Here is a 121,896-nt window from a genome sequence, read left to right on the forward strand (position 1 = left end):
TGTTGCTGCATGAAAGCAAACACACACATGCACACACAGACAAAATGCATGCACAGATGATTTGTCCGGCATGCCTCAAAAGCCTTGATTTATATCTTATTACCATATTTTCACATCCAGGGTTAATCCTAAACACTATCTCAAACATTTTTATCACTCTCTTTTCATCAGTGGTCCTTCAATTCTTCTGCAACAGGGTCTGTAGAAGTCTGCCTGACATTCACAGTTCTTCATGGACGTAGGAAGTTGTTTTAATATGATCCTCCTGACAACTGAATCTTATGTCTCTGTCTGCAGACCTTTCAACAAAGACCTGCTGTGGCGGTTGCACACATGACCCTTGCAATCGAAACATAAAAGCACTATTACGAGAGTAATGACCAAATTTAACACTTTGCCTCAGCACACCTGGGTTCCAGACAAGGACCGTATATTTCCTCTGACAGTCCCAACATCTCTGCAGAGCGCAGCCAACCAGAACTTAACTGGCAGGGTCAATATCCCTGGAGAGAGGGAGGAGTACCTTAAAGACGTATTTGTGTGTTCTCATTTGTAGCTGCATAAAGGCCCAGAGGGCAGAGAGGAGGACAACTAACAGAGCTTTCTGTTAATTCGTACATCTCTGGAATGAGACAATAGACAGCAGTATGAAAGCGTGTACTCCCAAAGGGGAGTTTTATAAGAAATTAGTCAGGTAAGGTGGATGGTCACCTCACCCTTACATTTTCAGCGCTTTCGGCAAATAAGGTCCAGAAAGCCAGACCTTTTCGGATCTTGCACATTAAATGTGTATTTGCATATTAACATGCATAAAACCACAGTGAGTTTGATGTTAAAACCTTTCTATTTTAGGCAAAAAGAGCTGGATAATTGTATGTGGATGTCGGTGAGCAGCAGTTGCTTTAACAGCCAGCAGGGCCTGAGGCAGAGCCAGAAGTCCCCTTTCAGCCCCTACAATAAGATAATGTGCTAATCTGTTTTCTTCCAACATGCCCTAGGGCGTTACACAGCATTATGGCCACAAAATAGTCTTTTCCTCAAATTAGTTAAGTGGTCACACAATAGGGAATGGCAGGAATGGTAAAATGGAATTTTCGAACTACATTTACTGTAGTATTAAAGAGATAGTGTACTTTTATATATTGCATTTTGCTTCACACCACATAACTGTGTCTATCTGCTGTGAAACATTATCTTGTATGACAAAGTCAACTGACGTTATTTACAGGTATACAAAGCAAATATAAAACCAGAAATCATTTGAGATCACAACATGTAACTGATTTTTCACGTCAGCCAGATACACTGTGTAAAGCTGAACTGATATGCATCATAATATATTATTCACATTGCATTTGGTCGTCCTTTGAGCTGCCAGAGTCAGCGGGGCAGTGGGTGTAACCGTCAGGAGAGTGCACAGAAACAAAGTGCCAATGCATTGACACACTAGAAGAGTGTCTGCCAAGCCCAATGCTTCATGCCTCTTATCTAAGACATATACTCATAACAAAACACATCTCAAACAAAGCTCTGGCACCCTCACTGCTCACTGCTATATTCAAACCTCCCACAGTCTTGTGGCTCACCCCCACACCCCTCACACACCTTGACCTGCCAAGACAGCACCTATAGGAGATGGCAGAGGGCAGGACTGGGATCTAAAACTTCCTCCAAGCCTGGGACAGCCTGGCATAATACAATATAGATTTCTTTGTTAAAACAACATATACAGTTTACATATCCCACAATATGTATTATTAACAAAGAGAGGAAAGAATTAGGCCATTTTAAAACATATTTCACAAAATATTCACTATGTTTGGAGTCCTTCTCCAATACAACATTGTCTCAATCACTTAATCCTTTTAAAGACCTCCTTACTTTTTTGTAAGATATGTTCAATTACGTAAACTGAGACAACTTTAATTTTCAGAATACATTACAAAAACTAAAATAATCAACCAAACCAATAACTTCCTGTAGTGGCCTGGCAACTAGTCTTGGCTAAGAAGTAGTCCAGCACATTGCCCCTTGTAAAATGGCAAATTATCGTATATGAGACTGGTATTAATCTTCTCATCTAACTCTGGGCGAGAAAGCGAACAAAATAAGCACATTTCCTCAAATTTAGAACTATTCCTTTAATTTTAGATTATTTTAACTAATGAAATTTGACATGATGATTAGATTGATATACAATTTACGGATAATTCACATTTTTGTCTTGTGAAAATCATGCACCTCCAAAACATCATCTTTTAATGAGCTAATAAAAAACAGCTCTGTTTTCAATTGGTTTTTAAACTGTTTACTTAGCTTAAGATGTAGGAGAATTTTTCAACCGATAAAGGGTTAATCCTTCAGTTTATCTGAAAAATTCAAAATCACCATATTTGGAGATACAAGGTTTTCTTTGGCCAGCAACAATAGAATAAATACATGATCTCATATCACACTGATTTCCAATCCTTATTGGTCATATACTGTATGTGATTCTACTCACTCATTGCCATGCCAACTAATTGTCCAAACAGCCTTGTCAATGCAGATGTTCCATTTGTCATGTCAATAAAGCTTTTTGCAAGCAATTGATCAGTTGCAACCTCCCTGTTCCCACGAGGGGGGAAATGAGAATTAAAAAGAGAGAGACCAGTGGAAGGAGTGAGAATCACTGATTCTTCACATCTGACCCCAGATAATATCACAGGATCTGCAATCAGCTCTTCCCAGTGGCCTTGCTGTAGCACACCTATTGGTTCCTCTCTCTGGAGATATTGAGAGATAAAAGAAGCCATGGCACTGTTCTCTCCCATCAGGAGATGTCAGAGATCAGCATCAAAACCCTGGGGAGAAACCAGGTTCTGTATATTGCAGGGCTGATAGTGGGGGTGATCCACTCTTTGATATTTTCCCCAAGAACAGTAGTACTTGGGACTATGTTTCTGTTCCTGCTCTAGCACAAGGTAGGTGATCAAACAGATCACTGCATTCCTACTGACCCATAATGCTTTTGGGTTTCCCCACCTTGGGAGGAAAGGAAGACGTATCTGTCAGTTGAACAAAGCTTTCCTGTTTTTTTTTCCAAAGAAGAGGGAAAATCAATTGCTATCTCCAGTTTGTGGAGACACAATCAATTCTATGTGGGTCTTATCCTCTCAATGGAAATGAGGGAACAATAACAGAATATGGTCATTTCAGGGTCACGGCAGACTTGGAGAGATGGCCTTTGGTTGAGGTGTTTGTGTTGGATCCTGAGTGTTGTGTATTGATTTCTTTCATCCTCTCCAAGAACCTGGGCTCCTTCACACAGACAGGAGGCAAGTCACCCCTTCATGGCGGCTTACCTTTCTGTCTCATCCTCAACCTGCTGTATTCTCTTTCTTTTGATAACTTTAATCTGGCCAGTGCCTAAGAATGTTCCACAAGTATATATTGAACACATTTAATGTGGCTTTGCCATTTTGAAGAGCTCATAAATCTGAAAGCATCTTGAAGTTTTGTAAACTTTTTTCAATTTTCAACTTCTTTCTAATTTGAAAAAAATAATGCTAAACATAATAATAAAAATGAATGAATAAATACATTTGTTTTCCCTTTAAAAGGACTAAATATTTGCTACATTAGGATGGAGATGCTAAACATAATAATAAAAATGAAGAATATACATTTGTTTTCCCTTTTCCCCAACAGAGATGCACAGTTGTTATACTTTGAGCTGCAAGTTTGTATTATAATAGTGGTGTAGTACATTAATGGGAAGTTTTATGATAAGTAATTTTATCCTACAGTACATTCTCCTTTTAAGAGTACACCAGAGTATATCAATAGCGCACAGTATGAAAAAGCATGCTAAAGGTGCAGAATAAAATAAAAAATAAAAATAACAATAATAATAGCCACAGCAATAATAAGAATAAGAATAAAACATATCAGGACAGGATCAATCAGTACAAAACAGTTTAATCACATGAAGCAAATACCAATACATAAATGAGGTACGATAAAAGATTAAAATAAAAATATACAAGAAATGTCATGATTATTACAAAGTATAAATCTCTCCTCATCAACACAGAAAAAGAAAACACACTGACCTAGGTGGAGTTTGTATGATATAAGATTTCCATTTTAATTTCTATTAATCCCCTAAAATAATTCTTAATTCTATTTCTCACCCAGAGGATTAGGCTGCTTTATCCCACTGCATCTGTTGTGTATCTCCTATGATTTGATACACCTCTGCCTGCAACACTGTTACAGCCATCATTCAATTTCTTTCTTTTTGAACCCCAGATAATCCATGATTGGCATGGTACAATCCTCCAAAGTGTTGCATCATGTGAACAATTGTTTTTGTATAGATTAGGCTTATTCTTCATGTAAATTGTTGCAGTGCATTTAATAATACTGAATAAGATGAAAGATTCTATTGATGTTGGCCACAGTCAAATTTCCCTGTGTGGTGCAAATACATTGACAAGCAATGTATCATATCACACAGGGATTTGCATCAGACATGTTGCTGTCTCATGACCTTTGCCTCAGCATCAGAGACCATCAGCCTGGACCTCACTGCCTTCACCATCCATTACTGTGCATTTGGTCAGTAGCTGTTTAAGTCATCACACAAGTATATTTAACAAGGGGTCTCAATGTGCAGTGCAGTGATAATAGCTTACGCACTTTCTACACACATTCATTGTATACATCATATAGTTCCTCCTCTCTAATTGCTCATTTTATGATTGGTCCAACACTTTCTAATGCACAGATTGTTTTCTCAATCTAAGAACCGACTTCAAATGAAGAATAAATCAACCTGTAGATGATGTCGAGCATTAATGAGCTGAGGGACATAGTATAGAAAGATGGAAAATGAGAAGTGGGACCATCTGTCAGTACTTGTGATGAATGGGAATGGACCTGTCTTCTCCATCCTCAGCACTCCACCACCTTGGATGACATTTCCCTGATCAGTCATGTTTTGCACATTTGTGGCAAATTGCTCCGTCAGACATTGCTAGCACCTGTCTGTCAGACAAAGGGAAAGCCTGATGTCCCACAGACAGGTGAGTGACAAGGACAAAGCTTGGGGAGGAAACCAACCAGAAGCAGTGGTGCGAAAAAAAAGAGCAGAGAAGAAAAGTCAGGGACTCCTTTGAACATGAATTCCCTGAGGTGAAGCAGTATCAGTCAATCTGGGGCTAATTCATGTCAGAGTGTATATGCTATCTCCTTGAGAGGCCAGCAGAAGGTTGATAAAATTCAAGTGGAAATGAAGTTGGTTGCACAAGTGGACAGATATAACACCAGTGAAGAGAAAAGGACAAAGACGCTGAGGTTCTGTCTTTAATTGATATTCATCTGATCTTGGACCAAATGCTTGCCATCTTTCTAACTTCTTATATGTTTGGAAGAGCCTCCCTTACTGTAAACGTTCCACTTCCATTTTAAAATGCAAAGGTAAGTTTGTATCTAATCCGTTCTACAAGCACCCTATATTCAGTTCTATTCAGAAAAAGAATGATAAACAAGATAAACAAAAAGTCTGCATATTTAAGGTGTATGAGAGTTAAGGGAAATATTATAAATGTGGCCACAGATTGAGAAAGAGTTCAAAATATTATGTGAATTGTATCCAAATTTTCTGATCAAACTTTACCTTTGGGTCATGTATTTGGTATTAGCAAAAAGTCATTATTCCATCAGCAGCTGACATTTTATTCTGAACGTAAGACAGGTTTATGTCTTTGTGACATTCTGATTAATGCAACTGACAGGATAACATTTGCTTTCATTCATGTTATACTTAAATAAAATAGATTTATGATGTATCCGCATAAAAACATACACATGTTGTTGTTTGGGCTCTCAAATAATCAAAAAGCTCTATTTTCAGGATTATTAGCCTAATACCATATGGCTTCTTCATTAAAGGGGAACTCAACCGATTTTACACACCAAAGTCTGTTTACAGGTCTTGGAAAGTACTACTGCATATGTGAAAATAGTTGAACAAAGTGTTCTGTGGCTCCAGAGAGAGTTGAACAAAGTCTGATAAATTGCCTCAAGTGACATCACTTGAGTCAGCATTGTTAAAGTTGCAGACTACAAGTTTGAAAATGAAATAAATCTACAGACCTCTGTAGCCTGCCCCTCATCTCTACTTGAGGCCAAATTAGCAATTACTAGCATAACAGACCCGAATCTCTGACCAAACTGTGGGTAGCTGAGTTGCATTGTGGGTAAGGTAGGTGCAAGTAAGAAGAATGCTTGGAATAAAAAAGAAGGTATCTCTGGTTCTGCTGCATCGATTTAGGTCTTTTTATTTAACTGCCCACAGTGAGTCCAACAATGTTATAGGAGTGCAATGCTAAATCGGTGGAGTATTCTTTTAACGAATGAATGAATGATGTTAGAGGAGTTGTTATAGTCACAATTACTGTCTGTTCATGTATATTGTATCTGTAATCTAAGATGTCAAAGTCATCTAAAGTTAAATACAATTGATTCGCTAAGATTTTATTTTACTTAGCTATTTCAGCTGAGTTGAATAGCGCTGTGTGCTTTCAAAATTACAGCAGAAAAAAAGCATATCTGCAGCTTCCATAGAGGCCCTAAACAAAGATTAAGACGACGATGTTCTCAATACTAGTATGTCAACTCTGAGTTGCATCCTTTGTGAAAATGTTTTATGTTTTCTTTAAATTTGAACTTGTTGAGCTGATACATGAACTTAGTTGTTCAACATGTTAGTCCTCCAACTCAGTTGAGTTATCTTTCTCTGGTTTTATAACATTGGATTCTGTCACCACTGCCTCTGACAAAGTCGTCCAAACCTCTTTTAATAGACAATATAACCAAAATAAATAAATAAACAAACAAATAAACAGGTGAGTATCTTGTCATATTAAGTGATTGCAGTAAGATTGTAGCAAATGGAAATATATTCATGTCAAATGTTGGTGATCAATACAAGGTTTTATGAAACCATATCCTTGAAATTTCTCTACTTTGTTTCTATATTTTCTATTTTTCTATGAGAAATACTGAAAACTTATAGAGGAAGAAAATTAGATAGTGATATTGAGAAAAAAGTGTTTAATGGAGGTCCATTGGGGTGTCAGTCAGAATAAGGTGAGAAAATGGGGCAGATGGTGAGGTTGGGGCTCTGTGTTGAGTGCATAATGTGCCCTCGGGCCTGGGGAAGCAATGTCTAAATTAATATGATTTGTCCACCTTTGATATTTAAGAGGATTATACCTTACGTTCAAACACAGGGTTGTGAATAGCCTAGGATGAAAAGTGACACAGGGCAGAATAGAATTAACGGCTCCTGAAGGACTTCTTCATTCATTGTTAACTTCTTGCCTAATCCTTATTAGGATTTACAGCTTGTCGTGGCTAAGGGGACATGTGCCCCTATTGTGTGTCTGATGGTTAGTTAGTCTGAAGTGCAGAGCACAGGCACTGGCTCCCAGCATGTGCACATGAGGTTTACAATGTATGTGTTCACACACACAAACCTGCAAATTACATGCAGGCCTATTAAGCAAAAACAGCAAGTGCTATTGGAACATCAGCAAAATTGGCATCATAAAACATTGATTTCATTCATCAAAACCACCGAGAAATTTTTAGATTTCTGTTCAACACATAGTACTTACTTTTGTTAATTTTCTCAGTCTCTCCATCAGTATAATTTTATAATTTTATCTGTCTATGTCTGTTACCCATTCTAATGTTTTCGGGGGTTTTGTTTGTGTGTGTGTTTGTGTGTGTGTGTTTGTGTGTGTGTCTGCAGTCCAAAGAAAAGCCTCCTGATCCCCTGCTGATTTCTGTGACCTGTTTCTTGGCCTCTCACCAGGGACCAACACCATGAAAACACAGTGTGGCCCTCCCCTTCATTTGAATGTTCAGACTACAAGTGACTTATGTCAACAAATAATTGACGTTGTTGTTATTGTTTCTTTGCTGTTCACAGAAGAATAGCTCCATGCCAAACCATCAGCACAGCTCAGATGAATAAGTATGTTGTGGATGCTTGGAGTGTTTTGACAGAATTACTGAATGCTTTTGTGTGTAGCTCATTATTCAAGATTCTGTCCATCCGCCTTCTGCCCAGAGCAGAGCCTTGGTCAGTCCATCAGCATCTCTGATTAAAGTAAGCTACGCAGACCTTTATCCTATTAGTCTTTGAGCAAAACATAGATGAAATAAATGATTCTTTTCAGATTTTCCTGCTCTAGACAAGTAACCTTGAGAGGGAAGTGGGAAAGAACTTTGACTCACTGCCTGATAAGACTGTGTTGGCTTTTTAAAATAATTTAAATAAGATGTCATCACAAATCTTTAACTGAGTTATTACAGCTGTGATGGTAGGTGAAAGAGAGAAAACGCGTTTCACCAAGAATGCCAATTGTCCTTAAGGAAATGACCCAACGCATGCATTTTAAAGAAGGGAAGAGATTGAGCTTCAAAATGTGTGTGTTTTTCTGTGTGTCAGTCGGGTGTAACTACACAATATGCCTTTTGTAAATTCATATTGTTGCCAGTGGAAGTTTCTGCTATCTGTGACTGTAACTGCGATTGTGTCTTGCAAATTGATTTAACACTAGGCTGGAAAATATTGCATTGTGCGATATATTACAAATCTATAGCAAAAAGTAGCAGGTTTGCATTTTAAAAACAACAATGCTGTAATTAGTTTTGTCAAACCTGGACAAGAGTGACACTGAGAGTAGTAGATAGTTTTGAATATTCTTTCAGAGAACTTTCAAATCAGAACACCACGTCAGTCTTGTCTGTTGAATTAAGAGGATTGCCTTGATATTTTTAAGTTTTGAGTTACTAGGAAAATGTTTATTAAATTGGTTTCAAGCTATGCGAATATTTCCACAGACATTGTCAAAATATTCTGACACCTACCAGGAATAGACATTACAGTAAGATGCTTCAAATGGTATGCTCTTTTTTCATTACTCACCTGCAAAGTTTCTATGTGTCTTATTAATATTAACTATATATAAAAAATCCTTAAATCATAATTTATAAAGTAAAATATATAAAGTATTTCTCTGTAACATTAAATATTCACCACTAAATAAGTAACAATAAAAGTCTGAGAAAAAACATGTTATTTTTTTATGAAGAATTCTCTGCTTTATCGGGACTGTGTTTGTGTGGTTTGATAAGATTTGACAGTGGCCTGGAAACATAAGCAAACAACTCCACAACTATCCCCCAATTTTTAATCAAATGTTGCTAAATCCTAACTGGTGTATGGAAGTACGTGACATCACCTTTTTCCAATTGAGTCACACCCACTTAAAACGTGAGAGGAAAAACACAAATACAAAATCGATCATGCAAAAAAAATAAACTGTCCTAACTTTGGCAGAAAATGTTGTGTTTATGTAGGATCCAATCGCTCATAGCAAGAAGCCGATTGAGGAAATGTGCAGAATAAATTTAATTGAGCAGAATAAAAATTTCTATAAGAGGGCAAAAGATCTGAGTAAAATATCCAGCAATCAATCAATCATCCCCCAACTTTCCAGGGGCTGAAGAGGTGGACTCGGACATGGTGCTGAAACCCTTACTGTTGAAAGGTCCATAGGCTGATATTTGGTCAAACTGTCAGGTACATGACAGCCGTGTACAACAGTATCAACATTATCCATGTGAACGGTCTATGAATAACTCTGTCTTAGAGTATCATAACTGAAGAAATAGCATAATGTGCAGGTACATCTACAGAAGTATGTCAGGACATTTTTACAACAGAAATTAATCTAATACTCCAGTGTGCCAAAGAATTAGCATACAATACAATTGATATACATTCACAATGCACCAATAATCAAACATATTTATATAGCTTCCTGCCCCCTGTGTGTCAGTGTGATACAGCATTGTCCAAAGACTGAAGCCCTGTCTTTGTACAGTACTGTGCATCATGTGTTCTCTTCTCAGATAAGGAAGCAGAGTAACAGGAATTATATATGCTATTTGTATTCCTCAGGGTGTGCACCTTCCCCTCACCCCTCACCCCTCAACCCCACTCTCCCAAACACCAACGTGCTTCCATCTAATGCCTCAGTGCACTATTCTGACCCCAGCATGCTCACAGGGACACTGGCAATACTATCATGTAAATGAAGTCAGTCTCATTTTAAGTGCCTTAGGGAGATCACTGGTTTATCAGAAACATGCCCGCCAGAGCAGCTCAGTATTGTCCATTCACACCAGTGCACAGAGAGCGTGTGGGAGTCATATTCACAGCCCAAAGGTCAACATACATAAAAAGCAATTCAGGCTGTTGCTGCCTATTGTTGTTGTCATGCTTAGAGGGTCTACTTTCTAATTCTTAATAATGACAAGAGGACATAATTTACATATCAAATCCTGCATATGTTTATTCTGTTTTAAAGAACAATTTAGAAACTCCTTTCTCATATCCTCTTGTTTACATTTGACATTTCCCAACCACAAAACCAAAAATATAAATGCCACTAGTCCGTATCGGTAGCATTACAATGGAAAACAAACAGATTTGGAAAAACAAATCAACACTAGATTATTTATGAAATCGAATCCAGTTCAATATCTGCACTATCCTAATATACCAAATAGTGCATGACATTGACAGCAAGTACTCTCTTGGTTATTCTTGCGCCTGCAGAGCTCACCATCAAAATGTAATTAAATTATGAACCGATACACATCAGGCTAGTCACGCTTGTTTGTTTATCCATTATTAGAGGCAGAGAGCTTCCACCCTATGAATAAGAAACAGGGCTGACTCGACAAGGGCAGACAAATTAATTTAAACCATTGTTTTATAAATTGATCTGGATGGAAATGCCCAAATATTAAGAAGTAAAGTGTGTGGTTTGCACAGAGCAGGTTGTCAGCTGTTTTTTTAAGGGCTCAAGAATATTTCCTGAAGTTAAAATACATGAAAATAACAAAGTCTGATCCTTTCCAAACAAGCAACTGAGACTTTTAAAATGACCTTTTTCGAGACTGTTGACATCACTCACCATTTTCCTGTTGCCAGCTTTTGTTCACCTGCTTGTCTACTGCTTTTCTCAGGAGTGACAACACTCGCCCTACTTTTGGTTTACACACACAAAACTGGAGACATGTTACGCTTTAAGGGTGAAATGTAATGCTCATTGAGCAGCAATTCAGCCACATCCTTTCTTCAACAACTAATACAAGTTACAATGAGAGACGTTGTCGTTCCCATTTAATATACTGTACGTCTAAAAAAAAATTGGCATAATTGTAGTTGTTAGAGCAAATTATGACCCTTGTGGGTAAACGTTCTATAAACTGCAATTAGAGGTGAGGAGGCTTTCTGCGCACTGTAAAACAGCACAGAGAGCAGGTGGAGAGGAAACAGGCTTTAGCCACCACAATCTCCCATAATAACCTTCCCATTCACTGACATCTCCCATTCTTCTGTGTGATTGAAGTACTTTGACAGTTTCAGCACTTGGAAGGTCCACTTATGTTCTTATCTATATCAGGCACCTTATTTGTGTTCAAACTTTGATGTGCAGTATTACAAATGCTTTTTTAATCACCTGTCTATTTCTATCCTGAAATAATCAAGTCATTATATTTTTTGTTGTACCCCATAAAATGACTTGTAAGCATTTACCATGAAATATTCAAATGTGTTTAAAACTACTTTGCACTGCATTTCATATTTGTTGTTAGTAAGGTGCACACTGTTCTTCCTTAAAACCTGATAAAAAGGACTGAAATAGTTCATAATATTTTAATTTTAAAAAACAGCAATTGAAGGGAAAACCCAACATTTGGGGAAATACGCTCATTTGTTTTTATGCTGGAAGTAGATTGATAGAACTCTCATGTCACGTTATGTTAAATATGAAGCTACATCTAGCAGCTGGCTAACTTAGCTCTCTCTCTTGGCGAGAAAGCAAATAAGGGCATTTCCAAAAATGTTGAATTTTTCCTTTAAACAACCCACTAAGTGGGCATGTTCTGTGCACATATACTGTACAAAATCATTGAGTGGATCTCATGCTGTTGAATTTCTCCTTAATTAACTGTAAGAGCTCTTCATTTAAAGAGTCTTCCATTTTCGTGGTCACTCCTCTCAGATGTGGTACAATTAGAACAATTACACAAGCAAAGTGGCACTTTGTCCCCAGTGAGAAAAAGTGATATGTGACCCTCTGGCTGATTACCGTGTCCACTTCACACTATAGCCATAATGAGAGTGGCGTGCATGGCTTACTGAGGTTATGAACTCTAGCCGGACTTCTGATGCACTGGCATTCATTACTATGTTGATGTTCTCTGATGTGATAATGATCCACTTATATCTGCCACAGAAACCCATCTTCTTAATCATCACACAAAATGAATGTACATGTAAATATTGAGGAATTTCAAAGCATTGCTCCTTCTGCTTTCACAGATGGAATTTTAATGATAATACTACAAGGAGAACTATGTTTAGATCATCTTTTGCCAAATAAAAATATTGCATGTTGATGATACTGTATGTTGTGGTTTCATTTGTGTTCATAAACAGTTTAAATAATGTGTGTGTTGTCACACAACATAAGCTGACATAAGCTGTCTAATTTGTGCAAAGTTGCATTGACTTGATTGATTGACTGATCTGTTTGTCCTTATGCTGGTCACACTGAATTTCATCATCTTTTTTTTCTTTATTACACATCTTGCAAGACTTCCCTCAATGGTAATCAGAGTATATCCCCTCACCTTTTAATAATCAGTAAATCATTCCAAATTATGCAGTATCTGTCAACCTCATGCATAGTTAAATTTCAGGTAGTGAGATGAAAGCACTGATTTTATTTCTCAGTGACCCTTCTCAGTACTCCACTCAGTAACTTCCTTTCATTGGCATTCAAATATGAGACTACAGGCAGCTGACAAAACTTCATACATACATGCTTCTGAGCAGTTCAGCAGCTTAGCAAGAGAGTGCAACAGCTGGCATTGAAACATGGGTTTAAAGGACATGTTAATGTTAATGTTAGCTCAGCCTAGTTATAACAGAGATAAGATAGCACTTTCAGTCATACACTATACACCTGCCTCACACAACAAATGCATCACAAGCCTGCAAGCCTTCATGATGCTATATGATGTCTTAAAAACCTTTAAAGGGTTGCTTTACTTGAACAAGACAATTCACAATTCAGCATCAGTATGCAACATTTCAGTGATTACCTTGGTATATAAAACAATAAACATGTGTTTTTGTTATTTTGTCACTCCTTCACTGATTGTTTAATGACATGTCCATGTGTGCTACTGGGCTCTGTCTGATGGCTGGTCATTAGAGGATAAGCTGCCATTAGAAGAAGCAAATATCCTCAGGCTTCAGAAATAGAAATGTGTGCTTGCTTAAGTAAATATATCATGCTAGTCCCCTTTCCCTGTTATGTTCCGGCTACAGCAGTGACCCTACAGACATGATGTACTCCCTACAACACCGATATAGTCCCACAACAGGGATCTGGTTGCCCAAAGGATCCACTCTCCCGTTCTGACACTATTCATTGCAAGATATCTAATAACTCTGCTAATTATCAAGCAAAAAAGAACATTTTTCTCCTAATTAGGTTCTCGTGGAAAGAGCTGTGACAGCTACAGGAGTATGAAGATCTGGGCTGAAAAGCAAAGGCTGAAAAGGCACTTTGAGTAAAGGATCTTGGGAGATGCTCATGTTTTATCATTAGGGAATAACGGTCCATTATCAAAAGCCTAGAACACTACAATTAACCCTCCAATCATTTATTTAGGCTCTATCTGTATGGGCCTCATACAATACTTAATCCCCATATATGTAGTTAAGCCTGGGCATCATTAACCAGGCTTGTCAGGAATCTAATCTGGCTCATCTTCTAGGCTTTACATTTCTTTCTCTTAGCCAACTATGGTTTATCACCACAAGTTTAACTAATCACCTTTGATTCAAATAGTTATACCAGTGAGTGTGATCATGAACTAACAATCTATCCAAGTCTCCATGAAACCATCCATCTGTTGTCTGTATCAGCTTATCCAGTGCCGTGTCGTGGGGGGATGGCGCTTAAACCAGCTCTTTGGGCAAAAGACATTCATCTAATAATTGTAGAAATAGAATACTAAGTTAAAAAGGAGATTCTATGAAAAACAATACTTATTAAGTGTTGTTAGTGCATCTGTACTGCCCTTAAGTGAGATCACATGAAAAAAAAGGTCAGATTCTCCCTTTTCATGAGCTTACTTCACATTGTTGTTTCCATAGAATTAATCAGAATTAATCAATAATACTTTGTTTTACATTATTTTAGTATCAATAATAATACAATGTGTGTGAAAAAATTAATGTTAAAGGCAGTGATAATTGTAGCAAGGCAGAAAAAAATTAAAAGGAAATTACTTTAATTTAAAAATAACACAGTCATTAACGAAGTAAAGGAGAATCAATAACCAGAGTTTAGTAATATTTAGACACTGCTTTCCAAATGGACGTTGCTAGGCTTTTTGTCTAATAGGCTGAAACACTTACATTACATTTCTGTTTTACAAATGACTTTGGAATTGCATGTACACTGTGTGAAAGCTGGCATAAAGGATGAATGAGTATTCACAAATCAAGCTGTTAGGCTCCTCTTCAGGCATTATGAATGTACCATTAACTTGATGTCTGTAAAACATTTTGAAGCGTGACATATCCAGGGGTTGGCAGATATGAGTATTGTTTCTACAAAATAGAAACAAAAGAGTTCAGTCGTCCTTATCTAAAATAACATTACAGGAAATATCAACACTTCTTTGATAGTACACTGTAGATTTATGTATTTTTAATGAAACATTTTTTGTTAAATAAAGAGTGACATTCTTTCAATGGAAATTTCCTTCAGCTTTTCCTCATATACCTTCAGCCACATAAAATGACTAATTATAGTATAATTTGAAAATGCATTTGCTGGTAAGTGATTAATCAAGACACTTGCAAAATATAGTCCTGCAGTGCCTCCTGGTTAACATATTAAAGAACATATTAAATTTTAATGTTTAATTATAAAAAGATCTCAAATTAAATATTTATAACATTTAAAGATTCAGGTAGTGGATTTGATTCTTATTTGTAGTGTGTATGCTGCTTCCACAGCTGCCATTGAAAAACAAATATCTTAGTTGACAGTTATAGTTTATTAATGTATGTGAAACTGTAACTCTTTTTGGTAATTAGAAGGTCCTGAATCATTTAATAATAATTCACCTATCCTATAATTTACTCTTAGATGATCCTCGCCTCAAATTTGCCACAGAACAGGCGCACAGCAGTGTGTACTGTATGCTAATGGTTTAAATGTAGAGCACTTGACAAATGAACTTGAACTTCAAACCAACAATGGTGTTATTAATGTTTAAATACCTGCTCAGCTCAGTCAGCATTAAAGTGGTCTGTCCTCTTTGTTCATTTTTGTTGCTTATCACCTGCTGTAACGCATCTCCTCTCCTCCGGTCCAACTTTGAGGTTTTTGAGATGGTTTTGTTGAAATTCAAGATGTGTTATTGGCTATTTTATTTTTTAGATATATAGCCACTTTATTCTGGTGTTTGCACCTGAAACAGGGGGTTAAGCACAAGCATTTGTTTGGTTTTGAAGGCTTTTTGGAATTTAAACTGCTTGCTCAAGATAATTACTTTTTTCTTTACCTATTTTTTTCTGATGGTTATGAGTATCTCAGTGGCTCCAACAGAAATGGTCAGGAAAAATGGCAGTGCACAAGCTCTGCAAACTCACTATTGTTTACTCCTCTTTGAATCTCATGCATCCAAATTAGGCCGTGTAAAAACAAACTTTAGCTGGCATTCCACAAATTCCAGATCAGTAATGTTTGATAATGATTATGCATCACTGTGCTGAGCCGAAATGTGGGAAGAAGGAGCGAGGCTGAAATCGATATTAACAGCACAGTCTTCCCCTCCAAGGCGGAAAGGGGATCTATTATGGAGAAATCATGATTTATGTCAATGGTAGGAGGGATGTCAGGTTGAGCAAGGGATGGAGGTACAAGCCAATAATGATAAATGCCCCCCATTCACGTGCCCACCCAGCCCCCTAGTACACTCCTCTGTGACCAGAGGTGAAGCTCTTCTCTGCATTCGTCTTCTCTCCATCCTTCCATTGTGTTGACTTTCTTCAGAATTTGCACCACCACACCCTGATCCAGTTTTGTGGTTCCAAGCTCTCTTTTTGTCCATGTCTTTTTTTTTCTTATCAGATATAGTCCCCTCTTCTTGTGCTGCCCATCTGTTGTTGTCATTCCATGTGATCTGTCTATGTGGAGACCAGTGCTACTCCTCATGATGGATTCCAATGATCCAGCGCTTTAGGGAACAAGGAGCGAGGCAGTCACCTTTAAGCTGTGGCTGAGCAATCTGTCACTGTCAGACGTCCCCCATACATGCAACATGGGCCAGACAGTGAACAAGAGGAAGAGGAGGGGATGAGGAAGAGAAATGGCCAAGATAGTGTACAAGACAAGATCAAATATACTAAATGGAGATTTTTAAAAAGAAAGAATTGAGGAGGAAAAGCACAAATCCATTATTATCCGATTATTTGTGGGCAATCTAAATATTTTGTGCAGTAGCAATTGAAAACATGACAGTGAGTGGATAGCAAAATTTGGATTGTATAAATCAGTGGGCTTGACATTTCTGGAATTGGTAATGATTTCATTTTAGTTTAATTAGTATTGAGTTCTGCATCAATAAAATCTGATACAAATGACAGCTTCATTCATGACAGAAGTACGCTTAATTGGTCTTCAATGAGAATTAGCATTAAAGAAAACACGGTGTTATCATTTATTAACACACATCAACAATAGTGATGTTGTACTGGAATGATTTTCTTTTATGAGAGTGATATGTATGAAAATGATGCTCAGTGATTAGCATTGCCAGCCTGACCTGTATTTGCATGTTCTTTCAATTTGTGTTTCCTCCTAAAGTCCAAAGCAGGTCAGGTAAGCTGATAACTGCAGGACTGACCGTAAGTGTGAGTGAGTGACTGTCTGTGTTAGCCCTGAGATCGACTGCTCAGTGTCTGCTAAAATAGACCCACCTCCCCACACCTCCACTCCCAGCCCCCTTACCAGTGGCACTCAGTGGGAATAAGCAGGTAAAGTTAATGAATGGATGAAGGAATGAATGAATGAATTGTATGTTAAACCCAACACTGACTGTGCCTCACCAAAATAACTGCTCTGCACACATTCAGCAGGTGTCTGTTGTGGATGTGTGGCAGGATATTTTTCACTTCATAGTAGCAGGAGGGCAAGAGGCACCTAGTGTGTAATTGACAGTGACATATAGCAGTCAGATGTGATTAGTTCCAGCTAGCTAAGCAGTCCATCGGTGTCTATGGCTGATAGAAGAAAACAGAGAAGTGCAAAGGCAGCAATGGAAAGAACCTCTGTTTGGACAGAGGGCAAACAGTCTAAATGTCACATACGGCATAGTCTATCTTTCCCAAAATGATGTGATTAAAGGTCTTATTTTCTGCTCCAGTTAAATAAATTACTACATTTCATCTAGAAAGTAATACCCGCTGAGCTGTAGGAGCTCATTTTGACCTAACATCAACTGTGCTTTACTTTACATTAGCTTGCACCTTCCACATATTCTGTACCAGCCATACACTTTATATTGACTTTGGTAGTTTGACCTCCTTTATGACACCTTCTCGAATATGCAAATGGTTTCTATATTTAGATAACCATGTATTTTTCACAACTATGAATTTACATATAAAAATGCCCCAGTTGATTGGCAAATAACTGAAACAAAATCTACTTAACATGCTGAGGTGCATGAATAAATAAGACAGCCCCGGCCACCCGCCCTCACTCCATATTTGCTATGTGGCACACAGATTCCTCCCTGCTCTTAAGCTTCTGGCAAACAGAACTGTCCGCTGCAAATTTACATAGGATGGATAAGCTATAATATCCCACTGCACCTGCGTACTGTGTTGAAAAGGTTAGTCTAATTTGCTATTACCTTTCAAATAATAGAAAAAAGAATAATAGAAAAATTACTTTTTACAATATTTTTTTTTTCTTATACCCTGCTAAAAATGGTATAAAATCTTCTGGCTCATATTTTACTGCTGTATGTTTTCAAAAACAGCAATAAAATGTTCAAGCTAACTGCTACCCCCTTTAATAAGTGCTTAACAACATTTCATACAGTATCAAACTATGTAAAGGTATTAGTGATGCAAGATGCATGTTGCCTAGTTCTGATATTAATGAAGGCATAATATATTTAGCTACAGTTTTAGGATAAAGCTAAACAATTCATCTTTTTAGATTACAGTTAGCAATTAGAGTTAATACTGTAAAGATTAGAGTTGTACGTTTCATGTAGACTGGTCTAGACTGAACGCTAGCAGAGGTACTGGTGCACAAACAGCTGACAAAATGTCTCTGCCGAGCAGGAACATGATCTAAATACTAATCAAACATCATTTACAGCTGGCTTTATTTGAGGCTCCTGAGAGACTGTCCCATCCTGCTTCTTCGCCATGGTAACCAGGGATTCATTTCAGAGGTGTCATGCTGCATTATCATCTCACCAGCTCATCCACTCCCCTCCGCCCTCTGGCTCGCTCGCTTTTGTCCCTTCTCTGTTCAGACCCTTCAATCTCAAACCTGCCCAGCATCCTGGAAGGAAAACATCTCCTATCTTGCTCTAGCTTAGATAATGCACCAGTGTGATATTTCTGCCTTACACACACACACAGGCACTCATAGGTATACATGCACTCTAACTATCATGGCGCCTATTCGAGCAGACCAACATATCATGTTGCCAGTACAGTAAAGTTTAAGCAACAAGGGGCACTTGTGGTGCAGCGAACTGTCATGAAAGGTGGTAATGATCGGCTCAGTGTCTTGCCCAAGAACACTTCAACATGTGAACAAGAGGAGCAAGGGATCGAACCACCTACAATTAGAGGACAACCTGCTCTACCTCCTAAGCCACAGCCGCCCCTGTCAAGCCCACTCATACCTGGTTCTCAACCCACCTCCATCATCATCATTCATCCCTTTACCCAGCCTTCTAAGCATCCATTCATCCTCGCATTCATCCTGTCATTCCCTCCTACACTCAGTTTTGTGAATATCTCTCCCATCTCTCCTCCATGTATACCAACAAAAAAAAAAGGCTGACACCTGAGAGACAGATTCCCAACATTGAGTCATTTTCTTTCTGAGGTTCCACATGGCCAGCCCTGTCCAACAACAACAACTTCCTGCTTTGTTCATCCTCACAATCATTTATCCTTCCTCTACATCCATTCATCCTCAACACCTAAATACTACCTTTACATCATTTAACCTTTAATCATCAAGTGGCATATGTCTTTGCCAGTGAACAAATCACTTCCACTTTACATGTAAAAGTGTGTTCCCTTTGCTGCATCCCACTTGTAAAAATGTCTCTGGCTGCATCTGACTGGACAGCAGGAAGAGTCACCATGATCGGAGCCATGTAAAGCCAAATCTACTCTGAAATGTGAGAGATCTGATATCAATGTTGAAGTAGAGGTGTGCGTAGATGTTTCACACGCTCACCGATAACGTTCAAGCCTCAACATCCTTTCGTTTTTTAGGAAAGGCTGAACATCTCTTAAAGCATACTCAATATGCACAAAGTTTGTTAAAGACATACGTGATAATTTTCTTGCCCTATGGCAAGAAATATAAAAATAATCCGTATAATTTCATTCTTCCATTTCAACAAATCATGTGAGTCTAGATATCGGGCACATTTTCACTTTTCACGATACGTTTAGAATGTTGAGTGGGTCATTCTCTCATAAGAGACATTTTTGAACAAGATAAGAAGTAATTTGATGTGCCATTCAAATAAATACAAGAGATGAACATGTATTTTCCTCTCTGTCTGAGATCAACTGCCAGTAGGGGTCTAGAGGTTGGAGACGGAAGCTAATTCAAGCACTTCTTTGTTTATTTGTGTCTCAGTGATCTGAGGGCATTTGGGAATGACCCCCTACATATGCTTGAGAGTGAGATTTGGCATCTTGCCACATCAAGCAACACCAGAGGCGTGCAGAGGGTTTACCCTTTGTTTTGTGCAAAATGGCTCCTCGGGCTGCACTTTGTAATAACAAAGACAGTGAGCACTGTCTGTGCGATATGACATGGCTGCCTGCCTCATCAGCCATTGCTCCCTGGGGACCGTAACAAATACAGTAATTGCAAACAGGAGAATTTTCTTACATGAAAACTAGCAATAAAAGGATAAAGAAGAAGAAATACATTATTTCATATTAGAGAGAAATCACTTGCTGTCTTGTCTTTCATCCTTGGACACAATATTACACTTCATTTCAATGTTGAAACTGTGAAATTACAGTTGCATCAAACTGAGGAAACACTTGCTAAATTCAAATTATTATGCAAATGATGTTGTTGTATTTCTATTAGTCCTCAGTCAGTGTTATGCTATAATAAGACATTGGTGATTATATTCCTCTTAATTGAAATTTCAAATGTCCGTTATTCTTAAATCCATCGATTTTTATGACTATATGTATTACAAATATGCATTCAGTGAAATACTTGCTATGAAAATTGTTCCATAAACTGTCATGAAAAAGCCACTCACGGTTTTTAGGTGTAAAAACAAGACAATAACAGTGTAAAATATATAGCACAAGTTCTTTCTTTCTTCTAAGTTATGGTGCACAGACAAGCCTACTATAAAAAGACGTGTGGTGGCCCATATACTGTAGGTTTATGTGAACAAAGGTCAGGCTTGTGAGGGTCACAACCTCAGTGGAGCAACCAACCCTGGCACCAACCCTCATCTCTCCTGCACCTGGTGGTACCTTAAAGGAGAGGCAGTTTTAACCTGTCCAGGTTTTATTACTGAGTAGTTATTTCTCCTGCTATACTGTCTTAATGACATATTAATCAGAGTAATAGAATCATGTTTTAGGGTGGGAGAGCTGTCTGTCAATCTTGGCTAAAAAATGAAAGGACTCTCAGCAAAATGTTCACACAGCTAGTAAAACGTATTAACACATAACTTGGTTAATATAACTTTGAAACTGATTCATTCGAAATCTCATTGCTAATATTTAATGACAAACCCTTGGAACCTTTTTTCTATAAATATGTTCAGCCACATATTTTACTGGGCATACTGTACAATTCTTTTCTTAACTGTTACAACTCAGTGCATATTGAACAATAGAACTCTTTTAATGGGTCATTATTACACTAAACTATCGCTCATAATATGTATTCCACAGCCCCATGCTAAGCGTACTGTGTGCCCTGGGGCTGCTGACACAGAGAGGGAGGTCTAATGGTCTTCTGTATTAGTGGGTTAATTGCCATGTCCTGGTCTCCATTGGATTGAGTAGGACGTTTCAGTTTAATTGTGAACCATCCTGTCCTGTAAACCCCCACACCAAGCAGCCCAGCAATAGTGCATGGTGGGAGTATTAAGTCTTGGAGATGGTCTTCGTGATGCACTTGAGGCAGCTGACTCCCCTCCCCCCTTAGCTAAGTTGGCAGCAGACTGCCACCTGCTGACAATATGATAAAACTAGCCCCTCTTTGATGGCAATGGAGCCCACACAACACAGTCATTCTGGTGATTGATAAACAGATGTTTATCAGTTGCTGCCACGTCCAGTATCTTTATCTTAATCCTGGACTTTTTCTTATCCCATCTGTTCTTAGGCCAGTGTTACACAGTGAAACAGAGACTAAACTTGCGTGGGTATGTGGGTAGTATAACAACACAGTAAAAGTTGTTTACTTTTGCAAACAGAAATGTAATTTTTCCACTATGGTTCCTGACCTCACTATATTATTGATAAGATGATACTATCTAATATCCTGCCACATAAGGACATTTTGTATTTGGAATATAATAAGTCTTATGATGTTAATCCAAAAACCTTGAAACTGGTGTTGGTTTTTTCTTAGGTCAAACCTGTTTGCTCTTGTTCTTTATGCTATCAGATGATTTTAATTATTATCAGGTGTTCCCAGTAGTACCCAACTCAAAGTAGAGTGATGAGATATCTGTATTTTCATTGGTTGTTGCATAAATATAATGTAAAATATTCAAATTATTTCCACTTAATGCAATTAAAGTGCATGCAGCCTTTAGTTCATTAAAGAGATTTACAATTTGATCACTTCTTAAATCTCAAACAAAACACACCAACAGGGTTTAAACCACAGCAATTACAAGCCATGTTTTGGTTTTATATTTGTGCTTTATTTTATGTTTATATTAGCCCGCAGTGGTATTCTTTATTTCTGTGACAGCAGACATTGAGTCGGTCTGTCAGTGATTAACATATGGACAAAGAGAACGAGCTCACACACAGATCCTCAGTTGTGGTCCTTTTCGTCAACCTAGATTGGCTGCCGAGGAAATTTACATTTTAATGGCTCAAACTGCTCAGTGCGCCCTGCATCAGAGTGAAAGCTCAGCTGAAACCATGGGTGACTGCCCTCCAAACAACTCACTGAGACAAACCAGCTCTCACATAAACAGAGGCACAACCAAAAATTTACCAAAATGCAAATGAAACCAGAGGGCCATAGTTGTTTAGTTGTTTAATTACAATATCGAAAAATCTTAGTCCCTTCTCCTAATCAGACACCCAAAAAACTCATGTACATCAAACCATGTGATCTAGAGTTTGGAAACTGCTTGGTCTTCTGCTGCTACTGTACTCCCTCTCTCACAGAACTAGTGAACATGCCAAAAACGATCAACCACAATCAATTGTGTGAATCTCAATGGATCCCCCAATGGGATAACTGAAGTCTTTATTTGTTTAAAGGAGACTTTCCATACAGTTTATGTGTTTTTATGATGCTGAGATGTCTGACAATTAGGTTTGATGTCTGCAGCCAAGACAGTGTAAAGAAGTCTTCATGACCTGTCCTGTGTGGAAAACCATTCAAACGAGAGATTTGAACTTTAAGGAGCTGGTTTCTCTTTGCATGTTTATGGCAGGTTCTTGTTGCCTGCTAATGTGGATCTAAGTACACTATAAACTCTGACAACTTGGTGTACTGTACATCCAATAAACCCACTCAGATTAATTAAAATAAAGTAGTTTGAGGCTGACTCTTCTCCTACAGGACCCCCGTTCATTTGCCAGTGTCTGGGAATGTGAATCTGTCTTTATTAGGTGCAAGATGCCTTCAGTGTGTCTAAATTTAGTCCCAACATTCTAGCCATTCCCAGCCTTCATCCTCTCTCCATGTGTAATTAAACTTTCAATGTTTTATTTTTGTTTGTTGGGTATGACTTTTTTATGAATATTATGTACGAATTTGGATATGCTGTATGATATAATGCACACATATAAGTTGAATGAGAACTACAGTAAGAGCATAACAAAGCCTTCAGAATATGAACTTCACCTCATGTCCTACTTGTTATCATGCTGCCATCTAGAGGTAAACAACTGCATGACAAATTTGATTTGGTGCCCCCTCCCATATTGTGTACACACTATTTGCTATGTGTTTCACTTGAAAATTAGCATGTAGGCTTCAGTTACAGAGTGATAATTGGTTTAAGCAACGTATGGCAGAAATTCATAATGGCCCTGGTGTTTCTGCTGCTGCTTCTAGTGCTTGACCAAGTCAAAGTGATTTCCTGATTATTTTAAATCTATCCTATTGCCCTGCTGCACCTGGGATGGAACTCAATGGCATTGGCAATGGCAATGGTGTTTCTGTTCAATTCAGGTGTTCCAGTAAGCTGTCACTGTGTGACAGTGAGCCAGCATGCACGATGGGACCCTGAAACCAAAGCAGCTAAATGGAATTCAGCCATCATTAATTTAATCATTTCAACCTGTGATTTTCCTACTGTGATATGTCAAAATGTCTTCAATGAAAAAGGCCTATTATTGCAAATTCACTGGATGCAATTTAGTTGGCTTATTATTAATCAGACACTTACCTGTAAAGGTAATTCATGCAATATGAACCACTATTTACATTTAGGTTTGTCTAAGGTAAGGCTTGTTTTAATTTGTTTGTTTTACGTTTTTAACCATGAACACTCATCAACAATATGGTATCAATTAATTTACTCATTAATAAGTCAATGACAATACTTTAAACAACAATTAATTTTATTATTAATCAGAGGGTTATAGATATTTGAAGGTGATTTGGTTTCCTGGCTGTGGTTGCACCAGCTGTGATGTTGAAAGAAAGATTTGTTAGAGTATAAAGGATATGCACAAAGGATATGAGGTCTATTTACAAATTTAACACAAGCACAATGTGACCCAAAGTAAAAACCAGTCTGTTACATAAAGATCCATTTTGCACACTGTACAGTTTTAATTGTTGATTTGCAACGCAGGAATCGATCTGATGTTTGACTCAACAGCATGCATCAGTAAGTTAACTGCTGTGTTTACTGTAGGCTATCACTGGGTTTTATCTCAGGGTCTGCTAATGCTGAGGTGCAACCACATACACAAATTAACAAATTGCTACTTATCCTTTGAGGCAGAGTGTACAGTGTGACATAAGAATAGAACTTTATGCATAGCTGATGGGTCCCATATGAAAACATGTATCTGAGAAATCCTCTGAGGCTATATGCAGTTGGAACCACAGCTAGTAGGAAAATATCCGGCATCATTTGTTTTTGTCTCGTGAAGAGAAACTGTATGATGGAAAAGACTGTACACAGTGTGGAGTGCTAAGAATGTCAGGCCTACATGTGCAAAATAATAAAACAAAAGATTCGGTTTTACAAACATTTTCACATTGACTGATGATTTCTCAGGTTATAGTCAGTCGTGAGGCACTCATATTTGACAGGCAGTTTATTTACAAATAGCAGACCAATACACACAAAGAAAAGAAAGTAATGATGGCAAATTTTCAAAGAATGTTGGGTGATGGGGAATTTGTGTCCAACAGATCTCAACAATCAAAGCACCATTTCCCTCAGTTTCTAATTGCTACTGGCGTAGGGCATCAAAAAGTACTCAAAAACATCACCAACGGTCATCAGCAATTTACTTTATAAAAATATCACCATGGTGATCCACAGATTCACAGATTTGAGCATGAAAAGAAAGATATATTTACAGTAATCCACACAATGGAAAAATTTAAAGAAATCATTTGGGAACAAAACAGTTGGACGAAGAGATGAACAGTGCAGAGAGGGTCCCAAAAGGCAAAGCTTGAGCAATTCTTGCTTTAAGGTCTCTAAATGGACACCTCTTAATCTTTTTCATTTGTCCTGTAAAGACCAGACAAATAAATATATTAAAAAGGAATCATAATGATAGAGGACAGTACAATTTGAGATGCACAAATAAATGTTTAAAATACAGTAAAATGAACATTGCAATATTAAAACAAATATATGTTTTCTATCTTCAATTGTGTTTTTCTGATATGACAAACATGCAAAATGACTTGTGTAAGTTTAGATGGAAAAATATATCTACTCTACATTGCTGGCATAATGATGATTTCTTATAAACAATATTCTATATATCAGTATTGTCTTGATTTCATTTCAATAAACCTAAAATGAAAAGACATACAGTGCAATACCAACAATTCAGTATGAACATGACAAAAACCGAAATAATTACACCATGAGAAGAGATATTGTTGGATATGTTACTTTACAGTGGACAACTATCGATTGTCATTACCATTTATTATCAAAAGCTTCATCTCTAAAATGTTCACAAATGATTAACGGCACATGAACTAATGACTTCTGCTGGACAAAAACTCCAGTTTTTCAAGTAAGAGTATCAAGTATTTTGAAACTGGTACCTTATGGATAAAACGTTTACTGTGATACCAAATTGAAAGGCTAACAAGATGCACATCAGGGTTGATCTGATCCTATTCTGACAATTATTCCATATTCCTAACTTTTCTTCATTTATTTATCTGCTGGCAACTTCAGTTATTTATACCCTAAAGTACTGCTACTATATACTTTAAAGACACTGATAACAAAATATGACCAGTATGCATATGACGTAGATGTTACAATCACACATACACAATTGTTATTATACCATGACAGCACAACATTAAGCATAAGCATAGGGGAGAGGGGTGAGTTCGAGTAAAAAAACTGTTTTGTAGACTGAAAACAAAAGTCAGATACTTTCATGTAAGAATTCTTGAACTCTTTCAAATATGCTTTATTTAGGTGTAAACAAACATGATTAGTATTTCACAAGAGGCCACATTTCTTATGACTGCACCAACATTGTGTTTCAAATTCTCACCAAACAGTGGTTCTATATACTTAGCATGGTCAGTAAATACAGAAATGTGGTTTTAGATTGGGTCATTTGTAGAAAACTATGTCTACAAAGTTAAAAAATGGAAGCTCTGCATTGAAACCAAATCAGAATGTATGGCAGGTTGGGAGAGGTAGTCAAAATGGCAGAAGGGTCAGGTGACAGTGAGTGAGATATGCTCTCAGCATCAGAAGGAGATCTCACCTCATAGTTCTTCAGCAGTACAGCCAAAATGGACAGTGACAGGGTTTAGTATCTAGAATGAGAATGCCAGTGCTGCAGGAGCAGGCGAAAAAAGACAGTTGGCTCTCAATATATATCTTTGTGATTAGACAGTCAGTTAGAAACAATTAGCACAGATACAATAAAAAACTATAAAAAACAGCTTTTTCAAAGTAAAATTACTGTGATTGGCCCATCCTATCAGACAAAGTGGAGCCTTCTTTGATCCTGCAATCACACCTTTGGTACTTGTGTGGAAGCTATTTATTTCATATGAATAATACTTTTCTAAAAAAAATAAAACCACAGTTTCATTTGTGCAGTTTAGACTAGCAAATGTGCATTTACACATCTGGTGTGATTGCATCATACAACATGATACATTTATATGACATGGGTAAAAGATGACATACCACAATGTGAATGATGTACTGCAAGTCTAATATGTCACTCTCACTCCTCCAAGTGGATGAAGTATGGATATCTAGGATGCAAAATTACGTCTAACCACAGAGTGAGGTGAGGAAACATGTCCTTTCTTTATATTTTTATAAGCAACAACATCAGCTAAGACCACTAGCTGATGGTTGATGTGGTGATGCAAGATGAGGTGGAGGGTGCCCTCTGCTGGTGAAACATGAGATGACGACAGGATGACAGCCAGATGGGAAAGGATCAGGACAGCACACTGGTGTTCTGTGAATCCACGTCTTGCATGCTCATGACATCTGTACTTACTCCGCTCTCATATATAGGGTTGTCAAAAGCTGACTCTTCTGTCATGTTGTCATACGGTGGCGAGGATGTAGGCATTCTGATAGACTTCCCTTGGAGTCTGAGTAAAGAGTAGAGAAACAGGGAACATCCTGTAAAGGCTCATTTGATTCCAAATTAAATAAATAAAGTTTTGAGTTATTACTTACTTTGCAAAGTAGACGTAAATCCCAAGGACAACCACCAAGATGATTGCAGTTGGAATAAAAACTGCAAGAGCAATATTGGTTCCCTCCATGCTATAATCCATATTAACAACTATGTGGGGAAAAAACACAAAAACAGGTATAATTTCTGTGAAATATGCACCAAAGAGAAATATCAATATATTGACACTGCAATGTTTCAAAAGATGACTCACCATCTAGCCTGCGTTCGTTCACATACTGGGTTGAGGATGCTACAAAGACACAATTGCAGTTTAGTACAGTGCATATATTACATCACAAACAGCAACAAAACCAATAGCACATAATATGGTCTAGGTCACGTATTTCCAAAAGTTTTTCGTGCATGGTTTACCTCTGCAGGCGGGGGGAGTGCTATTCCACTGTGACGGGTGTCCAGGGATACAGTAGATGGTGGCCTCACCCTGCAGCTCGTAGCCTGAGTGGCAGGAGAAGGTCAAAATCTCTCCTGCTTGATAAAACGCCTTTTCAGAGCTCTGCACACTGGTGGAGGCAGCGCCAGGGTTCCTGCATGGCTCATACTTTTCAGCTGAGAGGCAGGACGATATCGTACGTCACAAAAATATTGTTGTGCATCTTTTTCAACAGTAAAAACAATGACACTCATATGAGCACATATAAAGATAGACCTTTTATTTTGTACTTTGTGGAAGTAAGGATTAGGGCCCTATTAACTTCAGGTTTGTATGGTGAAACTGCAGGGGCATGATGTGGCAAAAATCAACCAGAATTAAAAGTGACCTTAATACCTTAAAGGTTTTCATCTAAAGTGTACTGAATTAGGACACAAGCATTTTAAAAAGTAGTATCTGTCAAAACTTTACAGAAAGTCAGTGGCAAACTGTATTTTTCAACACAAACTATGGGTTCTTTGTCATAGTAACAGTGTGACATCATCAGTGTCTACTTTTGTCTTTAACAATCTCAGCAGTTTTCCAAATGTGGCTAGTGCAGAAGTGCAGAAGGACTTGCTAATCCTGAATTAATATGTGGATTAGTTCTGGTTTGTCACCAAAGAAATAAAAGTAGCACTAAATTAGCACAACAGTAACATGTTATATATTCAAAGCACTCAAACAGTGTGGGTGTGTGTGACTTACGGACACACTTGGGCAGCCTCTCGCTCCACTTGGGTGTGGCTGAATCTCGGTTGTAGCAGGTGAGGAGGCTGCTGCCAGACAGGATGTAGCCTTTATTACAGATAAACTGCACTGACGATCCAACGGTGAAACGGCTGCCTGTGATCATCTTATGACTGTGCTCCACATTTCCAGGGTCCTGACATGTCATAACTGGTGTATTGCAAAAACAAACATGATGATGATTATTTATCATTGCCATTGGTGGTGGTAACATTAGTAGTAGACTAATAAAAATGTCTTTTTAACAAAAGGAAAATAATTGTTTACATTATTGCATCATTACATTATTATTACTTTTCTAGGATAAATGACAGATTATGAACAGGTAAATTCCTAATAGGTACTTGACATGGCGCACAAGATAATTAAGCACTATTCAGAGTATGGAAAAGGATTTTAAAAGAGTACTCCACCAATTTAGATTTGTACTCCTTTAATATTGTTGAACTCAAGATTGACAGTTTTGACAGACCTTGTCAAAACCTAGCGCCTATAGACAAAATGAAACTCGATCACCGACAGTTCATTCAGAGATTTGGGTGTGTTATGCTAGTAGCGGCTAATGTAGCCTCTAGCCTCGAGCAGAGATGAGGAACGGGCTACAGAGTTCCATTTTCAAACTTGTAGTCAAGTGACATCACTTGAGGCAAATTCTCAGATTCGCGCATCAACCTCTGGAGCCACAAAAAGCTTTATACAACGTTTCACATCTGCAGTAGCACCCCCCCAGGACCTGTAAACAGACTTTGATGTGTACAATCGGTGGAGTTCCCCTTTAAGTTCACAAATCACAGTTGCAACCTCTGCTATGCCAGCTAGACAGCTAAAAAGGGGTGCTTCAGCAAAAAGAAACTTACAATTGGATGGACACTACAGTTTATGGGGGCTTGCAAATAACTGCTGATTGGCATCCAATGAAAATATGACCCACCTTTAATCAGCTGCTTTAAAATATAATTTTCCCCTATATTATCAATCTCTATCAGTACCAATTTGCTTTGAAAATGTTTGGACATTTAATGTCTTGTGTTTATACTCTATACAGTTTGCTTTCTATTTGCCGGAACTGATTAGGCATTTCATTTTTTCCTCTTGGAAAAGAGGAACATGTGCAGTTTAAACTCAATAATAGAATGACGTAATCTATAATCTGCTCACTATGATACCTAAAGGATTCTGAGAATATTTGACTGATGAGATTTTGGTTGCTTCCGCTCACCTTCCTCACATCTTGGAACATCACCGCTCCAAGTGAGATCCCACTGGCACATGAGGATCTCAGAGCCTACCAGCTCATATCCAGGGTAACACTGGTAGGTGACGACGGTGCCGTGGATGAGGTCAGGGTGGGACGTGCTCTTCCAGCCGTTGGTGATCTCTGGCAGCTCAGAGCAGGTGTCGTTCCTCGGCACTTCTGTTGACGTTGGAGCGGTTGGTGTTGCATTGTGTTGGTAGGAGAGGAGAGACAGAATGGGAAATGGAAATGTATCTTTTTTTTTTATTCTACCTTTATTTTACCAGGAAGTCCCTTGAGATTAAAATCTAATTTCTGAGGGAGACTTGGCCAAGACAGCACACCAGTTACAGTTCAAATTGAAATAAAACACAACAGACAGGGAATATAAACATCAAACACACAAGGAAGAGACTAAATCCAGCTCAAACAAGGCAGTTGCATTTCACAGTTACATGGACTTTTAACATGGCTTGAATCTTTTCCAAGGGGACTAGATTATTAAAATGTAGTATGCTCTGTAGATTATTTCAAATCCATGGAGCAAAGTAGGAGAAGGCTTTTTCCCCAGCTCAGTGCAAACCCTTGGAACCTGGTAAGGAAACCGTCTGGTGGAACGAAGTTGAAGACTGCTGGACTTCTGTCTCAGGAGATTGCATATATATGAGGGGGGTTTACCCAGCATGGCCTTGTACACAAAAAATATACAAATTAAGCTGTCTACATAGACTTAGTGACGGCCAGTCTACCAAAACATAACCGTACAATGATGAGTACGGGAACCTGTTAAAACAAGCCTTATTTTGAAAATATAAACCTATCCTTAGTTTCAGCTTCTTCGCAAGATTTTCAATGTGTACTTTGAAAAAAAGCTTGTCATCCAAACAAATACCTAAATTTGTTTCATTAAATTTTCATTCTTTATATGGGATCAAGATTGTAAAGGGACACAAGGAAATCCTAGCATTAATATGCAACATCCTCCTCTGCAGGGAATGAATACGACTGCAAAATAGTCTGTCCTGTGTGCATTAAAACAGCGGCAGTTTTGGAAGAACAATGTAAATAGAGGCTTGTGATGTTTTCTGGGAGGAACATAGCATGTGGTTTGGCAGCAGTCAATCTGTGCCTCCCTAACTGCCACATACATGGCCAAGAACACAAAGCACTGGGCGAAACCAGCTAATGTTGAAGTGTACCCTATTATTGTGTTTCTGTGTTTGTTGTTATCTAATCCTGTGCACCTGGGATAAGCCAGAAGACAGACAGAGACACAGCAAGAGAAAGAGGGAAAAATAGATTTTTTTTTTCCTGAATCGGTAACCTGCTGGGTTCTAGGTATGAGTAACATTTTATATTCCACGTTTGATACCATTTTTTGGTTTCTCATCTGTCTTGCAATTTTAAACTAAAAGTGTATCATGCATTTAATTCTAAGAGAAAGTTATGGATTGCAGTTAACCAGAGAAGAAGTTTTTCTTTCCTAAATTTAATCATAGCTAAACAAAAGAAGAAAACAAAACCATGGTCTTACCAAAGAAGTGGACCACAAAGCCATTGTTGTAACCATAGATGTTGGTGGCAGGATCTGACTGAAATTGAATAGTGACATCAGCCATGGAGGTATAGAGCTTGAAGTGTGGCCGTGTGCCACTGTATTGGCCCAGGATGTTCGCTGTCAGGTCATCACCGTCATAGAAGGTCAGCAGGTCATTCTTACCAACATGGAGACTGGAACAGACATTAAAAAGTGGTTACATTTCTTCCTAATGATATGAATGAAGGTTTTCATATAAAGTACAGCTATACAGAATGCCCCATGTCTGTGGTTTTGTGGTATGTTTATTGTGTATTTTGCTCAGAGCCTTAACAGTTAAGTTATCTTCCTCAGCTGATGAAAGCAAAAGCTGATGACATAAGGTGATGTCAGCAGTACTTGGAAAATATTAATTCTGTTTATGTTGGATGGATCTGAGGTGAAGTAAACATTAAATAATTCATGATATGCGTCAACACCCCCGCCCCACACACACACACACACACCCCAATTGCTCTCATGAATATGTAGTGTATGTCTACAAATACATCTATACAAAAAAGCTGCAATACATAACAACCAGGATTATTAATTTACCATAAGTAAATAAATATCCTATAAATAATCTAAACATCTTAATGTTGCCTAGTACACTGTAATGCTCATATAGAATTAAATATAAGGCAGCTGAGCAGGGTAAACCAGTTGCTCTTTGTGTGCCTTAAGGCAGGTGTCAAAATAGCAATCCAGATTGGCAGTATGATTGTTTTGTGTTAATATTCACAAGCTCTGCTAAACAGACCTTTATATAGTAATAATAGCACAAAGCCATTCTTCATGCACAATTATTTTGTTGCTATGAATCACCTGTCCCCTGCATTGACTCTCCACCACCATTTACTGTGCATGATCAAGCAATCAATCAAGTGCACAAACTATTTTCAGATAATAAACCTCTCAGCTTTTCTCTACTCCTTTGCACAATTTGCATTAATGCAAACTGCAAGTTTCAATGCCCGAAAATCATATTCCTCTCTCAACTGTAGTTGTGATCACACCTTGTTCTCAAATCATCTGTCATTGTCTTTTCCCTGTATTTATCTCTTTGACATTGATTTACTTTGACTACTCAGAAATATCTATGCTGTTATGTTATCTAGTATTGAGTTGTGAAGTATTTGCAGATAGCTACATAATTAGGCTAGGCCAAATTTAATGACAAGTCAAAATATGTAACAAATAAATAAATGTGGGCAACTGAGACAATTTGCTATTTTCAGATTAAAGAACTGCATGGAAATGCACTAGCAAGGTTGCAGGTAAGGAAAAGAGAGCTGCACACTTTGTATTTCAATTATGTGAATGAAAATCTTAGCACATGTTCCCTTGTTTGTGAAATAATAATGGTAAGCCTATAATAAAATTTAATGATGCATCCCCATCAAAGTAGCAAAAACAAATCGCACATGCAAAATGTTTTACAGATAAGCTGAAAAAAGAGGTTTGTTAGTATTGTCCTCTGAGTTAATGAGAGGACAAGGCATCACTTGGGTGTGAACTCACAAAGACTCAGACTGTCTTCTGATGTCAAATTCTATACATTTGTACTTTGAGATTTTTACTCTCTGATTTTTTTATTTTGTCTTTGTTTGTTCCTAAAATATGGAGATTTGGATGTCGGTGGGCTTTCGTGCCTAATGATTGACCTCTCTAAGAACTATATTTCTATATTAATGTTGATTGCCTGGTGAGCTCACCGATTTTAATCACCTGTCTGACTCACTATTTATGTCACTGAGGTGGTTTGGGGAATTTTATTTTATTTTTTTACTTCAAGAGGACAATTTGTGCTGAGACATTGCTGCACAGAGGCTCCCTCCTCATTTTCTTCTTTTTCTGGCATTCTTGGATTGACCATCAGAGCCCATGAGGCTAGACCACTGAACATGAGATTTGAATATGCATAGAGTAAGTACATTTCTATACCTCTGTTTGAACAAACAGAGCAGTATGAGTATGATGATGTGTAGATCTGCTTTGTCTGTGACTGACAGTGACTAAGTTTTATGATGATAGAAGGAAACAAATTACCTGAGTCTGTTTACCTCTCTTCAATCTCTTATTCCTGCCTATTAATGTTGACTACTAGCATTAACCAATAATTTATATAACTAGACCCACAAGGTCTCTGTCCATGGGCCACTAGTTGAAGCTAGCAAGTCCCTGAAGGCAAAACTTTAAGACAAAAACATGACCAGAATGACTGGATTCCACTGTCTGCCTGTGCAATGTGCTGGTGCTGAAATGAGAACTAAATTCTAGCTTCTCCTGATGGACACAAATAATAGATGCCAGCTGCATGAATGAGAGTGAAATGAGGTGCTGATTGACAAGGTACTCCCTCTGGTTAGTTGGACAGCTATAAGGACAATTTACACCTCCGTGTTCTCCAACAATCAGTGGCTGTGGATAAAAGTGACAGGAATGACAGTGCCAGTTTCCATTTCCAATCCGCCATGAGAACACTTCATGCATATATGGAAATGGTGCCTCTTAAAATTACATTTGTTAAAGTGTGCAACAACAAAAAAAAACTGAAATCAACAGAATACACTAATGATGTTTTCACACTATAAGCTTCTATACTGTTTCTTTTGTAACATCTTATTTGATTGTACTCCATGAATAAGATGCACCCTGCCCAGATTGAGTTGCTGCATGGAATGACCGACAATGGGGATTTTCATTAGTGTCACAATAAAACGGGGCTGTCCATCTGTGAAGTCCACAGAGGAAAACCACAACCAAATTGCTTGCATCTTTTTCTATCTCCACATCTCTCACTTCACTTCTATACAAGCTCTATCCTCCACCTGCTGCTCATGTCAACAAGGCTGTCCACCTTATCATTGCACTGTATTTCACCTTATCTCCCCCCAAAGGCCTACCTGCATTCAGACTACCCTAGAAGGAGGGATGTGGTACTGTGGACTTACCGCGTGATTACCTCCAGTCTCTGCATTTCGTAGAACTCACCACAAAAATACCGCACTTGCTGCTCCCCTTTGCTACATACTGTACAGGTTAATCCACTCTCCAGAGGGCCATGGTTTTAACATGGGCCTAGTTCTTAAATTCACTACTTTTACTGTAATGCATTCCACTCTCCTTCACATTGGTGTACCTTATCAACACCACAACCCATATTCTTTAGCTTCACTAATCTGGTATGGTGATAGAGCTCAATAGCATTGCTGCTGACCTTTCCTGATAACACTTACCACAGACATGTTTTTGCGCTTGATGATGAAATCTGCTTTCAATTCTTTATTATCTTTCAGAAGTCAAAGCAGTTCAAGACTGAGCCTATACTTCTCTGTGTCTCATCTTCATCATGGAGAGATCACTGAGTTAAAAACTGTCTTCACGCTTTCCACTGAGGACTTGGTCTTGGGCCTCTTTGCTTGTATGCAAAATATTTTTGGCTGTGCCATCCCACAAACAGCTGCGACATCAACACTAAATTCTACTTTTTCTGTCTGACTCGCTGAGACAAACAACGGATCCATCTTAAAATCAACTTTACAAAACAGATCCTCTATGGGAAAAACTTGCATCTGCAGTAGTTATTTCACAACTGACGAAAACAGCAACATGATGCAAGGCCAACACCGCAGCCATATCTGAAAACATCAGATTTATAGTTGACAGCATTAGCAAATCGCATGTTTCCCACTTGACACACTTGACAAACTTTCCTCCTGCCTGGGTTCCTAAACAGTCTCCCCTGTCGCTCTAACTCATCAAGAATGCTGCAGTCAACCTTGGTTTAAAATTTCCCCACTGACCCCATCCATTTGCTCCACTGTCTGCTTGAAGTGTTTTCAAAATCCTGGTGACAACACAGAAGAATGCCAAACACACAGTGCCTTCAGTCCAGACTTACACAGCACTCTGTGGTGAGTCACCACAGGACACTCAGCTGCCTTCTCTGTAGCAACCTGGCAATCGCACCACCCAAATGTCATCCCACCTGGCTCCTTTAATGGTTTCCCCTCCAGACAGGAAAGCAGTCACTCCCTGTTCTGTGGTGCAAACTGATCTGAACTAATCTGTCTCCCATATGTTCCATAGTTCATCTTTCCTTTCCATTTTATAGTAACATTAATGTTTATCAGACTTCAGCCAGAGTACTACAGTTTTGACTTTCCAATACTTTATTGTATACTTCATTGTTTTATTCAAAGAATAAGAAGACAAAGAAATTGAAATTCAACTTTGCTGTATGTTGCTATAAATTAGAGCATGAAATTGGCAGCCAGTCAGATGATCAAAATAAATATTGGTGCAACTCAACAATCAACTTTAAAAATTCACTAGCTGAACCATCTTGTCCTGGTCTGTGATTAGATGATAGAGCCTGGATGACTAACTAAGGCTAATTTGAGCCTTGAACTAATAACCAAATTGATGTCAAAATGGTGATGTGTGAGGGTGTAAGACTGGCTTTAATATGCTCACAGGAAAGGATGGAATTGCACAACACCTATTTTTAAAAAATGAGAATGGAAATTGCTTTCAGTGTCAGGCTTTCAAAAGGCAACCTTCTACATCTTCGACATATTTGACATTTGAATTGTTCTTCTCAGCGAAAAAAGGTTCTCTTTTCAAATAAAAATAACCATTTAGTTTCCAGGTATACATGACCCCAGCACAGGTGGACTTGCAAATAGCATGTAATGCTCAGAGTCTCCACAAGAGGACTCTATAAACCCAGTATGCCCAATCTAAAAGTCTCTGCTCAGTAAACTGACAAACATTTTTACCACTGTAAAGCAGTGTTGAAATGTGAAACACATTTCTAGATGCAGTAATCTGAACGCTAAAATCTACATGCGAAGCATTTACCTTGCTGTGTTCCACAGGTGGGGATATCAGCTGTAACTTCTTGTCTCCTGCTCTTGCTCGAGCCGTGCTCCATGCTAATTAGCAAAAAGCCAACCCTCCTGTTTGGCCTAAATTAATTAATCAGTCCTCATTATGCACACTGCTCCTCTGTAATTGCCAGCACAGGCACAGTGAGGAATGATAATACAGAAAACATTCTCATTAATGTGAAAAAGTGTGTGCCCACCCTCATAATGAGTCAGTCCTCATCCACAAGAGCCTTTTGTCACTTCAACATGCATAACGTGCACACAAATACACTTTCACACAAATTACATGTTGACCGAGCATTTAAGAACGCTATTCTCAAGATGAGCAGACCAGACATGAAGGTAATGGTATGGTCTGCAGGGATTAGACAGGCTGTGGGTTTCTACTGCCATGAAGGCCATGCATGACTAACCTTGCGATAAACCAGAGCTGGCCACAGCACCATTAATTTACAACAAGGGGCCTCATGTGGTTCAGATTAAAACAAACTTAAGGCTCGTGCAATTTGAAGAGATCTCTGAATTAAAATCAGTTTACCTCAAATCAAACTTGTTTACTTCTGCATGGGGGGAAAAAATCCTCTCTGATCTTTTTTACCCGAGGTGCACTGGTTGACTTTCAATATCAGACATTAATCACTGAGTCTTAATCTCCAACTAAAGAACAGGGAGGCAAGCAGGGTCACACAAACCCACGTGCGGTATTCAGACATTGTGTATTATTGGTGTCCTCAGATGCTATTATTCCCTTTTGATCTGTGGATCATATTTGAGTGATGGCTCATATCTCAGTTGCTGTAAACCTGAGAGATAATGTTTGGGGCATTATGTGCATTGTGACCATGCAGTGGCATACAAAATTGAGCCCATATAGAAATCATTCACACTACCACCAAACACTCTGATTCTATGCCACAGCTGTGTGGGAATCCCTGGAGCTATTCTAATCAAAATTAAAATGCTGAATTAATTTTAGACTTAATTCAGCAACAATCTAATCTGAAAATATTGTCATGCAATATAACATTTTCTGTTGTCAATATGATACATCAAATGTTATTCCAATGTATATTTGTTGAAATTATTATATCCGTATGATTTTAGATCTTTTAGATGATGAATTCAGGTAATGAGTCAACAAAGCCAAATTTAAGTACAATAATGGTTGTGGACTGTGACCACCTCACTCTGATTACTGGTGGCAGTGCAGCTTCTGCCCAAATTGTGTCCAGATTGAAGTGAACAGGAAATACTCAGTTTTCTTGTGTTTTTTTTTTACAAGTCAGCAATGGTTTGTAGAATACCACAGAAAGATGATCCATTGCCCAAACACACAGACGAGTGTCTGATCTAGTTCTACAGAGATTGAATATCATATTATGACTTCATTTTTTAATAAATGTGTCATGTAATGTTTCACATATTGATTTAGTCCACATAAAGATGTGTGTAATTAAAAATCGTTTTCACTTTAATGGAAAACATATTTGTGCCGATTGTTGAAAGTGTGTTTTTTTTCGTTGTTTTTTTTTTTTTTTTTACTGCCCAAAGGAACTAGGAAATGCAACAAAAAAAAATCTAACAATACTGATGATTGTTTTTTTCTAGGTGGTCTGTGGATTACAATCTGTCTGCATAACATCCAGACCTCATGTCATAATCAAACCTTGTAATTTCATCAACAGTTAAGAAATATATATTCATTCTTACAGCAAGAATGAATGAATAATGAATATGGAAAACCAAACATAAAAATTGAAGGGTGCAAATGCCATGACCAATAGCTAACAATAGCTTCTGTTTGAGATTTGTCAGTGACTCTAGTTTTCTCCAACCTCAGGCAGTATTCCCAGTGGTTTAAGTTGAGCCTCTCTGTGCTTTCGTGGGTGCAAGTGCTTCAGGCAAGAACACACTCTGGGAAACTCAGCAAAATCAAATCAGCGAAACATGCAGATTCTCATGCATACGCTTAGTTTTGTTTTTAAAGAAACATTTAGTGTAACGTTAGTGTAACATGAATGAAGAAAATAAAGCAATGTGATTATTTACACTTCAGAGCAATAACTTGGATGAGAAAGCAGGGTGTGTGTGTGTGTGTGTGTGTGTGTGTGTGTGTGTGTGTGTGTGTGTGTGTGTGTGTGTGTGTGTGTGGGCGAAGGATGTGATGAGTGAAGAAGAAACGGAATGTGCCTCTGTCTATTTTGACATCTGTGTGCATGTGTGTTGAAGGAATGTTGAATTACAGTTGGGAAGGCTGGATAAGTGGCTCAGAGTAGTTCACTGCCAGAGCATATTCATTTCAAAGCCAACTCTGAGACACACACCAGGGAAGTGGGAGCAGGGAGGCTTACTGGCTAATCTGGTCAGAGAGCGAGCTGGAAGCTACACAGAATTCTTAATGTAACGGATGAAAAAAAAAATCTAATTAGTGACTGCAACCACAGAAACGCTTCCCCATGTGCATGTCGTAGTGTGTCTGTGCGAGTGAGAGAAAAGATGAGAAAGAAACTGAGAGTGCGTGTGTTTGTGCCTGGAGATGGAGTGTTTAACATCTCGAGGTCAATATGACCTCCTCTCTGACCTTCCTGTGTGATTTCTAGTCTTACACCTGAGTGCAGTCTCTTACACTTGGATGTCAAGCATGATCCTCTTGTCCTCTTCCACATGGATACCCCAGATGCAGTCCTGCCCCTTGTCATAGGCCTCAGGCCAATTAGGAGACAGCACCACACCGGCAGAGTCTGTGATCTCTCCGCTGCACACAGCTGCAACACACAAACACCTCAGGTTGACACTGAGACACAAATATATGTATTGATTTCAAGACACAGAAAATTTAGATTACAATCAATTTAACATGTAAATAAAAAAGAAAAGAAAAATATCAAATTATGTCATTTGTAATGTGCAGGTAACTTATTGAAAGAAACTACAAAAATCTATGTTGATGCATTACCTACTATGTGACTTCATATAATGGAACTCTGGTCTTGATGTTTAATAAAACACAGCTGAAACCGAGTGTGAAGGCTCCTTGACACGAACCTTGTAAAACTGCATACTACCACTGAACCGCTTGGTGACCATGACCCACAGGAGCAGAAATAAAATTTTCTCATATCTAGCTTTACTAGAGCGCTTTTCAATTTCACTGTGTGGCAGAATGATCATGCGGGCAACAAAGACCGGGCGTAAGGTCAGTGTGTCGTGTGGGGGAAGGGTGTGAGAGAGAGAGAGAAAGAAGAGAAGGGAAGGGCTCGGGGGTAGCTACAGTATTTAGTATGGTGCGTAGTCTGTGCAGTGTGGCAGTGTTCATCATAGGCTAACTATTGTATGCCTTTTAAATCTTAAGCACTTCTAAAATTTGCCCTGCAAGCACACATTTTAAAGTAAATCATTGTTACAACTTCAGAGGAAAGCAGCTTAGGAAGATATAGTTAACTGCCATAGGTCTTTAATATTTGAATAAAAAGACTTCACTCACTCCTGCAATGATCAAGAAGACAATGAAAGCCTTGGGTCCTTAGGTCAGTCATATCTGCCTCTAAGTTCTGCTCCAGTGGAAGCGCATTTTTTAAAAGATTTCATGTCGCACAATTACTCGAGTGGAATTAAATGTGTTGACTCACCCCTACAAGCCGGCTCCGTCTCATTCCACTGTGGATTTTGAGTGTCCACACACTCAATCACTACAGAGCCTTGCTCCAGCGTGTAGCCAGGGTCACATGAGAATTCAACCACTGCACCCACACTGTAGGTGGAGTCGCTGCTGCTGAAGTTGCCATACTTCACAAAGGGCTCATAGCACATACCTTTCGCAAAAGCTGTGGACACAAAAAACATATATCAATCATAAGTGACAAGGTACATTATGCTATTATCAAACTCTGCAAACTGCATGATCAACCTGCCTTCGTATCTGATGGCTGCACCAGTGGAGGTCATTGTTCCATCTGTGGTGAACTCTATAAACAAGTAACGTCCAGTACTGAGCACACCCTCATTGGGCAAATACTCGACCTCATAGGAGTCATAAACAGGGGGAGAGTCTATGTTGTTGCCATTCTTAATCAGCAGCCTAAAAAAACGACACACAGAGAAGGAAGACAGATTAAAATAGATGTAAGTGAGCCTAGAAAGGTAAGAAAAGCATAAAAAAGAAGTTACAAGCTATCTGAGAGCTGCTCACTGTTCCAGTTGTGGCTGTAATAACTTTGTGATAACATTCTCCACCACTCGGTAATGAGGTGAATGGCCATGTGTGACGATAACCATGTGGATCTGTAGTTAGTGAAGAAAAATGTAATGCAATTGCTGTTTCCTACCTCTCACTACCCTCTGTAGTCCCTTCAATTCATTTGCTTGATAGAACACTGTTAAAAGATTATAATGATAAAAGGTCCTTTCAAATTCATCTGTCACTCCCTGAAGATTTAGGTTATTTATAGCCTTTGAGGGTTTTAATGGTCTATCCACAGGCATACTGTTATTCAGAAAATGAGTTTCAAGCTTGGTGCCATCTATTAGCTGAAGACACACACACACACACAAATGTGCACACTCTTACTGTACACTCTTAATCTCAGTGTGTGTTTTGATTTTTGCAGTGTGCATAACCCACCTGTCATCATCCTCTGCCAGAGCCACCTTCTCAAAGTGAATGTGAAGCCGATGGCCTTCAGGGGCCTCCAGGACCCAGTGGCACGTCAGATTGTTGCTGTAGTTGCCAGGGAAACCAGGAGAGACAATGCGACCATAGGTGGCATTTTTTATCATTCCCCCACAGGATACTATATGAGAAGAAAAACAGACCGAGAAAAGAGAGGAAGAAAACAAAGAGTTGCAGGGTAGAACTAGATGAGAAAGGTAATGACACCAACTGTGGTGGGAGAAAAGTCCCTGTCTGAGCATGGATTGCATCAATATCCAGTGGACTGTGGCCAGACTACACTAGGCGGCTCACCTGGGTCTAAGAGTGTGTGACTGTGTGTGATGGACTTGTAAAGAGAACAGCAAAACAGCAGCAGTAATACTATCAGTTCAGAGCAGCTGCAGGCAAGCACGGAGAAAGGCTGAACTGGCAGATGAGCCTTTACCAGCAGGAGAAGGATAGTCATGCGGCCCAGTTCTAATTAAGGCAGCCAGGTCCAATGGCCCCGTTTTGCCCCGTCTCCAAAGAATAGCTCCCTGTGCTGCTAATCACATGCAAACACACAAATTGGCCTCCAAGTGTAACTAATCAACTCAGTAGGCGACAACCTGGTGAAAGCTTTCATTAATCAAAATCACTTGTATTTTAGAGGAAATCTGAGGAGAAAAGGGCTTACAATATAACTCCCAATTTTTTACTTTTTTCAAATTATTTATTTTGAACATCTTTTTAATTTAATAACTGTTTCTGTCCGATTCTAAATAATATTTTATAATAATAATTTAACAAAGTTTCTTGGAAAACATTTGGATACATTTAAATACAAATACAAGTCTAGTTTAAAAGTCTGCCACCTAGTCAGTGTTGACAAAAGAAATGAAATTTCAAACAAAAAAGTAGCCAACATCCCAATTAACCTGAAGGTATAAGGAAACCTACAGTTATAGAGATTTAGTTGTTGCAGTTCAGTACCTCATTGCCCAGAACTGCTCTTAACGACCTAACGTGTCTGGCAAAGAACCACCATGTGTCTTACCCACACATCGGGGCTCTTTCCCACTCCAGTAAGGTGTGGTTGCATTGCGACAGGTGAGCATTTTGGAGCCTTGCAATTTGTAGCCGGTGAAACAGTGGAAGTAGGCTTCTCCGCCAGCATGGAGGTGCGTCACAGAAACTTCTCCCCCAGCAGGCTCTTCGGGAAATGCACAGCTCAGCACAAAGGCTGGAGAGGAAAGAAATGGAGACAAAAAACCTATAATGCTAAGATGTCACAGAGTAGTGATAGTTTAAAAACTAGCATGTTCATGTTATAATGCAATTAGTTAATTCATTTGCTAATTAAGCTCAGCTCTGTAATGAAAGTGCAAATAACTACATGTATGTCCCGATGATGAAACACTTTATCAAGAGTATAATTTCGTTTTTATCACACTTTTTAATATTGTTTCAGCATCCTGAGGCCTGAGGGAGATATTCAATGTAAAAATGACAAAAGTTTTTAGATACATAATTTTCCGGGACTCAATATTTGATTCTGAAAGTCCGATTCTCGCCAAAATAAACAGCCAACAATGTTAACTGGCTCCACAACATAATCCTCTGTCCTGCATTGTGTATAACCCCTGCTGTTTTGTTGCATTGTTGACCATGTTGTCTCTCCTCCAAACCACCACTGAGCACCCATACACATTTAGATATAAAGGGAGGAAATAACAAATTGTTTTTCTATTATTTCTGCAAATAGTGTTTAAACTATGTGTCTCTCTCTCTCTCTCTCTCTCTCTCTCTCTCACACACACACACACACACACACACAATTAGAGATGCATTATAACCAACCTTCAACTTTGTTTATAAACACTCCATTTCTTAATTAATTGCAGTTTACCACTTCATGCAGTATGCAAATGTACAGAGACATGTTTGCAGCACCACAGCAATTAACATCACTGTGTGGTGCGGTGTAGAGCCACTGCAAATACTATGACAAATGGAAATGTTGCTGATCAGTTGAACATCATAGTGGACCTGTAATGTGATCGCTGGAAGAGGAATTGCCGCTGTAGTGGTTGTCAGTGAGTCGTGATTCCAGCAGGGTAAGATCAATGTTCCTGGACTTGCTTTGCATTGTTGTCCTGTCCCTGTTTTTAAATGAATGGTGCAGGATGGGATCGAGTTCACATGGATAATGGAGTGAGCCAACCAAGTCTGTAATAGAAGCTATTAAAAAGCCTTCTTTTCCTGTCTAACAACCACACTGTTCTACCTCATTAGTGTAGGCACTTGAATGACCAGACTAAAACTTTTAAACTTCTGGAAATGTGTGGACAACAAAACAAGCAACATAATTGGACCCACTATGGCTTGTGTTACAATAACGGTGTGATTGTGCACCAGCAAAATTACAGAAAACATTTAAAAGCTGCACCTTTACTCAAACTTTGCAAGTTGCACGTCATGTTTTTGTCTGGAAATCTTAAATACTGATAGAGTTAATAGAAGGAGACAACAACAAGGAAAAGAGCATACTGGAAGACCTGTCTGCATTGAAATAGTATTTGCAGTCTTAAAAGCAATTATGATAATAATCGGGCATGGGCCATGTAGTGTAAACACCTTAATCTACTTATGTTAATATGATTACGGTTATTTGGTGTTAGAATTAAGACATGCACTGCAGCAACTTTCAGCTGCATAGCTGAAAGGTTATTTAGTGTGAGCCTGTCTATAGAAATGTACTTCAGTGTTACCTGTTTCTATTTTTTCTTACATCCATCTTTTTTGCTTGATTCTTATCAAATTGAACATCACAGAACTGTATCTTCTATCACTGCAATATGCACTTCTATTGGCACAAATCAAAGAGGTAGAAATGGCAACATCAAGTCAATGTTTGCTAAGGAAATTGAAAGTCACAACAAAACAGGGTTTATTTTTTAGATGGTTTAAAACATGCCTGACCCAATCTAAATTGTCCTGATAAAGTAAACACCAACTGTTAAATGATTTTGACATAAGTTCCATGATAAAACAGCTAAAGGCCCGCCCTGGAGCAGCAGCCACATGTATAAAGCGAAAGCTGACACTTGACAGAAAAGCTTGTTGGTCCACATACACATGAATACCTTTTGATATATTTGAGTTCTGAGGTCTTTGCATGCACAGATCCTGAGCAAGTGGAGGTTAAACAGCACAAAAGAGATTAGACACTCTGCAGCATTTTGGATTTGAAGTGCTTTCATTCCAGCCGGTCATTTGTAGATGAAAAACAACACTTTAGTGATGTTTCTGGCATTACTTTGAAGCTAAATTGGATATTCCAAACTGTTATTCTATCAATGTTTGAACTCGAGGGAAAACAGCCCTAAATGCATAATGGCCATAAAGGTTTGTGAAACTGCCCCCATCTACCATGTTTTAATCTTCTGACTTAGTTTTTTTTCTTTTACACAAACCACTGGTTTCCACCATAATGAAACAGGCCTTTCTTTTGCAGTAAATCAGTGAGCCACAGGGACGAGGTACACTGCCCTTGGGTCATCCATTCAATTCATAGTTTATCACTGGCTCCAATGAACCTAGTTATTGCGATTATCATAGCAGCATTTACATCCCCATTGAGCATACAGTGGGAGAGCCAGAGGCAAAAACTGTGGAGCCAATTCCTGAAGTATTAAATTACGTGCTGCCTCCAATCCAGTAGATGTGGTGCTGGGCCATAAAGTCTGATTGTTTTGCCATTACAAATAATAGATCCACGGTGCAGACACCCAGGAAGATTAGCTGATGGTAGTGTAGGGCCTCAGGAAACAGATGTGAAGCTTATGTCTTTAGTTATTGTTTCCTTGTAGAGGAGCAGAAGTAGTCACATTGGTAATACTCAGGTAAACCTTCTGCTTTAGTATGGACCAGCAGATCAAATTTCAGCTTTTACAAAGGGATGAATCCCAACATAAATAAGTGATACGTAGACAGTAATTTATATAATTTACTGTCAAATAGATAACAGGGTGTCCTAGTGCAAAAACTTAGTGTGGAAATGATGCATCACCCCACTGTGTTCCCATATTTCTTTCAGAATGTTTAGATGAAGGAGGGCATCACAGGTCAAAACAAGGAGACATTACTGATGTCAGTGTTATAATGTCTCACAAACATCATTTATAGGCGAGATGTATTGGTACTTTGTTTAATATTGTTTTAACATAGGTGTCCATAAAAAAAAATAAGTGAGGAAAAAATAGATAAAACCCTTTGGTATTTAAATGGCATCGTTTCAAGGTAGAAAGTGATTTTTTTATGTGTAGCTTGTCATAACCAATACATAATCATAAGGCATCTGAACATGGCTAAATGTTTTTTTCACTTTATTTTTGTCATTTCACAGTACTTGTTCACAAGAGTTTTTAGAGGAACAGGATGTGCTGCTTTCAAGACAGCGACAGATTTGTCGTGCCTTTTTTTAATATAAAGTGTTTCTGTTCAAATTGCTTCCTGCCCTTTCTCATCTATCTGAAATTCAAGTATTTTGTGTCAACAAATATGGATCAATCTGCATTTTGGATCCAATAATGAGTTATGGTTTCTTCAGCCCTCTGTCAAAAGTTGCTAAATATCAACTTTCGGAAATAATTTAAAGAAAGTAAACATTTCCTGAAAGAACACTTGGTGTGACTCCTGCATTCACTCACATATCCCTCCCATTAATGAGCCTTATTCTGCTGTATGCACATTTTTCATTTGCCGGAGTACTTCAAATTGAGAATGCTGCTCTTCAACCAACAATGGACAAATATTGTTGACTCAGGCATAACAGATGAGATGAGGAAGCCAGTAATAGTAAGATATCCACTGTATTTGGACAAATAAATAAAATACATTTCAATTTAGGCCTAATAAACTGTTGCACTGTTGTATTTCAAGTGTTGCCTGAATCCCTTTAGGTAGAGAGCTGGATGAGATCAAACTTGGCAAGGTGAGGGCAGGAGATAATGAAATAGGTTAACAGAAAACAGAACGCAAATAATGAATGTAGTGCCAGTTGTTATTATTATATTTAATGACAGTTTATTTGGAGAATATTATCCACCATATGTTACCAACAGAGAGTAAAATGGCGTTTCCACATGAAGAGAAAACCCTGTGATCATCTGGTGCAGTGAGATGACAGCAGTCCTGCAGTTAGCAGGTAACTTGTGGGAGAGTGCGACTGTCACTGTATCCAAGCCTCATGTTCTGGCTGTGCACCAAAGCATTACCTTTTACAGAAAGATCGATAGTGTTGTCTCTGGGAAAGTGATTCAGCTGTAGAAAGCCAGACCATAGTTCTTCCATGATATGGCCTATTGATATTTATGTGGTTGGGTTAAAAACTCGATTTTAATGGTCATTTACTCAATAAAGGCTATTAAAGAGAAATAACTTTGGACTGGAGGCTGCATCTCATCAATGCTACTGAGACGTGGCAAATGGTGGATCACTGCCAGTGGCAGAGGTCCTCTGGCCATCTCATTTGTCAACCCAGCTTATTAGTTACAGCCAATCAATAACCAATCAATTTAAAATGAAGAAACTTCACTAATTGGGTTGTCCACATTTGCATGTGTGTTACATTTAATTATTAGTACCCACAATGCTCAATGCATACAAATGATTTTCCTTTTTAAAGAAATGACAGCATTCCTTGACCTCTCTGCTTAAAAAAAAGTCAGCATGTATCTTTTGCTGGTAGAATTAAACTCTTTGCCAAAAAACTGTTTTGCATGCCATCGCTGTAATTAAGCCATCATTATGCTTTCAGAGGAATGGTAGAGATTTAAATTCCCTGTTCTGTGTTTAGTTTGCTCATCTGGGTGCTAATACTTTAGGATGATGTATCCTCTCAACACACTTGCATCCATTGTAGCAAACTAATAAGTTTTAGGGGTTAAAATTGCAGCCAATCCTTATTACAAAACAGTAAGTATGTACAATTTCATATACATTGCAAGTTGATATCTGCATAAAACCAGGAATATTTGTGTCAGTATTGAAAATTTTATTAGTGTAGATTGGATAGCCAGGCCTGAAGCTGTCCCCCCAAGCTTTTCATAATACTCCCTCCTAAGTAATAACTTGGACTCAGAAATTAACTCATTAATAATTGTTGATGTCATTAATAAACCTGCCAATTTTTTTTTATCTATATAGATTCCACCATTGCAGTAACAATGTTGAAGCCAGTGTGTAGAAAAGCACAGTTTATTGTTCTTTTTTCTGTGTGAAAATTAAATAAAGCTAGTAAATAAATAAATGCAATTATCTTTATTAGGGTTTTTGGATTGCATGGAGCCTAATAACTTGCAAATTGCAATTCTGATTGCAAAATAAGTGAGTTGTGGGGAGAAACCCCAATATGCTAAACAGATAAATGTGTTATTTCACCAGTAAAGAATACCGATTGTGTTCATATAACAATTACATGGACATTATTGTTGAATAGACAATGGATGTTCTATGTAGATGAGGATATGTGCATATGTGTATTGAGGAAATAATAAGGACAAGGATTTCAAGGGGTATGCCTCTTTCCTATACCACATTCCTACTTCCCACTCTATACATATAAACAGTAAAACACACACTATAATCATGTTCCAAGTGTCAGGCTCACTACTGATTTTATAGAGGCATCCATCACTCTGCCATCGCAGGCAGAGCTAACGCTGTAGCAGATATTAATTACCCTGAGCTGAGATCCATCTCTCCACAGTTCTGTCTCCTTCTCCACGCTTGTCCAATCACATTTCTCACAACCCATTATAAAGGACAAGGTGATACTCTGCTTACCAAGGAGAGGAACACAAATTGAAATATCTTCTGTGTCTCCAATATGTCTAGCCTTCTAGAAATGTGCTCATTGCATTTTTTCAACAATTACAATACAGAAGGTTGTCTATGTGAAAGTGTTTTATAAGGGTTTTATAGGGTCATAACAATTGATATCATAAAGTGCCCAGGAATATCTACTGTAGCATCAGACACAAAAGGGTCTATCAGTAAAATGATTTGGAGGTGCTGTGTTGAATTGAGTCCATGTTAAGATGAAGCCCTGTTTGTATGAAATTATTTTGAAACAAAGTAATTCAAAGTATTGAGAATGAAGTTAGACATTGAGCGACCCAGGGCCGTTTCTAGCCATTTTGGTACCCTTGGCCAGACATCCGCAGGCAATCCGAGAGGACTGAACTTTTCATAGCCAAATAATATAACGCTATTGGAGTTTGATTTGTCTTTTTTCAGCTTTGCACAACTTCTGTTCTCTGCTGTCACCAACACATGGTCAGTTATAAATGCGCAGATTTACATGCACACTATTGTCCCTTATCCTGGTTCTTATACAAGATATGATATAGAACATAACACCCCTGGTTATTTATATCTCTGTATGACTCATTATCCAACAAATGACAAACATCTGGCTTTATATCCAATACGTAAACTATATTAATCATAAATGCCTGGATTAGTCTCAATCTCGTATCTGTAGATCAGCTCAGGATCAGCTTAGTTTCACACTAATTTCAGGGTGTAGATCATTGCAGCTTTTATCATTACATCATTTCTTTAACTGATTAACAAGTATGTGACTGGGGCATCAGCACACAATACAATGTACAATATCCTGGTTATGAGTCTCTATGATTTTTGCATGGAACATAAGGAACCACTTGGTTATTCATGTTCCTTACGAAGCAGTGTGAGCAAATGCTGCATGGTTCACAAAATAAGCAGCAGCCAGCAGTTTCAATTAATAATATTACAGGCATCAGCACCCCGTTTAGTGTCCCCACCGAGTCTGCCTGCAGACCCCTCTCAGCATCCGGTGCATAGTGCAGTGCGACCATGAGTTTATTTAACAGTAAATGTGAATTGGATGGATGGATGAATAGGTCTTCTATAACAATACAAAAAGTAAAAGAAATAGTACAGGCTGTCCATTAATAAACCTGGAAAAATAATATCACACAAAATTATGCTGACTAAGATTAACTGAAATGCAAAGAGAAGTGAAGGAGAAAAGTACACCTACTGACAGTGTAATATATTTCAACTATTTGTCACCATCTGTCCCCATCTAAGCATCACCCTGTATGATCTGTACTGACCCCTCACTGTCATCATTCAGCCTGACCACACACCAATATTCACGCATCAAACAGCGATGGGCTGATTTATCTCACGTCAGCGGCACTGTTTTGATGGTCGCTTTTATTTTCCACCTGATGAAAGTGTTACAGTAATGTGGTGGAATGAATGTTTTGTCCACCAGCTTCCGCCATCAACTCAAATCGATGGGGCATGTAATTGGCAGCCACTTTGTGTGATTGCTAAGATAAACAGACATTGTTGCGGACATGGAAGATCAATATCATGCACAAAATAAGCCAGAGAGAGGGAGGAATTTATGGGCCATCATATTCACCGACAACATACAGTAACTATCTCTGATGATTTTACTGCTGTCACACACTCTTGTAGTTACTATTTGATCACATTTACTTATTCTTTCTGTATAGTTTTAATCTCTGCAAATGCCAATTGAATTCAGTCCTCACAAAACTATTGGATGTGTTAATTCCAATGGCAAGCTATCTGCCATTCCAGGACTTTCAACTGACAAGCATGGACACATTTTATGTAACTTTAAAATTACAGTAAGCTCAACAGTCACTGTTTTGGAACAGAGTATTTTATGAGAAAATAGACCTTGTAAGTACTTTTTTGATGACGTGAGCATAAGAGTACATTCCTGCAGTGACAGTTCTTCCCTCCCTATCTGTTGGGTGATAGCTGCAACAAAGAATCAAAGCAGAGGAACCCCTTACATTTCTATAAATAAAGGTTGTCTTACAACACAAATGACACTACCTTTTGTTCTTTTGGCTGGCATGACCAAGCGCTAAGAACAAATACTGTACAATGACAGAGGAGAGATGTCACCATAAAGGCTGGTTCAAGTTAGTTTTTTTCCCAATATGACACTTACATATTTAATGTACTTACAATTTTAATCTATTGTGAGCAAGGCTAAGCTGAGCAATTGTTTAACTGATGCAGTTTGAATAATGTGACAACATAGCTAGCATGGTACTGGCTCACCTTGGTAATGCAGCAAGAGGAACCCAGAGTTTTGCTGTTGGTCACTGCGAAATCGGATAGATATCTGGTTGCTCCAGCTGCGTAGTACGAGGCCCCTCATCAATACTGACTCATTGGCAAGGATGAATGGTTCTCGGCCACCCGTATCCTCCACTGTCACCTGCTCTCCCTCCAACACACTCACATTTAGCACCTGAAAAAAAGAGACAATGCCATATGATTACACACAGGGCTTTATTGCTGCACCTCTGTGCATCATGTATGATGTCATGCTAGCAAACAGTTCACTGACTGACTTATCCTTTGCAAAGGGTCTTTGTAGAGTAACACATTGCACAAAGAATTGTCAAAGGTAACAGTCAGTGCAATGTATTTTTAGCACTGTTAGAATGAGCACATTTATTTCAATCCACTCTTTGAAAAGAGCAATAGGCAAAATTCACTTTTAACTAGATCAACAATGAACATAAAAATATCACATTGCACACAAACCCGATGACTTATTAGGTCTCAGTTCACACCAGATGGGATGTTAATTCAGCACCACCACTGTTATGTTTGCATTTAAAGCCAAGTTTAGTCTAATGACGTTGCTGTGAAAAAATGGGTCACCTGCTGTGTTAGTTTGCTCAGTTGACTTCCAACACAGTTGCACAGGGATATGTTTGGTTTAGTCATTTCTTTGTTAACCTGCTCCCTGATTGTAGACATGTTGTTTTGAGTAATTGTAGAATCTGTCTGGGTCATTCCACGCATGGTTTGTTGTACGATTGACTCATCCTCTTTCTGTGTTCTTGTGCCTGTAAGCCACTCTGACAGCAGCGCTTTATGTCTTCAACAGGTTTGAACAGCATCTGCAGCTAAATCTGGTGAAGGAACCTCGGGAGGATTGCATGTAGTTAAACTGTCTGGATAATAGAGTACTGACACATTTTGGAGCAACATCTGATTAATGCCCCATAGAACTATAAAAGAGGTATGTTAATCCAACAGCAGGTCATGATTATTATTCTAAAAAGCTTTCACCTTCACTGTTTGCATGGCAGTCTTAACCCTTACATACTGTTCATATTCCATACCTTCACAATATGGGCCAGGGTCAAAATTGACCTGGCCTAAGAATCCCCTCATAACAAGTGTCTATACCAAATTTTGAATCACAGATCTATTTAGAATGTATAAATAGCCTATCTGGCATTCATAAATGGGTGATTAATCTTTAATTAATGTTTTAGAGAGCAGGGAGTGTATTTTTTAGGTTTTACACCATTCGTGCATGGAGAAAAAACATCTACTATCACCCAATATGTCCTATTTTACTTAATATATAAAAACATAACAGCCATAATGATTAAAATATATTTCATTGAAACTAAAAAGGGCAAGAACATTCTGGAACTGTGGGGTTTATTATATAAACATTTATACCCATTACAACCATCAAACACTATCCTCACTGCTATATCATTAACAAAAAAATCCTCATAACCACTATCTAATTATAACTATTAACAATTAATTCAACATTAACTAACATTTAACCAACAAACAAAGCTAAAAAAATTAGCTAAAAAACAGCTTTTATTAAAGTTAATCCAGGACTGAATCTTCTTATTGAGGCAAAATTCTTTGAAATTCTTTATCGACTTATTTAGGTAGTTTGTTTTGGGGGGTGTTTTTTTTATTGCACTGCAAAAGGAGGCTTTCAATAACATGTTCAAGATAACTAAAACTCTAAATATTACATTCATAAACTAAAATGTAAGATTAGCCAAATTAAATGTTTGCTAAATGAATAGCTAATTGTTTTGTGCATTGTAATGTTCTTATATAAAAAAAGAGAGTGGAGATAAAAATCTAAATATAAAATACCACTGCTCAGAGCTCAATGAATCTGATTATTTTAAACCCACTTGCAAACAGATCCAAAATGGACCCAGCTCCTGTCTTGAAAGATAAGTGCACCATCAAAGCTAATTGAACCACATCCATTTCAAGCTCTCATGTTCTGAAAGCTAATGCTGTCATAAGTAGTAGGCTCAGGTCTCAGGTTTGCCATGAGGCAGAAAAAGGGTTGCCCTCCATAGGCTGATGTCCCTGAGGTAATGTGTGTGCAGGAGTGTTAGTGCAACAGCCTGGAAAAGCTGAGACAGTGGGCAGGATGAGCACATTGCACAACAGCAGCAGGGAAATGAATTTGGTCAGGTTGGCTAACTGTCACGCAGTCGAAGGGGAGCTGACAATGAGTGCAGAGGCTAATGGACACTCTGAGACTGAGCTTAGAGGTGACTTCTTCCAGAATGATCCATGAGGTCAGCCACTTTGATTGATCTGATTTTTATCACAACCAGAATTAAACACAACACCACCCTGGAGGTTTTCAGACACACTGAGAACACAGAGAGCAAACAGTAGATCGAAGTAGTCAAACAGCAGATATTCCTATGTTTTGTGTGTGTGTGTATGTGTGTGCTGTGTGTGTTACCAAATCACTTCTGTATGTTTTAATACAAAAACTGTGCATCTTGTCATTGTAGTTTAGGTAGTTTAGTTGTTGCAGGAGCTTTAAACAACAGCATCACAGTGAGTAATAAAGGAATGTCACATGATTTTAGAATCCCTGTTTCTCAAGGGCAACGGCAATGACAAAGCCTTAGGCACAGTTCTTTTTTTGCCACTTCTGCCTCTTTGTCTCTGAGTTAATATGGAGGGCTTGGATGTTTTGCAAATCAGGTTACTTCGGCTACTTGCTCATCTTATTACTTCATAATTCACCCCACAGTGCAGCACAGTAATTCTCCTTCAATTTAAAACACATAGTCACATATTCAAGGAATAAGAGTGAAATGCAGACAATGTGGTATTGCAATGTCGCTAACCATAAGATTAACTTGATTGTCTGACAACCGTGGAGACTCAACTCTAAATTACATCCATGATTCATTGTCTGTGATTGATTGTTGATTGTTTGCATTGCAGTCTTGTAGAATGTAGATTAAAAATTTGGAAATTTGGAAAGTGTGTACTACATTTTCAAGGACAGTGAAGCAAGTTAGATTTTTTATAGTCAGCTCTAATGTCAGGTTGTATTTATTAGGGATCCAGATAAAGTAAAAAATACCTGAGCCTGTAATTTCCTTCATCTCTCAATTTCATTTTGAAATGATTATTCTGTGATGTGTTTCTGTTGCCTCCACCATTATGTAAAGCTGGTGAGTCCATGAGAGATGGCTGATACTCCACCATGGTTCATACATATTTCAGTCAACCATCTCTCCAAATAAATCAGGCTATAAATCAAATGTCCTTCTCCATGGAACTGGTGGAAATCCTAACTCAATTCAACCCATGACTTCAGATTTATCGTCATCAAATTTTATCACAATTCAATTTCATGAAATACATTTTTTTATGATATTATTATGGCAGGCAAAAATATTGATAGACTACTAGAATTGTTGGATTACACACACAACATAAAACTGCATGTCATCCACATAGCAATGGAAATCATTGCTATGTATTTAGAATTTTCTCTGTAAAGCACTTTTTTATTTTCCTTGGAGATCACTCTGTAACTTTATTAAGAAAAGCGCTATACATACATAAAAGCGCTATACATAAATACATACATAATAAAGTTTTTTATATATTTCATAGATTGAGATCAGACAGTTGTCCTAACTGTTTTCACCTCAACATTTTGTGACAAAGTTGCACTATTCCTATCCTATCCCAATTTTTAGTCTTGGCTTTGATTATTATTATTCTTATTAATATACTGTATATTCATACTGAATATTTTCTGAATGCAGACTGCAGAAAAAACTGACAAAATGCCACACTTATTTACACCTGACAGTATAAGACAATCCAATAGAACAACACTACAAAAGTACATCAAAGTGGCATTTATTGTTTACTTAGTAAGCATCGCATTGTGCAGGTGTTTATGGTATTGCGTCCATCTGCTGTGTGGTACGCATTCTGATATTGCAACAACTTATAATCAAATTCAGTGAGGTCAAACAGATTGTGGGTCTGTGACCACTTGGTTTACATATACCAGGGAGGCTCATGAAGAACAGGGGAGCAGATAGTGGACAGTGAACATTTGGACTCATAGATAGTTTGGCCCCAGAGGGCCCTATCATCTGTCATCCACCCTGGGACCTGTCAGTGCAGCCAGCAACAGCTGTCCTGCCTCAATTATGAATCATTGGCCATGTCAGGAGACATCAGACTACCTTATCTTCACCACTGCTGCAGCCAAATGCCCAGAGGGACTTCTTTCTCACTGTCTCTCTCTCGCTCTCTCTCTTGCACACACACACACACATACATACATGTTCCTCTGGACTGTAATGAGAGCAGGCTTATTGTAACTCCTAGCTGGAATCTCTGCCTCAGCAGACACATTTGTGGGACCGGGTATTTGGCTGACCAAGCACACTTCTGAACCAACCGCAACATTATCAGAGGATGCCATCTAAACATTGTGCTGTTCCATTTCGAGAATTGTGTTGAAAGAAGAAATAATGTCTGTTTAGTTTTTTTTGATCCAACTTATGAAAGGAATGCTCTAAACAATGTAAGAAATATAAGACTGTCCTTTTGGGTATGTGATGTTTGACTTCAAGTGTTTCTTTGTTCCAGTAAAATCTTTCCTGAGCCCAATCAGAATGAGAGGACTAGGGGAGAGAGGGTCATCTCTCTCCTCTGTCCACTGTCTTTTCAATCAAACCACTATAATGAACAGACCATCCTACAAGGCCACAGTACAATGGACAGGCCTAGAACTGCACTCAGAATACAAAATATGGAGGGTAATACAGGTTTCAATGGACAACAGGATCTTGATGTGTTTACCATGACCTTTGTAGAACAGGGAGCTTCCGGTGTGCAGCATTAAACTATGAGAGTGAACAGTGAGCAGAGGTGAAGATCCATTTTATCACTTCCAAACAGAAAGCAGCCTGGCATGGCTTTTAATCTGTGACTATAGAGTCACCGCTGGTATCTGACAGTTAGTTCCACACAAGAGATAAACTAAATAATCTATCATGCAATTAGGGAGATACTGTATTCTTGAAAAAAGAAAAATACAACTCTTAAACTGTTAAAACTCTCTCTAAAAAATACAATTTGGGCAAGAAAAAATATGTCTCCTTCTCATGCTTTGAAATAATCAATCTGTCAAACAAATTAGACTTTTTACACATGCCATGTAATCGTTATTCACTCATTTATTAATTTATCCGTAAGTACACAGTATGAATTATCTGTCTGCAGAGGCTGGCTCTCACTGATAATTTACTGTTGAAAACATCTGGTGGTGCTCTGCAATGAACATTTGCACTGACTCACAGGAGCCATTGCTGATGCAGAAATGAGCAGTACATAATCAAAATGATCCCACTATACATGGAAAGTAAATGACCCTGCTGCTGGGGGCAATAAATCAACAGCCATTGGACTCACCAGCTGCAGTGTCATCATTACTATACAAAACTCACTGGCTTATGCAGTGGAGAACACTGCTAGTGTACCTACCTCATCGTTCCGTATCTAAGGCTCACAATAATCTTGGTACACCACATCCAGTTGGTGTTTTTGTGTATCTCCTGATAAATTAATACAAAAAAAGAGTTCTTCTAGTGCTCATTGTATGAAAAACGTTATCTTAATTGAACAGTCACCTCTATTTAAAACTGCCAAGGCCATTTCCTGTTTGCCCTGCTGTCTAAGACAATGGATCCTTACCAATCAGCAAAAGCTGAATGTTAATGAGAATGTGCCAGTCCCGGTGGCTGAATACAATTCTAACTCGCTCATTGTCACTTATGTCACATTTAGGATGGTCCATTTTATGCTCCTGAGATCATCAAATGCCTCCACCATATAGTGACCGTCTTCTCAAAAATGTTTTCCTTCCAGAAGTTTACAGTAAAGCAGACATTAAGATCCCCAGCATTTGAAACATTCAACACATTCATGAGATGAGATTCTTGCTTTTCAGATAAATCAGCCTCACTTTCTGAGGCACCTCTTGGGCCTTGACATCTACGTTTATTTGCTGCAGTGTGCATTTTTGCATAGATTTAAATTCATGCATTGCTGATTACGCTTTATATTTTCTAGCATGTATCTTTACTTTCCCATCCTCATCATGATGCTGAACGTGTTGGAGAGAACATCCTCCTGCCAGACAGAGTCTTTTCCCTATATGACAGAGAGCTGGGTGGAGGAGCAATTTGTGTCACCTGAAAGCATTCCTCTCGGGATGGCTAGGCTCCATGAAAACTCATCTCAGCAAAGCCTTGACACCTTAAAAAGCTCATCAAGATCAAACTGGCCTTCTTTGTGTTCTGCCTTACTCTCCCAAGGCACAACATGATGAAGCCTTCATTCTGCCTCATCTCAAGTTGATTAAAAGCAGCAAGCCTGCCTCCATTACTCAGTCAGGCTCAGTTTCTCTGCAACATATCTGCTACGTGTTGTGTCATTTGTGCTGCTGGGGACCAGAGTCACAGAATGGCCAAAACATGTACATTGTCTTGTTAAAACACCCCTTTTAGTATGTCAGAGGTGAGGAGGAAGGATTACAGGCATCATTGTATTTTAAAGGGGAACTGTTGGTTTTAAAAAAGTATCGAGACTTTTGGTGGAAATTTCATAACACTGGTGGCCCTCTCATTTGATGAGAGCACTAGCAGTCACTGAACACAAAACAACTTTAATTCCTTCCCTAATCAGCCACACTCGGCCAGGGTCAATGCAATGTGCATTTTGCTTCTTTTGTAAGAAATACTAGAATTAAAAGAGTGCAAGAATCGATACAGCAATTCACCCACTGAGAGGAGCCTGTGTGTCAAGTATTGGTGCTGCTTATTAACATGACTATTGATTGGAGTCAGAGGAGCGTGGTCGCAGAGGCAGTATCAAATATCAATTGTTAACCCTCAAGTCGGGGTTAGCTGTAAACACTTGTCATGCTCTGTAACATCTCAATCCTTGAAGGGGCATTTCCCTGATGCTCCACCTCAACAATACTTTACTCCCACCTTAGGTGTAGTGCAGCCTTGAGCTCAGTAGATGTTTGGTTCTTAAGTTTTATTTTGCTTTATTTGGAATCATCTGAAACAATATTCACTCATGTGAGGATGAAAATCGTGGAAGCTGTAATTTTCCCCACTGAGACTCAAGGCCTTTGTTTGATATTTATAAGTTTTAGTTAACGAAACAAACAAATAAAAAGTTTTGTGTTCTCTTTCACTTAATGGGCAATTTTATATTTTAATTGGCTTGATTTTAGCTGTAAAGGACTACTTCTAAATTTACAATCTGCTATCTTTGTTACAATATTATGTTTTCTTATTATTGATCTCCTGCTGTAACATTTGACTGTCATTTGTTGTTTTAACTAACATAAGAAATCATATGTCCTGTGTCCTGTTAATTTATCCCCAGGTTCACTGAAACTGATTTGACAGGGCAGAGGAGCTAGACAAACAGAAAAACTGATAAATGAGAGCAGGATGGAAATAGGAAAAAAGGAAAAAGAGGGTGAAAGAGTTGGGAGAGGGATGGAGAAGAGAAAAAATGAGATATACAGTATTGACCGAATCCTCCCTCACCATCTCCTTGAATGATGCTGCTTTAAACCTGTCAGAAAATGGAAACACTTCCCCAATCAGCCTTTGTGGCAGTAGGAGAAATTGGCCGCGTCTGTACTCCTAACCCCTGAAATGTATCAACCACTCTCAGTCCTCCCCACACAATACATTCTCTAAGAGTGCAGAGATGTGGCCACCATGAAACAGAGCTGGGACTACCTGTGCTGAGCCTCAGTTGGTAACTCCTTGAGACCCAGGCAGGTAGATCAGTGAGCAGAGAAGATGGGGAAATCAGAGTGGGACAGATGGCCCGGAAAGAGCTGATAGCTTGCTAACCCACTGGATTTATTTGATCAAATAAAAAAGCTCCAAAACATATTTTAAGCACTTTAATGCCACAGCCCAGTTCTGGAAAACCTCCATCTGTCCTCTACTAATACCTTATTGCCGAAGTGACTGCGGAGAAGAGGAGGAGACAGATATAGAGGACAGAAATAAGATGTGAAATAAGATATCGCCAGTTCACTGGTAAAAACTTTCATTTCTGCATGTATGTGTGTGTGTGTAAATATACAAACACACACTCAAAAAAATATACATATATATAAATGTGTGTGTGTATATACACATACAGTGGAGAGAGGATAACTTGGGAGAAACACATGCAGCTACATCCCATCAATGCTGCTAATTTATATATCTGAAGTAATCCCAAATTGAGTGACACAGCTGTTTTGACATGGTCATGAAATAAAAAGTGTAAGTAAATAAACTGAATATGTCTATCTTTATTAATAACAATCCATCACACCGAGACCAACTTAAGTGGATGGTAAGATTGATTCTTAAGCCTGCCTATAGTTCATTTCAAGGGAATGAAAACTGAGTGAACTGAACCCTGAAAAGAAGCCTTCCTCCATATTACAGTAACCTGCTCAGGCTTTCAGGTTATTTATCATTGCTAAACTGTATAACATATAATACTATAATGTAATAGCTAGGGATGTCAAACATAAATCTATATTTTACATCTTAACTTGTAACTGATAGTTTGCACTCTACCTGTTCAAACGCCCTGCACATATTTTACATATTTAACTATGTGCAGTTTAACTAAAGTGCAACACCTTTATTTAAATATACTTTCAGCGTTTATTACAGTATTAGTTTATCTCTGTGCTGAAAGTTGGTGTTACATCAGCCTCCTAATATTTGTGCAATTATTCTGCAAATAAATCGTAATGCGGCCAGAGTCACCAGATGGGGCAATGCATTATATGCTGTCAGCTGCCGCAGAGGGGTTAAACAGCCAGGCTGAGGGCAGTAAATTCTCCTGATACATTTTTTCGTTCTCCCTCTCCTGCAAGCTGCCAGACTGCTGAAAGGAGTATTGACTAAACACAGAAAAGGTCTGATCTTGCTTATTTATTCTCCACCAATCTCTGTGATATTTTTGAATGCTGGTGGAAATCAGAGGGGTCTCTGAGTGCTGGAAATGACAGACACTGTGCCTATATATATTAACCATAGGTACACTACATCAACATAAATATTCATTATACAGTCAACACATCTGTCCTTCAGAGTTTTTCCTTCACATAATTTCCTTCCTTTGCCCTTGCAAACTGCTGGTCTGTCTGCTATAATGATGACTCCCTTCCATAACGGAGGCCGGCTGCCAAAACAAGAACATGCACTTCAACCGTAGTGTCCCTCCTACGCCTCCTCTGCTCTGAAGTGTGGCGCTTAAGCATTTTCCACATGTTAATGTTCAGCACAGTAAATGGTATCAACTGTCATGGTTTTGGGTTTTAGTTCAGTCATTTCCTGTTTTATGTTGAGTCTTATGTATGTGTCTTGTGTACTTCACTTCCTGTCTTTGTGTGTTTCCCTCCAGTTTTTGATTGTCTGCTCTGCCCTGATTAGTTTTACCTGTGCTTTGTTATCGCCCCTCACTAGAGTATTTAGCTTGTGTGTTTCTCTCCTTCAGTGTCAGTTCATCCTTGCTTTATGTGCCTCACGTTCCAGCCATCTTTCCTGTGTTTCCTTGTGTTTTTGTGACTGTTTTCTTGGACTTCACCTGTTTTATGGACTTTGGATTCTCTGCCTGCTCCCTGTTGGATTTGTTTGCCTGATTTGGACCGTTTACCTGGTTTTGACCTTTGCTTGCCTGACCATCCCTGTAAGCCTTTTGCATATTGACTTATATTAAATTATTGCACTGCACCAGCTCTGCCTCTGTTGTCTGCGTTTGGGTCCTATCCCTTGTGTTACCCCATTTGGCACAACCTTGACATCAGCTGCTCAGAGTGAATACTAAGACAAAAGAAAAATGGCAGGGGAAGGTCTGTGATCCCTCCAGAGATTGTTGTGTGATGATAACAAATAAACTCATCAGAAAAATGAAAGCAATCAATTTAGTTGCTACAACAGTTAATTTTATCTTTTCTTTTTTCTTATCATTTTTATTGGATACTATGATATTTAAAGGATTACTATCTTCAAATTACGTATGTAAAACATGATGGAATTTAGGATTCCTTCATTCATAGGAATGAAAGGGCTGAGCATTGATCTAAGCTGTTTAATTGAATTATTTGGCATGGGTTCTGCTGTTGTGTGCAAAATAAATGATTACATTGCATGTTGCTCAGTGACGAGCAGTCCCATGTAACATGTAAAGTCCATGAATTGGGGTATTTACATACCATATTTACAGAAAAATGACAATTTGACAGATGCATATCAGCATTGTTATCTGTTCTTGTGTATCATCTCAAGTACAGTAAGCCATTCTTTCCAAATGTGAGCTGGTTAGTACTATAAATCACATTCTTAATGTGTTTACCTCTTGTTTTTTTTTTTTGTTTTTTTTTTTTGCTGGTGCAATAATAAAAAGGGTGGAGGCTTCTAGGTACATGACATGGTGGTAACTATAATGTCCCTGGCTCAAATCCTGCTGGGGACCCTTGTTGCATTTCACCCTTATTTTCTATTCATGTTTCCAGTCATAATCTACTATGAACTGAGGCAATATGCCAAAAAAGGGATTATGAAGGGTGGCTGACCAAAACACCACAGATTGTGTGTGGAAAACAGGACAGAGGATATTAGCCAGAATGCTTGCACCAAAGGGAAGTGCAGCAGTTTATTGGCCACCTCTTAATCTCAGAATGGTGGTTTAATTGCAGCTGCATTGCTCCAACTTTCACATTTGAATCCCTGCTTTCTGTGTATTTCAGCATTTGCGTGTTTGAGCCTGCATGTGTTGGATAAGTCCTATCAAGTAGGTCAATCCCATGAGACAACAGCCTAAATGTGTGTCCATCTCTTCCTGCTTGCTTCAAGAATTGTAAAATTATTGAAAATTAAAAATCGATAAATGTGTAAAAAAAAAAACTTCAAAATGTGAGGTAAAAATTGTTCTGCTTATGTAACATTCTGTGCACACTGCTACTCCACATATCTACTTTCTGATCTCCTTCATTCCTTTAAAACCTTGGGACCTGGAAAGCCTCCAGGCAGAGGAGCTTCACACATTGCTGGTGAGAAGGTATGACACATACTTGACTTCAATTTCTATCTTTCCATTTTCTGTCAGTTTATGTATTTGCCAGGAACAGAGACCATGGCGCCTCATTCTCATCAGCCGTGCCAAGCAACTGACTGCATAGCTTGCCATCAGATCACTATTAGTTTAGCTGTAGGAGGGAGGGAGTCAGTCGCCCCATCTGTTCACATGGTGGTGCTGAAACACATGGCTTCCTCCTGTTTCTTTATCAGACCTGGTAGATGTGTGAGGATAAAATGTCTATATATTTTCCCTTTTTATAGCCTTGCCATTTTTAGAGTCTCCAGAGATATTTTCTGCCAAATGCATTGGAGAAGCAGTGGAAGTTGAGAGCTGATATATCAAATGTAGTGAAATGCATATGTGTGTGTGCATGCACATGTGCAGGTAAGTGTGCCTGTGCTTATAAGTGGTTCAAGATTTACTTAAGTTACCCAGCGGAAGCTTTCAGAGAAAAACACACACGCAAACATATACTCTGTCAAGACTTATCTTAGCCCTCCAGAGGCAGCAAGACAAAGCTCACACATTTTAAAGTCTCCAGTGAGTAAATGAGGCGTTTGAGGAATTGCAAATGCCAGAGAACACACACACTGACAGTTAATTTTTATAACCTTTTGTGAAAAGACTTACCAAGCAAACATTCAACCTGAGACGGGCCCTGTCACTTTCCCCCATCCACCCACTCACCCCAGCAATTTGCTGCCTGTCTATCTCCATCAACCCACAGAAGACCAGGGAATACTGTAACAGCTAAGACTAAACCAAACTTTCAGTGCTTTTCACTGGTTGAATAAAACCCTTTTTTGCAACATTATTTTACGTTCAGAAGTGTTTTATAAAGCATAAAACAGCACAGTCCATGTTAAAATGGCTAAAATCAAAATTTGTAGGTTAACAATGGATCACATGACTATGTGTATGTGAATTGGGTTGCTCACACACCCACAGACAAATGTCACCTGATTCTGCACTTTCTCTCAGGTCTACTGAGCTTTATCGTGTCTTTCAGCTGATTGTTTTCATTTATGGCCCACAACTTTACTGTTTTGGTTCTGTCTCACAGCTCTCATCAGTGTCATTTCCAGATGCAGGCAGCTGTTTCCATTAAAAAATCTCTGATAAACCAACTGTACGCTACGTGCCCAACATCAAATAGACAAAGCTGGCGACCAGCCAGTGAACATAATGGAGCATTTAGCTTCTAAAGAGCCAGATTATTCCATATGGGTTGGTGGAGACCAAAAACAGAGCTGAAAGGAGAGTGAATATTGGACTTACATTCATCAAGTCTCTTGAAACACAACTCTAAATGTATGCTTTTGCTGCTCTGTATCTGCTGGATGTGTAAATAGGTAACTGTTTGCTTGCCATATCACTTAGTGATATCAAAGTGATATCAAAGTGATAAAATGTCAATGTTGTATTTACAGTTTGTTTATGCTTCCATCAAGTGCCCAAAGAATCTATTAATGTGGATTTAAAGATACAATTTTGAACTTTATCAGGAGTTGCATATTGTAATTTAAAATTTGCTAATAAGGAACAACATCATGGTGAACCTTTAGCACTGACCTGAACCTCAATGCCATATCCAAGGTAGACAGTAATCAAGTAGTTACACTCCACTCCAGAGTCAAGTTGCTGCAGGATTTCGATGTTACCTTCAGGGTCAGTGAAATTCAGACTGCATGGCTCTGTGGGAGACAGTAAAAAGACAAGTGATTCCCTTTTTCCCGGACCACTGATCTTTCTGACAGCCCACCTGTGTCTCCATGGCTCTGTAACCCTTTAACTTTCTCTGCAGATTTCAGCCCTCTGTGGCCAGTGGAAAGGACAGGCAGGACACATCAGGGAAAATCTGATTTTTTTTGACACATGAGCAACTCTGTTATCCCTGGTGGAGAGAAGAATAACAGTGTGCAGCATGCAAAATGAACAGCAGTGATGTTGTGATGACCTGATGCTTAATTTTCTTGTCCTCTGGGATGGATGTGTTAAATCTTAGGGGGATGTTACTCTCAATTTTGAATTTCCATCGGGGAAGTTATTTGTATGCTGCTGCTATTTATTTCACAAAGTCATTTCAATGTTCTGCTCAGTACATCTTTGAAAGTCAGAGAAAACATGAACATGCCTACCTGCTGTTTGCATGGTGGTGATGGTGGTAGTTGTGATAACGGTTGTGGACGTTGTGATGGTACCTTCTTCTCGGGATGCTGAAGTTAGGTCAGGAAGCGGACGATCAGGGCTGGTTTTGTTTTTCAGTGCTGTCTCCCTAGCTTCCCCTTTCCCCATCCTCATTGAGGAGGGTGCAAAAGTGGTCTCTGCAGGAAAAGCACTCCAACTGTGAGGCCGACTTCTCTGTGAGGACTGGGAAGCCACTGGGTTGTTTTCACTGACTGAACCTCTCTTTATTGGTGTCACTTGGGTGGTGAGGGAGTCTGTTGTTGGCTCTACCTTGTCTGTCCCCCTGGTCTTCTCCTTTGAAGACTTCTTTTCAGAGAGAGACATGGGCGGCCTTGGTGTTGTCGGAGAAAATGTGGTCAGTGGGGAGGTGGCAGCTGCAGTGGCAGTAGTGGCAATGTCTGAGAAGGCTGGGGAATCTTCATGGGGCACCAGCTGGGTAACAGGGTCTCCTGCATCTGAGGCAGACACAGAGCCTGGCATGGTGGAATATGCAGCCAAAGAGCCATCCCTCCTAAAAAAGTGCTGGTCCCCCTGGAAGTCCCTTGTAAGTAGGTGCTCATGAAGCAGCAGGCCCTTGAGAACAGGCTGGTGGTTGGGGATGTTCATTGGCGAGGCCGTGGTGACAGAGTGCACTTCGCTCTCTGTGTCCTGTGATGATGAGTCCCTGTCTGGGCCCAGCGTCCTCTTACTGAGTCCGTTACTTTCCTTTGGACCTAAGAGTATAAGAAAAAAGAGAATATGGATGTGTCCAGCAAAATATTACAGGCCGGTATTTTTGAAAGTTAATTACAGAATCACTGAGTATAGAAAAATCTACCAAAATTATGCTTAATGAGGTGAGGCTGTTCTCTTGTATGGGGGGGGGTATAATAATAGGATGGGTTGACATATGTAGGTCACCACAAGTAAAGTAGCATCCTGTGTACTGTAACAACACAGACATTTCATTTCCGAGTGCATCTGTTAAAATCAGATCTTTTCTTTCAGTACTTGACATATTATACTGTACATTTCATTGAGCTACCATGAAGGACATTCTTTTCAGGTTCTTGTGGATGATTAATACTGGCAGTGGTGGGTTGCAGCTTGCAGAAAGCCAGTTTATTATCAAAGACAAATTCCACAATCACACCCCGCAGGAAGTGAAATCTCAGAATGCAAAAACACTGAGCAGAAATAGTCTAGTTACTTGTAGGATGAAAAGGTTTAAAAACACATATTTTTCTATGGCATTTGTCTGTAGGCTAGTATTCTTATTGCCTCTTTTTTTTTTCAACCTCACACACACACCACTCAAACACAGTACAGGCATTGTCAAAGTTCCACAGGAAAAGCACTCAACCAGCGAATAGTCAGTAAACCACAAAAAACCTGTGGGTGTAAACTACAAATACTCATATATCCAGGTTTAAAAGATTAAAATACAGGTATAATGACAAGTAAACTCAAACAAATGAAAACAAAAACAGTGTTCCTAATACAATAAATCAAATTTGCAAGAAATGTTCATGCACTGCATAAGGAAGGTATGTCAATTGTAACAGCAGGGAATGGATAATAAATGACTTGTCTTTCATTTTGCCTACACTGTTACTAATTATTATGGTCCATGACAGTTGACATCATATAACTGATCTAATAAAGTATTGCAAGTCACAGAAGACACTTGCTGAGAGACAAGTTTTAACATGGCATTTACAGTGTAAAAGCCAAAACAAAAGATGCCAAAATGGCAATGTCATTACTGCTAATCCATTTAAAAGACAGACTGAGCTCCAGTTTTAACGAAACAGCCATTTAAACACAGTTAGAGTTTAGACAGATGCATGCATTTAATCATTTATTGACAATAAGTGGGTGGGAAGTACGCAAAACAAACCTGATTATTAAATTAAAGATAGAAGGATTAAAGCTGCACATGTTAGCTACACCTGTCTTTGTGACAGTTGTCCTACCACGGACAGACCAGTCAATCAGTTCATGCAGTGTAAGTGTTTTTTTCGTAGCCAGATGATTGCAGCGTGAGTCCAAAAGTGCCATGTTTACCCCATTATCTGCTACATTTTCCTCAGTTGTTTGGGGAAATCTGATGAATGGATGGTTCCCACCTCTGCAAATCCTCCAAACAAACATTAGCAAAGATGAACTTCTCATGTCCTTAGTGGCTGTGACAGGACAGTTATCCTGAAATGATCAAATGTTCTCCAGCTGGCTGCTAGTTATACATACTCAGATGACAACAAAGATTTTCGCCTCCTTTATGAACCTTTGCATGGAAAGAGTTTTCTTTCAGTTTTGGAAGTCCAGTGCTAACTTGTTGTTTTAAGCTAAGCTTCTATCTTGTTAAGATCAAGGTGGAAATACAGTGTATTTCTTTCGGTACTGCTGGACATCAAAATAAAACATCTATGGCAATCACCATCCTTTTAGGACAGTGAGATGAGCTGACTAAAAATACCACAGCTGACTGTGAATTCCTGCTTTCATTTTGGCATCAAAGAAATCTCCATCTTTCTTTTTGTACTAACTGTTTCACCTTCTTCCAGCATTTCACTATACATCTTTACTCAGTGCAGCTGCTTATAGTCAATTTGCAGATACTAAAACACAAAACATTAATATATTTACCTAAAGCTAGCAATATTAACATAAACCAATTCTATGGGTATTTTGTATGGTAAATAAGTCGCTATGCTAAATACTGAAAACACAGAGGGAGTTGATATAATCCTCTTATGTGTCTACATACACGTGTCTACATGAAACAATGCCGTCTGCTTTGACACCTTAATTAGCTTGCATTCAGGATGACAGTTTGTTTTTGTGAGGCAGAAAAGTTGTCATCACACTTTTCATGCTTATAGATGATGTTGTTGACACAGGCAGCAAATGAGTGAGATATCGTCATGGTGAGTGTTTCTATTAGCTACAGCGCTCCAAGAGGATGAAGGAGCCACAGCTGAAAGTCAAAACAGATGTAATATTCATTTTAAAATGATCTGTGAGGTCAGTTGAATGGTAATATGATGTTTGTGTCCATTTTAAATGTCTAGTAAAATACAGGGGTGAAACAATATAACAATATATAATCAAATGCTTTTTCCTTTTAAATGTTTGTGCTTTGAAAGTCAATAACAGATTGCCAGAAAAACCCTCTGTCTGAGTTTTACACCTTCTAGTTGACAGTTTGTGGTGAGTTTCACAGCCAGTCTATTTTCTATACCTGTTTAATCCCCATGTGACCAGTTCTTAACATCTGATTAAATTATAAAGCTTGCATATTCTACAATTGACTGGCTCATTTTGGGCGTATTGATTACAAGTGCCAGTTGCTTTTCCTGCCTACAAAATAGATGCTTAAATCTGGACCCTGGAAAACTGACTTGTCTTTATTGATTCTAAAGGGATTCCCATAACAGGAAACATACATTTAGGTTTTAAATGAGAAATGGTGTCTGAATAAATGTGAAAATTAACTGTGCCACGGGAGAGGCTCTGCTTTGCTCATAAAACTTGTTGTAAGCCATTGACGGTGGTAAAACTGCTCTGCATCAGCATTTTGCTGATCCATCCAGCATGCTAATAAAAGTTTGATCAGGCTATTCAAGAGGAAGAGTAAACAATTTTGTTACAAAGCCTCTCCCAAGCTGACAGAACTGACACATGGTTTTACATTTTACTGGCATACGCGACAACACCACATTTATCTTTCTTGGCGACAGAAGCAATTCAAAGACCTTTTTGATGTTCTAAGATGGAGGAGAAATATTTCCTTGTAGCCTTATTCTGTCACAACAAGAGCAGCAAAAGCTGCACTATAAAGGCAAACTAAGCATATTTGACATGTCTCACAACCAGCTAGAATAAAGAGTGCAAAGGGAGGTCTTCATGAATGATTAAAGTATATAAGGCTGCCCCCCTCCTCATGATTGCTAAGTATAAGAATGTCGAACACACACATACTGTATGGTAAAGCTTGGGAATTATCCTTTAGCCAAGATTATTGTTACAGCTGCATGGAACTGGTAACTGAACCTCTTCTTTTCTTGTATTTGTCTCTATCTGTGTTGGTCAGCTTTTGACCATCCAGTTGCTGTCCTTAAGTCAGAATATCGAGTGAAAGTGGAGAGTGAGAATGGAGAACTGGGTTAAACCAGAGTTTCTCATACACAGATCAATACAGGATCAATGTGTACAGATTGGAGACCTCACTGTGTGGTGATTACAGAAGAGCTACTGCTACCATACTCTTCTCATCTCTGAACCTTAATTGGGTGTTTCAGAGAAAAGAGCTGAAAACTGAATTAATTTGTTGAGTATTAGTGTAATGTAAATCAATAAAGGCAATACAGGAAATAACCAATTACAGTCTCTTTTTCATGCAAGTCAGATCCATTGGTTGCAAATATGTGTGCAAATATGACAAATATCCTTTATATGGCAATCTTCTTGTTACGGACAGAACTGGCCGGAGACACAAGGCAATATAGTATAGTTTATTTTAACACAGGTGCGAAGATCGGGAATGGAGGGAAGTATACAGTCTCTTGAATGGAGGTGGCGGAGCACAGAGGAGAAGATCCACACGGGTTAGGAGACTGGAGAAACACTCACGGCTGAAGAGAGACACAAGGGACCCAGAGCTGGAGAGAAGAACTCACGGAGGCCTGGAGACACACGGAGACTGGAGTCGAAGAGAATGACTCGGAGGACAGGAGCACGTAGGAACCGGAGAAGAGATACTGGGTACTGGGGGTATGTGGTATAATCCGTACAGGTAGATAGAGTCCAAGGCATTAACAAAGTCAGGGGAACTAGCGTTCTGTCCTGTGGCATTAACGAGACCGGACACTGACTGTAGTGAGGAGCTGGGTTATATAGGTGAGTGGAGTGGCTGATTACGTGTAGGTGTGCGATGGGTGATAGGTGCTGGGAATTAATACTCAGGTGAGGGAGTGCAGAGTGAGGGGGAGTGACTGGAGAGAACAAGACAGACTGTGACACTTCTAATCTGTTCTGTAAATTATGTGAAAAATCTTACATCTGAACTGTTGAAAATCCTGACATATGAAAGCTGAAATAAAGATATTTACACAAACATAAGCACAACGGCATCTTAAAGCAACTGCAAGGAGTTCTTAACTGGTTATGGAAGTCATGTCAATTGTATTTATATAGCATGTTTAAAAACAACCGGAGTTGACCAAAGTGCTGTACAAAGGGAACGGAACAACAATAGCTAGTCAAATGACAGTAGCAAAGTAGCAAAAAAGGCATAAATAGTAGTAAAAAGGCACAATAATAACAATAAATGGCAATGATAGAATACAAGGCAATATCAAAATATGTGCAAAAATGTAAAACAGAAACAGAATACAATTTGTAAGATCAATTTCTAAAAAATAAAGGATTATAAAATACTAAAACCACTAAGAGCAAACAAAGACCATTACGTCTTGAGATTTGTCAATGGAGGGGGAACATTTAACATTTAATACTCACACCTCTATATGACCTACATAAGCAAACGAGACCATTGGGGGACGGAGGGTTTCCCAGTTTGTTTCGTTCACCCGTGACCCGTGCAAATCGACTCGTGACCCCCCCCTACAAATCCGTCTGCTACTTCAGCACCACAGACAGGATGGTTCCATGGATTTATCAATACACAGCGTAGCTAGGCTACTGATATTTCAGAGCCATGGTCGGGGCCATAGATTATAACTTGCACAAACCTCAGTCAGATAAAGGATCAATGAGTCAGGCAGACTATAACATATTCAACTAAACAACCCCTCTGTCCCTGCACTCTCTCTGCTGCTAGGGGATAGAGAAGGGGGATGGCAGGTTAACAAGGAGGATGCATTTTGGTCATTTTGCTAACAAGGGGGATGGCATCCCCCCTCAAATCGCCTACTGGGTATGGTAGTGCTGGTAGGTCACAGTGGAAACACTACTGCTTTTGTCCACAGGGGCCGCCAAAATCATCACAAAATGAAAGTTCCTTGTAGTTGCTTTAAAAATGCAACTAGGCTGGAAAAATGCATAGTATTCATTGGACAAACTATACAACTGTAGAGCACGGCAATCAAATTAGATGATTTCAAAATGTAAATTCGCATAGTATGTGAAAGCTAATAGCAAATTCTGAGCTTCTTGAGAGGGGCTTCATCAGGAGTGGCATCAACCCCCGGTGGAATCTGATTGGCCAACCCCGGTGCCTCCCCTTTCCTGATTCTGAACACAATCAGTCAATCAATCAATCAAGCTTCATTTGTATGGCACTTTTTGTACAGGTTAGTGCAATTCAAAGTGCTTTACATGCAGATGACTCACAAGGAGATAATAACAGTACAAATTTTGTAATAAAACCAATACAATAGATTAAAAAAACAATAATATAGATAAGCGACAATAACAAATAAAATTGATAAGAGGGAATAAAACATTTTAAAACAGGCAGGCAATTAACTTGTCATAGTTCATGTATGGAGAACATGTAGCCTGTAGCCCAACAATTGACAATGACAAACCAAACAAGTAAAATAACAGGCTGTTTACTGATGGATGATGCCAATATATTCAGTAATAATGCTCTGTGTACATTAGCAATACTGGCTCAGAAGCTACCAGGTTTGGTTTGTTGATTGTTTTACAGTGTGATAAATATGTACCTTCAACACAAGCCCTCACACATACACACAGCTACCCATTAGTTCCTTTGCTGTCAAAAAATTATTCCTTCTATCAAATATGATCTGCAGTACATTGATTCCGTATTGTGCTATGTCTAACACGTTAAATTGCAAGATCAAATCCAGCCTCTGTTAAGTGTTAGAAAGCCAACAATTCTCCAACATTTCACTTGGGACAAACAGGCAGGCAACTATACAGTAGCAAGAGGCTTTCCTAGAACAGCTATTTTTATGCTGTTATCAAAGATTAAATCAAATATTTTTTTAGCAACAAGCTATAATGTAATGCAAATGCTTAAATGATGTTCATTTGATTTGTTATCCAACCTTGTACTGTATAAGTTGAGAAAATTACAACATTTGCCAGACCCTGATTCTCTATATAGAAACACAGGCAGGCCCTGTTTCCATCCAGAGTTAGAAAATCACACCCTACTGCCAGCCAATTTAAATTTATTGTGCTTGAAGGACTCCAATCAGGTATAGATGTACTGTAATATGCTGGCATAACCAGTCTACTGTCAGAACAAAGTGATCGTGATGTGCTCTGTCAGGTTCACAGAATGGGTGTCATGCTATCATATTTAACCCTTCACACACCAGCAAGTTGCATCAAGTCATAGGTAACAAATAATCACAAAGAGATGATAGGTGTTAACATTTGTTAAAGTTGTGCTGTGTATTGTGCTGTGCTACTAGTGGTCAAAAATGTTTTGCTATAGGCTGAGTGCAAGTGACAACAGACATAGCAGACATAGGAGCTAATGTGAAATGTAATATAGCTTGTTACTCTGCACCTCAGGTTAGTTTGATTTACTGCACTAGATCCAAACAGCCCATGGGTGTATTATGTGCTTTGGCATGGTACTGGGTTGATCCAAAAGCTAAAAGTAGATACCATGCCGCACACTCAGGAGGTTATGCGTGTAACTGCATTACATCACACCACACTGAAGCTGGTTAATTAGAGCTAATTCATAAATTAGCAGTGGTAATTACCATGACAGAATAAGATTACTGTTATCTTATTCTGAGCAGAGGCACAAATACAATAAAATGCCATTTATTGTCCTTGGAGAAATTTAGTTAGTGAAATGTTTCTTCTGTGTGCTCATTTAGTAGAGTACATTCAGAATATGTCAGGGCCCCATTACATCCAGCTATGTAATGTCACACCAACCCTGTTGGTAACATTCATTACTGTTTTAAAACTAAGGCTAAATATGCAGCCATTATTACCAGATATCTAATTACTGATGCAGAAAAATCTGACTTGACAGTATGAAATTATCCAAACAAGCCTGGACGGTTCATTAAAACTAGTCTGCGAGGTCAAGCACATTGAGTTGTGGTGAAAATGAATTCACAATACTCACTGTTTTCTTCTAGCAAGGCATTTTCTTGTCCTTTAAAGATTGTACAGGGCACCCTGCCAAATTAACAAATGTTGAAAAACGTGTAGTCCTACTCTAAATCTTTAAAAGATAGCTTGCTAGATGAAGAATGAACAGGAACAGGATGTTATGCCATGGGTTCAAGTTTTCATTTATCCCATGTGCAATAAGTGCTCTTCATTCTAATACATTATAAACTGCCTCTTAGTTCCTCACACAGCTTAGCATTATATTTTTGTTATCTTTATTCTTAATGTTGCTGTTTGCCCTGCTTTTATACCCTTTATTTTATTCTGAATTGCGTGCATTGTACCAGCACTTTTAACACTGCCTTGCTGCAAAAAGAATTTGTTCTTGTGGGACAATACAGATCCGAACTGAACTGAACTGAACGTTTCAGCTGGGCTCCTCATTTGTTTTTCTAATGAAAGCATTAGAGAAGGCAAATATGATTTGAAGAAGACTTCTAAAATTACATGTTTGCAGTCCTATGGCTCATCTCTACTGACCAGATTATAATAAAGGGTATCTATGCTCATGCCCTGATATTCCATGGATCCATGACAATCTCTCAGCCTACATTGACTAAGATGACAGAGTGAGCAATCACTGGGGAATCCTCCTCAAGATGGCAACAGACAGCCTCCTCTCTTCAGTTGCATATCAATGGAGTCATCAGTGAACACTCAGTGCATGGAGAGAGAGCTAATAAGATGGGACAAGCCACACTTGAGGCAGGCTGCTGATTGACATCAATCTCCTTATATCCAGGGGCTTTATTTCCTTATTATTACAAAGAGCCTCTAGACAAGTAAATCAATAAGCAGCTTCCGCTGGGCTCAGACACGAGGCCTTCAGATCACTCTACATGACTCCTTTTAGGGTCCTCAGTGGAGGTTTGCACTCATTTACCTAAGGGGAAAATTTCCTGGTAGTGACATTTGCTGCAATTCCTGCAGTATGTGCAGATTTTACACTTGTTTGTATAAAGCGATAAGGAAAGACTATAGGAAATAATGGGGTGAAACTGATAAATGATTCCATTAGTTAACTTAATGAATTGAAAATTTAATTTGGTTTGTGGGTGTGACAGGTGCACGAAAGTGGAAATAAGTTTTTAAAAAAGCTAGCAGGAAGAAAATGAAGAAAATTAAATTAAGTAAGCACTGGTTGGAACAATAAGCCTTTCAAAAAACAAAAGGTCACAATTCTGAGACTTCTACACACAGTAATTTCCAGTCTAAAACAAGAATAGTGCATCCATGACTGTGCATATATTCCAATTTCAGAGCATCAAATTCCTTTTACTGTCTGTCTGGTTTTTGAGTCGTGAGGATAACAGCATATTGAGATGAGACACACTCTTATCCTCCATCTGCCCTTTGACTTCATTAAGCGGAACCATAACTTTTCCCTTTCATTTATTACGGGCTGTCTGTGTTCAGGTTCACTGAGCATTGTCCTTCAGACAGGCTTTAAACAAACTGTGTCTTAATGGTGCTAGTAGGCTTTTAAGACCTGACCTTTAAGCTGGAGCAGAACAAAAACAGTGCTACCCAGCACCACTATTTGCATGAAATCTACTGTAAAGTGCTAAAGCTGCAGGGGGTAAATGGGCCAACTTTAAACAAATCTGAACTCCATGGTGAAGGGTTGAATGTGGTTTAATTGGAAATTATTTCTATCACTTTGTTAGCTGAATCAATTTGCACTCCATGCCACAGTTACCCCTATTTGGTCTTCTTCTGTGCATTGTTTGATTTTCATCTTTGATATTGTTTTTTTCCTTAATTCTACCAGAGAACTAAGGAATGAATGAGTGCATGTCTTGTTGTACAAATACCTGGTATTAAAATTACATCATTTTCTGTAATCATGGCAGAATCTGTCTCATATAGATGTCGGATCCTTGTTGTATTTCAATTTACCAATGTGCTGCATCCTAGAAAATACTGGGAGGAATATCTCTTTTCACACTTCGTTTCCTCCCATTAGAGTAATTTATCTTTTCATTTTCTTCTCATTTACTCCATGGTGGAGTCAATTAAGAATAGAGCTGTGGGTGAAACAAGACCTATGATTTTAAAATCTGTAGTGGATTACTATATTGTGGGAAATTTGCCTAATGTGTTTTAACAGTAGTTGTGCAGTAGTAAAAGTTCTGGATTAACAAAAGATACACTTCACAAAACATCAGTATGTAACGGAAAACATATGTAATGTGCACATAAGTGGTCATGCTATATTTTAAATTTAATATATGCTATATTTGACAATTTATTCTTGTCATAGATTGACACGCCTATATACGCTATTACACTTGTCAATACTCAGTCAATACCTCATAGGGATGCTCTTGTTATAACACTGAATCAGTCACAGGCATAAGCAAGAAGACTCATTTCATTCTCAAGAACTCCTTCATTTTCTTTATCAGACAGCAAAGACCATCTGAAACGAGGAAAATTGAAGTGCCAACAAGATACATCTTTTTTGCATGTTTTGCCTTTACCAACAAATAGAGTGCTTGTGCTTGTGTTCATGTTAATAAAGCTAATTTGAGAGGTACTGAGTACTGTGCAAGCATGGTAGTATTTGGCGAGGACATAAAGATGAGGTTAAGAGTTGGTTAGGTAGGCTTATTGGCACTCTGCTATTTTAGTTAGCTTTTATTGCAGCAAAATGGAAGAAAAAGAGACAAAGTAAGAGAGAAGAAAAGCTCATTGAATTGAAATATAAAGAGACCCCATATTTCTAAAGGAATTACTTCACGGTAGTATATATTATATTTTTTTTGTGTAGAATAAACCCAGCATCAGGTCATAAAATTGTTTCACTCGCCCCAAACACTCTAGACATCTGTTGCCTTAGTCTTACACTGTGTGGGAGTCTCCTGCAGAGTCACCTTCCTTTGAAATAAGCCTCCTGGCATTCACAGTGAAACAGACACCGTCTGTGAGTCTATTTAAGTCCAGACATAAGATCCAGTACATTTTACCCTGTGCCTTAGTTCTCACCTGGCAAGCTGCTCCATTTGTCTACTCCTTTAAAGTGTGACCTACAGTACCACTCCTGTGCTGCCTGATGCACTCCCACACATACAGTACACTCACAGCTGGATAGTACACAGATACACAGACACATTCTCTAAACCCTGTTTTAACTCTGTAGTTCCCTTGCATATCCAGCCACACATTAGACAATATACTGAATTGTATCACATTACTCAAAGGCATACTCTTTTGTCAGTGACATCCCATAAGTGGACAAAGCAAGCCATTAAAATAAGTCATACTGAGTCATGTTTCAGCATGATATTAAGGACAGCGCTTTATGCTGCTCTCTCCAAAAATCAGGTTGAACATTTGATGTGATATCTCAAATTGTGGTTTTAGTTTTCTCATCTCTTACTTCAAGCCAGTGCTGCTCATTTCCACATGTTGCCGTGAGGAGCTTGTTAGGTAATCATGACATGAATATTATATTTCATCAATGTTTTCTGATATGGATACTAGGCTATCAGACATGAGCAAGTAATGTTTTTCTCTATGTGTTCAAACAGTTTTCCTGAACTTTTTCATGTTCTAAAATGTGGATGTAAATGTCCATGGATAAGAGGGAAAAGGTGAGTTCTCTGTAATAGCGCTGGAAAGGACAGCAGAAGCAATCTTATTCAAGTGTGAACCCTGACCTTTATGTATTTACAGGACTGGTTCAACGGAGGTGGATGAGAGACTTTCAGACAAAAATCACTTTGGCACTTACATCTGCCAGAATCAGGGCAACGTGAACAGCAAATTTTCTGTGCTCTCTGCTGAAGCAAGCAAGCAGAATACAGTATAACTGGTCAAAGAGACTAGAAAAGAAGAGAAAAGTCAGAAGGAGCAGAGAGACAACGTGTTTGAAATTGTTGTATGTTAATGCCACTTGATGGTTAAATCTCTTTTAAGAAAACACAGGTAGGTAGAAAGACCCGCCATTAGGTTATCTTTCCTCAGGGGAGATGTTGTTTTCTTCCCTAGGCTAGTGTGTATCATTCTTTAAGTTAGTACTGGTAACCTGGTAGAAAACAGAGGTCTGTTTATGGAATCTGATCCATACAGAGTCTCGAACAGAGTTAAAGGAGTACGGTGGACAGCTATCGTGAACTTTTTCACATTACACTTTTCTTTTTCTTTTACTTTTCTACTAACCACTTTAGTGGGATATTAGATTGTAGTAATAGTAGTTGTAGTAGTATTGGACTTATCAATCCTTTTTTAACAATGGAAAAACCTTTTCAAGCATTTGAAAATGTAATCGGTTACAGCAACTCTTGTCATCTTCTAACTGCATCACATCTCAGCAATTTCACAAGAACATTTTTCAAAGCAATCTTGAAACAAGAAACAGAATAAAAAACGCAAACAATAATAAGCAAATTCCTGGAGGGAGTGATGAGAGAGAACGAGAAAGAGAGAGAAAGATGTATTTGAGCAGAGGCATTTTAATATGCTGGCTGCATGTAATGCTGAAATTAGTTTTATGCGTTTTGGCAGGGGGATGCCAGAGAGCAAAGCCAGGTGAGGGCCTGTGAGTACACAAGTCTGAAAACATAAATGCTGTAAACCAAAACACAAGCTGCCTATTGGGAGGTGAGGGGAAACAATATTAACACTGACAGTGATGGATGATGCTGCTTCCTGTAGAGGTCTGATAGATACAGGGCCCTTTAGATCCAAGAAGCTCCATGTTATAGTCTCAAAAGTGCATTTGCCAGTTAGACTATTATAGTATATATTAGATATACCTAAAAGCACACATTCATACTGTATATATGTACAGTATGTATATGTTTGCTGATGTCCAATCTTACAAATTTATGAGCACCACTGTTTAGGCCTGTGACATCATCAGCCTCATTGCTGGCAATCAACTTGCACATGTGGTGTATATTAGTTGTTGTTTCCCAACACCTCATACCTCCTCCTGATGATGGTTTGAAATTAAAACCAAAGTCTTTTTTTAGATATAAGTTTTGAATATCAGTGGAACTCATGGTCAAAACAACATACAATCTGTAACTTATTTTGCTAGAAACAGTGTGGGTACCAGTGAGAAAAATGTACCAAAAGAAGTAGAGATCAACAGCCCTCCACGCCTAAAACAATGTATTATATTGTCTTCTGCTGCTACACCCTGAAACTCAAATTGATGTTACTCTTCACCACAACAGTTATATATTTAATATATCAGCCAGCCACTTTTTTTATCATTATTTTTTATTTTAAGTTTAGAGCGGTTCCCTTCAAAGTCTCCCCACATATAGCTTAAATGTGTTTTTACAGCATGGGAAAAGGTTAAAGGGAGATAAGGTCCCAGAGGATAAAATAAAACATGAAATTGTCATTGATAATAAGAAGAGATATGATGACTCTGCTAAGCTGTGAGGCAGATTGAAAAAACACAGAAACAGAGGTCATACTGTAACACTTTTAAGTTTTCCCTTTTTTGTCATGTTTTGTTGCCAAATGGATTATGTAGTATTAAGCACATTTCTGGAGTAAATGTAGTATTTTTTATATTATTTGTAAGATGTGCAATCTGTATTTCCATGCTAAGCTGACACCATGGATGCTTCTGTTGCTTAGTAATTCTGTATCCTTTGTGGCACAGTAATCATTCTGTACATACACACATAAGTACCATATCAAGGACAGGTGAAATACAAACACATATAAAAAACTACTTGGAATGGAAATTGCTTCATATTTGAAGCCATTTGAAGTAAAAATTAAATATCCAGCAAAACAAGCCTGCAATCACATAACAAGTAACATGTCACTGTGATACAACTTTGGTTAAAAAAAGAAAATAAATGTGATTTATATTGACTTGTAATACTCTGGTTATTCCTGTTTCATTAAATCAATCAACCACTTTACAGCTGGAGCGTGTTTTACCTCAGAATAGCTTTTCCAGTAGCTGCTTTAAGTAAGTGCAATTCACAGCCTCTTGTAGCTTATTGCTTTAATAAAGTGTGACTGATAGAGCAATGTACTCATGAATGATTGAGGGACTGCAAATATTCTACTCTGATCTTATTTAAACTTCTCACAGAAAAAGGAGGGCCCTGCCTCACAGTACAGGAGCAGGTTATTATGAAGTGCTATAAATTACCACACCAGGTAATTGGAGAACATCAGTAGAACCAATAAAGTTGCAGCACTGGCAGATGGTAAAAACAAAACCCAGATGATGAACAAGTGTCTTGGGAAGCAGCTGCTATTCTTTGGAAACAAACTTTACATTAGCATTGCTGATTCCATGTGTACAATCCCAAAAACACCTATCACTGCACTAAAGTTGCAATGTTGTCTGGCTTTTCTGTAATGAAAAGAATCCTCACAGTTTATAAACTTTTTATTTATTTATTTATTTATTTTCTGTGCTTTATAGCTTCACCAAAATTGGATTTCAAGCCTGGCTACCCTAAGAGGATCTACAAACACATGTGGTGCAAGAGCAAATCTGTGTGGAAGAGAGTGAAAAAATAAAAGAATGAAAATTAAAGTGGTTTAGCCTGAATGGATTTAAGGGGCTGGAAAATAAATTTTAGTGCCCAGTCATTCATCCTTCTCATATCACTGTTAATATACATTTTTAATGGTTTGTTTGTTCCAGCTCAGCCGAAATCTCGAGGCATTCATCAGTAGGTGTCTCACTCTCACCCTGTTTCATGCAGCTAAACTGTTGTGTGGGTGACATTAAATTGTTGCATCATTAATCTAGCTCTATTAATTATAGATCCCTGCAAACAACAATACTGTATAGCTGATGAATGACTTACCAAATCAAAAACAATAATGTATTAAGAGACAACACTGGAGCGATAATTCAGTTTTGTCAAACATAAGGTATGCTTCAGAAAGCATCTGAAACCTCTTTTCCCCAATACCTTCCCAATGACACAATTAGAGGTTAACGGTAATCCCATAAGCACGCTGAGTATGCACACTTCACATATGATTTCACATTTCATACATGATTCATCATGTCTCGCCCCTCTCTATGATGGCAGGTAAAAACACTTTTATAAAATATAAATACTTAGCCATGTTTGGACATCACTTACCAGGTTAAAGCATACTGAACCCTTTACTCTTTTGCATGAATTTTCATCCTGTCTCCCAAGGAGAAAACACTTGGACAAACATAAACCATGTCACATAACTGACTAAGGTTATTGACTACACTTGTATATTATATACAGTTTATACATTCAAATTCTTAAAGCCCCTGTAAACCTGGTTTAAAATCTTAAGTATTACTCTAAAACTTTAAGGCTGGGTTGCACCAACAAGGATTTATTTTTAAACCTGATTAAATTATGGTTCAATATTAAATCATGTTGTACCAAGCTTTAAAACTAGCTTAAAATTAAGAAAGATTTAAACCTCTCATTAAATCTCAGTTTAGTTTTTCCTCTGAACCTAGATGAAATTAAATTCTGTTGCACCAAAACTTTAAACTCCAATTTAAAATGTGATCCAGTATTAACTTTAAACTTACGCTTTTAAAATGGCCGCCTTTTTGAGATGGATTGAGCAAAATAATCAATTGAGTTTTATGATTGACACTTGCTGCATCATTTTTTGCCTTTGTTTTATGTTTTTCCAACAAGCTTTAAGTTGAGCAACGTCTCTTCTTTCTTTCATTAAAACAGTCTGCCAGTTGCTGCCCTGGTTTATTTGGCAACACCTATGGTTACTGGGGGTAACAGCAAGTGTGTTTTAATAATACAAGTCCCAGAGTTGAGTTTGAAAAAACTCGACCACTGGAGGAAACAAACACAACTTGAGCTGCTACTTTGTCAGAAATGTAACAGTAGAAGAGCGACTTGTGTGTCCGTTTAAGTGCCCAAAAAATTTTGAGCTTAGAGGATTAATCGTGTGACATTGTTTCAAAGAAGAACACTAAAGAAGCATACACCAGCTTTTGTCTTCTGCATCATATCCAGTACATGCATGAATTGTTTCCTGTGATTCCTTTGTAAATGGTACACAATTTGAATCGCCCGCAGGAAAGGTGGATTCAGTCAGAAACAATGAAAACTACCATAAAGATAGAACTTACATAATTTCAATTAAATGGCTATTACTGAAAAATACCTGCGAGTCATGACCAGCAGAAATCACTGACATAATCATCACTTCATCGAGCTCCACAGAAAATAAGTGTTTTCTAAACCAAATGTGTCAAATTTGTCATATTTGTCACTTCATCCCTCCATTGCCTCTTGCATATTCAAAGCTGAAGCTTGAAACAGCAGCTGCAGCTCTGGAGGACTACATACTGTTTACCCAATTTCATCACAAGTTACTATGCTCTATGCTCATACTGAAAGTTGTATTTGACTTTTGATGTAAATCTGTTGTATCTTATTTCCATGTGAGGATTAATCAGATGCAATCTGGACTAAACTGAACTGAAATAACTCTAGGATGAGCATTCATTGTTAGCTGAGCAGTGACACATACTTGGCTGACAATGCTCTAACAATGAGGGAAACTCTCATTCTCTCATTTCCCTCTTTCATGTCTCTTTTGTATGCTCCTCTTTGAACCCTGTCGAGAATCTAGCGTTTCTCCTCAAGGTCTCTAAAGACAGCAGGTGGTCACAACACCCACACCAGCACTAACCCTCGTACCATCGCACATGTAAGAGACATACATCAAAGTTGATACTCACATCTGCAGCTGTTTGTTTATTCCGTAGCTACGCAGCAAGATAGGAGATGAACAGTTCTTGATTTTAGCATGCTGGAAACATTAGTTCCCTTCAGCATAATCACACACAAGTCCTACTTTCAACTCCTCCACCATGATTATCCATGTTGTGTTATTGTTATGCTGCAAAATCAAACTTGTCAGCCACACAACTGCACTGTAGTGCGTAACAAGAGGGTCTGATTTCTTCGTTGCCATGTAATCTTTTTGTCAGCTGGGTAGCCTTTCATGAATTTCACACACTCCAGCTTACAAAGTTCAGGTTTGTTGTAGTTCCTTTCCAGATAGTGAATCTGTCCACCAGGAGCAGTAAGTAAGATGGAGATCATCTTTTGTGACAACCCCACTGTTTGTGAAGTTAGCTGCTCAAGATGTTTTTAAGTTTGACCAGTTTTGCTATCATTTGCCATCTTCTGCTGTTTAATATCGCAGTGTCACCATGGTGAATTATGCTCAGGGTTCATCGACAGTAATTCTTTAAAATTGTGAAGAACTCCACCCAGTTTTTAAGCTCAGCTAAATCTGACTGGAAAACAGCATACCCTGGAAGTTCATGGCCATATAACAGTGACATGGAATGCATTTCAAACCTTACTTTTTGCACAGATCTGTTCAAATTTGAAGTTTAACAGAAAAGTTCAGACAGTAGCAAGAGCAAAAAAATTTGATATGGCTTTGTGTCCATATATAAAAATGAAAAACCTTATCAGTGCTGATCAGTATCCTCTGGCAGGTTTCACAAACATGACCCAAAAACTTCTCTCTTATCTGTTTTCAAAGTGATGTGGACTGACAGCAGTATCATGCATGAAGCAGGGTGAATAATTCAATGTATTTTTTAAAAGGACAAAAGACTAGGGGAGAGTGACAACTTGTCAGCAGGAGATAAACTGGGCGAATGAATAAGAGATGAAGAAAATAAAAGTGTGCCAGCAGACGTAGGTAACCCAGTGCCATCCACTTTTCTGCAGCATCCTTTATATGCGTTTATAGTTTTACCCTTCCTCTTTTTTTCTCCTTTTGTTGTGTGTTTTTTAAAAAACACACATATTTAATCCTATAAATTCTTCAGTTGCTGTGTGTTACCGCACATACAAGCTGAAGCCAAGGCAGGGATTTCTAGTTCAAAAGGGGAGAGAGGTGAAGAGATGTTTAATGGTGACTAACATTGGCTGCTAACGCCTTTGGCCACAATGTGACTCAGTTTAGCTCCCGTCAAGGTGAACTCTGACCAAGTGTGTCGAACACGGCAGCCATGCGCAGGGCTGAAGGGGAGTTACACGGACAAGACAGGAGGGAAAGTGTGCAGAGCGTAACTAAGGGAGTGGCCAGGAGGCAGGTTCTGCTATGATTTGACAGTTTATGGTCAGTGCATTTAGCACAAATGTCATCTTTCATCAGAGCTGGATTGTACCACATAACCTGCATATATGAAATACATAGTAAAGGTCTGGATAGAGGCATCGGTGAAATGGAAAGATGGAGAAGTGTTCTGTGGTGATTTGTTTGGGAATCCCGCATGGTGTGAAAATAGAGAAAGTGTGTGTGAGTGGCCTCGATGAAGAGTTTTTTTAGGAAGTACATATTTTTAAGTATATTTTATATGATGTGATATTATTTTATTTAAATACACATATACCTGTAAAGGTGCATCATTTTTACCATCCACAGCATCAAAACCTCAACCCAATTTGAAAAATGTCTTTCTTTGAACAAGAACATATGAGAAATGTAAACAAAGCCAGTGCTAGTGCAGCATGGTACTACAGTATATGTGATTCTGTGCTGCTGTGTTAACGTTAGCATCACTCCACTGATTGTTTTCTCCCAGTTATCTTAACTTCAGGGGTAGTGATCTTTTTCAGTGCAAGCATTTTCACTGACTGCATGTCTCCAACCCTATGTTACTCCCCTGACCGTAGGATTTAAAAGATCCAGAAAATTCATGATTTTCCATATTGGATTGAAATGTTTTATTAATCTATAAAGAGATTAAGTTGGATATTTGTCCAATCAGATATTCTGTGTCTAAAATCCACTGCCTTGCTTATAGATTGAGTTGTAAGGAGGTTTGAAGTGATGCCACTACTACTCAGTAGTGCCTTCCACAATCATAGTGCACTAGAGCCCAGTAGGCAACAATAGAACATGTTATTAACATCAAATTGCCAAGGTTAGAAATGAAAAGTTTAATATGAAAAGCTACTGTTATGAAATTATCTCTGGCATGACATGAAGCACATTAGTACACGAGGTACTAATTAAGTAAGGAGTCATCTCAAGAGCCTGGATTATGAAAGAGCCATTATCTTGAGGATCAAATAATTTCTGTCTTTGAATTTCTGATTGAATTCCATGGCGGCAGCACTTCTCATAATGGATACATATCATTTTGGGACAAAACTTAAATTAACAGTGATACCACTCAGTACTTTGTTTCATCCTTTTGGAGTGTGAGACAATTAGACTGAAATTTGCTCCTGAATTTAATTTTTCATGCTGCTTTTAACTTGATCATATGTATGATCAGGTTTAGGGTCACAGCACTCCAAGCATTTATCTACCATACCTTATTTCTGTGGAATATAAGAAATGTTAAATTCAGGGACTGTATCACAGAGTGTGTGTTTGAGATATGGTAATTTATGGGCCTTGAAATCCATTATGCTAAAATTTGTCACAAAATATGATATATTTTCCAGTAGATATTTATCAGTACTTATACGTACATACATTTACCAGGGAGCAGAGCAGTAAACACTTACTGTCCCAAAGTAAATCTGGTGAATGTGTACATTTGCCGGTTAATCTGAGTGGAAAATGGTCGTCACAGTAGTGCAAGGTTAAGCGGTTTGTAGCACCATGGAAAATACAACCCCAGTCTAATCCCTTAAATCCTGGCAGATCTACCAGAACAGGGGAAAAACATTCCAGCCAGCATTACTGGAAACAGATACTATGTGATACGCATTGTTTCATTGTTAAATGTTTGATTAGCTTTGCCTCCTGTGAAAAGAGCTTCCCCATTTGGTCACCTGATATTTGTCCCATGTTTGGCAGGAATAAATGAAATGGACAAATAATTGCGTCCACCATTTTAATAATTATATTGCCCCTCTAAGTGTTCTGCAGATGAGGAAACATTTTAAGTATTTTTTTTTTATTAATTTTAGTGTGATTGCAAAATTGAGTGCTCAGTGTTTTATATCATTTGACAAGTGACTTTGCAGTCAAGTTTAAAGCCAGTCTTCAAAAAGGCCTGAGGTCTTAGTGGCAGCAGCCTGTGACTTAAATACTTAAATAAGAGTCACTGTTTAGGGCTTGTTACAGCATCAGTTGTCATCACTACAAAGTCTGCCAGCACCTTCACACAGCTCCAGCTACCTGTCTGCTCTGTCCCGTAGGGAGGTGAATAAGCAAGCGGTCTGACACATCAGTGTGTCAGTGCTGCGAGCGGTGCCAACCACAAGGTTAAAAGGACAGTAACCTTTATGTACAGCTGTTCACAGAGAGGTTATGCTAATTCTGATCTTAACTGAAAGAGTTGTTGTTTTTCATTTTGTAGCAACATATTTATTATTATCATCATAGATTCATCACTTCTCCTGGGCTGACTTACAGTAGAGTCGGAGAGCATCGGAACTTGTCACCCTTATTTTAATAATCTGAACCTCAAACACAAACACATGCACACATTCCTCTGCCCCAAGGCAATGTTTTGAGGTAGATGTTTTGAAAAAAATTAAAAATTAAAAATGAGCATGCAAATGTGCCACATTGACCAGAAGGACAATGAATCTAAATGAAATATTAATAAGAAAAGGTCTCTATGTGGTTAAAGAAAAAAGTCTACTAGGTTCCCATATTTATTAATTAATAGTCCTCAATCTTTAGGTCTCAACAGGAAGAATAAAATAAATACTTATATAGCTACACCTATACATCTGAGATATTTTCTCTTATGAAAATATTTCTTGTTAAAAGTTTTGGGGTTTTTTTCCCATTGGAATTAATTAAACCTCCTGTGGAGCTGGTCTGGTGGAGCATTTCCTTGATGATTTGACAATTTTCTGTGGCACTTTCCTCAGCCAGACAACTAGCCACTCACTCCACTACACAGTAGTTTCTTTAGTCAATGCTCTCTGCCATGCCGTATCCATTAAGCTTAACGTCAATACTGCTGATGGTCGACTCTTTCGATCGAGGTCCGTTGATGAGGGACGTGTCGCACAGCGCCAGAGTGGTTTTCAACTATTTGTGAAAAGGTTCATCCAGGGAGCAGAAGCTCAGATTGGGATATTTAACATACAACACATACTAAAACTACCTTCTGTTGCTTAACATTATTTTAAATTTAAGATTGCCATTATTTTAACGGTAGCAGGTATTATTGTTGTTGCTGCTACATTGCTCTGCACCATAAATGACTCATTTATATAACTACAGTAAAAAATTAAATTATTGTTGGGCTCACAGCAGGTAATTTACTACCAAATTCAATTTTATTGTTAAACTGGGCAGCCTCATTTCTGCTCTTTTACATGTTGCACAGTTGGATACAGCAGCAGCCATAACATATCAAATTGCCGGTAAAGTGGTCTTCTTATCAGCTGGGAATTTATGTCAGCATGTGTAGTGCAATAGTTACATTTACAGATAAAAGCATCTATCTCTCTCTGTCTGATGGCTGAGAACAGAGAGTTTAGGTCATGTTGCTGTTATAGAGATAACTGATGAAGCGATGACCCTACAACGAAACATAGACTGGCACAGTCTAGAGTTTTATGGCCCAGAAAAGGTCACTGAAGCCATAAACAAAATCAGGTGCAGACTGAAGGCAAGGTTGTTGATTAAATCTCCAGAATTTTGCTCATAACTTCGTTGTGAACTTATAAATGAGACACAGACTCATCGACCAATAGTACCATCAGTATAACTCAGAGACAAAGGGTTGTTCAATAAGGTGATAAAGTGGATAGACAGCTGACCTTTGAGGCAACAAGTGGCAAAAATAGAGGAAGAAAAAATAAAACAGACAGGACCGATGGCGCCATTTCATACCGTCTGAAATACGATCAGCTGCACAGCTTGCGAAACAGGGTAGATTACTGTCATTAAAGATCATTCAAAGTGAAGACTGCTGAGCTTCACTGAGTTGGCAGCATTGCCTTCTGACAGATTTAGATAAGAAACTGATTGCTTTGCAGTATTTTTATGTCTGTTATTTCTTTGACTGTCGGGATCCAGTCGGGATCACATCTATAACAAACATCACTTTAGATATCAGTGTGTAACTAATGGGAATGAAATGTGAACTCATGTACCCATCCAGATGTGTAGGGCAGCAAATGGATTTAATTTAGCAAACTGAGAGGTGAGAAACAGGTGAGGAAAAATCATTTTGTTTACAGGTAATACAGTGTTGTAATGTGTGTGTAAGAAAAGAAATTACAGTGGCAATAAAAGTCAAGGTCTTAATTCAATTCTATATATTATGTCCACTATGAGTACATCTAGTTAAGTGTCTTTATCAGATGAAGACACACTTTTCCCTGAGATGACCATAAAGATGATAGATTGATGGAGACCATCCATAGATCATGCAAGTGTCTCTATTATTCCAGTGCAGTGAAGTCCAAATGGAAGGAGTCACCAGTTTGGTTGTGGAAACTGTGAATTATTAAGCTGTTTGTCAGACATTGGCAACAGAATTTGCACTGACTTTGCATACTGCTGATGCTGCAAAGAGATGCACAATGGCATTTCATTCCATTTGTGATTGAGTGCAATTGTCAGGCTATGAGCTGCAGTGTCATAAAATACATGTTTATCGAGCAAGACAGCCAGACTCAGACAGGCATAGTTTGTAATAGGATAAGCTCTCGACAGCATCAGCAGAAGACCACATGCCGCAATAAAAAGAGAGCAATTGTTAACAAATCAGGGGGATTGAATTAAGAAATTACTGATTAAATACACAGACTCGCAACAATCATAAACATCATAACTTGTAGTCTAAACCGTTAACGGCAAACCAGTATGATTCAGTGGACTTTCTGTGTCTGAACTTGTCATGTTGAGAGAATATATTACAAGATCCTTACACATCAGTCATTCTCTGTCACCTTTTTTGCTTATTGCCCCAAAAACAATATAATCCTGATATTTTGTTCATTTTCAGATAATACTGTACACCAGTATAACCAACGATCTTTGAGATAAGATTTAAAGCCACAGAAGTAGATGGCTGTCATTGGCAATCTGTAGTTTTATTTTCTCAAAAAGGCCCTTTGATCTTCCTGCTTATCATCCACTTATGTGCGAAGGAGTACTGTTATCAGGTCTGAAATGTATTGTAATTGATTAAAACTATTGAGAGGGACAAAAGGACAAAGAGAGTTAGTAAGACAGGCAGCGAGCGATGTTTGGAGGAGATGATGGCAGGAGAAACCCCGGCCATCCAGCAGAATTTTAATTACTGCAGGCAGCAGCACTTCTCGCAGACTAATCTCCTCCACAGTAGGATTTATAGGCATTACTGATGCTGACAAAGTGATTGCTCAGGGAGAGATAAAACAATATAAAATAAAGCATGAAAATGGATATGAATAACACTTCATCCTCAAGGCAAGGTTGTTTTAATGTTCTAAACTGAATTGCTTATTAACAGACTGCTATGGATTATTACATTTTGAAGTGTGTGTTTTGTGTGTGTGTGTGTGTGTGTGTGTGTGTGTGTGTGTGTGTGTGTGGTTGTAAAGACTTAATGAAAAAATTTGATTAAATTTGAAAAGAAAAATTGTTTTACACTGATCTCTAATTATCAAGCAGTTTTGTTCTAAACAAACTTGAATAGAAGTCTTTCACTGGAACTTAAGCATCACAAGTGAGACTTTCCTCAGCAGCAAAGGTTAATGCTATTTTAAAGCCAATGTGAGTGGGAAGTGGTAATGATGAATTCTGCACTAGCTGTGATTTCTAACACTTGCAGTTAGGACATCCCCCTCACCCTCCTTTTCCCTTCCTCTTTCCCCTTCCTGACATTTCTATTATTGAGAAACAGCAACTCAAGGATAGCATACTACTGCTGCCGCACTATATCCGCTCCAACTTAATCCTCCTGGCATTTCACTAGCCTGCTCTCCTATCTCACACACGCCAAACTATTTAATATTTAATCCACTTTGGATGGGATTACCACACTAAGGGTTAGTTGAAAATTTTGGCAGGGGACGGACTTATCACTGGTTATGATGCATGGCAATTTTTCTTTTATTTCCCTTTGGCTATGAAATGGAACGTCAGTTGATTGTGCTTGTTGAGTGTGAACACGGATTGATGAGAGGTCTGAGTCTGCAGAGAGAGTTACTAATGAACAAATAAATCAAACATCTCTCTGAGATTGAGCCTCCTTGTCTTGTCTCACCGCCTGGATCACAAAGTCACACCACATCAGACTTGCTAAAGAAGATGATCAAGGGCACCAATTGAATTGTAGTATACACACGTACAGTGCAGTATACCCTACCCCCAAACAACCGGAGCTATCACCTCAACGGGCATTGCCTTTAATTTCACAGCCTGAAGTCGATTTCACAGCCTGCAATCTCCATATGTTTATCTACAGAAATGTAATTTTTGTTATTAGTGACAGTCCTTCGGCCACATGCTCAAGTGCTCACACACACGGCATGAACAAGAGACACATTCCCGGACTCAGACATACGCTGAATGAACACACATAAACCCACAAGGTTTAAGTGTGAGAGCAAACATCTTGAATAAATTCAGTGCAAAATATATTGTTCATGAATGCATTCATTCAGCCAATGTAGGAAATTCCTGGCTGATATTAAAAAGAACAGCCTGAGAGAAGTAAGTTATTTCAAAAAGAGGACACTGATGACTTTGGGTTGACATTCAATTTCAAAAAGGTCCTATGAGCAGAAAAAGGATATTGTGACTTTTGTGTTGAGCAATTACGTGGGTTGGTATAACATACTGAAGAACTGATTCAGCTGAGAACAGTATTTTCCTTTAATAGAGAGCTGATGGGCTGAAGCAGAACTCTCAAGGTATGATTAATGCTTTAAGTAAAGCTTTCCATATATCTACATAGTTGACATGTTCCCTTTAATTTCCGACACCATGACTAGCTGTTTGTCTACAGGGAGTCTTGCTGCCAATCTTGTAGATGGGGAGGATGGAGATCATTACTGGAAAAAGCAGAATGTATTCTTGTGTGATCAAAATAAAAGCAAGGGCCCCTCTGGAGGCTTGTCTGCCTAAGAATAGAAACAAAAACATCAACTCACAAATCTTGTGAACTAAACGCAGTGATAGAAATCCAATGGAATTGGTTTCAAAGCACTCCACAGTTAACCATCCTACTGTATCTACCACTGTGGTACCTGCAGAAAACCTAAAACTTTCCAGTAATACAGATAAAGGCAAAGTAATGTTTTGCACATACAAAGCCCTGCGCTATTTTCTCTAAAATGTATTTAATTTACAACTTGTGTCACACCAGGCTGTTCATTGTACTGATTTGCATCTGTTTCAGTGACTTTCTCAAAATGAAGTGGTTTACTTAAAGGCAGAAAAATACACACTAGTGACTAGATATGGAACCAATCCTAACCATATATGATTCATTTTCACACAAGTCCAGATTATGCTCCAATTCATTATCAGACGTGATACAGGTATAATCATGTTTTTGCAGGGACTGCTGGCACGAGAAGTTTATGTTTACTTGGCCTCCCCCACAATCCCGAAGTTATCAAGTAGGATAAATTGAAGAATTTGTGCAAAGTACGCTGATGCTATATAATACATGCTTTAAGAATTTTTTCAAGGTACCAAGCTTGACTCATTCCCCCTATTCTTATATCTTACAATGCAAGTTTCCTTGGTCAAAGCTCACCTGTGGTTGCAGAAATGTGCAACATGGACAGACTAATCTTAGGGCATGGAAAAACGATTAGGTATTATGCTTGTCTGGCAATGCTTTCTGCATACAGTACTCTTGAGGTTGTTCACTACTTACACTTTTTGTATGTGGTTTTCGAAAACATCACAAGTCTCATGTGGAATTGGGAACCTGTAGGAAAGGGATTTAGATGTGTTGCCAACCAGCCTATGCGATTATTGAGAAACTGCGTGAGAGCTCAGCACACCAGCATGAAGAATGAGATTTGTAATGTAGAGATGTGGACCCAGTATGACAACACAAAATGTGGGAATGCCCATTGGACTCCTTCCCAAAGCTTACGTAAGATAAGCTGCAACTATCGTGTCTTGAGCCGCCAAGTTGGTGTGTAACACAGCCTCATCTGGCCGGGGCAGTGGGCTATGACATTTCACCCCCCTGCCAAGAGGATCCTTCTTCTATCTTCTCTCCCCAAAGCCCTTGTGGCCTGTGAGAGCACCGTCAGCATGCAGCAGTCAGCTGAGGCTGATTGAATTAACTGACACAAAATGGATTCTACTTACTCAACCTGCTGGACAGATGAATGCATCACTGACAGACTTTGAATCCAGGCAATGCGAGAGTGTGTCTAATAAAGGCTTCCACTAGGACATAAGGATGCAGTGGCTCAGACAGCCATTAGAATAAACACATTCTCAGGGCTTCATCGAATACAACTGGGACAACTGTAAAATATAACAACCCTCAACCCTGGCATGGAGTTCTCCTAGGCTCTGCGAAAGATTTGTTGTTTCTGCACTGCATCATAGGCAGGGTTGGTTGTTTGACGTAAATTTATTTGTTTGCTAGCAATGGAGTAGTGGTAGCCTAAGGATAAAGAAGCAGGCTTGTGACTGGAGGTTGCTTGGAAAGTCTGGGCTGAGGAAATTAATTAGAAGCACTTTCCTGTGGTTGCAGCAGGCAAGCCCTCGAGCGTGAGTGAACGCAATTGCATACAATCCTCCTTTCTCTATTGCCCCAAGGATGTAAATGAATGTGAGCTATAAGTCAACATACGTGGTAAAATAAAATGTAAACTTTGCAACCATTAGTGCCATAAATATGATGCTGGGGCTATGAGCTGCACTATGATCAAAATACTCAAGAGCACTAATGGATGTTTAGACCAGTGTTGTTGTTCCATTTGTTGCACTCAAGGCCGCAGGGCAAACATACATACAGTTTCAGGGTTGCTGAAAGCATGAATTTCTGAACTTGTGTCTGAATTTGATAAAAGAAAAAGATTTTGGGACCTCTGCACGAGTTTCTTTTGTGGGATTATGTATATTAAAATTACCAAATAAAGAAATCTACTGAATGGAGGAACAGTGGAATTAATCTTCCATTGAACCCTTCAAAGGACCCTATGGCGCTCCCTGTTTGAGAATCACTGACCTTGAAGCCACAGCTTTACTGAACACACTAATCACTTTTTCTTCTCTTAATTTAGTTTTGCACAATGAGACATTTAGAGAAGAAACCCACATTTGGAACAACCCTGGAGGATGGGCATGGGATCAGCTTCAGGGATTGACTCATTGATTCCCTTCAGCCCTTGAGGCTAGCTCTGAGAGCCACTAGGCAGGTTTCAAGGGCTCTCATTACCAACATGTACATGTAAAGCTGTTCACTGCTGCCTGAAGCTGTCTGCAGAAGAACCCTAAATTGAGCACTGCAGTGAGGATGATGGATAGCCTTGTCTGGGATACAGATGGCTCCAGCAGGGGGTTCGGCTCCCCTTTGGGCCGAGTCAGCTGGGCTGAGGACCACATGTTGACAGCCAAAACCTCTTTGCAGTGTAACATACTGTAAGGCACCATAGAACCATCTATGACTGCTTGTCATAGATACAGACCATGTTGCACTAGTGCCACACGATCAATTAAGCAGCCAAGTGTAACACTAAGAGCATTACTGTGCATGATCATGTGTGATGTGAGACTCAGCTATTATCAACAAAATCTTCTCTGCCATGATTATACTACTGTTACATATAAATGTGCGTGTACACGTATATATATATGTTTGTAAATATGTAGCTTTGTAAATATCATTTGACTTTCAAAAATGATTAACAAATAAAAGAAATAATACTGGACATAAAAATCTTATACATATATTACATACATATTATAACACTTATATCATGATGGTTAGATCAGTTTTAAGAAGAAATTCTTAACAAATAATTTATATGCATTTGTAAATGATTGATTGTTTATTTACAGATGATTTGATATAACATGTATAATCCATTACATGTATGTGTTAATGATAAACATATTATCATTTTAATTCTATGCATTTTTAGATGATTATAACTTGCTGGTCTATTACAGTTTGTCATTTATAAACCATTAAAAGTCATAGTTTATAAGGACACATACTGTATATGTCTGTGTTTCTAAACAGAACCATACTTTCTTGGATTGGATGCATCAGGTCAAGCTATTGCAACAGCAGAGGAAGAAAAAGCAGTTAGTGTTAGTACAAATGATATAAATGAAATCAAAACTCTAAAAGGGATTTCCTGCTTCCTAAGAAGAACTGATGTACTATGTCCAACCCTAGGAGTACTACTGAATGTGCTGCCACATCCTCACAGTGTATGGCAGATACACAAATAAAAGTGCAGGTTATAGTTGTGCCATAGAATAGGACGATCTGCGCTGTATGTCACTTTGACAGAGAGAGCAGGAGGGTAGTGGGTGATGGACTGCACTTGTGTGAATGAGGGCTCCAGGGTCACATGTCTTTGTGTCCTGCCCTTTGAATAGGCCTTGCCCTCCTGGTCCTGCTGGCCCTGGCTCTTCTGTTGGTACAGGTATAGCTAATCAGAGACTATGGCTTTGGGTCCATGCAGTCAACCCTGAATAAAACATGGAGCAAAAAATTTAATCAAGAGAGGGCAGCTGCGGCTGTCTCAGGCTGCTGGTACCAACACTCCAGCTATTCACCACATGTGTCCTCATACTAATGACAAGCCTAAAAGGAGGCATAGGGCAACCTCTTTTCATAATCAAAGTGTTTTTATTCATGACATGTCTATTAATTAGTTTGGAATAGTCTGCACCATGTGCTCAGGAGAATTTAAATTGGCTGAAGAGGATTTGCCCTTTCTCTGTTGAGCCAATGATTTCTTGGCAAGTCTTTATAACCAGGGAGGGACAAAGAGGAGGAGAGGAAGAAACAAGGAGACAGAAAGGGTGTGTGTGTGTGTGTGTGTGTGTGTGTGTGTGTGTGTGTGTGTGTGTGTGTGTGTGTGTGTGTGTGTGTGTGTGTGTGTGTGTGTGTGTGTGTGCTTTTCTGTCTCTCTGTCTTTCTCTCTCTCTCTCTCTGTGAGTGACTCATAGCATCTATAAATCAGTGGGGGCAGAAAAATTTAAACTGTCAGTGGTGTTTGTCCTGTTACAATGTATCTAAGCTAGATGTATATTATTATTATATATTATTGAGGACACACAAACACATTTGAATTCAATAAAAAGAATAACTCTGCCCAAGTAATCCCTGTTTTGTGTTTGATTTGCCACAAAAAGGCAATGTAACTTAGAAATCAAATCCGTTAAAAAAGCATAGATAACTTAGAAAATAATATATTTGACAATTCGGGTTACATTTTGCCAATGAGCGACAGAGTGAAGGCCTCTCATTGGTTGTAAATGATGGTGAAGGAATATCCTTAAAGACTGTAACTTAATAAATGAGTTGAGCTAGTACTTAGCGGAAACTAGTACAGATAATGTACTTTTTACGAGTATGAGTATCATCAGAGTAAATTGTGTCAGTATCTGTACTCGTAAATATAGTAATTTGTTCTGTAAATAGTTCTCTTACTCTTGTGATCAAAAATATTGCTCAGAAGCTCAATTCTGAGGCTGTTCTGTAAATTGTTTTCTAATAAATATAGCAACGTCTGATCAACACATATCAATTTCAGGCTGAAGTGAACAACTGTGGTTTAAACCATGGTTTAAATCCCGTCCATTCCAAGTACGGATACAAATACAGATAATTCAGTTGGTTGAAAAGATACAGATACAGATAATGATGTACTCGCTCATCCCAAGTAATTTTGTCCAATAAAGGTATTATGTATTCACATAAATATATTGGATTGTTTGATAGGTAACAACACCCAAGTCTTGAGAGACAACTACATGACAAACCATATTGTTAGGATTGCGTGCACCAGTGGCTCCCATGTATTATTTCTCTGTAACAACTAGCATGACTTAGATAATTAAATGTCTTCGCTTCATGCCTTAATCTCTATCCTCTGTGTCTCACCTCCACAGAAAAAGAAACTATTAATGTCTGTTACTTCAGGCTGTACTTCAGCTTCTTTTTAACTGCTGTGACAATGTACAATAGCATTTGTTATCTGCTTTCATTCAAACTGTGAATAAATAGCACTCCATAATTCTAAAGCACAACAATGGAACCTCATACGCAACCTGTCTCTGGTACAGTTAACAAGCATGCGTGCAGTATTGACACTTGTCAAGACATAATCAGCAGTGATGTTTTAGTCATGGTGAAGGATAGAACAGGAGGCAAATTGTTTGCTAATTCTCATTTCACACTCCTAATGTGAAATCAGCCAGGCACACAGAGCACCAGTTCCTCTACATGCACAATGGTCTGGCTCACTGCGTAATACCAAATTATCTTTCCCCTGGCTTAATTATTCATTAGGCAAACATAATTAATTTAAGAAGCTTCTCTCACAGGAAGTGTTTCAAATAAAGGCCAGAAGGACAGCTTTCTGCTTAATCATTAACTGAATACAGAACACAGCCAAGAACCTGCAAGGGTCTGAATGCTTTATTGAATATAATCTCAATCTGTGCCAACAGTTTTTTACAGTGCTGAAAAGTTGAGGCCTTGTGCAAAAATGCACAGCAACGTTTTTATTGGTTCAGCTGATACAGCTAGAAATACCTTCAAATTTAAGCTCTTAAACTGTATTTTAATGCCAGTGTGTGTGATTTAACTTTCACAATAACATGGGCGAGGAATAAAACTACAAACTCCGCTTACTTTTGATAATACCACATTTCCCAGTTCTTACTCCCGCACATCAATTAGCAGGCCCTAGTTTGTCTCATCGTATCTGACGGGGCCATGATGCTCTTGTGACCGAGGGGATGTGAGAACCAGACAGAAGTATTTTCTTCTGCGGCTCTTCTTAGGCAATCCATCTCCCATCCTACACATTTACCAGAAAACCACCCTAATTACGAACAATGAGTACACAGGCACAAACTTTGCCCTCTCTTCTCCTCCTTTATCTTCCCTTCCTTCGCTCAACATTACCGACTCTAACGGAAGCATCTCAGAGAGAAGGCACAGGCTTTGATCTATGTTCTCCATGATTCTGAGCTTTCAGATCAAGGGGCGGTTTGTCTTCAAGCTCACCAAATCCTCAGATGGCCCGAGACAAAGAGCAAACATATTGAAGTGTCTTTCCAGATCCATTTGCGTAATGGCAGAGCTGTCTGTTAGTGAATGTGTGTGTGTGTGTGTGTGTGTGTGTGTGTGTGTGTGTGTGTGTGTGTGTGTGTGTTGTGTGTTAGTGCATTAACCCTTTTCTGTTGTACCTCCTTGTGCCACTCCATTACAAGAATCATTACAGACTTTTTGTTGTGGTAGGTTATTTTTTTTATTATTATTAGTAGTAGTAGTAGTAGTAGTAGTAGTAGTAGTAGTAGTAGTATTACTCTCTGTTATTCAGCCTTGATGAGATGTCTAAATTGAAGGACTGAGGCTTACCGACCATTTTTGCCATTATCAGTATTCACGTTATTTCAAGTAAAGTTTCTTCGTGGGTTTACTCTCTGCAAGCGAACGATCCTCACTTATATTACCTTGGAAACAACAAGATTTTTTTTTTCCTTGAGTATCTATTAAAACACTTCTATTCTGAGGATCTATTCACAAGTCAATGAAAAGGGTGAATATGACACCTCTGTGCTTCTTCTGTCGGTTTTAAAGGCTCTAAACCAAGCAGTACAAGCAGTAACCAAGGAGAGAGGGACTGTTTTGGTCGCAATATATTCTTGAAATTCAGGGGTGGGTGAGGTGCATTTCTATAATCAAGTGTTCAAAAAGGGCTTTTGTTTTCTGGAGTTTATAGATTTACAGTCTTACAGTGAGAGACTATGAAGTTTTGGTAGCTGCAGTCAAGTTATATGTCCACTATAGTTTTAATTAATTTGTATCTTGCATCTCTATGTTCAACAGGTACCCAGATCGTTTAAAGCTGAGAAAACCACCTAAAGAGTATTTGTCCTAGGCTCAGAAAGGGCTATGGAGCATTCTGATATGCTTCTCCCTGTGTCATTATGCAGTTGCAGATTTGTATGATTTGAAGAGATAACAGCTTAATCAAATACTGAAGTCATTTATCAACAACAGGCAAGATTATTATGCATGTTTCTTCTTAAGAAAGCTAAGTGTGTCTCTGCTATGTCCTCACTGTTTTTCCCCCCACAAAGACAAAAAAAGACCAAATGAATAGAAAAAGCAGTTTTTCTTTGTATGTCATAGTACATACATGGACAAAGTGTTTCTATGTGGATTTTGTTTAGTCAGTGACTATGAGGATAAAAATGCCAAACATCAATTTAATATCAAGGACGCTCTTACCAATCAGTTAAGGAATCACAACTCTTTTTGATATTGATTGTCATTCAATATGATAAATGAACTTATGTTTGAATAAAACTGAACTAGGAACAAAATACAACATTTGTCTGATCATATCTTTCACCATGCAAGAGAAAACAATAAAGGAGCATATTACTCTGGGATAAAGTCAATGAAAAAAATCTGAACAAATTTGTGACTAATATTTTTCTTGTAATAAGGTAATGACAACATGTAACTTTGTTGATACTACAGTTTCAAATGAAAATGCAACAGTAATTTAATATAATAATGTCCATTAGCCAGATAATACAGTATACTGAAATTTGCTAGTTGCCATGTTCATTGTTAGAGTTTTTCTTTCCAGTAACATATACATTGGAACAATAATTTTGAGTTATGTTTCAGAAACTGTGATCACCTGGTCCCTGTAGATTCCCCCCATTTGCAAGCAGTGGCATGTAAAGGCAAATGAGTGGAAAAAACCTTTTGCAAACCTTTAGAATCAGTTTGAACTTGTGCCTTGTTGCCTTGTGCTGTGAAATGAAATATGAGCTTGCAAATTCCATTGGATTATAGAGTGACAAATCCAGTTGGCTTGAAACCTTTCTCTAATCTCTGCTTTCATTTACAGTTGAGTGCAGTCCATAGTTAAATTTTTCAGAGTTTAAAAGGTTAAAAACAGAGGGGGGTGGGGCACAGAGAACCAATGGCAAGGGATACTGAGACAGAGAGTGCACACACAGACAATAAAAGGAAAGGCTGCAGAATAAAATGACTCCAAAATCACAGCAGACGTTTAATCCAATTTCCTCAGCAGTTGGAGCTGTGTAAAAATCACATAGTGGTTTGTCCCCTATAAAAGCCATTGGGATGGCTATATGCCATCCAAATAGGCAATCCCAAAACACCAAAAGCAGAACTGATCAACAATCCAACAAGAGAAAGATAGATTCAAAGGGAATCTATTGCAGCCAAAGGACAGAAGTCGAAATCAGCATGCCAGAGTGAGAAACAGGGTCGAGGAATGAAGCAATCTTCTTCAGTTTTTAATTGAACTGTTGTATTCTCTTGGCTGAGATTTAGGTTAAATATCTCATCATATCATTCAAGTTATCATTATCAGACTATTTTTTACAAAAAAAATATATGTGTAGTATTTTAGAATGAAATTCCTCAATATCTTGTCTAAAATTATAATTCTGGCTGAGACAAAATGACAAAATAGAAAATATCATATAAATGGACCTTACACATTTGATATAGCTGGAAATCAAACCATGCTTTATCTAGTTTTTGTATTCTCTTCTTGCTACTAAAACATTAAACACACTATAGGCTGACTTAAACTACTTAAACTGTGTTACTGGGAGCTTCCTCGTCCCTCCTGTCTCTGCATTACCTTTCATCACTACCTCAAATGTGCATCTACACCCAGAGCCGGGGCTTCTGGAGCGGGGCCAGGGAGCGTCCCTACAGCCTCTCAGCAGAAACAGCTTTGTCAAACTCAGTTAGCTGCCTCCGAGGGGAAACACCTCTTTCCACAGTAATACTCCAACTATTCACATCATGCCCCTGCCTCAGCCACCTCATCAATCCACACAGCAACAAAGGTAAACAGCCTTGCACCTTCCAAACAGAGGCCCGTGCTGCTTTGTTGACACAGTGTATGTGCAAACCACCTGCACAGAGGGTGAGAGACTCACAGGACAGACTGAGCTTCATTTACAGAAGGTAATTGCACTGGAGCCAAGTGGTGCACTTTTGTGATGAGATTTTTCCCAGCTTCGCTAAAACCTTGTCTAGATTTGTTTACTCGCCGGATGGAACTACTTTGTGTTTAGGTGAACTTATTGTATGTCCCTGTCAAACATGTCACCTTCAAGCAGGAACGGTCACTGATATTGACTGACTGTCCTCCTTATTGTGTACACCTAGGCATGAAATAACATGACACTTGTCTGGCAAGGATCACTTAAGATGCTCCGAATGAAAACACTGATGAATATTAACATTTTCAGGCTGAGGGCTTTGAGCCCTGTTGAATCCTGTATGCTCTCATGGTTTTGTTAAGGCACTCTGGATAAAAGCATCGACCAAATGGTGTATCTAATATTTTCTCTAATATAAATAGAAGGTGAGAAGATTCCCCACTACTTTGCTTTTATTTCTCTCCCTGTCTTTGTAATTCTACTCTCACTTTTGCACCCTCCTTGTCAAATTGTTTAAAATCTGCTACCTTAGTCGAGCCGAGGCACAATTCTTGACATGAAAACACAGGATATACCCTCACAGCTGTGATCTCATTGAAGATGTTCTACTCCTCTCAATTTGAAATCTGCAACTTTTAGGCTTTACTATGTACATGTTCCTCAGTCTTACTCTGAATTCGGCAGGGGAAAGAAATGAGAAACAGTTTTGAAAACAACCAATGTCAAAAAAAACCTGTGTCACCCCGTGTGCGGAGATAATAAGAGACAGGCACTGTGTATTGGAGAGTCTAACCCAGTCATTATTTCAACAGCTGTCCTCTCGAATTGCAAATTCAGTTTTACTCATTTTGTCCTGATGAAAAACACAGGATGTAGCAGAACATTTCATGCACAATACAGCAATAGAAATGGAGAAAACTCAAGAAGCATGAGAGTGGTTGTTAGCAGCATGGACAAAATGCCCCCAGATGATCTTCCACAGAATATTTTCTCTCCTTTTCCCAAGGCTACTTGCTGATAAACATCTGGGTTTTTTGTTCCTGCAGAATAGGCTCAGAAACCAGAGATGTGTTTATGATGCTACTCATGTTGATAGTGGAAAAAAAAAAACACAAGAAGCCGCTCAGAGCTCATCTCCTAAAAAGGATAAATTGGAGGGCGTTTCCTTTGGTTCTATTCAGACTGCCTCTTAAAAACAGTAATGATTACAATATGCACACCAGGCAGACACAGGGAGTTTATCAGGGCAAGGAAATTGTGCTATTAAAGTGTGGTCTATTATTCCAAATATAAATATATATAAAGATAGAGAGACAATCATCAGTTCTTTGAAAGTGGTACATTTCTAGGCAGCACGGTGTGGCACAATGGTTAGCATTGTTGCCTCACAGCTAGTAGGATCTGGATTTGTTTTTCTTTGTTTATTCTGCCCTAGAATATGTATGCTGGGATAGATTGAGATATATGCTCTTGTTAAAGAATTGACCTGTTACAGCTCATCATGTGCTTGCTCTGCTACAGTAAAGAGAACGATCCAAGATTGACCCAAAAATGACTGAGTGTCCACTCCAGTGGAACCAAAGTTAGGTTGTTGTCTTAAGAGAAATGAATAAATACCTAACTGGGTTACATAATTAAAGATGGTTTCAGGTGAAGCATTAATTATCATCAGTTTATCTCACTTATATAAATCAGTGATGTGATTGGCCATTTTCCATTACATTTGACACAAATATCACCATTAAGTTTATTGATGCATGTTTAAATTTATTAGCAGTGAAGAGAATAATTGATGTCTACGGTTCAGTTAGCAGACATTTCCACCAGAGGTTAAACTGATGTCATGGTGACATCTGCGCTGATTCCCTCTCCTTCCTCTGCTTCTGTCTCTTTCGTCGTATGTGTACTTGTATTCATCATGTCATTGGGACAAAATTATTTCACACAGTCACATTATGGGGACTCATCTTCTATTTGGGGGCAAAAAGCTGGTCCCCACAAAGCAAACCATTACATTTTAGAGTTAAGACTTGTTTTTTTTTGAAAATACGCTTATTTGTTTTCTTGCTGAGAGTTAGATGAAAAGATCTATACCACTCTTATGTCTGTACACTAAATATGAAGCGAGAGCCAGTGGGCTTAGCTTAGCATAAACAGGACATAACAATTTTTTACATTTCTGCTTGTGTGCAGATTACACAAACAAGATATAATGTGTAAATCAGGGAGCTTAAGAGGTGCCATTAGGTGGATTTTTTAACTTTTGACAGAGCCAGGCTAGCTGTTAACCCTGGTTCCAGTCTTTATGATAACATAAGCTAACTATCTCCAGGCTGTAGCTTCATATTTAGCATGCAAGCATGAGAGTGGTATCAATCTTCTCATCTAATTCTCAGTAAGAAAGGGAATACGCATTCCCAAAATGTCAAAACAATCCTCTAAGGCTAGCCTGCACAATGTACAATACCAGAACACTGAAACTGAGTTTAGCAATCTATTTATCTATTATTTACCTATTATTTATTATTTCTGTGTTTTTCCTACTGTGACATGTCAAAACGTCGCCCATGAAAAAAGACCTTTGTGTTCCTTGTGTGTTTCTGTCCACCCGTCTGCCTACCTGTTTGTTACCTTTTGACTACCTGTGAATTTCTCTGGGGGTTTTTCCTTCTTGCAAGTTTACAGTTAGGTTTCTGTCACTTCAGCTTGATGTCTGCAAAATTTGGTTCAAATATGTGAACCTGCTTTTTCACTTTTATGGGGATTTTTTTTATTTTATTTATTTTGTTTCTTGGTCATAAATGTGGATGATACAAGATGCAGTTGTCTTTCCACAAAGCAGCCGAGTGATGTCACCCTCTAGACCCGATCCTACACATATCTAAATCATTTATACTGAATCATGTATGAAGAGGAATGTGATAACACAATATAAAATTGGTTCAATATGTTAACATGTACATCCAGAACTGCTACACAGTGAACATCTGACTTTAAATAAACTGCAGATTCATTGTCACAAATGGTACTCAGGTTCTTGTTTTTATCTCTTATTCAAATACACTACTACGATGAGAAGATGAAGCTGAACTATTCCTCTGGTCACGAAAAGATTAAAAAGAAACAAAATTAGAGTGAATTGCGGGAACAGAAATCAGGTAAACTTATGTTCTCTCCTCTCCAAGTTTGATGTCAGCAAATAACAGTAACGTTAAGTTGTTGGCTAGCTTGCAGTGCATCTCTCTCTAGTACGCCTGACTTGCTTATGTTAGCTGGGCGGTACATCTCTTGCCAGCCATTTCCAGGTCTGTGTTCTGTGACTTTGTTCCTGACAAAAGTGAGACTGAAATACAACTATTTATTACATTTGATAAAAAGCCAATAGGCAACAGTGTTTATAAACTGCAGCTCGGAAAAGATAACTGCGTTGAGCGTGAACATGACTTCATATGCGCGTGCACAAAATGAAAATGCTGCTTTCCAGCAGCAACCTCTGTGGGGACCAGTCCAGACAATGTATGGGCGTGATGGCACTCCTCATAGGCGAACATAATTTTAGAACAATATTCTGATTATCTAGTCTCTCAGTCAAGGTTGAGTTACAACTCTAGACTAATGCAAGATGGAAAGCAATGGATTGACATTGACCATTGATTACAGCTTTATTGCTGAAACACGTATTACCTATGACAGAAATACATCATCATCGTCATCGTCAGCCGGATCAGGCACCATGGCGGGTGCTCCGCCCTAGGAGGAGAGGAGGGAGGGCCGGGATGGGAGCCATGCTGGTCCAGCTTAAAGTTAAGGCTGCTCCTGGCTAATGTCTGGTCCGGACGAAATGGGACTCAGTCTGGCCAAGCAATGAGAAATCAGATACTGCTGTGCCCACATCTTTACAGAGACCTGCTCAATCAACATCCCAGATCAAGCACTCGACAGGCGTACCATGTTGCAAGCTGACAGAGTGCAGGACTCCGGCAAGATGAAAGGTGGAGTACTCTGCGTTTACATCCATGATGTTTGGTGCTCAAACGCAGGCAAAGTGGACGGACGCTATTTCCCAAATGTCGAGCTTTTTATGTGAAGATGAAAACCATATTATCATCACAATCTAATTATTTCCTGGGTGTAATACTTGTATGTATATATGTATATAAATAACTATATATTGTTTTATTTTATTTTACTTATTTTATATGTTACCCTATACCCTAATATAAATTGAATTATCTGTTATGTTCTATGTATGTAGCATGAAGGGACTACAAACAAATTTTGTTGTTCAACCTTATGTTGTAAAATGATAAATAAATTATCTTGTACCTTGTACATTGGCTTGATGTTATTTGGACTACAACAACAAATTTACCCCAAATTTACCATTGATGGCTGGCTGTTCCCATATTTCCACCAAAATAATAGTCTTAACACTTTGTATTTTACATACATTATATCCTCAAGGAATCACAGTGATTGGCATAATGGGATTAATATAAATCATTAGGCCTATTCCCCCCCCATTCTTTTCCTGAATACTTAAATTTACAGTGCACATACTGACCTTGTCCAGTCTTTGGAAAGGATCATCCCCTACTATCAGAATTCCTCTTCTCTGTTTGCCTTCATAATTCAGATTTAATCTTTTGAAGCACACACAGCCAGGCTTCATGGACTGAATACATGCTCCTCCCCCAAACTGCTGAGCAATGTTTAAGAACTGATTTCTGGGTTAAATGATAAGTCAAATAAGAATTTTTTTAATTTGTCTATATGTCTTGGATTCGGAGAAAGTGATGAAACATTTGAATCAAATACAAGAAGAAAGAAGGGGGTTGAGAATTGAGCCACAGTAATCATTTGCTGAAGGACTGATTACAGATATCAGTGAAGTGTAATGCTTGAGTAATAATCTATTTAGATCATTTAAATAAATAGTATGCTCTATGAATGTGTGGGCCTTCAGCATATCAGCCAAAAATAACCAGAAGGCAACCAAGAAGTGTGACTTAACAATAGACAATATACACACACACACACACACACACACACACACACACACACACTCACACACACCCCTTAATACACACTGCAGACATCTGTTTCCAGGCAATCATATTGGCCTCAGTGTTGCCAATTCTTTTCCAAGTAGCTAGCAGTAGCTCCAAAAGTCACTAAAAGTCACCAGATGACTTCATACGCTCATTACAAGATCAAACAAACAATTTTATTTACTACCTGTAGTGAAATCTTAATCCAGAGAGAAAGAGTGAGAAAGTAACACAAACAAACAATTTACATATTTACAAGCCATAACATCCTAGTCCAGAGATCCGGAGGGAGAGAATGAAGCTGCCCAACAATAAAACTAGTGACAAAGTCGCAAAGTTAGCAACACTGATTGGCCTTACATGTAAACCAAAATGACAGATTAAAAAACACAACCAGTTAAAGAGAGGAGATTCACATCTTAAAGGTGGGGTATGCAATTCTAATCCAATTCACATCTTTTTGTCAAATTCAGCGAATATCTCCTCACGGTCTGCTAGCTGTCGGTTCTGTGTGTGCGCTGAAAAAAATCTGGTGTTTGTACAGAGCCCAGGCTCTGTAAATAGGAAACAAACACACACAACACTATCCCAGCCATGATTTGTGTGTCAGGTAACGTCAAATGACTTGCCCACGAACATTCAGCTTACTTCCTAGTTAGCCAAGATATGCTGTTGTTGTGATGTTAGCTATAGTACAGGAGAGTTGTGAGTATCGCTGTCTGGAGCTGCTGTGCTGCTCTGGGAAACCGTCTCGTCCTCTCTGGCTGTTAGCTTCTCAGCAGCAACTGTAGGGACAGTTTGCTAACCCACAACCTAGCTAACGTTAGTTACATTACTTGCTGTGTCGTTGTTCGCTCTGTATCATGGTGTTTGTCATGGTATTGGATTTCTCCAGAATTGCATACCCCACCTTTAATGTCTGCCAGACCTTTTCAATAAAGTGAAACTCCCATAATACGAATGCTATAAGGATGGTAAGCAACTAGACAAACTCCAATTTGTTCACAACGACACAATGACAATGGTAATATGCTGATGTTTTGCAGGTGTAATGTTTACCATGTTCACCATCTTTGTTTAGCATGTTAGCATGCTAACACTGGCTAAAAAACACAAAGTTTAGCTGAAGCTGATGGGAATATCAATTTTGCCAGTATTTGCTCATGAACCAAAGTATTGTTAGAAATTGGTAATGGTGATGATGTTTTAATGATAATCCATCCAGTAGTTGTCAAGACATTTCACTCAAAACCACAAATGAACCTCATGGTGGTGCTGGAGGAAAGGTCAGGGGATAACCACAGTCATTACGATTCATCCTCTGGGAACTGTGGATACCTGTACCTAATTTAATAGTAATCCATCTGATAGTTGTCAAGACATTTCACATAAAAACAAAAATGTCGACCTCATGGTTGCGCTAGAGAAAAATTCAGGGGATCACAAAAGTCAGCAGGTTTCATCCTCTGGGGACCATGAATGTCTGTACTAAATTGCAAGGCAATCCATCTCATAATTCTTTTACAAGCTAGAATGTAAAAAGAGAAGAAACAACAAATATTAAGCAGTGAGTTACATTATGTCCCTGTCAGAGGTATTGTTTGGTTATAAAAGCTTTTCCTCCACAAATAGGTATCTACTAAATAGCATGCCACATCTATTTCAAGAAATGTCAGAAAAGTATGGACTAGCTTTTACTACTAAAAGCTATAGTCCAGCAATCAATGACGTGGTCTAACAGAGCTCCAGCTGTTCCCTGCTAAGTAATCCATTCTTCAGGACGAGTATTCTTTTTAAAGGCTGCTCACTGCTTTGACAGCCACAATGAGCTGGCTCTCCATCACCAGGAGAGAAGCTGAGGCAGAGGACTGCCTTATAACTGACAGACAATTGCCTGACCACCCGCCAGTTGCTTGGACTGTCAATGTTCGATATTTTGAGGATGGCGGTCGATGTTAGAACCTCTAAATTATACACAAGGTCCCCTGGGAAATCACTTCGATACATCTCACTACAGAGAACGAGGCTCATGGTCACATCACGACTGTATCTGTATTGTCTGGACTGAAGACGTCAGCTGTACAAAATGCTTGGAAATGGATGTATGCCTGTGATACTTGTGATTCAAACTCAGTTCAGTTATTTCCACCGCATCAATTCAATGTTTATGGTGATGTTATGATCAGCTTGTCATAGGCAGCACTTGTCCCTAAAATCATACATCTCTGGAAATAAAATCAAGACAGACGTGAAAGCACAGTGGAGTGAAAAGCAGACAAGCTGCAACTGCTACTAAATGCAATAACTTTCCTCAGTGTCCTGCACACTTTCTTTGCTTGTGTTTGTCTTTGACTATTTTCAATTACTCGTGGAGCTACTATCCCCTTCCTTGATCTATCCACAACATTGTTATCTTTCTCTGCTACTTATAATATGTTTACTCATCCTGATGAATTCAATTACATCTTTTCAGTGGAAATTACTGTGGGGGTGGCTCAGCCTGCCAGAGGTCAGCACTAACTGTGAATACTAAAACTACTCCCCCAAACACATTACACAGCCTATTACCTGCTGCTTTTCACACAGCACTCTCTGACCCTACATAGGCCTTTCCAATGCCACAGATGAAATGCTTTCTAGATGGGATGTGGCGTGAAGAAGAGGGGAAGAGAGCTGAAGCTGTCCCCAGGCCTAATCGTTCCAGAGAGCCATCCCCACTTCAGCCGCAAAACACGCCAGTCCTGATTAGGGAGGTGTGTACATGGCCAGGCAGAGCGTGAAAGGTGAGGAACGGAGGCTTGGCCTAGGGGATGGCTCACCAAGCCAACTCTTTTTTCAGTGGATGACTGGTGGGATCGATAAGGCCAAAGGCAAAGCAGGTAGAAGTAAGCCAGCAACGTACTGCCGTAACAAAGTGGTAGACATCGCTTCATTTAGGGTTTTGCTAGAGGGGTACTCACTTGGAATAAATTAAATGTGTAACCCCCCCCCATTTGTCCGGGCACAGCCTCAGGCCATTGTCCTCCCAGCTGGAAGTCCTGCCCCAGTCCTCAGCTTCGAGAGGAAGATTTCATAACTGGAGCAGCTCTGGGTGCCTGCTTCCAATCCAGATGAAATTTCTCTCCTTTGTTGAGGATACATGTTGACAATTTCATTGTAAACCTGTAAATCTCTGAAAAGACCATGGTGTTGAGACAAAACACAGGCTGTTGGAGAAACCTCTCACAAAATTATATAAACGCAATAACCCATTTCAGGTCTATCCAAACTGTCAAACTGATTTAACAAACAGGACAGGAAATGCTATCAGGGAAAAAGCCATTTTTCTCCCTCAGCATTGTTATATTTTTTAAATGCTTTACTGTTCTATGTACTAACCATTTTTGTGTCCCCCAAAGTAAAGGAAAGCATCATCATAAAAAACTAACAAGTAGCTACCAAGTGTTTACTGAGTAATTCACAATTACAGATTACAATATAGAGCTCATTCTCCATCAGTGATACGATGGGGAGCTGTGTGTCCTTCATTCAGTCCTCCCTCCTTAATCTCACCTACTTCATTTCTAAAGCTGCATCAGCTCTTCAACACTGCAGGAACGACAGCAGCTCACAACTGCAGTTCAAATTAATTCAACATGAAGGTAAATCTACCCAAGATGCAAGTTTTTTTATTGTAAATTAACATGTTAGAAAAATTTTGAAAGACTCGCCCCAGTCCCCCAGTCCCTCTAGCAACAGTTCCGAGCTACTTGGTTCCACTAACATTTATGCAAAGGGCGCACACTAAATTATTTACTAATCCACTGTTATAATAAGTCAAAGAGAAGATTTATGAGTGATGGATCCGATGCATAATATACTAAGTTAATTAGCCAGCGTGTTGTGCTCCTGTGTTAGCTTACTGTAGGCCAGGTAAATACTAATTTTGCCTAGATAGGTAACTGATGCTGTGTTCAGACTACTGGTGACAAAGCGACAGACTACAAGTCATTTTGAATGGAAGCCGGTAATGGGTGTGACGCGCTACAAATCAAAGTTGTGTGTGTGTGTGTGTGTGTGTGTGTGTGTGTGTGTGTGTGTGTAGGTGTGTGTGTGTTTATGTCCACACCCTGTCATAGAGCCAGATGTTTAAATAATGTAATGTATTTGTGCTGTTAAAATATTGTGCATATTTGGATATGTTCTTGACCATTTGGACCTGTATAACTATGTGGCCATTTGTATGTTCTTGTCTGCTTTGTGCAACGGGTCCTGGTAGTTGCAAAACCGGCATACATTTGATTCATAATATAGTAGCCTTATATTGACATTGAGACGTGGAATACTGTAATTGACTTCTGAGTACATATTTTGCTGATAAGTATGATGTTGCAGTACGATTTAAAACATTTCAAATATAGTGTATGTAGAAATGAATAATAGTATCCATAAATATACAGTATGCTAACAGGGAACTTTGTTAGGAAAATAGGAAATAGCCCATTTGTCTGTTCTCTATGCTGGAGAACAGAATAAGTTTAGTTAATTAGTTAGTTTATCCCAAAACAAGGACACCAAAATGTTCAATTACTCTGGGGCAAATTAATGCCAAACACACTCATCTCTGCCTTAAGATAAACTGAAATGCAAAATGTTAAATAAAACAGCGAGGAGGAAAAACAACCTGACAAAGAAACTGATATTAAAAATACTTATTTCACTATTCATACAATGGCTGGTTGCCCTATTTTTTAAAGCTGATGCTGCATTTTGACCACACAGTAACACTATGGGGAAAAAATTAAACCATGTGTCCAACCACTTTATGTTTTCCACATCTGAATTTTAATATTGAACTGCAGATTTAGCTGAAGTACAGTCTGATTTAGTGAGAACACCAGGCTTTATTTTCTATAGGTTAAAACCAGCTGTTGGAGAACCATTCCAAGCAAAATAGTGTTAAAATTCAAAAAGATCCTTGCAAAAATACTCTTTTCTTTTGACAAATAAGGCTCCACACTTTTGAGGACGAAAATATATGAGGCAGTGACTCAAATTAGGATGCATAGAACATTCTCACAGAGTGAGAGAGGCATTTGCACATGAAGAGCTGAAAATGAGTCGCATTCAGCCAAGCTGTGAGCTCCACCTAGGAGGCAGTGAAAGAGACCGAGACAGGCACGGAGAGGGGCTGAGGCAGGCAGGCGCCAAGCCTTGAAGACGGGCATTCTGGCATAATGACTCTCATTTACCATTGACAGGCCTTGGGAAAGTTAAACTAATTATGACAGCACACAGATGCTGAATAGCCCTTGATGAAGTTAATCACTGGCAATCCAACAAACAGGTGTTGAATGATTTCTGTTACCTCCCCTGGAATTATAGGATGTTATATATTTCCAGTGCACTGCTCAAAGTAACAATCTACCCTAAATACGCAGTTTTATTCCCATGATCTTGGCAAATTTCATGAACATTTGTGAATATGAACAACAACTCCAGTGCTCGAAAAGAGAAAATCCGTGTTGTAACCTGTTGTGTTAGTGAGACAAACAGGGAGATTCACTCTTGAGTTGAATGAGTACACACAAAATGCCTTTTTGAAACATGAAATTAACTTAAATGTGGTAACAGGTGTCAATACAAAAGCGGGCCCACAGAAATGTTCACCCTCTTTGTGAGTCAAGTATCTCAATCGCTGTCAGTGGTTCAGTTTCAATATGCACCTCTTCCAGTAATAACCTCAAATCAAGATCAATATGGCATGATGTTAGAGTGTTCTAGTTTGTTTTGTCCTGTTCAGGGTCATAGGGTCATAGACTTGTATACATTTCAGGATCATAGACTTAAACAGGGTGAAAAGTGCTGGTCTCCACGTGAACTGGATGCTAAATTGTTGTTTTACACAATTTAAATTGCAACAATATTGCCATAATAATAAATAACACATAGACATAGTCAGAAATCGTCAATCAACTGATGTCTTATCCAGTATGAGTTATGACAAATAATCTGTTCTGTTCTAAAACAACAAAGATTTACAGAATCCACAATACACATTCTAGAAACCAATAGTGGCATGTCAAGGAGAGCTCTGTCAACCAGGAGGAGATCATAACTCATTTAATGAGCTTTAGGATACATAAAACATTCCTTTCCCCAACTCCCAGATCGCTACAGATCATTGTTAACAGGCGGAGATAATGTGTACGCATAAAGATAATAGGCTCAGCTGAATGTCATTAAATTGTGTAAAACTTCAAAGTGCCGCACCAGGGCCAACAAAAAGTCTCCGCACTGAATGGATGCATGATTAGCTATTAAATATTTGTCAGGATTTTATTAAACATACTAATTTGAATACTTTTACAAAATGCAATTATTATTTAGCTGCTTTGTAAATAATGAATTGGAAACAAGCGTAGAAATTACTGTGAGAGTGTAAGTAAATGTATAATCAGTACACTGACTTTTTGGTTAGTAATGTTTACACCTGGATTTCTTGTCGGAACTGGGAAGACAGATAGGATGTATACAGTGTGTGTTCCTTTAACGTTTCTGATATAGAATCTGACTTGACCCAGTGCTGTAAAAGTAATAACAGTTACATCTGATAATATGCTTTATATTAGCGTGCAAATTTTATCTGAGTTAATGTTCAGAACAAGTTCTGTCACCTTGTCCCTTGAAGATTTACATTGAGATAATTAAAGGCCTGTAGTGTTCTTACTCAGTACTAAATATGACTTGTTGCAATTTGGTAATCACATCCTTTAAAACACTGTTGCTGGTTGCTGTGCATAAGCAGTTCTAATTATCACACAACACATACCTCACTAATTCACAAAAAAATCCCCATGATTTCATTTTAATTCTCATGAAGTGGGCACTGTTTATTTTAATTAGATTTAATATTAATGAATGTATTCATTTCACACCCATTTATGATGTGAGACAGACAGTATGTCAGGATACAGTCGGCACACGCAAGTTCTAACAAAGGACAAACCAAATTTTAATATATGATTTCTATGGGGCTAACACAGACAGACAGACATACATGCAGTATCTATCAGTAATTTCAGAGTCACAAGCCACTTGACTTGACTCTAAACTGAAATGTAAGGAAATCATGCAAACTCCACACAGAACTACTGAGTCACTACGCCATTTCCACAAAACACAAGTGTAGGCTGGAGGACAAACTAAATGAGAGTGCCTCATGAAAAGCATGGGACAGATTTAGAGGCTATCCATTTTTTTATTTTTTTTTTTTTTTTTTTTTTGTAGTTAAAGGTGTATCTAAAGAACTGAGAGGTTCTGATAAGAATTTTAATCATCCTCCTTCAAACAGGGTTTCTCTCTCTCTCTCTCCCCAAATTACCTCTTAATTAATGTGAAAAAAAATTAAAAGGATAGAAGGTTTGACCAATTAATTTGCAAAGTGACATTATTTGTTACAACCACAGACTTTGTGCCTACAATCCTATGATTATATTTTTCATCGTAATCAGTGGGTAATTATTTCCTGCATGTTTACATTTCCTTTTGTTTTTTGAATGTGTTGCTGTCCATTTGGTGCTTTGCCGTTTAAATGAAATATCCAATGTTAAAAATGTAGTCAAAGACCAGGACACATTTAGCAAAAAATGTTTTTTGCAATATGTAAAAAGTCTGCTTGCACATTTTTTCTGACTTTAAAGCCAGTAACATTGAGTATTAATTTACAAAACAAGAAAGAAAATTAAGGCAGTTTGAGCATGTTGACTGAAATGCATGGTATGACACAATCCTGGTTACTACAGTCACAACACTACACATGTGACCTGCACAGTACAGGGTATTGTTATGACAATTACATTGCACATAATGTATAAAAAATACATAATAAGAAATGAGTGTTTGTCACTGTTTATATACTTATTTATGTACTTTAAATCTTCAGTGTGAAATATATCCTGAATATCAAAATCAGCCTGTAAGTGTAAGGAGCAATGCAACTTGGATGGAAAAGAAAAAATAACCCAGCAGTTAAGGAACAATCAGTTGCTTGTAATTTTTATCACCCTAACAGCAATTATTAGCCACATTTATTACTGAAAATGACATTTTCTTTACACAATAACGCAATTATGCAGACTGCAGATGGGAAAATAATGACACAGTTCCCAAATTTTGCAAAATGTCTCTGTTCCTGTGCTCACGACAGTAAAATGGATGGTGTTTGTGTTCCCTGCTAGGTATCAGACTGAAGCAAGTTCACAACAACAGGCTGTTCCACAAATGAGAGATTAAGACCTCTTCGAAAACAAAACCTCCCTCTTTCCTGTGAATGTCTACGCATTCCGAAACTTCTTACAATGGCAAAACATCACAACCATGAGAATTAAAAATTGAAATGGCCCACCTTGGAGAATTTACTAAGATGTGAACATTTGCTGGCTAAGCAACAGCAGAGAATTTACTAATGGAAGCTGTTAAATTTTATTTTGCTCTAAAAATAGTGCACTGTGTATTTTTCCTCTCCCTAGAGTGTTGAGTAGTGAGCGAACAGTGCAGGTGTGTTCTTGGGATATGTGCAATTGTGACTCATACATCTACTACTATAAGCACTACTGTACAGTGTTCCACTGCTGAGTGTGTGTTTACTCAGACAAGTTAATTAAACATTTAAACAATATAATATGTCTTCCGGCGGTGTTAGGCTATACCACAAATAACTGGATTTGCACTTTGCTTATGTAAGGTACTGAAACTCTGTATTGAAGCGATGCAGCACCTTTCCTCCACTAGATATTCAGCAGATGTTTTGTTGATAGTGTAAAATATTGTTTCAGGCACTGGTCCAAGATTGCACCTCGGTTTTGGATGGGCTGAAATGTAATGACTGAAACAGCCCAGGCGATATGAATTCATTTTCACAATTACTGCATTGTTTAGTAATCACTTGTCCCTCATAAATGTGTTCATTTTCAACATGAAACCGACAGCTTTCATAAAAGGCTTCATCAAAAGAGAATGTAGAAAAGCATTCAGTTTACTGTCATTTACTCGCCCTCATGCTAAAGGACTGTTACAATATTATATGATACTTAACGGATGATGTGATGTGTGTTCTCTGTCATAGAAAAACTCAAAATTCTTATTCTTATTTTTACTATATTAAATATTAAATCCTGCTCAGATAAATAATTACAGATGTAAATATTTATAAATGTATGAATGTTTTGCTGAGACTCTACAGTGGCTGCACATTGCATGATATTTTGTTCACCTTATATACAAGTCAAACTGTATCTGCATGCACTACATTGAAGGTGGCTCATATCTATCTATGTCCAGTTGCTTGACAAAGAAGAGATATATCCCCACAAAAAGAGGGGTGATAGTAAATCTGTGCAGACAAGTTGAAACACAGGTAGACCAACAGAGAGCATATTTATAATGATAAAGAGAGGGCAGACGCACAATAGAGAAATAATTAGGACAAGGCCACTGTGCATGAATCCTTCCACAGGCACTCAACTGTGTCAAACAGCTTGGTCAATAATCTTCAGCAATTCCTGAGGATTAGAGTCTTATTACCGAGCACCGTCTGTCACACAGACCTCAGTGCCCAGACAAGTCACTGACTGTTTACTCCAGGTTTCAACAAATAAATAAACATCTCACTGGAAAATTCATTGCATTAGGTTGAATATGGCTGAATGTCTTATTAAGTTTTATTTTCCACATGGGTTGTTTTCATGATATGTCTATGGCCAAATGCGTGTGTGTGTACGCACAGGAACCTAAAGAGGTTCTGTAAGTTAGTGATGGACAGTAAACCGCTATGTAACTGACTGTCCAGTGGCAAAATGTGAGGATCTATAACTTCTAATTAGCTATACTGCCTGCAGTATGGAGCCACATGGAAACTGATTTTCATTTATTTGCTGCATGCTTCTAATTTGATGTTTAAGTTATCTCTGTAGTTAATGAAAGGTAGTTTGGAATGTGTACAGATAATCAATGTGAGTATATTTTTAGTCTGCAACTTTTACACTAGCAATATTGTTTTTTCTTTAGCTTGATTGTGAAGATTTTAAGTTGTAAACTTAATATAAAATAAATCATTCTGTGAGCACTCCACTGTTCTCATACATCCACATACACACTTGTAGATCTGACAGTGTGGACCTGGTGTCATTGCCCAGCACTCAGCTCTAACAAAACAAAAGGAAGTACACGGAACAAGCCCCACAAAGTACGTATAAGACCCAAGTTCTTACCTTGTCCATGTATTTTGGCCATGGCAGCAGCCAGAAACAAAACCGCGAAGAGGGTCTTGAACTGACAGTCTTGTCTCATACACATGTCTAGTGAAGTCGAGGTCGCTCTTCGCGTAGCTACAGAACACGTCCTTGTGTTGAAAAAGAATACTTCCAGGGCTTAAAAACAAAAACAAGCAAAGCGAGAATTTTAACGCCTGCAAAAAGCAAACAGAGCCGTGCGGCTTGCTGTTGCACTTCCTTTATAATTCGCAGAGTGAAGACAGATGAGAATTATCAAGCGAAATGCGGAGGTCCCTTTTTAATTTGGACGCTCAGGAAGCGGATTCCTGGCTGTGTGAGCAGTCGGCACATGGAGAGACAAGGCAGCCGAGGCTTCAGCACCGCGGACAGCTCCTAGCGTCAGTTGCTGGAACAACCTCCTCCGAGTAAACTGGGGGAGCTCAAATGCTGTACCATCTGCGTTTTCTGTGAATTTCATTTACATTTTTTTTTTTGTTTAAGAACACAGTCTTGTAAATGTATATTTCACATGTATCAACTATTTTCATCAACATAATCAGGTTTAAATTTACAGAAAAGGGGACATAGGGGTTTTAGATATACCAATCTCATGCTGCTGTTGTGGCTTTCTTATCATAAGCACCAACTATATGTGTGTTCTTTTTTTTTATTTAATTCATTATTTAAACACTATCCCTTTTTCAAGACAGACCTGTGCACAACAGAACATATATGGTATGAGCATGCACAAAAACACAGAAATTCACAACAAACACACGGTTTACAGACACAGAACAGTGGTTAGACATTTAGAAAAAACAATTACAAGCAGCATTCAAAGTGCTTGAGTATAGTATTTTTAAATCCTTAAAATAAATGACAGATTCAAAACGTTTTGTAACTCATTCCTTTTGTGAGGAGCATAGTATTTAAAACAATTTTTCCAAGTTCTGTTTGAACATGCAGTATAGATAAAGTTAAAATATCCTGAACCTAACATTATTATAGTATGTATTTAGATGTGATAAGAGAGCAGAGATAATTTGGCAGTTTTTATTAAAAAAAATAATGTACAGTGTAATTCCCCTCTGTCAAGAGGACCAGCCCACCTTTTCACTGGTGAGTGGTGAGTGAGGTATTTTATCATTTATCAAAGCACAGTGCACTGTGATACACAGAGTACAGACGCTTTAAGGGGGAGGGAGAGGCATGCATGTATACAATATCACAGATTGAACAACAGTCTTCCGACAAGCATAAGAATAACATTATTTCTCTACAGAAATTCAGTTTTGCCATTCACGTGTTCCACAGTGAGTCTGTTATCTAGCCAGATACCTAAAGATTTGTAATATTTGTATGCCATTGTCCATAGCATCGTTAGATTGCATTGCTTTTCATTTCTATCCCTAAATTTAGCATACACCATTCTGACTAGTTTTTAGCCCACATGAGTCAGGACTGCAGCTGAGTGGATTTTTTTTTTAGTCCCTTTCCCAATAAAGCTTGGACCCGAGCCCTGAGGTGAGATGTTTCTCAGGTGCTGGAAATAATCATGCAGTGCTCTGAGCCTCTTATGTCTCGTTTTTTTGTCCCTTTTCTAGGTTCAGTTTATGTCTCAGGGCTGTATCTATTTGCCAGTGATGTATGTCTGCCCAGTACTTGCAGGAGAACTCTACTTAAATGAAAAAAGAGGGGTTCCTAAATTGGTTACTGCGGGAAAAGCATAACCAGTAAATACAATACTTGCTCAGTGTAGCAGTGAGTGCCAAAAACTGTGACAAAGATGTAACAAACAATGAAACAAATCCAGAAAGTTACCAAACTGAAGCATGAGCAAGACACACAAACTCCTACCAGCTGTAAGGGCTGCTGTTGTGTGGCCAGGGGTTGACCTCTGACCTCCCTGTGGAGTTAAAGCAAGTGAAAAGATCAATAAAATATCATATCATTGTTCTTGAGTAAGGTAAGCCATCATGGAGTCTCTTAGCCAGCAAAGTAGTTGCTACAAACTATGCTGTCATTCATTATTAGTGTATATGATATGACAAAAGTGATTATTCAGAAATAACTAGTCAGATACGTTTATTGAAATATGCTGTCCCATTATGACACCAAAATAAACCAAAAGTATGGGCAGATAGTATCTACTGTGCTTATCATTACATCCCCTTTAGTTATCTAGGTCAAATTAGCCTGTTATATAAAAAGAGGCCAGGAATTAATATAGTCAGTAAAATAATTGCTTTGTGCCTACATTCTGTTCATCCATCAGTAAAGTCTACATAAGTGATGCATTAACAATAATGGGTAAAATTCAGTAATTATCATAGAATGAAATAAGCAACAAAACATATTACTTTTCAGGTTGGTTTTCAACGTTGTTGTATTGCACTCTGTCACCTTAATAGAAGAAGATATAGCAGGTTGATGTGCATTCACGGGCAGTCTTTTACAGAGACAGAGCAAAACAGTATATTAAAAAAAGCAATTAGAAGATGAGAATAGAGATGGGTATGGGAGTGGGGAATAAAGGCATTGGAAGAGAACCAGAGTCAGACTTCATTGACACTAAAATAGTGTAATATGTGTTAGCAGATGCTATTTCAAAACAAGACCACTCATCCTAAAAATAAAAGGTGTGCAGTGGAGCTGTACTGAGTTCTCTGAGTTCCACATGTGCAGTATCCACCATAAGCTAAGTGTAATAGGTTATCATCAGTTTTTGGATGAATCTCCAACTCAGGTCCTTAAGACTCAACTGCCTTGGAATAATGGAAATCTTATTTCAGAAATATCATGCATGTCATTGTCATTACACACAGACTCATTTTGTACTCTCCTTTATTCTCTGTCTCCTTTTTTGTGTTGACTTTTCTTTCAGGTTTTATTTGACTTTGTCTCACTTTGCCTCCCTCCGTCCCCTCTGTCACTGCACCAACGTCTCTCTTTTTCTTCTAAATTTATCTCTCTGTTTTCCCCCACATCCCCAAGCATGGGACACTCCTTGCATCACTCCTGTACTCCCTCTGGCCTTACTCAGAAAAGGCTCTAATAGTGCAACTTTTCCTTTAGTGAAGCTCGGTGGAGCCATAAAGCAGCCCTCAGGTCTAGTTGGCAGCCAGATGGCTGCAGCCGAGCTTTCATTCTGCTAATGGGTAGGGGGGCAAAGCAGTTAATGAAAATCAGACCCTTGAAATGAAATGACCAATGTACCAAGGTAATGAGGCACACATCGGCAGCAAGCTTTTACATGCATTAAGGTAATCTTAGATGACAGGATTATGTAAAAAATATCTTATGATGACTGTTCATTAGATAGCTAAGGACTGACTGATTATTACACAGCATATTCAGCTAACAAACACACTCCTACTGACTCAGAGCACTGTCTGTGATATTTAAATTGACTGGCTTAGCTAAGTGCTTCATCTAAGCAAGGCTGTGTGCCAAATGCTATCACTGAGTCTCTACCCACGTAGCATTACAACCTACAAATTACAGCTCATATTACAGTCACAGACAGCAAGAATATCGCAGTCACAGGACTCACAAATGCATGCAGGGCTAATCATCGTGCATTACATTCACAGTGCAGAACCATGACCCCTTTCAGTCAACAATTGCAATTAGAGCACTATACCAAAATCTGTTCACTGTTCAGTGTTATTTACTGCTATTTGTTGTGCATTGGGTTATGCCAGTCAGACTTCAGCTGTTAGAGTGGAGGAAAATGTGAGAGATTCTCAGTTTGAAACTGAGAGATAATATCAGAGTTGTAGTTGAAAATAATATATACCATAATCAGTAGTTAGTACAGTTAGTAACAACGTATTTCTTTATCTGATGCAACACAAAGCCTTAGCCTAGTTTTAGTGTATTTTAAATTTTAAGGAGTTTTAGGAAAATATGTATCATTACTCCTGAAGTGCTACGAACAGTCTTAGTTATTTAACTATAGTAAACATTCAGAACAGAACAGCTGGTGTTATTGTGCATTCTGTCTGCGCAAGATTGTCAGGATCGTGTATTGATTTCCTCCAAGAGTTTCTTTTTATTGCTGGAACGTGTTTTTTGGATTTTTGAAAGCAATTGTCTACACCAGAACACCATTCAAAGAAACAGATCACACGTTTTACAATAGTAAAATGATTGTTTTCATATATTTTCACATTCACACACGCTGATTTCTTTTAATGTTGATATTATTTAAATGCATTAGCGAAGGTTTTGACGTTCATGTCAGTGTAGTCCCTAGATTTGTCTTTTTATTTAACCACAAGCACAATGCTTAATTTCACTGAATAATGTAGGGAAACTTGTCAGATTGAATTAACCATGGAATAGATAAGAGGAAGCTGAAAATCTCTCTTCTGTTCCTTAATCTTTTTTTTCACTTATTGTTAAAATGCAATTCCTAACAAATATGCATATCCTGTATGCAATGTAGTCATTTGCTGTTACTGATTTTAGTTGTCTGACTGAACATGACTTAAGTGTTATCTGTAAATACAATTTGATTTGATTTTGATGACACACTCTTTTATCACAATCTGTAAAACTCTACCTCAGAATGTGTAAACAGATAGAACAGGATAAACAGGCTGAGAGTCTGAAGCGTATAATCCATATCCCTGATGAGGAGAGGCAGGCTAATACAAGGGTTGACTCATTCTGTTCTCTCTTATGCTTCATACCTCCGCTGGAACTGACATTAAAACATTTTTCAATTAATTTACCAAATTTAACTTATTTCTGAGATCAGGTTATGGTCTTGCCATAACTCATACACACTGTAATGCTTCATATGTGTTACATACAGTATATCCATACAATGTTACCCCTGTTGGTGAATCTACAACACTGTTAATGCTCCTCAATTTTACAGGAAACTAAGGCAATTCCATCTTTACTGATGTGAATCTACAAGCCACTGTGAAGAGCCACAAATATATTGTATTTGTGTTTTATCTTTAATTTATTGTTTTTCTTATAGTCTTATATCCTGGTCCTTGCTACAGCAATGACCCAATTTCCCTATAAAAATCAAGTTTTTTTTTTATTTTCCCATGCCTGTATAGCATAAATAGTTCAGTGTAATTTGCAGCATTGTACTGTCTCCATTCTTCTCCCCCTTCCCCCTTTGTTGTGAACTTCCTCCTGGTAGAGCCCAGTTAATTGCACATTCCTCATTACCATCTATTGGAAAAGAGCTCCCTCTGAGCATGTCAGCTGCACAGTAGACAGTTTTTCAAAGCTTTCTGTACACATCAATTTTCTGCAGGAGAAAAAAGAAGGGGGAGCGGGGTTTACAAGCTCCACCTGACCTTTGACCTCAAATTATGAATTTCACAAACTGCTTCATGGATTTGTAACTGTTGAGTACAAGAGCATTGGGAGACAGTCTGTAGGAAGAAACGTTTCTCTTAGCTGCCCATTTTCTTGTTTCCACAGCAAACTGTGTGTGAGCAGTGTGGATGGTTGTTGTGCTCACTCTGCTCAGTCTGGAGTCCCAACAGTGGGAATAGAGTGGATGTGACCCCAAAGACTGAGCAGCATCTGTTAACCCCCTGATCATTGCTTCTATCTGACGGCTAGGCTGGAGCAACGTCTGCCCAGTCATGCGGGACCCTGCCAATAGATTCAGCAGACTATGGTAATGAGCCCGAAAGGATTCCCAAGCTCAGTGCTGTCACTTTGATGGCTCCAAAATTAACACAGCGCTAGAAATTCTCAACACCTGCTGTAATAACATTCAAGATAGAAGGAATATGTCAGTAATACAGGTACAAGAAAATTAATGTAACCCCTCTTGTCAAATGTAATTAGTACCATAGTGGCACAGATATGGTGCAATGAATGTTTTGAAAAGGTGAAGCAAGAAATTATTGCTGCAGTGAGAAACTCTATTTTGCTCTTATATCAGTATTCTGTGTGCCTTTGCAGAGGCGTATGTTAGGATGGAGTTTTCTGCCCATAAGTATAATAGAGTGCTGGGCTAGAAGGGTTTGTATACTACCAAACACTAAACCATTCATATACACAGAACACACACACAAAGGTAGAACAAACACTGCACACACACACACACACACACACACACACTACCACCATGCAAGATGTTATAGCAGGAACACAGAAAATTAGCATTTTCTCTCGCTCACACACACACACACACACACACACACACACTCAAACCTTTCATGGAGTGTGTGACATGTTGTCCCATACTTTTACATCCACATCTCTGTTCACCATTTCTCCTCTTCAGCTCGCTGTGTACCCCTCCCTCTCCTTGACCTTCTCTTTTCATTAGTCAGAGTGTGTCTCATGCCCCTGAGCATGCTGATAGTGCACTGCTCCAAGGCTGCATTTATCAAGATGATAAAGCACTCTCAGACAACAGCCAAGTATCTCAAGGCTAGTGGCCGCGGTACCTGACAACAAGTCACACAAACAGCTCCACCTCCATCCTCCCGATCTCCCCCTCCTGCTCTCGTTTGGTCATACACCATGCCTAGTTGGTCACAGGTTGTTGCCTTATGTCACACTAGCCCCTAATGAGAAGTCAAGTGCAGATGAAGGCGGGGGACTGCACAAGACAACAGATCTTCCCCCACCTACGCATGCATACACACTTTCCCTCACACACACAAACTGCTCACAGCACACAGATGTCCATTGCGCTGTGTGTCTGGGTTCACCGACATCCTTTTAACCATACAGGCCCTGAGTCACAGAAATGCAAGTCTTGCCACTTTAGCTTCAGCTTTCATCTTTGCCCGCTGTTCACCTCACTTTCCTCAATTCAGTGGCTGTTTTCCACTCTCTGCCATAAAGGTGCTGTCTGACTTGAGAGAGCAGGGGCTCCAGCTGGCAATCACTGTTCAGCTCTCAGACTCAAACTGACAACTGAGATGACGGGGAAGTCATGTTTTTCTCTTCAAAAGGTATTAGCAATTGCTCTAATGGGAGGCAGTAGGCGAATTTGAAAATTGTTTTCTTGCTACTCTTTTCTAGTCACCATTAAATTTCATTTGAATGTCATTTTTATATTAAAACACATGTTCAATTAGAATTAAAAAGTACATTGTTCCCGAAGAGTCATTTTTAATGAAAAGGCTCAAAAGGCAATTTTTACTTTTATTTTATTGCCACAGAGTTTGATTTCTTTTGTTCCTTCCAGCTAAAATGTGCTTCTCGTTCTGCCTTTCTCTCTTTTGCTCTCTCTCTCTCACACACACCCTCACAGATACACACAAACACACACATATCATTGAAGTGAGAGTCTGACTTAACCCTGTCGATATGCAAAGGAAATCTACTGTACATAAGCTATTCAGCTTATCAACATTGTTGTTCTGTACATTGACATTTGTTGCCTCTTGTGCCTTTATCAACGTCATCATACTTTATACATCTGTGACACTGCAAATCAACTGTGACATTGCTACTACAATGGAATATATATATTTAGTTTCAGGGTGAAAGTCATAGACTGAAATACAATTTAAGATTCAGCAGGGCATTTTGTTTATATGATGTGTGGAACCAAAAAAGCTGTTGTAAGTGCATGAAATCCCGTCTCTTGTACTATAAACATAGATGGCGAATTTTCAAATCAATATCAAGTGAAATTAATGAAAGTTTGGCAGGAAAGAGCACATATGTTGCTCTGAAGAACCATTCTCAAATGCTATAATAATAGCAATCTACAGTAAGTGCTGTGAAAGGCAATTGCTTGAGAGTTCTGAGATGGCTCAGTCTTCCACAAGTCTTGTTGTAGAAGCACAGTAGTGCACACTGCTGAAAGTGACCAGTGATGACATGTTTAGCCGCATGTCTTCATTCCGCCACTGGCAGTCGAGGTGGTGTCCAGCAAACGGTGTGGGCTTTGTAGATAATTGGCGGACTTTCTGGGGAAGACCTGGTCTGATTAGGAGAGACGGCATTCATCCCACTTTGAATGGAGCAGCTCTCATAGCCAGAAATCTGACCTAAACCATGACAACTCAGAGTTGAGACCAGGAGGCAGAGTTGCAGTCCTACACGCTTCTCTGCGCTTCCAGAGCAGTTACCCACCCAAAACTCCTTAGTGACGATGTCTGCCCCCGGACCACTTAAATTAATAAAATCTAAAGTTAACAGAAGAGGAGTTATACACAAAAACCTAAACAAAAACGTTGAAATAGCACAACAAAATAAGAGAATTAAATGTGCACTCTTAAACATCAGATCTCTGTCATCTAAAGCTGTACTAGTGAACAATTTAATATCAGAGTATCATGTTGACTTATTTTGTCTTACTGAAACCTGGCTGGGTCATGAAGAATATGTTAGCCTAAATGAATCCACTCCGCCCAGTCATATTAATACTCATATTCCTCGAGGCACCGGCCGAGGAGGTGGAGTTTCAGCCATCTTCGACTCAAGCCTATTAATCAACGCTAAACCTAAACTAAATTATAACTCATTCGAAAGCCTTCTTCTTAGTCTTTCACACCCAACCTGGAAAATACAACAGCCAATTCTATTTGTTATAGTGTACTGTGCTCCTGGTCCTTATTCTGAATTTTTATCTGAATTCTCAGAGTTTTAAGTTTAGTCCTTAAAACAGATAAAGTAATTATTGTAGGTGATTTTAATATTCATGTCGACATTGATAATAATAGCCTTAGTACTGCGTTTATCTCATTATTAGATTTGATTGGCTTTTGTCAGCGTGTACATGAAGCCACTCACTGTTTTAACCACACCCTCGACCTTGTTCTGATATATGGCATTGAAATTGAAC

At 38.6% G+C, this 121,896-nt stretch overlaps 1 protein-coding gene across 2 annotated transcripts; it reads right to left on the reverse strand.

Annotated features, from left to right (window-relative positions):
• Window positions 1-24,220: 24,220 nt before the first annotated feature.
• On the reverse strand, window positions 24,221-113,484 carry LOC122888590 (seizure protein 6 homolog). Of its 2 annotated transcripts, XM_044223221.1 has the most exons (18): window positions 113,100-113,482; window positions 63,559-64,320; window positions 62,993-63,114; window positions 50,231-50,423; window positions 42,126-42,311; window positions 41,060-41,228; window positions 40,350-40,516; window positions 40,068-40,262; window positions 39,065-39,203; window positions 31,499-31,695; window positions 29,950-30,144; window positions 28,689-28,880; window positions 27,923-28,117; window positions 27,762-27,800; window positions 27,550-27,658; window positions 27,365-27,461; window positions 26,609-26,680; window positions 24,221-25,371 (listed from the first exon to the last, which is right to left on the reverse strand). In XM_044223221.1, the coding sequence occupies exons 1-17, from the start codon at window positions 113,182-113,184 to the stop codon at window positions 26,654-26,656; spliced, it is 3,069 nt and encodes a 1,022-aa protein (XP_044079156.1). In that variant the 5' UTR covers window positions 113,185-113,482; the 3' UTR covers window positions 24,221-25,371; window positions 26,609-26,653. The 2 variants fall into 2 exon arrangements, with proteins under 2 accessions (XP_044079156.1, XP_044079155.1); XM_044223220.1 differs by lacking the exons at window positions 24,221-25,371; window positions 26,609-26,680 and having other exon boundaries at window positions 26,687-27,461; window positions 113,100-113,484.
• Between the last annotated feature and the right edge of the window lie 8,412 nt (window positions 113,485-121,896).

Source organism: Siniperca chuatsi, linkage group LG14 (genome assembly GCF_020085105.1).
Source record: "Siniperca chuatsi isolate FFG_IHB_CAS linkage group LG14, ASM2008510v1, whole genome shotgun sequence".
Taxonomy (NCBI): domain Eukaryota; kingdom Metazoa; phylum Chordata; class Actinopteri; order Centrarchiformes; family Sinipercidae; genus Siniperca; species Siniperca chuatsi.

What these genes read in the sequence shown, in the direction of transcription:
- LOC122888590 (XM_044223220.1), bottom strand. Translation starts at nt 113,184, where the DNA reads ATGTGTATGAGACAAGACTGTCAGTTCAAGACCCTCTTCGCGGTTTTG. An exon ending in GACGGAGCCGGCTTGTAGGG is followed by an intron (nt 39,204 to 40,067) that starts GTGAGTCAACAC and finishes TGTGTGTTGCAG; the next exon opens with CTGTGTGCAGCGGAGAGATC. An exon ending in CTTTGTGGTCCACTTCTTTG is followed by an intron (nt 30,145 to 31,498) that starts GTAAGACCATGG and finishes CAACGTCAACAG; the next exon opens with AAGTGCCGAGGAACGACACC.